The 141,290-nt window shown below is 42.5% G+C and overlaps 8 protein-coding genes across 12 annotated transcripts in view; 5 read left to right on the forward strand and 3 right to left on the reverse strand.

The window, feature by feature from the left end:
• Positions 1–3,224: 3,224 nt before the first annotated feature.
• Positions 3,225–10,278, reverse strand: KIAA1143 (KIAA1143 ortholog). Its single transcript, XM_065753719.1, has 3 exons — positions 10,136–10,278; positions 9,127–9,286; positions 3,225–3,693 (listed from the first exon to the last, which is right to left on the reverse strand). The coding sequence occupies exons 1-3, from the start codon at positions 10,241–10,243 to the stop codon at positions 3,482–3,484; spliced, it is 480 nt and encodes a 159-aa protein (XP_065609791.1). The 5' UTR covers positions 10,244–10,278; the 3' UTR covers positions 3,225–3,481.
• A 216-nt stretch (positions 10,279–10,494) lies between these two features.
• On the forward strand, positions 10,495–43,237 carry KIF15 (kinesin family member 15). Of its 2 annotated transcripts, XM_065751808.1 has the most exons (35): positions 10,495–10,564; positions 10,956–10,995; positions 13,126–13,309; positions 14,704–14,780; positions 15,849–15,886; positions 16,873–16,970; positions 17,330–17,509; positions 18,258–18,467; positions 18,561–18,686; positions 19,206–19,328; positions 20,065–20,188; positions 21,760–21,851; positions 22,176–22,385; positions 23,086–23,263; positions 23,685–23,826; positions 26,137–26,278; positions 26,595–26,792; positions 27,683–27,790; positions 28,522–28,627; positions 29,126–29,291; positions 30,550–30,700; positions 31,700–31,782; positions 32,185–32,257; positions 32,513–32,599; positions 33,451–33,555; positions 34,346–34,468; positions 35,637–35,783; positions 36,652–36,759; positions 37,042–37,206; positions 37,629–37,738; positions 39,910–39,982; positions 40,583–40,620; positions 42,015–42,180; positions 42,592–42,723; positions 43,041–43,237. In XM_065751808.1, the coding sequence occupies exons 1-35, from the start codon at positions 10,546–10,548 to the stop codon at positions 43,122–43,124; spliced, it is 4,206 nt and encodes a 1,401-aa protein (XP_065607880.1). In that variant the 5' UTR covers positions 10,495–10,545; the 3' UTR covers positions 43,125–43,237. The 2 variants fall into 2 exon arrangements, with proteins under 2 accessions (XP_065607880.1, XP_065607881.1); XM_065751809.1 differs by lacking the exons at positions 42,592–42,723; positions 43,041–43,237 and having other exon boundaries at positions 42,020–42,165.
• Positions 43,238–44,193: 956 nt separating this feature from the next.
• Positions 44,194–48,983, forward strand: TMEM42 (transmembrane protein 42). Its single transcript, XM_065753742.1, has 3 exons — positions 44,194–44,310; positions 46,757–46,903; positions 47,676–48,983. The coding sequence occupies exons 1-3, from the start codon at positions 44,194–44,196 to the stop codon at positions 47,814–47,816; spliced, it is 405 nt and encodes a 134-aa protein (XP_065609814.1). The 3' UTR covers positions 47,817–48,983.
• Positions 48,984–58,569: 9,586 nt separating this feature from the next.
• Positions 58,570–68,520, forward strand: TGM4 (transglutaminase 4). Its single transcript, XM_065753734.1, has 14 exons — positions 58,570–58,664; positions 62,570–62,749; positions 62,826–62,932; positions 63,096–63,225; positions 63,554–63,672; positions 64,646–64,753; positions 65,182–65,356; positions 65,674–65,812; positions 66,039–66,142; positions 66,400–66,651; positions 66,863–67,207; positions 67,568–67,737; positions 67,921–68,057; positions 68,179–68,520. The coding sequence occupies exons 1-14, from the start codon at positions 58,655–58,657 to the stop codon at positions 68,318–68,320; spliced, it is 2,118 nt and encodes a 705-aa protein (XP_065609806.1). The 5' UTR covers positions 58,570–58,654; the 3' UTR covers positions 68,321–68,520.
• Positions 68,521–70,149: 1,629 nt separating this feature from the next.
• Positions 70,150–96,430, reverse strand: ZDHHC3 (zinc finger DHHC-type palmitoyltransferase 3). Of its 4 annotated transcripts, none has more exons than XM_065753739.1 (7): positions 96,405–96,430; positions 87,847–88,176; positions 85,122–85,246; positions 82,182–82,278; positions 80,236–80,317; positions 77,030–77,160; positions 70,150–71,124 (listed from the first exon to the last, which is right to left on the reverse strand). In XM_065753739.1, the coding sequence occupies exons 2-7, from the start codon at positions 88,150–88,152 to the stop codon at positions 70,891–70,893; spliced, it is 975 nt and encodes a 324-aa protein (XP_065609811.1). In that variant the 5' UTR covers positions 88,153–88,176; positions 96,405–96,430; the 3' UTR covers positions 70,150–70,890. The 4 variants fall into 4 exon arrangements, with proteins under 4 accessions (XP_065609811.1, XP_065609809.1, XP_065609810.1 ...); XM_065753737.1 differs by lacking the exon at positions 96,405–96,430 and adding an exon at positions 96,264–96,396; XM_065753740.1 differs by lacking the exons at positions 70,150–71,124; positions 96,405–96,430 and adding exons at positions 73,141–74,368; positions 96,264–96,396.
• A 1,460-nt stretch (positions 96,431–97,890) lies between these two features.
• Positions 97,891–114,409, forward strand: EXOSC7 (exosome component 7). The gene is made up of 8 exons (XM_065752413.1): positions 97,891–97,947; positions 98,096–98,197; positions 100,115–100,209; positions 102,396–102,561; positions 106,739–106,809; positions 111,106–111,229; positions 112,133–112,288; positions 113,821–114,409. Exons 1-8 carry the CDS (start codon positions 97,891–97,893, stop codon positions 113,923–113,925), a joined length of 876 nt encoding a protein of 291 aa, XP_065608485.1. The 3' UTR covers positions 113,926–114,409.
• A 7,971-nt stretch (positions 114,410–122,380) lies between these two features.
• On the forward strand, positions 122,381–127,583 carry CLEC3B (C-type lectin domain family 3 member B). The gene is made up of 3 exons (XM_065753598.1): positions 122,381–122,677; positions 125,793–125,891; positions 126,824–127,583. Exons 1-3 carry the CDS (start codon positions 122,572–122,574, stop codon positions 127,222–127,224), a joined length of 606 nt encoding a protein of 201 aa, XP_065609670.1. The 5' UTR covers positions 122,381–122,571; the 3' UTR covers positions 127,225–127,583.
• Positions 127,584–135,137: 7,554 nt separating this feature from the next.
• The window catches only part of CDCP1 (CUB domain containing protein 1), an 18,572-nt gene continuing 12,419 nt past the window's right edge, over positions 135,138–141,290 (reverse strand). The window contains exons 5-9 of the mRNA XM_065751669.1: positions 139,662–139,889; positions 138,917–139,297; positions 138,169–138,534; positions 136,812–136,893; positions 135,138–135,700 (exon numbers count right to left, since the gene is read on the reverse strand). Coding sequence (XP_065607741.1) covers positions 135,253–135,700; positions 136,812–136,893; positions 138,169–138,534; positions 138,917–139,297; positions 139,662–139,889 — 1,505 coding nt within the window. The 3' untranslated portion in view covers positions 135,138–135,252. The remainder of the gene's footprint in view (positions 135,701–136,811; positions 136,894–138,168; positions 138,535–138,916; positions 139,298–139,661; positions 139,890–141,290) is intronic.

Raw genomic sequence — 141,290 nt, forward strand, 5'->3', positions numbered from 1 at the left:
TGAAATGAACTTTCACAGTCCAACAGACTTGTTTTTAACTTTGAAACACACTGAAACCAGCTACCTGCCCATACATGCATTTTCTTGCTCACTCTGCCCTGTATCTTCGTAATTTCCTTTCTCAATAATGGAGCATTCTTGATGATCCACCTTAATTCCTATCATTTAGAAAAAAACGATCCTGTTTCTTTGAAATAAGGATTTCCTACTTTGATTGCAGACATCAGCACTGCTCTGAAATAAGTGCTTGGATGCCATGAAGAAAGGTGAGATGCTCTTGTCAGCTCTGCAGTGTAACAAAGCCTCCTCTATAAACACACATCACTACCGTGCTGTTATGCTCCTGCAGTTCATCAGGTTTGTTTCTGCTCACTGTTCAGAAGACAGCAATGAGAATTAATAACATCAGTAATTGCTTGAGTCTTCCTGAACAGGAACTTCTCAAAGATTTTATCAATAAAAACTGTACACAATTCCCATACTAGTTAACAGGCTGCCTCTGACCAAGTTTCTGGTGTTGGGCAACAAACCTCAGCTATTTTCACCATCCACCTTCATAGCACTTCTGTCACACTTAGCTGAAGTGAAGCTCAGTGAGGGAGGGGGGAAAAAAATAAGACTACTCTCTACGTAAGGGAAAAAGGAAGAAAAAAGAGAGAAGCAATCAGAAAGTTTGTCCACTGTAGTGAATGGCCCCATGCTCCATCTACTCCCTTTGGCTTCCCCTTTACTAGAAAGTTCTTGCAATTATTTTTTTCCATGGCCCATTGCTTAAGGCAGGTGATTGCTTAAGACAGTTTCACATTTATTTCCTAAATGAACAAGTAATTGTTCTCTTTAGTCACAGGTTCCATGGAGTGCTGATGGCGTGTGTAATTTTCCTGGTGTGTCACATTTAAAACACTGCATTTTCACATGACTACTTGACTAAAATGCTTTTGTGCATCACTCACACCTCTTAATAAGATATATCCAATTAGTTATTGTTAGGTGAACTGGGACTGAAATACAGTAAATACAAAGGTCTCCTAGTCAGACCACTACAAATCACAGTCATAATGAAGGGGAAAAAAAAAGCTGTGTTTCTGTATCCACCTTTCCTTACCCTGCTGTGCTGCCTGAAGAACAACATGCTTCTCGTTATATCATTTCCAAGCAAACCCAATTGATTTACTTGCATTCCAGACATCTGTGATGAAGTTGCAGGGCTAGGAGCACGATTAAATAAAAGTAATGTACCCAGAATTTTAAAAGTAATTCACTTTTTACAGGATTTGAATCTAAGAAGCCTTTCATTCATAAATTGTTTAAATGCAATTGCTGACAGGATTCAAACAAGACCTCAATCTCTTTCTGAATGTGCCAAATTGGTGCCGCATTTGGGAGGCTCTCTCAGATTTTAAGGTAAATGTAAATTCCTCTGATCTGTGGCAGGCATTTATCTCTTGATAACCACATCTCCTGAACTGCCTTGCAGCTAAAGCAAAAAGCTTTTAGGCTCTGCATGAAAGATGTAAGCAAGTGTGGTTTTGTGCTGATGACCAGAACTAGAAATCTTTAAGAAAGCATTAATTGGTTAACTCATTCCTTCATTGGTCTCAGCAAGTCAAAACATTTACTCAGTCATTTAAATACGCCCAAAAATTTCTTGAGAATACAGTAATACTATATATATATAACATGAGAAATTCTATAAGTATTTTAAATTAATTCAAACAGATGTTAAACATACAACATTAATGAAAAGATTAATCTCTGCAAACCTCTGATTCTATATTTCTTCTTCCTGTATTTTTCTTTATTATATATGCTGAATACAGTCAAATTAATTGCCTACAAATGTAAAATGCCCTCATGGGAGTCTTCAGGTTGTTACACTGCACATCTCTAGCAGTTGTAATATCAGACCAGAGTCACATCAGTACCTTAATATTCATATCTAGTTCTATTTTTAATCTTCTGGAAGGACAGTATACTTACTCATTTTCAAAATCAGGTAAACTCACAATAAGTGTGAAATAGTGGGCAGGTTTGCATCTGATCTTATGCTGTAAGAGGCTGTGATACATGAAGACAGGTAGCAATTACAATAGACCTCATTATTAGACGACTCCAAAAATTCCATTTTATGCATTGAATTTTTAATTTAAATATCCTTGGACCACTTTCAGAAAAAACATTTTATTGTTTAATACCAACATAAACTAAAAACAGCTGTTTCACACAGCAACTTCATATTTGCTCCTCAGTGAAGCTTTACAGCCCAAATAATTTAAAATGACCTGCCATGCAGCACAAGTACTGGTTTCATTCCTTCATACCCTGTAATTTTGCAGCAGTCTCAGTCTTGCTTAAGTATGGCTACAGAACACACAAAATATTCAAGTCATTTCAGACTCATCAGTCCTATTTCTACCTCCTGGTGCTTCCCAGTCACATCAGTGTCTCAGTGTTATTTTGGTACATCCCATTACATAAATAGTACAGGAATGGTCATTTTCATGTACTGTACATAGTCAGTTGAAAAAATTTAAAATTGTATACCACAGTCATAGTATTTCTTGATCATTTTCCTGTTAACAATTTCCTATTCAAACAAAATTGAAATATTTTTCCACAGATTAAAGATGAAATACATTTTTTAAAAGAATAAACTGAGATCTCAACAAATTACAAATACAAACGTAGCTAACTGGACTGTACTTCCAAAAAAAAAAACAAAACACACCACCTTCACACATCAGTATGATAACCAAAGTGTACCATCTCAAAAGGCTTGGGCATCTTTCTTTTGCATTAGTTGATACAATCACAATTCCTTACATCTTGCCAGCACAATCAATTCAAATTAATTTGATGCTTCTTGGACTTCATTCAGCGAAGACAGCATTAAGACTACATGATTTTAGAAACTACATGCTCACTTACTGCTACAGAGCTCACAAAGAACTTATCTGACAAACCACACATGCAAAACTTAGTGCAAGCTTTTGTTAAGATATGAGACAAAATACATCAATTTCTGTTCTATAGCAAAGAAGTCTCTCTCTTTTAAATGGTAAGACAATAATAAGTACAAAAGAACTCAACTCTCAACTAAGCCCAACTGATAGAGAGAAAATATAATTCATATTTTGAAAACATAAATGGAGGACATTTTAAAATGTATTGACTGAAAACACATTTAAGCTGGATATGTACAGGTATATTTTGCTGCTCATCTAGCTCTGTACTTGAGATGCTACTCATCTCATATAGCTTTGACACATTTGTTTAAATTCTCTTTTAAAAATAAAGATGTGAGATACTATTCATATAGTTCGACCTGAACTGAAAAGTCTGAGCTTAGTTTTGCTCGTGCTATGTCTCTCTATTTGAATGACAACAGAGTAAGAAAAGATTCAGATAACAAGTTTAAACTTCTAAGAAAATCCTCATTCTTACTCTAATCCCAGGAAAGATAACTGAACACACCGAGCTCCTAATCATCATTTTCCTCATCATCAAATGAGAGAAGACTGCTGTTTTTCACTTGCTTAGCTGTACTCTGAGAAGTAGCTGCTTCTCTGTCAGTTTTCTTTGTGTTTTTCATCTTCTTACTTGAACTTACATTGAAGTCCAAAACCTTCTCTGATGAACGTTTGGCTGGCTTCCTGAACATAATTTTTCCATCAGCAGACTCTGGTTCACCATCTATAAGAAATGGAATAAAATGAGAACTCAACTTCACACAAACATACAGATCTTCACTATTGTCTTTTCCCTCAGAACCAAGACTAGTGAAACCTCTGAAAGAATAAAATAAACATGAACATGTGGAGATTTTTTTTTTGACTACACAGTCTCCATCGATGAATGCCCTCCAGGCACACAGATCTGTTCCATGGCAACCAACCCCTGAAGACAGTTCTTCTGTTCCTACTAAGAAAGAGTTTCCCACTAACCAGAGCTTTAACTGCAATGACTGTGTGCAGTAAAGCTTTCTCACACAAACCAGCCTCATCCACTTACCAAAACAGAGAGGATAACTTTATATGATCCTCCAATTCCACTTCACTGTTTGTAAAATCCATGGCAATGAACTTGTTTCAAAATTACGGTAGCTCTTTAACAAACAACATTGCACATATAAGGGACAGAGCTTTTCTTTTACTCTAATATGGTATGCCTTGACAAGAAGTAACTGTTTCTTCTCTGTGTGTAATACAGCAAGTAATTTAAAACCAGATCCTTTACATTTTGAAGACCCTTTTTAAGAAGAAACCTATCTTAAAAACCTCAGCACCAGTTCAATCAATGACTTCTACATTATGCACACATCTCCAGTAGTTTGTGAAAGACCACTACTACGCAGAAAACAGCTAACTAGGTTTTTTGTAAATATTTCAGAACTGGCACATTAAAAAAGCATTACACTCACACATAATAACCAATAGAAATATGCATACAGTAAGCTTTTTTGTCAATGGATCCACTGAAATCTGGAAAAATGGATCCACTGGAAAACTAGGTGTTTACATGCTGTACATGTCTTATAGGTTTAAGAGTCATTCTTCTCTCCCAGAATTTGTATCTCTGGAAACATACTACACCTATCAGTTTATCACCATGTATCACTTTTCTTGGAAGCTGGGCTTAAAAATCAAGACTCAAAATATTATTTTTTTTCACATAACTGCCTCTATTTTAACACTTGGCCTGGTAAAACAATGTTAAAATTTCAGTATGTGCTCAAGGACATTCCTTTCAGCAGGAAGCCCAGGACAACTTCAGAGAGCTGTGATGTGTCAGCAGTGCTTGACAAAGAATCAATCAGATGACAAAACACGGCAAGTGCAGGCTTACCTAAGCAAATTGTTAGAAGGAGAACTATTTTGAAAGACTTGGAGGGAACAGCTCAAGAAATGTGTTGACTTGTTAGGATTATCTTTTTCAGCTGGTAAAAAAAACTTCATCCCTTCTGATTTTACTAGACTGTCACAACATGTCAGCTGTCTTTTTTGTTTATATTGATGACCCTCAGAAACGCGTTAAGCAATGCAAAGAAGAGGTTAAAGAAGTAAACTCCACGTAGGTAGTTTTTAAAACAGCCCTCATAGAAAACTGTAACAGTATTACAGACAGCAGGATTTCTGATAAATACACCGAAACACAGAAAGTTTTTACTGACAAGCAATGTAAAAGCACAACAGGAGAGACAATAAAATCTATTTCTCTTAAGAAGAGAGGCAGAAAACCATCAGTAGTAGGTCAGTTGTGACCATGCAAAGTCACTGCTGCTTTTACATCTATCACAAACCTTTATGCTAGTTGACTAAGAAAGCCATTTTCAGACATGAAGCCGAAATCAATGTATGAAGCCACAAATTCACAAAACTTTTCATCTCCTATTAATTACAACTTATGTCTTACAAGAGGAGTAGAATTGAGTATCTGACAAAGAACCACTGCTCTTCTGTTTATTTTTTATTTAGTAGTCATTCGCATAGTTAACAGCACAGCTTTTCAGCAGTCAGCTTCTGCCCACATGGGCTTATTAGCCTTTAGGAGGAAACAAATGCCAATAAATTGCAAGGACAGGAAGAGCAGTACAAACAATATTTCAAGATACACGTATGTTCAAGGACACTGGTTGGAAAAAATTTATGGTAACCTAGTAAATTTCTTCACATTCCTATGCTTGTAAGTTCAGGTTCAGCAACATCCAGTGTTCCTCCTAGTGCTTCCTGGCCACCCTCCTCTATGCACGCCTTTGGAAGCTTTTACTACAGGAACTCTATATATGAGTGTCACAAAGATAAGACGACCAATCTTCCTCAGGTATTCAATCTCATACATTTATGAGCAAACAATAAAACATCGAGAATGTTCTTAAGAACTGTAAAATTAACTCTGATTTAGATTCCTCCTGTTCACATGGTGAACAGCAGCATGAACCTAAATGTAATATAACAGCTTTGTAAGCTGAAGTGTCTGATACTCAAGACAGCATTGGCTATAATTTCTTTGCCTCTTATCTGTCTTTTCCTCCCCCAGCCCCAACGTGTAGAATACAATATCAGGAGAGTAAGGATGCCTACCAAATTTGGTCATCTGCAGAGCATTCCAGAGACCAGATTAACTGAAAAAGCTGTACAAAAATTAATCCTGGACACTATAATGAATGCGGGGAGAAAGTATCTTGCAGTAATTACCATCTTTTGTGCAAACTTAATTTCTCATAAGATCACTGTTATTTATCTATGAACTGCTAGTAACCATTTATAAAATGCTGCACAAAAATTTTAAACAAAATGACTGCTGTTAAATAGATGACTTCCTTATAAGCCTCTAAGCTAGCCCTCCCCTGATAAAATATTTCAATATGGAAGAGCTAACTTTTGCTGTATGAGGTGGAAAAGTCTTAACCAAAAAACTGTGTTCTATCTCAGGAGGCAGCTTAGTGTAGCTAGGACATTAATAAACTTCTTGTTTTTGCCAAATTAATGCAAAAGTTTCACTCATCTTTTAAAGAAAGCACAAGCCAGAGGAACTGCTGGTGTCTGAGATTAAAAAAAAAAAAAAAAAAAAACAAATCCATGTCAACCTGGTTACAGAACAAAATGAAGCAGAAAGGATGTAAATGAAAAACAAAACCTCCAAGAATAACATCCCAAGCCAAAGCCTGAATATAAGAACTTTCAAATGAAGACAATCCCTACAGATACATAAAAGAGGAGAGGGCAAAACCTCAAAACAAAGTACTCGCAGTTCTTTGAAAAACTGACAGTTTTTATTCACAATGGATAGTCAGCAGTATATTACTTATGATCTACCAAAGCACTTCAGCACTGATGTCAACGTGGTGGGAGGAAAGACTATCAGTTCTGAAATCTGTTTCCCTGCTGCTCCTTCAGACTTTGCATAATTTCCCTGATGATCCCATTTGGGGCCATACATTATGGTGCCGTACCTGTTACATTCATTCCACTTTCTACGCTGCGATAACAGACATAAGAAATTCAATTGAATCATACAATGTCAAGCATTCATTAAACATCCAATTTATACGAGTGACAATTATCAAAAAAATAAAAGAAGCTAACATGTTATTCAAAATTTTCTATATTGAATTGGAAGCAACAAGCTGCCTAAATACCTGCCTCTGACTATAAATCTGAAATAAAACCCCTACAATTAAATCTCTTGATTGACATGGCAAAGATGGACAAAGACTTGTAGAAGCCTTCAGAAAGCTGCAGCACCAGATTTTCACTGATAATTTCACACTCTGTCTTCTGTATAGCATAGAACATTTACCCTGTGTATTCCCATAAGAACAAAAAGCAAAAGCAGGCCAAGACCTCAGAGTAACAGCAAAGGCAGACGAGCAATAGTAACACCATAATGCAGAACAGAGGGCAGCACTACCCACAGTATAGCATTCTAGTCCTGCTTCCTACTACTGCAGATCTTTTTCCCCTCAGGTGCATGTTATCTTTCGGTGAATGAAGAAGCAAAAGCAGAGGTCCTAAAGTCCTGCAGGGACTCAACAATACTATCCTCACTACATGCATTTATATTTATGTCTTAGGAATGCCTTTTTCCACCACAGAAGTTCAGTCTCTGTTCAGATACACTTCTGTTTTCATACTGTGTATTTATCTTAGTGCATCAGCTGCTTTTGAACTCTCTTTCACAGCATGGGCTCCACCTCAATAGATTCTCATGGACAACTGCTTCTTTGTGCCTACCTTTATGGAATCATTTTTCCTCCTACTGTGACCGTTCAAAAATCAACTTGCTTACATGAAAAAGTAACCAACACTCTGAAAGAATGCCATTTCTTTCCAGTAGGTTGAAATTTCGAGCAGTACTAGAATGACAATACAACTTTTGAAAAGAAATCATGCAACAGCTACACAAACTGCAACACCAAGTACACTTCCATAATAGAATTAGGAAGAGTTTTTTCCGCTCACCCGATTAAGAATGTAAAGCTGTAAATAGATTTTCCAAAGAGACTGAACAATACAATGAAATCAATTTCCCATCGAGAGACAAAGCCTTAATTTTGAGTAGAAATGCTGCATTTCAGTCTTCTCACTGGTCTGCCATCCCCCCACAGGGACAACAGCTTTCCCATACTAGCTGCAGACAGTATGAATTTTCTTGCATCAGTTATTGAACATATTGTCCCTCTCTCCCCAGGTTCTACATAGTTTATTATTTCCAGAAGGGGTAAGCAATGAAACAAAGACCAGACTTCTTGCTTTACTATCTTTTAAACAATGCAAATGCAAAACTGTTTATCTAGGTATTTTTTGTTTTCAGTGGAACAGTCTATACTTCCAAAGCAAAATAACATGGAGGGTTGTTGAATTTTTTTTCTACATTCATATATATATATAATGGTAAATTATACATAAATACATAACGTGGGGTTAGGAACAGAAAAAAATAATGAAGTCTGGTTGACTGCAGTTTGGTTCTAGATTCCAAACCTGCTCTGAAGGTCCCAGTTTCCTTTCATTTCATCTCACTCCTTGTATTCTTGAAAACCTGTTCATCTCCTTTCTTTCACATCTCAAGTCACACCATAGCACTCCTACTTGTTCCTCATGTGTCCTGATTACTAGCTGTGCATATCACCATGTGTACTGAGGATGATTTCAAGAAAGTAATTATGTGGAGCAGTCAGTTAACATATCAGGGAACTGAACTTACAAACCAAGTTGTTCTCTCATCTGAAGCACTAACCTGAGCTTCCTCCTACATACGTATTATTTTACAGACTTATAAGATGACCTCTAAAACATCCAACCCCAGTGTCAAACATGGTTAATTAACGATGAGTTTAGAAGTTATCACAGGTGATGTCAAGAAGATATAGCAGGTTAATGACACTCCATTTCTCCACTCTCAATTATTATTAATAATAAATTAAGGTGGTGTTTTAGATGTAGAGTGATGCACCATCAAGAAAAATGTAACCCCAACAGTACAAAAACAGGTATTTTGGACATTATTTCAGATTGGGAATCAAAGGTATTGAATGATAGAAAACAAGCAAGGAACATCAAGCTGCCTTTTATACTTGTCTCACTTTGGCTATATGGAGCAAGAAAATACTAGTTTGAAATTCACCTTGTTCACTTGACTTTAAGGCCTCTTTGATTTGCTGTTTAATTTTCATTGCTTCTTCAGCAGTCAAGTCCCCTTTTTTCAGCGTTACCACTTGAGGCTGCTCATCTTCATTGTCACTGCCATTCTCAGAATCACTATCCGCAAGTGGAAGCTGTTCTCTCTAGGTAAGAAACAAAAGCAATTCTGATCAATTGACACAACAGTGGGCAGTAGTCTTCAGTTTCACTTCTGCAGCAGTGTTGGTGAGGAAACTTGGCAAAGGCCTGACTGCCAGGCTCTCCCAATGTGCTTCAGCAGAATGACACATATCCACTGTCATATCATTCAGCAAAAATCTGCATTACTGCAGCCCACAGTATACTCCCAGTACAGGAAAGACAAACAGAATTTTTTCTTTATGATTTGTTCATACTTGGCAACTAAAAGGGACCCACAGGACTCATCACACCTGTTTGGACAACACTCCAACCGTCACCGAGAAGCAGGATCCCACAGGAAAAAAACATAAAGCACATGCAGGCCCTATGGGCCCTGTTCTAGCACTTGTGTCAGCTGATCTGGCATCAAGACCATTTTCACCCTCTGCCTATATAACTTCTTTATTATACTCTCAAAACATTTCTTTTCTCTAGCCTGGACTCTATTCAAACACTTAAAACATAGGGCGTTTCCCCATCCCCCCACAAGCGCTTTGACGCTGAGGTGAAACCAACTGCTCTGCGAAGGAGCAGCAGGGCTGTAATTCCCGACAACAACGAGATAGGACAGCACTTCTTTAATACGTTTTCATCCCTGGCAGAAGAACAAGTCCCCAAGGCAGCTCCAGCCCATAGTAAGCGGGCAGCCACCAGCACCCCCGCCCTGCAGGCTCATCCCCCGCCTCCCAGCGGGCGCCGTCCCCTTCCCAACCCGGCGAGGCGAAGGGAAACAGGGCCTCGGCACACGGGGCCGCGGAGGGCCACGCTGACGAGCAAGGTGGGGGGGGCCCGCTCCTTAGGGAGGCCGTTACCTTGGTTTCCACCGTGGGCCCCTCCCGATACCCGACCTGCCGCTTAAAGCGGCTGAGGAAGGCGGGCTCGGCCGGCCGCACGTAGGAGACCTGGTTCCTTTTGCTCATGGCCACCGCCTCCGGCCCGGCCACTAGCGGCCGGCCGCCCACTTCCGGTGGCGGAGGACGGCGGCCCGAACGGGACAGCCTGCGCGCTTCCCACTTCCGCCCTGCTGCGGCCGTCTCCATCACGTGACGAGGGCACGTATGCTTCCAGCCAATAAGAGAAGAAATCGTTCAACGAAATGTCCGCGCCCTTCATGGCCTCGAGCAGGAGGCGGGGCTGCGCCTCTTAGCGCCAAATTCAAACATACCGCCATTTTAGAGGAGCTGCGGGCGGCTGGGGGGTGGCCCTAGGGCCGGCGCGGATCATGGCTCCCGGTACGAGAGGTGAGCAGGACAAGGAGGTGGTCGGGCTGTGCATCTGGAAGCGGCTGGGGAGTGCTTTAGGACCGTTGTCGCTACGCGGGGTCTCTGTGTGGGCTGGGGCCGCCGCGCTGAGGTGGGAAGGGACTGCCCTATGGGAGCGGAAGCCTTTAGTCGGGTGTTTAAAAAAAAAAAACCGAAAATAAAGGCACCGGATCGTACAGGTGTTGCGAAGTTAGTACCTCACACTTTTTGTGCGGTTCCGTTTTATCTGTGAAACGGGCGCTTATAAGTCTTATCTTCCTCAGTACTACTTAAAACGTTCTCTATTTAAGCGTGGTTCTTGATGTTGTTCTTAAACAGCACTTATATCTTGATTACCTTTTGTATAATTTTTTTCCCTTTTGATTTGTAGATTTACGTGACTCTTCAGTGCCTTTGCTGAACTCATCTAGGTAAAGTAGTACTGGCCACTTCCTGCACGCGAATACTTGTGCAAATAGTGTAACTGTAGAAAGTAACGTTAAGTTTTTCACAGTGTTCCCCCCCACACACACGACAGCTTCTCTCTCTCAACTTCCTTTGTGATTTAAAAATAAAACCTCCTCATCAAAGCATTGTTCTGAGGCATTGGATTCCTCTTAGAATGTTGTCACACAATGAATTATCAGTTGTGCCCTGACCCTACAGCTGGCTCTAGAATAAGACAAGGGAGTTGCCAAGCTTCTATGAAGGGGTCCCAAGCTAAAAGAAAAACACGAAAAGACCCCCTCCAAATATACAATTTATACCCCAACTCAAAACATTACGTACTGACAAAGTATTTAGTAAGTTAGTCTCAAATCCAGTGAGAGAGCTTCCCTTTCTCAGCTGTTGCTTCTTCCTCCTTTATCCTTTTCTTCTGTTGTTCTCCCATCTCACATTTCACCCACGTGAGTCTACTTTTAACATTACCCTCTTCCTTTCTCTTGTATTAGCAAAAGTAAAAAAGCAATGCCAATTATAATACCATCTTGCTATAACTGACTTATATGAAATAACAGAGTAAGTCCAAGCTTGCTGTCATTTCATGTGGAAATTTAATTCTATAAGATTTCTGCTGGTATAGATATTATTGATATTTATGCTACAACTTCATAAAGCATTAATGTCATACACAGTTACACAGGTTGCTCTGAAAGTAATGCCTCTTATTTATTTCCATGGAAACTACAATTTGTATAAAGACCAAAATAACTATTTGATGTAGCTACAGATACAGCTACAAAATGCTAGTTTTCAACACAGTCACCATCTTTAGCTGTGCGTTTTCACCAGCAACAAATAAGAGCCTGCATACTGCACTTGTAAAAGTCTGCAGCAATGGAGGTGTAGGGTGAATAACCCAAATGAACAGTACCCACACAAAATAATGAAGGTGGATGGTATATTTTTGTATGGCTTATCCAGATAGTACACAGACAACCAGTAAATAAGGAGAGGCTCACCCAGGACTCAACAGGGGAGGGATCTCCAACAAGAGCTCCTTTCCCAGTGGTGGTCAGCCCTTAAATGGGGTCTGGGAGAGGTAAAGCCAGACTCCACCCCTTCCAGTCACACAGATGCATCGCCTTCACCTGTGCTCCTGCAGCTGACTCAGTGCTCACCTCAGGTGATCAATCAGTGGTTCAGGCCATGATTCAACAGTTCCCATACTGACCCACTATTGTCACTGCTGAAACCCGCCACCCACTGTCTCACTCAGTGTCAATGAGGGCAGTTTTTTCTGCATGGAGGAATTTAGTGACTCCCATTTGCTTCATCTGCACTTGGATGTCAGATGCCATTCTGTTAGACTGTCCCACTGTTGTCTTCTGTTACACTGCAACAAAATGTAATGGGATATTGGTGGGAAGGTTCAATCTGCCCTACCACCAACATCTGCCTTGGATGTTGTGTGCCAAAATAATAAAGTAGGAGACATTACTGTTGCAGCAGCCCTTGTACTTACTCAAGCTGAGTGTTGAATAAACGGTTCAATAAAGAGCAAACTGTTGTGTCCACTGATAAATGCAGTGACATAGGTCAGGGAGCTTTCAAATTTAGGAACTACTGTTCTTGATCAGAGTCAGTGATTGAGAATCAATTATTCTTTCTCTTCCTATTAAAAGTGAAGAAAATGCAGGATTTCTTGCTGTAATATAGCATCATGTGTAACATTTGTAAAGTCTTATTATAAGTTCGGGTAATAAAGAGGATGCTTGAAGACTATAGCCTTAGTTGTTAAAACCCTGTTATAACTACAGTGGCCTGTCTGGTCTCTCTTTCTTCCCCTTTGTACTTCAAATTCACTGTGAAATGTGTTCTTTTAGAGGTGTATTTATATGCAGAAACAGTGAATTCCACCAACTTATTTTTTAATCTGCCACACTGTAAGCTTCAATACATCTGTGTATTATAATAAATTCACGTGTACTAGGTGGTCTGTAATTTCAGGAAATAGGTTTGTATGGGTTCATGTCCTTAATCTGATTCTTGCAGTATAATTTTAACAAACAACCGATAGATCTATTTCAAAGAAATCTAATGCATAAATATTCATTTAGTGTTGAAGGGGATGCTATCAAAGTTTACGTGAGAGTACGTCCCCCTTCAGAGGGAACTGCGTTAACTGATGGAGATCAAGGCTTGTGTTTATCTGTTCTTTCATCCAACACCATCCGTCTGCATTCGAAGCCTGAGCCGAAGATCTTCACTTTTGATTATGTTGCAAATATGGAAACGACACAGGTAATAACATACAGAATTTTGTAGCAGTACTGCAGGTTTTGCCCAGATTTTGGCAACTGCTGCACTGAACCTTTCTAATGGCCTAATTCCTTTGGTTGTATTTTTTTTGCTGTGCTCTATTTGGTAATATATGGATGTAATTCAGAAATGTTGCCCTAAATTCCACTTTGGGTAGTTTGTATGTATTTACAATCACCATTAATTTGTTTAATCGAAGTTTGTGTTAGAATTAAAGCTTCTATTTGTAAACATTACAGTAATAGCATGAACAGGAAATAACATCCTGTTGAGATAATCACACAAAAATGAATGGTAGCCAATAGCCAATGTTAAAGATGTGATTTGTGTGTTAGGCATTTAATGACCTTTATATCTACTTTTAAACAGATATTTTTCAGAAATTTTACTGCTTGGTCTGTATAGTCTTAGGACCTTGGAGAAGGTAATACCAGAAGGAAAATGCTCAAATTTAGTCTTTACTATATTGCATTTTTTAAGTTCTGAACATTATTTTTGTTTAACATCAGAAGTACCATGCTTCCATTTCCAGGCTCTTAAGGAAGTCTTTCCTTCCTATAATATAATCTTAATGGGAAAACCTAAAAGTAATCTGAGTTGTTTCTACAATATCCTTACAAAATTGTGATTAATTCCTCAGTTTCATAAAGCATTGGTTATGTAAGGAGTGAGAGCGAGATCTTTTTAATAGTACTGACTTAAACTTTATCCTAATAAATGAGCAGTGTCATCCTTCTATCATCTGTTTTATGCAGAGAAATGAACTGCTCATGGCAGCATCCTGTCATCCATCTTCATGCAGAACTTCATGCATAGAAGTTGTGAGGTTCTTTATATATTATGGGTTCTTATTATGACAGCATCTCTAAAAGAAAATGAAACAGTATCAGCTGTCATTTGCAGCTAGACTTTTCTCGCATGTCTAGGAAATAGGTGAAAATGAAAGCTAGTGGTTGTGCAGATTTGCCTAACATGCCATTGTACCACAGCAAATGTGGAAAGCTAACCTGTTTTGGTGATTGTCATAGCATCTGTAGATCAAAAATGAGCCTATAAACCACATAAGAAAATTATAATACCAAAATTAATATTATACATAATAAGAATTTTGAAACCATATTCTGGTGGGTTTTACTCTTTCAGTTATTGCATAGGAATAACTTTTTTTTGCAGAGAGTGTTCTATGCCACAAAGACTTAGTGTTTTATGACTTTTTTGCTTTGAGAAGTCTCCAAGTGTTACCTGATAGGTAACCTGTCTGATGTCAAAGGATGCAATTATTTTCTAAGTTATATAAAGTTATCACATAGAAAAGACTGATAGAAGAGATACTTAAACCACAGGAGCCAGATGCCTTTTCTTTCCTTTGTCCCCAGGAGTCAGTTTTCTCAAGTGTGGCCAAAAGTATTGTTGAATCATGCATGAATGGCTACAATGGAACCATCTTTGCATAGTAAGTCATTTAATGGCATTTCATAGCAATTACTCTATTTTAGGAGACTTTGTTAATGACCAATCTTGGTTTTAATTTGAGTCTGCTTAATGTTATAGTAAGCTTTGAAAATGCTTTGTTAGTTCAGAACAATGTAGAGAATGTTCTTGCACTATTGGAGTATACTTCTTGGTTTCTCTTTAAAATCTAGTTTTAGAAGTTATGGTCTTAGTACTGAAAGTCGATAATGTGGATCGTAAACTCATTTCAATGGTATCTTAAAACTACAAGTTTTATAGTCATGTTAAAAAGAAAGCTAGTTGACTTCAATATGCTTGTAATAAAATCGAATGAGAATTGTTCTTACTTGGTATTTGTCCAGCTCAACTCTTTAGTTAGTCTTAGCTGCTGATGGGTGAACTGGTACACAATCATTTCAGCTTTCAAAGTGTTTCCAGAGGAAAAACATAGATTAGTAGCATTAATATCAACATATTAACTGAAAATATTTTCTCACTTTGAAAACTGAGTAGGCACTCCTGTTAAAAATACTGACTTGTAGGACTGATCTAATTGAGGTGTTACTGTTTGTTTATTTTTAACCTAGAAGAGCTTTTGCTAAACTGAAATCTACTTTGTTACTATTTATAAATATGGAAAAGTGAAGTGAAATCCCTCTGAAACTTCTCTAGAATTATTAATAACAATGGTCAACAAGAGGACTTGAAAGGATTTTTCTGATTGTTAGTTTATGTATGCTACTGGGTGACATTAGGCTAATTTTTTTGACTCAGTCTTCTGGGTTTTTATGTATCTATTTGAAAGCCTTTATTTTAGTGCTGAGTTCCACAACTCCCTTTCCAAGAGAAATACAAAAGAAAAGGGGGGTGCAAAGGGGGCAGTGAAAAGGTAATTATCCAACATGGTCAAAAATCACTCTTCTGTTCTCATCTTCTCTCTGTTTGTTTTTTTATCTTCTATTTCTTACATTTGAAACAGTCAGTTTTCTTTGAAAGATACCGATTAATAAAAAAAATCAGAGCTGGAATGATGTTTTGTTGTCTTACTACTACTTTCTTTTCTTTTTAGTGGCCAGACTGGATCAGGAAAAACTTTTACTATGATGGGTAAGTGCATTAGACAGCTTTATCTTTCATTTATCTTCATATAGAACTCTGTATAGATGTTGTGATTAAGTGGCTTCTTAATGTTTTTTGGTTTTTTTTCTGGAGTTGAAATGTCTGCTTGGTTCAAATGCTGGGCATGACTGAGATTTTTCTCTTTCTGTAGATAGCTTCAAGGTTTAAAGAATCATAGAATCCTTAGAGTTGGAAGGGCCCTCTGGAGACCATCTAGTCCAACTCCCCTGCTATGAAAGGGGACATGCACAGCAATATCTGGTTGCCCAGTGCATGGTCCAGCCTCACGCTGAAAGTCTTCAGGGATGGTGCATCAACCACATCACTAGGCAACCTGTGCCAGTGCCTCACCACCCTCGCTGTAGACTTTTTCCCTTGTATCTAATAAATGGTGTGGAGCTCAGTGCAGTTACTCTTTATTTGTATCAAGATAGGTAGTGAAGTACAGGTATTCTCCTCCGTTTTTTTGAGGTTGTATATTTTTATTTTTAATGGGAGAAAAGCTTTCTAGTAGAATCAAACATTTTTAGTAAGCTGTCTCAAAAATGAGTAGTTCTGCTGTTTTCCCTGTTTGTCTGATATATCCAACATGTGTAGAAAAATATTTTAATATGTAACAGTTTTTCATATTAAAATTACAGTGAGGTTTTCAAAATAACTGGCTCCTACCTGACTGGGAATTTAAGGCCCCCTCAGTATATGAAACCCATTGCATTTTGTTCATCATGCAGTGGTAATTTTAGGTAATCCTCTGGACAGAAGATAACCTTTCACAGGGCTCACTTAGAATTTATTTAAATCTAAATGTGGAATATTGTCTGGGATCACGAGAGTTGATATTGTTGCAATTTTTCGGTGGTTTTGCCATAAACTGATTAAAACTTAGTGAAGTCCTCTATAGTGGCACCTTGGAGAAAAACAACATTTCACTTGGGTAATACTAATTAAAACTTTTTGTTTAAAAATCTCTTTAGGACCATCTGATTCTGATAATTTCACTCACAGTCTGAGAGGTGTAATTCCACGGAGCTTTGAATACTTATTTTTTCTAATTGAACGTGAGAAAGAAAAGGTACTTTTATTTAATGCTTACTAATGTAGTGAAGTATGTCTCACCTCATAGGTTAGCTAAGGCCTGTTTGAAATCTGGGGAGTAGAATTTCTGGGGTTATGGCTGACTTGCTTAAAATCTATTAATCAGAAGCACTTGTCTAGTTCTTCATACACATGCATGCTTGTTTTGAGTCTAAGAATGCATTGAGGTTTCTGGGTGAATGGTGAATATCAAGAAATGTCAAAAATGTATAATATTCTGAACGTACATAAGCAAGCTTACAGCTTTACATATATATATAAATAAAATCACTGCCGTACAGTGAGAAGCTTAATAAAGCCTAGTGTATTTACAGTGTAATTTTTTGTGTTTTGAAGGCTGGCAGTGGAAAGAGTTTTCTCTGCAAATGCTCTTTTATTGAAATCTACAATGAGCAGATATTTGACTTGCTAGACTCTGCCTCAGCTGGACTCTTTCTTAGAGAGCACATCAAGAAGGGGGTCTTTGTTGATGGTGCTGTTGAACAGGTGTTGTCATCTGCTGCTGAAGCATACCAGGTATTTTTGCCACTTTTTAATGCTTCAACTGTTAATTTTGATTAACAGACTATTTGATAAATATTTCTCTAATTTAAGCACTTGTTTGCATGGTGTCTGTGGTGCCCTCTTCCCCCACCTCTTCTCCAAAGCAGTGGTGAAAATCTGTGTCTAGATAACATTTCCTGATTATCTCACACATGTAAGAAATCATACGGTTTTATAATATATAAAATGTATGAACTGCAATCACGAGAATCTCTCTGTAATACTACTTCTACATCTCTGAAATTGCAACAGAAAAATACATCCTGTGCTAATTAAGCAGCATGTGTGTTTCAGAAATGGTCAAGGTGATTTCACCAAGAGTGAAATGCACAGTACTTTCGTAACTTCAAATATTCTTTTCCTTGTGTACTGCTAACATGTACCAGTATTGGATATGTTATACTCTCATATGGCAATGGCACTCTTGGAAGAGGAAAGAAATGAAAATCTTAATTCATTTTTTTATTAAGCTTGATAATCTGTTTGTATAATATACCTTCCTGTTGCTTTTTGTACAATCTCTATCTCTTATATAGGTTTATATCTTGTAAATATTTTTATATAGTATTTTATATAGAATATTGGTAAAAACGTGCTTGTCCTTGACATTTTTGAAAACTCTTGCACTGAAGTGTGCTAACTATTGTTCATCTTGCCTTGGTGTAAATACCAGGTCCTGCCTGAAATACTTATTTAATGTGATTTCATGTTTATTAATTAGGTATTAACTATGGGCTGGAGAAACCGCCGTGTAGCATCAACGTCCATGAACAGAGAATCCTCAAGATCACATGCAGTTTTCACTATCACAGTGGAATCCATGGAGAAAAACGATGATATTGTTAACATTCGGTCTTCCCTTCTCAACCTGGTGGACTTGGCAGGGTCTGAGAGACAAAAAGACACCCATACAGAAGGACTGAGATTGAAGGTTAGTTGTGTACTGTCTGTGGCAACTTTTCCCTTTCAGTTGTATTGCCCTGTCCGATCCGCCAGATCTGCTCACTTCTGTTCTCTATTTTAGGAAGCAGGTAACATAAATCGATCACTAAGTTGCCTGGGCCAAGTAATCACAGCACTTGTTGATGTGGGTAATGGAAAACAGAGGCACATTTGTTATCGGGATTCCAAGCTCACTTTCCTGCTACGGGTAATGTATACCCTCTGGATTTTATATGCTAATTGAGGTAGAAACAGTATTTGGTTGTTTATGTTTTTTTCCTATATGATTTTGGGTTTTGTTTGTTTTAAAATTCAACTCTAGAAAGCTGGATGCAGGTACATACAAATGTATATTAGTGTTGGACACGTGGAGTAAAGCTTGAAAAATATATTTCATCTAAAGAGATGCTTCATTGCTGTTAACTCAAGATAAGACATTCATTTATGCTTCCATTCTCTTTTTACACATTTTCAAGTGTTGATGAAGAAGCATATGTTTTCTTCCTTTTAATTTGAGTTTTAAAATCTGGGAAAGACTCATCTCAAAATATCACTGAAATAGTGTTGAAATGTTTGACAGGATTTCCAGAATTTGTTTGTGTGCAAGAACCTCTGAAGATTTATGTCCTTTTAGTGTAACACAATTTTGCATTGTAGTACTAGGCTTCCTGGTGTAGCTCCAAACCTGCAAATAAAGCTAACTGTTGTTGCTGCTTTTTTAAAACAGGATTCCCTTGGTGGTAATGCAAAAACATGTATAATTGCAAACGTCCACCCAGGATCCAGGTGTTTTGGTGAAACACTGTCAACCCTTAATTTTGCTCAGCGAGCAAAGTTGATTAAAAACAAGGTAAACAAGATCCTCAATGTCTTTATTGTTGAATCAAACCACTTTTTTATCATTTAAATTACACATCTACAAACAGGATAACTTCATTAAAACACTCTCGTGCTGTCACTCATTTTATATTCATTTCACAATTGAAATGAATATAACATCTTAAAGTACTAAGTTTGCTTTTCCTGAACTTTTCTTTACAAATTGTTTTTGAAAAGGATTTGTTTGCTTTTTATTAAGAGCTGAGAACAACTGCTGGAGACTTTTGACAATAGCTCCTGATAGTGTTTGTGTTCATTGCTTCTTCTCTGAGCACTTCATTAGAAAATGTAAAGCATAAGCAAATCTGTACTAAAAGTTGTCATCATGACAAGTTTAGGTTCAGTGGTATTCAGTGCATCTAGTTTCTCTGTATGCTAATATCCAAGAAGTAATATTTCATGAGTGAAAGTATGTTGACATCTTTCTAGAAACTACTTTATTCACCATGTACGGCTTAGCTTTGTTTTTCAAAATTATCTAGGGTAAACTACAGAAAATATTGAAATATCTTAGTCATTATTTTTAGCAAAAGTTGCTTATTGGCTGCTCAGTAACTTGAATGTTTAGCCATGAATTCTTTAAGAAAGACCTAAAAGACCTAAAAATAGTTTGATTGTTTTGCAGTCTTTCAGTTTTCTTTTAAACTCTGAATTGTAGTTAGCTTTCTATTTGTACCTCATGGTTTTCTCTTAAATATTTACAAAAGGCTGTGGTGAACGAAGATACACAAGGAAATGTGAGCCAGCTGCAAGCTGAAGTCAAGAAGCTGAAGGAGCAACTTGCTCAGCTTACATCAGTGCCATCTATGCATAATATTTCTGTATCACAAGGTAAGATCTGCATATAGAGAGGAAACTTGCTTCTTTTGTAGCTAAGAGTATGGTGGAGCTTAGTATAATTCATCAAGTTTGTCAGCACTGGTTTTATAGGTACCGGCCTACACAGATTGTCTGTATCCTATGTTGCCTCTATTTACATCCAATATTTTGCAGAAGTTCTTAATGTGGTATTTCATTGCTCTAAAAAGTTTGAGTACTGGGCTATGTTTCCCTTAAATAATACCTAAAATAATTGGTAGGTTGCCCAGTACTCCCAGTAGTCAAAAATTTACATATGATAGTAAATTTAGGTTGCAGGAGCGCTAAGGTTTTAGTAATGTCCATTGAATCTGCATTCTTTTTGATCTCAGGGCTGGCTTTTTCTCCTCTCCCTCCATTTTGCCCCTTCAGGAACATCTTAATAAGAATGTCTGACTTTCAATAAAAGGCTAGTTTTGTTGTAAGATGATAACGTTTTTTATCTCTATATATAGTTTTTTTCTAGTAGTTTACCACTAGATGGTTATAGCTGCAATGCTTCTCCTTGTGGAAATAAGCTACCCGTATAATATTTGATTACAAGACAATAATATTTGGTCTTGTAACTCTTGCTTTGCTCCAGAGCAGCCTCTTCTCTGACCTTGACAAGAAATAGATACAGTTTCAAAAAGATAATACACTTCCATAATAAGAACCATCTGTGATGGACTTTTTCTAAGGAAAAATGATGTCTCCATTTAAAATGTAAAAAGTCAGTGATTATGTGGGCACCGAATCTGTCATTCCCAGGATACTGATGGAGAGCTCAAAAATGTTGTTAGATTTGTGACAGAATTCTTTGGGAAAGCAAGTGACAATACTTAAGCACTAAAGAGAGCTTTTATGAAATAGCAAATATAAAAGACATACTTAACCTGTACAGCTACGTTGTGATGCTTGTAATACTTGATCACACAAAAATATGGAATCTGCTTACTACAGACTTTATGAACATAATGGCATTATTGTAGTCTATTAATTGAGTATGGGGTAGTATTTATAAATAAGTAGGTTTGCCTGGAAGAAGCAAGGAAAGCTGTTACCTGTTTCTAGATGTGAGTAGTAAAATCCATTTAGATCCTTGTGTGAACACTTTACTTACAGTTTAAGTTACTAATTGTTCACATAATTCATGTTTACTTTTCTGAATTTCCTTATAAAGCAGTTGGTGTAGTTTTAATATGTGCCAACTACAATAATAATGCCAGTAATTTGTTATCAAGCTCATTTTGTAGAGTTTTTACATTTTATTAGATATACTCAGTTGAATAAACTGATTATTTAGTAAAGTTAATTATAAAGTTTTTGAATAATTCTGTTAATTATAAAATTATGTTTGTTGGTTCTGTTCTCCATAAGCACATGCAGATGGCTAAGAATTATAGTCTAAACTTCTTTACTGCATATCAACATGATCTTTGTAGAGGAACTCTGCTGTTCAACGAATTTTTAGATATTTTTTTAATGCTGCTGTCATGTTATGTGTATGTGATTAACTGATATTTTTATAAACTTAGCATTTGGTTCTTTGACATACCCTACAGATGCTGCAGAAAAGGGGAGAAAGAACATAAATTACATTAACAAATTTATTGAAGCAATGCTGTTCTGGGAGAAATCAGAAGGTGAGAAGAAGGTAAGAAGGCAGTGATATTCCTAAGTTAATTCTACATACTGTCATGTGGAAGACCAGTCAGCAGACTGAAATCAATTGTTTGGAGTTTTTTATTTTTAAAAATATTTTTTGAATGAAAATACCCTGTGGGGTTTGAGTTTGGGGTATGAGCTGTTGCTCTGAACAGATCTGCTCCAAATGAATGATAGTTTGTATATTTCCAGAAATTACCGTGAACTGAGTTGTGTACGATTTATGTACCTGCATGTGTGGGTGATGTTTACACCTTAAATTCATCTGGTTTAACTGTCACTTTTCCATTAATCTATGTATGTTCTTTCTAAGAATTTGCTAGAAAAAATTGCTCAACTAGAAGACTTGTGTGCCAAGAAGGAGAAATTTATTCAGTCCAACAAAATGATAGTCAAATTCCGTGAAGACCATATTACTCGCTTGGAGAGATTGCACAGAGAAGCTGGTGGAAGTTTATTGCCAAAAGAGCAAGAAGATCTCCTCAGTGAATTGAGAGAAGAATTGCAGATGCTCAGAGAACAGGCAAGTCTCTTTTATTTTTAGCTTTTTAGAACAGTTTTGTTTTGTGAGAATAGCTCACACGATGGAGTTGTGCGATGGATGGATGTTTAAGGAAGACAAATAGCAAAGTACATACCTCAGGACTGAGGACAGGAGGCTTCAGATTATTCACGGATGTAGTTTGTGAGGCGACTTTGGAGAACAAAGAAACTAAAGAGAGAAGGTAGACCTTTTAAGAACAGTTTATTCCAAGCATCAGAATAGCCCTTCAGCTTAGGGCAAGGAGTAGCAATTGTATGAGAAGACTAGCTTGGATCAGTCTGAGTCTTGTAACTGAGCTCCAAAGAGAATGGGGAAAAACAGTAGTACAGAAATCAGGGCAGGCAATAAAGGACTCTATAAGCATTACTATAGCAAACAGAGATGGTGTTAAGAAAGCAAAGCTCAGAACTTAAGCTGAAAAAAGGATATGGAGGGAGTTTCTGCTGGTTTTGTTACCAGTAAAAGAATAAACAAAGAAAATATAAGTCTCCTGTCTTTTTTGAGGTCAAATTTCAAGGGAGTAAGAAAAGTAATAGTAAACATTTGGGAATGTTAAACCACTCTAGAGTATACCTTTTTTTCCCCCTTTCCATTACAATTCAAAATCTAAAGATGACAGAGCAACAACTAGATGTGTATATCGTTGTACATAGAAAAGAATAAATAATGCTTATCGCAGATGGAACAACACCCACGAATTGCCAAGTATGCCATGGAGAATCATCACCTCAGAGAGGAGAACAAAAGACTTCGTTCTCTACAATCAGTGAAAAAAGCCCAGGAAGTTGATGCTCAGACCATTGCAGAACTAGAAAAGGCTTTTTTGCAAGCTTCAGACACAGAGAAAAATACTGGAGGTAAAAATATGCCACAGTGAGCTAAATAAACTTACTGCATTTCTGTTTTGTGCCAAGTAGTGTTGGGAATGTGTCTTGATGTATTTTGTTTTGTTTTATTTGCTTTTGTCAAAGCGATACTTGAAGACTTGGGGAAAACAGATGAAGTTCACTTTGTGTTGGCCCTTTTGCCAATACAGCTGTATGGTATTTGGATTCGTTTTAATCTTGTGCATACCAATCATGGAATCATTGTCCTTATATCTTATGGGGGCTTTAGTAATATTAATTATTCTGCTGTGAATTATTTTCATGTGTGCTGTAGCTGATACCTATATGTTCAATCACTGTTGCCATGTTCAGAAGTCTACAAAAGCTTACATTTGGGCAAAAGTTATTTGAGCTACAGTGTGATTTCAGAGGGAATGTTTTTGCTCTTTAGGTCAGCACGTATATTCTACCACCGTGTTAGCTGAGGGCAACTCACTGGCATCCACTGAAAAGCTGAAAGCACGCCTGCTACAAACTCAGAGTGAACTGGCGAGTTCAAATCAGGAATATGAAGAATTTAAAGAGCTAACCAAGTGAGACAAAACAGTATAGAAATGTTTGCAGTTGAATGTTTTTAATTACTTGGGTTTTTTAAGTAAGATTCAGATCATGAATATGCAGTATAAGAATGTACCTTTTGTGTAAGAGGGCCAGTTTCAGAAAAATGGTATACACCTGGAACCTGTTCCAGTCAATTCAGTTACTCCCAGACCTGTGAAGCAATCATTGCAGCGTGGATGTAATTTCAGATTCACTGTCTTTTTAAAAGCTTTTCTTTATCCTAAGAGGCAAAATAATGCTTCATAACATGCCAGTTTTGCACATGACTGAATCACCTGAAGTCACCTGCTTCTTGGAACAGGGACCTTGGCTTACTCACCATGCTGAGGAAGTGTTTTCAGTGACTGAAATCCCATATAGGTGGAAACAGTGACTGGAACCAGTGACTGATAGATTTTCTGGAGTGGGAGAGACTTTTTTGCTTCTTGTTGCATTCTAGTGCTACAAGACTTCCATATAATTTCTTCAGGGTTGCAGGCAGGAGTTATTTTGAATGCAGAGTCCAAGCATTCCAGAATGTTTTGACTAATCTGTTAATATTTGACTCCACTTCAGATATTTTTAAGAAGGTGATAAAACCATCATCCCAAGACTTGTTATTGGAATAGTTTTAATTCGAACTAGTACAAAGGGATGGTCTCAACAGTTCATTAATGTCCACTTGCTGTGGCATCTAAACATGAGATATGGGTCTCCTTAGCCCTTAGTAACATAGGAAAGAGTTTTCTGTTAGTTTTCTTCTTGAAGTCAGTACAAGGTAGTGTGAAAGGCCTGCGTAATACTTTCAGATTGTTTTTACTTTAGTAGATGTATATATTCACATCCCAGTGAATAATACATGGGTTATCTTGATCAGTTCTGTTTCTGAAAAATTCAGATCCTGTGATTGCAGGTGCAAGAAAAATTGTATTTTCTGAGAATGTCTTATCAGCCTGGAAGGCAAAAGAGACCTGACTTCTTTTTATTATTACATTTTATCTTTTTATGTTTCATTTACATTGTTCTGTAGTGACCTAGAACTTCTTTTCTACTTGATGCTTCTAGAATTAGCCTTTTCATTTTGTTTTCCTTTTTTTTTTTCCAAAGCATATTTGTCCTTTTTGTGCATTCAGGCAATTGTACAAGCTACATTTGAGTGTGGTAAATCCTGTGATTTTTGTAAATCATAATGTAATAATCTACCAAGTGTACCAATTCAGCATTGCATCTGTTGTTCAGTGTCATTGGTTATGAAGTTTTATTTGTAACTTCATATATCAATTTATTTTCCTGCCCACGCAATGTGTTGTTATTTTTTGTATACCAAATTCTGTGCACGTCTTGATTTCTTTGTAGTACATACATGGTTTTGTTATCAGTTTCTGGCATTTTTTCATACTGATAAACAGTACTTTTGATGTTCAGGACTCACAATGGATTCACCTCTGAACTTACTAAACTTGTTTCCAGTTTCGAAGTAACTGGATGCTTAATTTTACATGCAAATGATGACTGTGCACTGTAACTGAATAAGTAGAGCAAAACTTTAACAGATTTTTCCCCAAAATGGTTTATTTTTCTGCTGTCTCTTATCAGTCAGAACTGAAGATCTACTTTGTCCCCTCTGCTCCACTGCAGCAGCTAATATTACAATGCAAAGTTACTATTTCATCGTTTGGCAGATTAACACTGTACGTTTCCTTTTGTCTGTACACTTTCACTTTAGGATTATGTCAATAAGGCCAACAGTCACAGTAATGTCTTGTAGGTCTGCAAAATACCTAATGAAAATTATTCCTAAATTTCTGCTTGGATGTTGGATTTTAGTTAAAGTATTTCTATGAGGCAAAATAATCTTAAAAGAGCAACATTTCCCGAGGAAAAAAACATCTTTAAAGGATTTTCTTTAATCCTGGCAAGCACCAGTTCAGACTTCTTGTATAACTGGATAACATTTTTAAAGCTTAAAACCATCTTGGTGGGGGTGATATCACTTTCTCATAGAAGGATTTGCAGAGTTCTCAGCTTATTTCCTACCGTGTAATGGATTTTTTCTGACACGTTTAGTTATCCATCTGCTTTCTTCATTATGAAAGCACAAATAAACTTCTTAGCTTTTTAATTTATCTTTTTTAATACAACATAGAGCGGTGATGACTTTCTTCTCAAAATAATGTATTTCAATCTCTGTCCAAGAGTTCAGCTTTAATACCATGCTCACTGGCAACACTACAGTTTATTCTTATTGATGGAAAGCATACTGATTGAGAGTTTCTGACTATATTAAAACGCCTTCTAAACAGGAAAAAGCAAATGGAACTGGAATCAGAACTTCAGTCCCTGAGGAAAGCAAACCAACACCTTGAAAACATTCTGGAGGCAACCAAAGCACACAAGCGCCGAGAAGTCTCTCAGCTGCATAAGTTACATAGAGAATCTCTTAAGGTATGAAAGAATTTCTTCAAAGCCATGTGTGCTTAATCCTAAGTCGTGTGAGAATGTTGGCCTTCATTTCTAGGATACCTTAGCGTAACTACAGCTATATGTGATAAACAAGGAATGCTGCATTTTGTTTTGAAGTTTTTCCTAAATGACTGCTTCAGTAATCAGATGATGAATCTGGATGTGTAGTGGTTTAGAACTAACTGACTTTAAGCAGTTTATTTCATTATTCTGCCTACAGAATTGTGAAGTACAATACTAGACCGAGTTTAATTCCTTACTGCAGTTAAAATAGAGTGCTTTGTAATCTTTGTGACAGAATATAACTACTCCAACAAAAGCATACCAGCTAAGATCTCGCCTCGTGCCACGAATAAGCCCAGAGATCTCAGATTTTCATTCTGAAGATTTTGAGTGCTGCAGAGAGATGATGGACGACATTTTTAAAGAGCCAGTTCCCCCAGAGATGAATGAACAAGCATATGAGGCCATTGCAGAGGAGCTCAAGGTGGCACAGGTGAGTGTTCTGAATAAAATCTGCAAGAAGGTGAGTAACTTCATAATGAAGCAAGTCTGGGCATGAAGTAGCTCCCCCTGCCAAATATATTTCGGTGTGCTTGGAAAACTGAAGTGTATGATGAATACTTAAGCCATCATTGAAATGTTGACTAATTACACAACGTATTTAAGAGGGATTACATTGAAAGTATTGAAAGGGATTTGAGAGTTGTATATCTTAATCCTAGATGAAGCTGAAATTTGCAGATAGTTTTATTATGTAGAAAAAATGCACAGTTGTTAAACTGTGATTTGAGATAAGCAGGGTACTTAACCTTTTACTGTTCTAGCCTGGCAACTCCTTTCTATCTTTAATCTTCCTGTTAAGTATGAAGTCACAGCTACATTTGGAACATTCCCCAAGCCTAATGTAAAATACTGCATTATTTGAAGAAACCTGCCAAATAGTGCTTTCCATAGAAGAGTGTTACAGAGTTATTTGAACTACTCTCTGAAAATTGAACTAATTTGCTTGTAAAATTGACAAAATCAAAACAGCATGCTTAACAGCCAAAACTCCGTGAGCAGCCAAAAAGAAATTTATCTACTTTCATTTTTAAGTCTTACATCTCTAGGATAAATGTGTGTCTGAAAATGAAGAGCACATGTAAGTGCTTATAGGATTTGGTCCTTATTCTCACAGATGGATTTTCTTGTATTCTGGCAGTCAAGTTGGCAATAGGAGAAATCAACTACTTAAGTTACCAGTTTATTTTTGGATGTTCTTTTTACTGTTGGTTCAGATCATTAAAAAGAAAGTTTATGTTTAATATGCACAGACTACCATATGGCCTTTTAAGAGTAACTGAAAGATGAATGTTCTAATTTTGAATGTCTTTTGTGTCACAGGAGCAACTGAGCACAATGCAGACAAAGCTGGATGAAGAAGAAAGCAAAAATATAAAACTCCAGCAAAATATTAATAAACTGGAACATCATTCTGCACAAATACAGGAGGTGAGGAATCAGTGTAATGTAGGTTTGCATTTGAGTGATATCTACCACACTTGAACTGCTGTCTTTTACTGAGGTCAGGAGCATTACTTGCATTTTGATTTCTGAAAAAAATCATTAGCATCATACCTCAGGGCTTTACAAAAAGACAGGGGCTACAGTTAAAATAACACTGCAGCTTAAAAATAATTAATAAATAGGTTGTAATTTAGTAATTCAGAGCCTGCTTGATCTTAAACTAAAACATAAGCAAGTATACAATCAGGATGTCAGTGCTTGTTTATGGCCAACTTCATTATTTCTGGAGAAACAGGAAGAAGTTACCAGAAGAAATTATTTAACTTCAGAATGCTGAAGCTATTGCTTTACTCAGTTGGAAATGAGCTGAAAAGTCATTTATATATAAAATATTTACAAGCCTTCCTTAACCACTTCCTTTCATGTGAGAAGGAAAACAAGGCTTGTAGTCCATTATCTGATAAATCTGTTTTAAAGTAGGTATCAGCACGCAAGCTGTGCATTACTTTTAAATGATCTTTTTCTCTCTTTAGAAAGGGTAACTTCTTCAGTTATATTGAAGTTATTTTTCAAGAGCTTTATTGATTTCAGATTCACCTGCATCAAATTTTTATCTATGATCAGCTAATGAGCAATTCTAAAACGTTAATGTCGTTACAGCTCTGTGACTCAATCTCCTATGTTTATTTTCATTTAAATTTTTTTTACTTCTCCAGCTTCTTTCATCTGAGAGGAATGACTGGAGTAAAGAGCGTGAGGAGCTACTTGAGCAGACAAAACTGCTTGAAAAACAATTTCAAGATGCTCAAAGCAAGGCTGATAGTAAGTCTGTGGAACATTGAAATTCCATGTGAAGTTTTGAGGTTGTCTTCAAGTTGTGAATCAACAGTTAGTACATGCTGAGTAACTGATTTGGGTTTAAGATTTTAAATGTTACACAGGCCTGATCTAAATACATAAATAAGTAGCCTTTTTTCAGTCATTTACAGTATGCAATTTTGATGAGCGTTCTCCGTTCACTCTGATATGAATAGAGTATGGGATGCAGTATTTTTAAAAGAAAATGTGAGCCAAAAATAAAGGGAAATTCTTCTGGCAGCGATTTCTGATGGAATTTGTTTAATTCTGCCTATACTTTTTCAAAATCAATCATCTATTGACATTTCACATTAGTAAATCTCAGTGTGTGACCTTCACAGTTAATTCTACTGAAAATAGGCAAAGTTGTTTGTGACATTTTATCATGACTTTATCTAGTGTTCAGAGGTCCCGTGTCTAGCAGTTTTCCAAATAAATAACATTATTTTATTTTCTTTTTAGTTTTAAAAAGTGAAGTCTATGACTTACGCATTGTCCTGCAGTCTGCAGACAAGGAGTTGTCTGCTGTTAAACTGGAATATAGAGCCTTTAGGGAAAAGCAAGAGAAGGAAATGAGTCAGCTTTCTGACAGGCATATGGATGTACAGTTCAAACTGGACAGCGTCAGGTATGTTGGCAGTTTTGTAAAATGTCTTAACCTTCCTTCTGAATGCATTTTCTCTTCTGTCTGCAGGCTTGCACTATGCATTTCTTAGAAGCACGAAAAGCAACTTAAAATGTTCTTTTTTTTCTTTTATCCCTTTTCTCTAATTCTGTTCAGATGCATAACGGAACATGAAATTAGCAGGAAAATAATTAAATGAGGCTTCCTTAACATTAGTTTGCTTATAGCATTTTCATATTAAGTAGGAGATACCTATAAGCTGAAGATAAGTGTCTAAGGAGGCATTAATCTTTTAATTTTTAAGACTCAGCTTGAAAACAACTATCATATTAACTATCATTCAACAGCCTGTTCACATGATGCAGGTGACATAATGATGCTGATCTAAAAACACAAACAGAAACTAAGAAGAAAAGAAACCAAAGCTTGGCTGTTGAAGTCCGAACTTATCGCTGTGTTGTATGCATTAATTAGCATTAACCACTGTTGGGAGTGAAGTTTTTAATGTTAATGTGACTTGATGGTGCTATTTCTTTATAGGTTTTGGGGGGAGGCTGTTAATGTTTTGGTTCAGTTTTGCCTGAAAAGCTTAACTACACTTATTGCATTATAATGGTTCGTGTCACATCAAAAGTTGTTTTTTGAGGGATGCATTGTGATGCGGGGAACCTGCAATTGAAATTGTGTTGTGGTGACCTTGATGCTTTTATAAGCAGAAGTACTGACTTATTTGGAGGGTATATGCTCTTACTAGAGGCTCTTCACTAATACCATGACTCCTAACACTTGTCTAGTGGTTCTTCTATCCCTCTTTGCTGTTCACTTTTGTGAAAGATCAAATGAAGGAGGTTTCCAGGATAGCAATTTGAAGGCATCTGAGTTATTTTCCTTTAGAGTATATAAAGGCTTTATATGGGATAATTAGCCCAGGTATCAACTAAGCAGGTATAGGAGTGTTCCGATAGCTATAGACTTTGTCCAGCAGTTGGAAGAAAAAAACAAAACACAAAACATTGCTGAACGTTGTTATCAAGATTAGGTGACTTAATTTCTATATAATTTATACAAAATCTATAGAATTCTAATTTCTATAGAGTTTAGCTAAACAAATGGATTATTTCTAGGGGTCATAAGAGGTGTTCTGCTTTCTCTGCTAGTACCATTTACATGTAGTAGTGCCATTCCACAGTTTGTGGAATATTTTTATAATGAAACAAGCTGCTAACACTGTGGGTGGTTTTGTTCTTGTTTTTAATTAAAGACTGGAATATGAAAAGAATCTTGAAGAAAAGGCAAGCCTTCAGGATGACTATGACAATTTGCAAGAAGTGATAAAGTTTGAGACAGATCGGCTGAAGCAACAGCTTGAGGACAGAAGACAAGAAATGGAAGCAATGAAAACTGAGCTCTGTGTAAGAAAAAGCTCTTAGAGACTTTGTTATACAGTTGCTTATGTAGCCAGATTACTTAATTTCTCTTGTTATATCACAGGCTTCCTAGTATTCTCTTTTGAAGATGAAAACAGAGGGGTTTTTTTTTGTTAAAAAAAGGTGCAAGATATTTGTGAATGCAGTCTAGAAGAGATGATCTAATACCACATTGTAGTAGCAGGTTTTTTGGCTGAATAAATGCCTCTGGAAATTTGGAAGGAAATAGGTCAGTTAGTAAAGGAATAAGAAACTGCTTTAGAAAAGAATGCTGACATCTAAATGACACTCATCTTCTATCTTAGTGCTAGCTAAAATGAGCTTGTATATTCCTTCTTGAAGGGGAGAAGGAAATATTGATTTGTATAGTGAATGTAGTTTTGTTAAAACATTTTATGCTCTTATGTGGGGAATCATTGTCCTGCAATTTAGTTGATGCTGTCCTTGAAAGACTGTCAGGCTGCAGAGACTGCAGAACAGCAATAAGGTTGCTCAAGGGCTTTTGTAAATGATATTTCCTGGTTTTCTGCAGCGTACACTGTTTGCCTACTCAGCAAGTTTGCTGTAACATTTCTCTTTGGGTGTCTGAAGGAATACTAAAATCATATTTTTTCAATTTGTTAAATTACTCTCAGTGCAATATTTTGAATTGCTGGTTAAAATTTGAAACAACTTCCCCTCCCTCCTAATTAATCTATACTGGAAAATTCTGATTTCTCTCTTTAAATACTTGAATCTTGAGGAACATTATAGACATAGGGAATTTTTGTCAGTGGTAGGTGAGAAGAGCTGATTTCTAGTCATTACTAAGACTTCGCTTTAGCCTTGTCCTGGACAGGTTCTAAACATTTTTTTCCAATTGTGTTTTGTGTGTTGTTTTGCTTTATCCCAGTTACCTCTTAGTAGTTGCTTAGAATTTTATTTTGTTATTCTAAAAGCCTTATATTTTAACTTCTTATAACTATATATATTTTGATGCCCTAGACCCTATTAAAAATCCTGGAAGCAGAAAAAGAACATAATCAGAAACTAACATTACAATTGCAAGAAGACAAAGAAAATTCAAAGTGAGTTTTACTTACTTGTGTCATTTATTTTCATCTAACTTCATTAGTTTTGACTTGTGCTAGGCTTTGTGTTCTGGAGGTGACCTTGCTAGAAGTGCTTGTCCATGTATGGGTGGACATAGCTACATTTTAATTTATCCAAATTATGTATAGATGAGGTGATGTTCATTCCAATTAACATAAATGTATTTTCATCACCAATGTAGTTCTTTGCATTGAAGATAAGTATGTGTCTGGTAACTTAACTATTAGTCTTGTACCTTAATGGAAAGCACTTAGATTCTTTTTTGCAGAGTTCTTTAACTAAGTGCAGATGAGAATAAACATATCCGACTTGATTCTTGTAAAAAGCTCTCTTACATTTTGATCATATTTCTCATGATAAATACTTTTCTTCTCCAGAGAGCTCTTGAAAGTACTTGAAAAAACGCAAGTGGAGAAACCATCTGAAATGTTGACACGGTGTGAACAGCAGGTACAGCAGCAGAACTGAATATTGTCAATTTCCATGTATGCTAACAGCAATTCTGTTGGCGATCTGACTGTTCTTTGGATTATCAGCAAAATAAATTTAGAGTTCTCAAATTTTAGATTGTTAAGCTTAAGCTACTCTTTAATTTTTCAACTAAGCTAAACAACTTGGTTTCTTCCATTTTTTCCGTGGCTTTGTGCTTAAACAAAGCATGTTTCAAAAGTATTTAAAGTCTCTCCATAATATTATTTCTCCCAGGATGAAAAACTGCAGAAATTAGAACAGGAGTTGGCTGCTGCTGAAGAGACTATTGTTTCTTTGAAGAAGACAAATGATGCAGATAAGGTTTGTGTTTATTTTTGTTAGTTACCTTTGCAGGTAAGTATGCTCTGTGTTAAACACTCAGAACCTTTCTATCATACTTAGTAGTTCTATGGTTCTAGGCAATTCTGGCTGTATACTTAGGTAAAATAAATCCTAGCACTTACTGGCATTGAGTCTGCAGGATAGTAGGAAATAATCTCCATTCAGAGAAAACAAGAAAACTGAAGGGGAAAAAAAAGCAAGCAAAGGTAAATCTTTCTGCTGGACAAAACTTCCTATATGGCAACGATGCATAATTCTCCTGATGAAAAGATGGTTCCAGGTTTTGAAAGCTTAAATTGCAGAAGCTCCCACAGTCAAGTATTTTTGCTAAATGAAAAGCAGTATTGTTTTTATTATTCAGAATATATATACGTTCTACATTTACAAGTTTTTAGTTTTCTACACTAAAAAAAAATTAGGTCAGAAGAATCCAGTACTGTCAGTGCAATGGTGTTTCTGGAATGCATTTTTTACATCACAAATAAATGTAACCTTAAACTATAGTACTTCTGTTAGAAGCACATCACAGCCTGGGTATAAATCCAAGGACTAATCTCTTATAATATATAAGATTATTTAAATTTTTAAGTAAGCACTTTGACAAAAACCCAAAAACTTTAAGAACGTATTTCCCTTTATTCATTTACACATGTATATTGGAACCTCGTTTCCAAATGTCTGTTTGAAATTTGGTATTAATAATTTATCCACCAAAGAAAGTGCAGTAGTGTGTATATATTAATTTAAAAGTATATTTTACACATGTATTTTATTTTTAATATAAGAAAAAATGTATCCAGATTAACCTTTTTTTTTGTTTAATGTTGCAGGAAGTTGTAACTGACTTGATGAGACAGATCCAGGAGCTGAGGTCTTCAATTAATCATAAAACTGAATCCATAGATGGGCTAACAAGAGAGCTGGAGGATATAAATGTATGTTCTGTCATTTTGAAGGACATGGTGTCATTTCTCAGAAATGGAAGGCAATGACATGTCTTATCATGGGTCTCAAACAGCATAACTTGCTGTAGTGTTTTAGAAAGAAACTTCTTTGTTTTGACATGTTGAAATCTTCTGAACATTTTATGCCTAAGGCTGTCTTGAAAACTGAACTCTTTCCACGTGGTGGGTAAAGAGCAGCATCTCTAAAGGGACCTATTCACATCCTGTAAACTACACTCAGCTGACAGTCACATTTAGATTTTCTCAGAAAATGGTGATTTAAGACATGAGCAACTGAAGCAGAATTGTAAATTCATTGGTGAGGAAATGAATTTTTACATAGCTAACTATCTTCTACATCCAAGAAGAATAAAAGAACAGAAGTGTTTATGTGAATATTAATAAATATTACACATCTTTATTAAAAATTGTTTTACTTGCAAACTGAGTACTATCTATGGAGTGCTTTAGATGCAGATCAGTTCAGAAGAACAATTCCTGTGTATGGTTACATGTTTTTATCAGTAATTATTTTGACAACTAATATGCATTCATTTTTTTCCATCGTTCTGACAACTCAATTTTAATAACATTGTTTGAACAATTAAAATCAGTGACATATCATACTTGTTACAGTCACTGACACTGATGAGATTTTTAAACATTTTATAGTTGTCATAACAGGATGTGTGACATGCATTTCTTTGTTTTGTGTTTGTCAACTTGCTTTCCTAACAGGTTTTCCTAAGATGCTCTAAATTTAATTTAATCTTTTTCTTAGTGCAAGTATAACTTTATTCTGGCTGCAAAGGAAGAAAGCAAAGGAATCATAGAGGATCAGGAGAAGAAGATTGAAGAACTGAGGGAAGCCTTGGAGAGAAGACAAATAGCAGATAATATTGAGGTAAAAACACTTACGGTGGTATATGGTGAATATTTAACAAATTAATTGGATGTGTTTCTTGCTTAACATACTTGTGTAAAACTTAACATCATTTTAGTTCAAAATAAAGCTTTTTAGGCTGCTCTGCTCTTAAAGGAATTTTTAATGAGATACCTGACAAATTCTGTTAAATAATCACATTACTTGACATAAATATTTTATAAGTTACTTCATTAAAAACCTATGCTGAAAGTCTGGTTTAATTTTGTTAAGGCCACTGAGGAGTCATCGGCTGAATTTAATGGCAATGTTAGATGATGTAGCTGAGAAATTAAAGTAGGTGGAAGAATATATTATGCTCAGCATTCTCTTCCCCCACTGCTACTATAGTCAATAGCTTCTTTACTCATAATTTTAAACTAAAGCTCCACCTGCTGGAAAGCAGTTTAAGTTAGATTGCATGGTTGAGTCAAGTACAGCTTTGCTTTTTACAATTGTCCTTCCTTTTAACTTAGTCTTTCCTGTTACTGCTGTCTCCATTATTTCAGTAAACATTCCCTTCAGGCAAAGTCCCCAATCTGTCCTCAGAAGTTATTTCAGATTCTACAAGATAATCAGTTGTATTACATATGCTTAGTCCTATCTATAAAGTTTGCCAGTAAAATCTGCCAGTGCAGTGTTTGGTTCTCCAAAGCCATTCTTTATATATTAACCCGTTCGTTAAACTTGATGATCTTCACTAATAGCCATATCTAAATGTGATGTTATGAAATCCAAAACCAAGTTGCTGGGCAGAATCAATTTTGTTTTGCTGCTTCTCTTCTAAAGAAAATTGCATATCTTAATATACTGTCATCCTTCATTGTATCTACCAGTGAAAGTAGAGTTTCCCATTCTTGGATTCTGTACATCACTCACTAACTTCCTTCATGCTTTTTTGATGGACAAGAAAATCTCTGGTTCTAATCCAAGATGGTATCTAAATTGCTAACTGTATTTTTGTTCTGTAGTCAAAATGAAGGATATGGAAAACTTGCCAAAATAAGAAATTTATACTTGCTACAGTTCATAAAGGAAAAATGGAAGGATGCTTTTAGCCATTATCACTGCTGTTAAGATTGTTAAAACATCTTGAAACAATTGCTTGAGAGTAATAACTTTGTTTCCTTCCTTAATATATTTAAAATAGAGGGACCTTCTGTGTGAAGACTTGCATCATACCACTGATCAGCTGATAAGACTGACAGAGGCCTCTAAGAAACACGATGCATTGCTTCAGTGTGCACAGCAAGACATAACAGAGAAAGAAGCTTTAATCCAGGAACTCAGGGAACAGGTAAAACAAGGAAATTCTTCTGATAATTAGCTCCTTGGAAATGGGTCGTGGCTAACAATAACTTTTGGGGAGCATTTTGCCTCTAATTATAGAATATATTGTGAAGTCCTGAAGAACGCTTCTTACTCTAAAGTCAAAGTAGTTGTTCAATAGCTTTTGAGCAAAGGGTAGGTAACCTTTGAGTATTTTTGAAAGTTGTATCTTGAGATCACCTTCACAGAAAAATATTTTTGTAGAGTAAAACTATCAGTACCTATAATGATAGAGAAACCTAAGCTTCTAAGTAATACAGATTAGGGGGTTACTTCCTACTTTGCTTAACACTTACCCACGAACAGCATCATTATGGAATGGAGACAGTTGAGTTCTGTGTACGATGCAGTTTAAGCAATTTTGAACCTCTGCAGACCAATAGCCTACAGTAAGGCTTTAGCCAAATCTTAATGCTAATGGCCAGAACTGTCACAGTGCCAATTAAAATATTTGTGTTGGCAAAAAAAAAACCCTAGTAGTGATACATTACTTGTGAAAAGAATAATTTTATCTCCTTGGCATCTGCTCTTTGAAGAAATTGTCTGAATCTCTGTCAGGAAAATCTTTGCTTCAGATCATGTTTTGACTGGTAACATCTGCAAACACAGTTCAAATTAGTTATGCATTTTATATATTAGGTTTTTTTCCAAAAGCAAACATGTGCACCTGTCACAGGATTAACAGTTCATGGGTAGTTGTGGAAAGCAATTATGAAAGTGATGTCAGAGGTAATATACAATAACATGTATTTGGTGCAAAATAGGGATGTGGTTGCTGCTTTACTTCATGTTTGTGACTTATGAGCTAATTTAATTCTACTTGGGATTTCTAATAGTTGGACAAAATGACAGAAGAACTAGAGAAGAGCAAGAGTGAATATGAGTTCAAAATGAAGCAAATAGATAGCTTTTTTGTGGATTCATCTACAGTAACATTTCCCCAGGTATGACATTTCTAAGAGAAACACGTTCATTATGATGACTGTTAGAACTCATTGGAAAGGACTTAATAAACTTTTCTGCACCATAGTTGGAGCAGGTAAATAACAGTGTATCTAAGAATGGCCAAATCCTATTGACCTTGTTTGTAGCTTTTATGTATTATTGACAAATTTTCTGCCAGGGATCTATTAATGTATGTTCTCTAATTAAAGCATGCGACCAATACACAGGAGGAACAGTTCTTGACCAATAACTTTGGACTTCTCACTTTTTAACCTTACCAGTGTCCAAAAACTCCTCCTAATTTTGATGTGAATTTAGCAAAAATCTTAGAGACTCATGAGCAAGAAATAGCTGATCGGAGGGCTTCTGCAATCACTCTAGAGCACCTTGTACACGAACTGAATGAAGAACGAAGAGCTAAGAATGATGAAATTCTACGGCTGAAGGTACTCTGAATTAAACTGTACTGCCAATTGTTAAGATTACAGTAAAACGAAGTACAGAGTTCAGATTTTTAATGAGGTCTGCTTATTAGCCTGTCCATTAAGGCAGGAAAGCAGTTCTTGGTCTTCTCTTAAGCTTGTAAGAAATGTTAACAACTAGCTTGAGAAATCCCTATGTTTTGTCTTCCCTAAGGATCAAGTGGTTTCTTCTTCATGAACATCAAATGGTAACATCATCTTTAGTAATGAAACTGTTCTGACTCCTAAATCAAATTATTAATGAAGCTGTGAATGGAAAGGTCATGCAGATCTTTGCCAGAGGACTGTGCTTCTTTTTGGACGAACAGTTTTGTCTTCTATCTTAATACTAAATGAACGTTTTTCTGGTTGAATAACGTGAAATGATTTCAATCTTACTTGCTTAGGAACAATTAAATGAATTGGAAAGCTTGCGTTTGGAAATGGAGACACTGGTGGAAAACAACAGGAATTTACAGAGTCAGCTTACAGAAGCTCAGAAACTAAGCAAGAACAGGTAAAGGAAAATAAAAAGAAATCTCTTACCTTGGAGCAATTAAGTATAATAGATGAAATATACTGTTTTTATTTGAAATACAATCTGCACATTGCTGTAGGGTGAATACCCCAAAAGAGTACTACGCACACAAAATAATGAAGGTGGACGGTACATTTTTGCCTGACTTATCCAGATGGTATAAAGACAACCAGTAAATAAGGAAAGACTCGCCTGTCACTGGTGGTAGAGGCTCAGCCAGGACTCCACAGAGGAGGGACCTCCAACAAGAGATCCCTCCCTAGTGGTGGTCAGCCCTTAAATGGGGTCTGGAAGAGGCGGAGCCAGACTCCACCCCTTCTGGTCACACAGGTGCATTGCCTTCACCTGTGCTCCTGCAGCTGACTCAGTGCTCACCTCAGGTGATCAATCAGTGGTTCAGGCTGTGATTCAACAGTTCCCATACAATTAGAGTTCCTCATGTAATTAGAGATTGATTCAGCCTTTTCTATAAAAATCTTTTACTGACTTCTAAATTTTATCACCTTTAAATCACAAATTATAAAATAGTATAATTAAACACACCTTTGTTGTGTTTAATATGGGGAATACAGAGGAAAAAGAATCTAATATAATTATACAAGTAGCCATTACGATATATTATGTATTGTCACATGACTTGAGCACTTATGGGTTCAGTAGATACAGAATTATAGAATGGTTTGTGTTGGAGCACCTCCTGCTAGACCAGGTTGCTCACAGCCTCATCCATCCTGGCCTTGAACACCTCCAGAGACAGGGCATTTACATCCTCACTGGGCAACCTGTTTCAGTGTCTCACCACCCTCACAGTAAAGAATTTCTTCCTAATGTCTAGTCTAAATCTACCCTCTTCCAGTTTATTGCCATTTCACCTCATCACGTCACTACACGCCCTTATAAAAGTCCCTCCCCAGCTTTCCTGCAGCCCCCCTTTAGGTACTGGCAGGCCAATATAAGGTCCCCCTGGAGCCTTCTCCAGACTGAAAAGATCCATCTCTCTCAGCCTGTACTCACAGAGGAGGTGTTCCAGCCCTCTGATCATCTTTATGGCCCTTCTCTGGACCCACTCTAAAATCTCTATGCCCTTCTTAGAGTTGGAGGCCACAGAACTGGACACGGTACTCAAGGTGGGGTCTCACGAGGGCAGAGTAGAGAAGCAGAATCACCTCCCTCAACCTGCTGGTCACATTCTCCTGATGCAGCCTAGGATATGGTTGCCCTTCTGGGCTGCAAGTGCATGTTGCTGGCAGCACGTGCACGCACACGCACACGCATCCAAATGAAAGCAGTACCAGTGTTTGCCTAAACTTCAATGGAACCTGTTTTTGAGTGAGTTTAAGCAAACAGAGGTGGTTGTAGATCTTTCCAGCCATTTATTAACTGGATGAATGTGTCTGAATTTTGGAATTGGGTGGTACTGAAATTTATCAAGGAAAAGCTACTGTCTCAGAAGTTGTCAGACCTTTCCAGTTGGTGTTTAAGTGTTCAAAAGAGAACAAAAGCACATTTCCCACACACTCACTCACTCAGCCTGATGCTGTATGTATATATATATATACACAAGATACAGACAACAAATAAATTCCCCTACCTAGGTAAGCTGACAAAGATTTTAAGTGTCTGAAAACACTAAACTTTTAAAATTCTGTCAAGTTAGAATAACTTCATCAGTGAAGTTCTCACACTTACTGTGCTCGACAGGATTTAAATGACCCTAGTGATGTGTAGTTTTGGGGTGGTTATTTTTAACTCTATAGAGTTTGCTTACTTCCATCCAATGCCAAAATAAATTTCCAAGCCTTCTGAAAACAAAACGTTTATCTTTTTAACCTGGCAACAGCACTGTGCAAGGATCTAGTAGGAGGGAGTTGCTTTCTGCAGTCTGTGTGCAAGTGAGCACTCATAACATCTGCCGCAATCCTAAATTTGCTAAAAATCTGCTTCTTTGTAATCTGCCAATGGGAAATGTGATGTTCTTGGAATGTAAAAGTTAATGCCCTTCTGGAGTTGTTTTATGATGACACAGTATTCTGAGCTGAAGATGTGTCAGGACAGTTATTTGCATCACTAGTTTAATCTGGATAAGCTGTTGTTTTTATGACTGGTTTCCTATGTTTGCAAAAGACTTTTCTTGTTCTTGGACCTTCCAGTGATCAGAAACACACTGATGTTCAGCAGCTCAAAGAGAAAGAGGAGGAGATTGCTGAAGAACGACTGGCAAAGGTATCTTATACCCTTTTCATGTAGTGGTTGCTGTTTTCCCGTTCTCGGGTATTAGTCATGTTTTCTTCTATTTCAGACCAGTAAAACAAGTATTGATTTATTAGTGGTTTCTAACAGTTACAGACCCTGGTGCTCACCTCATAAGATTTCTATCTTAGTAAACCTCCATTAAACTGTATATCAGGTTGCACAATAAGCAAAAAACTATTCAGATCATTAAATCTGACTCATCTCCATGGAGCTGGAAAGCAGAGGTTGTGTTGTTTACTAACATCAGGGCTCTGCCAAAGAGAAGCTAATATCACAGTAGAAGTTGAAGCAGATCTCCCGGACAGACCTTCCAGCTCTAGCTGTGCTGTGTATGAATAGGCAGAGAAAGGGTCATTTGTGCTGGCATTAAATGGAACTGTGTGCACAGGTGAATTTATAAGGAATGTTAGAGATGTGAATTATTAGGTAACAGGATGATTTTGGTAGTGTCTGGAATGAGATACCTGGCATCAGGTGAATGACAAATCATTTGAGGAATAAAAAAGAATGTGTATATATACATGCAAGTAATTTAAACATAACATAACTTAATATTTTGAACTTTTACAGAACAAAGCAATGGAGGAGATGCTGAAAATCAAAGCAGAGTAAGTTTAATATTGCACAGTGGAGACTTGTACTGAACTCGTTAATACCACAAATGTGTATTTGAGCAGTCATGTCCATGTCTGAAGTTAAAAATGCGTTGAGTAACACTGAGCTCTTACTCTTTTTCACCAGTAGGTGGTGGCAGCACCTGTTACTACATTTTCTAAAAGGTTAATCAGGAAATAGTCTGAAAGAGGTGGAAGCACAAGCAAAGCTTAGGTTAGAAGAGGCTTAATTTTGAATTGTTTAAAATAATCTACAAGATAACGTTTTGAACACTTCTATACGTGGTGACTTGTGAGCACATTCCTTTTCAAGTACAATTGAAGTACTACTTCTCATTTTTTACTAACACTGTAAATATCTCATAGTTCTAAACTTAATCTAAATGTTCTTATGCTATTTGTTGTGGTTCTATTGCATTCAGCTTGAATATTTAAAATTATTTATGAGAGGGTTCCTAGACTGTGTTTGCAGTAATGCTCAAGAGGTGCTAGAAATTCAGATGTGCCATGCCGCGCCACAGAAAGATTGTAGTCAAGAAATGAAATGCAGAATCAGTGGATAAAAACTAGTTTGTAACTGCTCCTGCTGTTATTCTTAGCCTCATCTGCATTGCTGCAGGGACTCACAGCAGTTGAATCTCCTAATATTTGGCTTGCTGCCACCTAATGGCATGTTTTCTTTGTAAATAACTTATTTTAAGCATCAAGATTGCTTTTATGAACAGAGTCATTTCAGAAGTTCTTCATATTAACTTTCCTCGAAGCCCTAATCTTGGGTAGGGGTTGTTTTGCTGTTCAGTGTGGTCTATTTTCATACCTGAGTGGTCTTTGAAATGTGCTTTGTAATAGCGTTACAGTGTCTCACACAAATGGTGTACAGAGAAAAATGGGTTCCTTTGTCTCCAAGGAAATGTCATGAATGTGGTAGCTCTTGTTCTGTTGTGGGGCCAAATGAACTCCGACCATCTCTGTGCTGCATGGAGCAAAAAATAGGGAAAGTCGTACACAAAGGAGCAGTGTAGGGGAAACCAACAGCAGAATTCATAGAGAAAATGTACATCTTAGGTGAATCCCAGGTTGCTCCTTGTAGGCAAAGGGACTGTTTTCTGCTTCATTAGTGGAGCTGTGTGTCCTGAACTGGAAAGAGCTTCCCCAAAAAGAGCAGCAGCTCCAAAGCATTCCCCAGATGCAGAGATGTTGTCTAACGCAGCAGTGGTGAAGCAGGATGCAATTGCTCCTTTTCCTAGCACTGAGATCTGGGGAAAATTAAATTCTGTCAGCAGGATGTCTTTAACAGTCTGCCTCTGTGTCCGAAGCTGGCACAGTCATTCATTTGTATGCTATTTATGTTGGGTTTTGAATATTTCATGATGCGTTTATATTGGCAGATTAGAAGAAACCAAAAATACTCTCAGAATCAGAGAGAATACTTGTCTTGAAATGACTCTGGAGATGGAACGGACGAGAGCTTTGGAACTGAAGGCGTTTCATGAAAAAGAAGAAATTAGATCAAAACTGGAGGAAATGTATGAAGAGAGAGATAGAATTGGAAAGGTAATCCGTGTGCAATTCTTATCTTTCTAGTAAAACCTTATTCTGCAGAGGCAGAGCTCTGTTGCTACTTGAACGATGTTCTGAATGGGCAATCAAAGAAGGCCTCAAAGCATTCTGCTTTACAGTTCAGTCATATTTGTGACACTGTTTACTGGGGCACTGATAAAATGCTAGCAGAACTCCGAGCACAGAAATCAGTGTTGCAATCTGTAATACAAATCATACGAGGCATTTGCCCTTCAGGGGCATCCACGAGAGCACCCGAGGAGAAACATGTATTGTCTGGGTGAACCAACTCTTGCATCTACAGCTGGTGTAAATGTCAGTATGTTAATCACATTGGCTATTTCTTCTGGAAAAGGAAGAGGGTGCAAATCTAGGTGACCTACGTGATGTGTTTATTAATTACAGGAAATCGACTTGCTGAGGAAGCAAGTTGAATGTCTTGCTGAGGAGAATGGGAAATTACTCGGTCATCAGAATTTAAACCAGAAGATTCAGTATCTTGTGAAACTGAAGAAAGATTACACTAAGCTTACTGAGGTGAGTCCCTGGGAGGAGGATACACACAGGGCAGCTGTCTGATAGAAAGGAGACCTACACTTTGATGATGGAAGCTGGCACTGTTGCTCTTCTATTTGAGAGCCATATGTAGCTCTGCTCTCATACAGCTGGATGCCACCTGCTCTGCCTCCTCAGGGCCACAGCAATTACCCTTCTATTTCCTCAAAGCACGTTTCTCAAACTGATGAAATCACTCAACAAGTACAGATGTAGGATTTATTGGGAAATGTGGAAGATGTAATGGTGTCCTTTCTGTACCCACCATTCCTGATACCATTTTTTTTTCTGTTCTCCAGGAGACTGAAAAACTGCGTGCTGAGAATGCCTTCTTGAAAGAAGCTAAAAGATGCGACGTATGTAGGCATCACGATCAGTTATGATGGCACAAATCTGCAAGGCTGTGTTTTTAAGTGTACAGCACAAGCAAAAGCTGACTTCTGCTGTGGTCCCTGAAGGTTGTCAGCTGTATTCGGGACAGTCAAGTACTCCTTGGATTTTTCTTTTGTTTTGCTGGTAACAACTCTTAGTGAATTTTCTCAGTTAAACAGGCAGCTTTCATTGATGTTTTAATACCTCCCTAGTGAAGAGGCTCCATAGCTCTTCAAAAACTGTTTTGTATAGGTGTTAACAGAGACCTTGAATTTTTATATCTTGTAAGGGGAAGCTTTCTCTCTGGGAACGTGCCTGGATTCTTGATTTCTTTCATTCTTAAAAAGCACAATTAGTGGGCTTTTTTCTTCTAAGCCTAGGATGTTTTCACTAGGTCACCATAAACTTGTCAGGCTTGACAACCTGTAAGCATTGACAGTTTCAGTTTGTTCAATGAAGCGGGAACGCGTGTGTAATAAGTAGTTTGTAAATAGTGCCATCAATATCTTTAGGCTTTATTCTTCTCTTTCTCTGAAATTAAAATGCTTCTAAAAACTACTTTTCACTGCCACGTGACATCGACAGAATTCTGTGCACTGTAGGAGATGCACTGCAAGCATTTTGTAAGCACTCTCCACTCAAGTAGAAGATAGAAATGTGATGAGAAAGGTGAAGAGGTTTGCTCCTAGAGGCTTTGGGGGAAGTCTCAGCCTTAAGTGTGATGAAACGGCCAAAGGCCGTTTCATCACACTTAAGGCTGAGACTTCCCCAACGCACCGACCTGAGCAGTGGCACTGAGCTCTTTTCAGCGCTGTTACTGTCCCTAACGCCCTCCCCTTCGTCCAAGTAGCCCAAAAGCTCTCCTCACCCGGAAGCAATAGGGCCGAGGAGCACAGGGCAGGGTTTGTAGGACTGTTATGATCGGCCCCGGGCTTACACGCGCTTTGCTTTCCTGTCCCTCGCAGCGCTGCGGGGCTAAAGCTAGATCGGTACCGCATCCTTTCTGAATAAAAACTAAGTATGCAAACGCCGCACCGCCCTTCCTTCCTCCCCGCCCGGAAGCGGGCGCGGGGTGCCGGCATGCGGCCGTGCGGTGCGGCGGCGGCTGCGGGGCTGCTGGGGGCGGCGGCGGCGGGCGCGGCGAAGCTGGCACTGGGGGCAAGGCTCCTGAGCGACGGGGAGGCTGCCGGCGGATGGGTAAGGACGCATCCGTAAAGCCTGGCCTCTCCCCTGCCACGGCTCCGTGCTGTCCCCTCGGGCCCCCCGGTGGGAGGTGGTGAAAGTACGCTGATGCTTGTGACGCGGAGCAGCGAGACGCTCGATAAACAGCACGCAGACAGATCTGCGGGGCAGACGGATGTGTGCCGGCCCCACCTGAGAGCGACCTCAGCACGGGGGGTCATTTCACATGAACAAAACCTTTTCTTCATTTTCCCCTCTCTCCTGCCAACCTCCGTCTAAATTTGCTTCTGCCACTTCAGCAGTGGTTCGGGATTATCTGAAATGTACACTGAATTAATCTCTTCTTAGAAAAGCAATCAGAACAGTAATCTTTGACTCACTGGGCTGGCCATTCTGAGCCCTTTGCAGGGAAGGAATTACACCTCCGTCCTTCCTTGTGAGGAGCACCTGGGGATGTTCCCATCTCTGCACTGTGTGTCGTTGCCATGACTGCTCTTCTGCCCGGGACTCAGAAGGACTTAGCCTCTCTGGGAAACCTTCCTCTGGGCACGTGCCACCTCCAGAGCTGAGTTCATGGCTCTGCAGTAGAAGTTCAGCAGTGAAGTTGCAAGCAGCTGGGATCCAGCTTCGTTCCATGGCTGGTAGGCTCATGGAGTAACCCGAGTCAGGGAGCACCTCCAGAGCCCTGTAGTCCAGCCCCAGCAGGACTGGCTGATTGCTCACGGCCTTCTCCAGTCGAGCTTGGACCTCCTCCAAGGTTGCAGAACCCACAGCCTCTGCTTCAGTATCAGCATTTCCCCTTTCCTAACCTATACTTGCTGCCCCCTGTCATACCCCGACATACCTGACGGGAGAGCCTGGCTCCAGCACCTCTTCACCTCCGTGGTGGGTAGTTGGAGACAGTAATGAGATCCTTTTGTCTTAAGGCCCTTCCTCCTCACTGTCTACCATGGTAGGCTTTTTTTGATCCAGAGAAGAACATAATGTATATAAAACGTGGAGTTATTTTTTATATCTTCCAAGTCTACATGACCTCTAGAGGCCTACATGGACATACTGAGCCGCAAGGCAAAATGTCCCTTAATCCAGGCAAAGGGAGAGGCCAGGAGAAAGAAGCTGTCTGGAAGGCAAACCCCATCCCACAGTGAGCTATGGCACAGCATCAGATTTCTTCCTCGAAGGACCAGTGCATCTGGGCCTGGCTGACCCTGTGATCCCTCTGAGCCGGGGCGGTGATGTGTTGGTGCACAGGGCCTCATGCCACAAAGCATTCCGCAGGTGGGAATTGTTTGGGAATGTTTGCTATTGCCTTGATAAAGTTGGAGGACTTTGCTATCAGTGGGGCAAAATGAGACCAAACGTGAACTCTGTGGGATTGAGGTTAACCTTGGAGAGCTCGTGCCAGTCATCAAGCAGGGCTTTGTTTTGCTATGACAGAAGGAAAGGATGCCATCCAAAGGGACCTTGACCCAGTGGAAAGGTCGGCCCGCTTGGACCTCATGAGATTCAGCAAAGCCAAGTGTGAGGTGTTGCACTTGGTTTGGGGTAATCCAAGGTATGCATACAGGCAGGGAGAACTCACTGAGAGTAACCCTGCTGAAAAGGACTTAGAGGTCCTGGAAGGTGAAAAATTCAGCATCATCCGGCAGCAAATGCTTGTAGCCCAGAAGGCCAACGGTATCCTGGGCTGCATCAAAGTGGGGTGGCCAGCAGCTGGTGTTTGTTAGTTTCTTCAGGGTAGGAGCACGAGGTGGCTGGAGGCCCCAGGGGTCAGTTGGCAGAGGGAGGGCACAATGCTGCCGTTCCTGAGGGGCAAGCTGGATTTTTGGGTGGCTTCGCACCCACAGTGGCCTTCCTTTGGCCGAGAGAGGTGAGAGATGTGACCATTGTGGACTGGGCAAAGTCTTGCTTTTCCTCTCTGTAGGTTCCCTGAGTGTTTGCAGGAGTTACTCAGCCTGTGGCCTCATGGCCCTCACATCAACTGCACAACACCGAGGTGCTAGGGAGAGGGCCACAGCAGCTGGAGCAGTAGGGGGTAGACTGCATGAGTTAAAGCCCTTACACAGTGTTAACATTTACAGCTGCATTCCACTCTGACAAGGACAAATATGACCCTTTTCCATACGTCTGGTGATGGACAGGCACTCCATGGCATGTGCACCAAGTTGTGAGGCCAGGAGCTTTCTGGAGTTAGGCTTCTTGGCATCGCAGCTGCTGTACACTGTCCCAGTGCTTCTCAGCTCGTACTCTGAAGCTATAGTTACGGTAAGATGCCTCAGAGCCATGTTCCATCCAGGGCTGTTTTCTTGCTTCTGTTGCCTTCAGTGGTTCAATGTTTCATCCTCATGTAACTCAAGTTTCAAGCCTGTGCTGTCTGGTTTCACTCCAAAGTGCGCGTGTTACAGTGCAGGCTTAATAAGCAGTCAGTGAAAATAAGTGGGTTTTTCCCTTTTGTCCTCAGCTGCCTGTGCTACTTCGCATGGGCTGCATTGGCTTGGTGTGTGCCTGCAATGCACTCATGTGGACAGTCTTTGCAAAAGCCCTGCGACTGTCCTCCTCCTCAGCCTCTGCCTCTGTGACCACAACAGCCTCCAACTTCATCTGTTCGGTGAGTACGTTCATTCCCAAGGTGCCTAAAGGAACACAGTGATGTGGAATGGTGATGTTAGCCATGAAGGGAGGTGTAGGTACCCCTGTGCAGACAGCCATGAGATAATTGTGTCAGCTCACAGCTGTTCCTCACACAGAGGCTATAGGATTTTCTGCATGGTGTGGGAAGAAGAGTGTTACTTCCAGGTGCCATACCTTGGAGCAGCTGTGAAGTGTTACCCCTACGTGTAAACTGAACTTTCCTAGTTGCCAGTGAGAGCTGGGACTGGGAGCATTTGCTTTGTTCCGGTTTAACTAAAGCAAAACCTCACTTGTGACAGATGAAAGCCACCTCTTAGTGAGAACATGAGCACTTTTGGCCCACAGGCATGCTTGCATTTCACTCTCGCAAGCTGTCAGTCTTGTTTCTGTGCTTCAACCCTACTCAGCCAGCTCACAGCCTTGTCCAAAATGCTCTCAAGTCAGTGGAGCTGTGTTTTTACTGACTGGAGTGGAGACTTGATTTCTGAGGTGCTGAGAAGGCAGCAAAGCATGACTGCGGGTGCTGAAATCCTGTCTGGGAGCTCCATCTGGCTGTGCTTCCCAGCTGGCTGCTGAACTAGGTCATCTCCAGCATCAGCATCATCTGTATGTTGGTGATGATCCTACCAGGAGTTTTCTCTAGCAGATTCTCCTGGGCTGCTGAAGCAGCCTTGGGGAGGAGCTGACAGTACAGAAGGCTTTGGGATGGCTCAGCTCAGCAAAGCTTTATTTTTTTTCTTTTCCTCCAGGCCATCCTGGGCAAGCTTCTCTTTGGAGAGACGTGGACACCGCTGTGGTGGGTTGGCCTCACTGTGACACTCTGTGGCCTCGTGCTGCTGCACACTGCTGCACCCCAGCCAACACAGGTGGTGGAGAAGAAGGGGTTGTGAGACCTCTCCTCGCTCCATTTCCAGTTGGATAATGTTTCAGCTATTGCCACCGCCAGGTCCCAACCTGGTCCTCACACCATGCACTTTCTCAGTCTCCTCGTTCTGTGCCAGAACCTGCTGAGTGCCGTCAGACCTGCTCAGCTCCCTTGCACGTTTCTCCATCGATTTCCAAAGTTATGCAGGTTGCATCTTCCATGGCTGGCCAGGGCAACCATTACGGGTGCCTGGTGGAGATGTGGGAGCAGTGACAACTTGAGGGATAGCTGATCAGTCTGAGTCAGTTGTCTGGAAACCAGAGCCAGAGCTTATCAGCTGCCCCTCCTCTTCACACCCTGCGCTGATGGAGCCTTCCCAGTGCCAGGACGGGAGGGAGAAAGTAGACATAATGGCTGCGGAAAGTGACTGTACGTTGGTACTTTTCCATGAGAGGAACCATCCCAGAATGGAAAAGCAAGCAGAACTAGGCACTGAAGGCTGTGGACATTTCTGCCCTGCTGGTGGTGATTTTGCTTGCTGCCTCTTGGTGAGGCCCCATGCTTGCCCCAGGTTCCTGCTGTCTGGAAGGCAGTGGAGCATTCCATTAATTCTTTGGCTGCCACTATCACACACACCTTCTGACTTGCCATTTACGTCTGTTGCCTGTAATTCCCAGTTTCCCATTCCTGACACATTGCTCATTGTAAGGTAGTTGCATTTTCCTTTAAACTCTTAACCAGCACTGAATTTTGATCGCTATTTCTGGTTTGTGTAGGTCATACTGTAATACGTCGAGAACACCATGTCATCAGTCAGCCCTCTTCTTTAAGAGTGTCCATGTTGAACACGTCCCCCTCAACATAAGCTGACAATCGCTATAAGTAAAAATGGATTTTTCTCAGGCAACATTTTTTTCACTTCCTGATGATGCTATTTTCCATTCATGCAGTGTAATTAAATATATCACTGGTACCCACTCATGCTAAATTTTGGGTCAGCGATTACTCTTTGTTGTCAGAATGAGATGCCTGCCAATATGTTACACGTGGCAGTAATCATCATTTCTGAGGTGTTGGTTTCTTTCCCCTGCCTGCACATGCTTGTTTTCCGTGGTAATTTTTTATTGCAATCCTAATAAAGAATCATTATGATGCCTAAAAATGTATGCATCATGCTGGTGATATCACTTGTTTGCTCTGGGCTTGCCAAATTGTCTGTGTCTTCTTGTAACTGCAGAAAGTGAGTCACAGTTGTGGCATGTGCAGAAAACCCAAGGACACGTTCGTGTGAGCCTCATTATCAGGACCTGTCATGTTCATATTAGCTGGCAGATCAGCTCCGTGCCCAACAGGATTGTACATATAGACTTGCAGGTGGAAATGCCACCACAGTTGGATTTGTGCCTTTTCCTTCTTGATACCAGCTTACAAAGTTGCTGTCCCCTTGCTGTAGGTCCCATGTTTTCAGGGAGCACCTTCCCTCATGGCACTTGCCACCTGTGTCCTGAGAAGCCACTTTGCTTTCCCCACTTGCTGTGCTCTTAAGTCTTTTCCTCAAAGACAGTGGAGTTGGTGGGAAAAGGGATAGGGCGTTCCCTGTGCCTATTCCTTGTAAATGTGAAGAAGGCATTTTTGGAGGCCAGCAAGGACAGAATGAGTGGAATATATCCGTTGGCCTTGGAAGCAGGGCCATGTTGCACTGAAGGACAGACAGAGGAGGTGGTGTTTCTTGTTTGATTAGGCTGGCTGATAGCTGGCGATGGATTGGTTTGAATTGGCTTAATTCACATGTGCTAGACAAGCAGAAAGGCAAACATTGTCCAGCTCTGTCTGACACAAGATCTGCTGAGCTGCCATTGAGCTGCCATGACTCAGGGTATTAGAAAGGAAGTTGCTGCCGTCAGTGGCTGAAACAGCAGCAAGCCTAGGGCAGCCCCTGCTTCTGCACACCTGAACCCCTCAGTGGGAGCAAAAACCAGTTGCTAGGATCTACAACCCATCATCGTCCCTTGCCTGGCTGCAGAGTTGACAACCAAGAATTCTGTATTTCCAAGGCTATGAAATCTCATTAGACTTCACATGTGACAGAGAAATAATGAAGGCTATAAGCCTAGTTTGTTTACCGTGGTATGTCGTTTGGAAAGCATGACTGGCTCCCAGCCAAATGTAAGCCTATGGTCGGAGAAAGACCAGACTGGCTGTGGTTGTGAAATCTGGTCTGTGGATAGCCACAGTCCCTGCAGGACTGTGCAATGCATCCACCTTGTGCCTTGCTCTTTGCCCTTGGCTCAGCGTGCGCAAAATCTCAAAAGCAGAATGTGGAATTTAGACCATATCCTTCCAGACTCTGAGGTAACCATAGCTTGTTTCTCACCTGGCATTGCCCACGAGTAAGGGCTTCTACCAAATGAGCATCAACCTCACTTCTAAGTCCAATTCTGGGGCACAGGAACAAGAACTCTGTCCTTCCCTATTACTCTTTGTGCTTGCTGGTTAATTTGCTTGTTGCTGCTGCTCCTTTTTTTTTTAGTTCAAAACTGCAATTTCTTTATTTCAGAATTGTTGTCGCATGCCAAGGTGAGGGACATGCTTGTACATCCACTGAAAGTATGGATAACATTTTCCTTTGTGATACTTTCAAGACAGAAGAAGATAAACTAGGACTGTGAAAACACTGTCTAAAACTTCATAAATACTACACGCTGGAATTGGAAGCAGTGTTTCTTTAGGAAAGATTGCTGAGCAGAGCACATTTTGGTGGTGGAATTCCTCTCTTTTATGTAAGCAGGGCTTGGTGGAGCCTGTCAGCACAGCGCCAGGGCTGCAATTGCTGCATGACCAAATGGTGTGCTTCTCGTAAATAGTTTGTGTGTGGTTATCCAAAGTGCAGCTGAGGTGACCACAAAAAGCTGTGCTCTCATTTCCAAACCAATCATAGAACCACCAAGATTGGAAAAAACCTCCAAGATCATCCAGTCCAGCCATACACCTGCCACCAATATTTTCCCACTAAACTATGTCCCTGAATTTATCTTGAACACCTCCCCAGGCAGCCTATTCCACTATCCAAAGCTCAGTGGCTGAAATTTTCTGTGTACAGATATTTTAGATCATACACGCACACACAGGAAGAGGATGTGAGACTAACTGGCAAGCTGTCCTTGAAGACTGAGCAGTTCAAAGGTGGTAGACCTTGTGAGAACGCTGAAAAGCATGACCAAAGATAACACCTTGGTTTACAAGGCCAGAAGTTGGGTTGTCCATATGCTGAAACTACAGCAGTGCATGGGGTTTCCTCACACTTGAGCTCAGGTATTTAAGAAAAGGATTGTCTCCCCAACAAGGCGTACTTGTGTTTGCACATCTCTTAGGCACTGATGGTAGTGAGTGTTTCCCTCACCTTTCCCTCATTGTCAAACACAAGCTGATATATAAGCATCCTGTTGATCAGATTCTCCTGAAGCAGGGCTATCTCATGTCATGCTTCGAACAATGGAACAATCAGGTGCATGGTGAACAGCAGGATTCACAGCAGTGCTCACAAAGACTGAAGTATTCTTGAGTTAATTGTGGAAATATTTGAAAATTCTATTGTACGAGGAAGGTCTGAGAGTATTACATTCTAATATAAATAATATCCTGTATACCTTCACAGGTGAACAAAACCAGATGAAATGATACTAGCAGTTGAACCTTAAAGCATAGTTTGACTTGATTAGGTAAAGGGCTGTATGTAAAACCAGAGAAGTGTTCCTGTTGTCATTGACTATGAGTCACTTGGAGGATTTGTACAATAGCCCAGTCACTATGTTTATCAAGATAGTTCAGTGACAGTGTTTATCAAGACAGCTTACAGGATATTATGTTTACAAGGGTGGTAAGTAGTAGAAGTGAGTACGTTGAATAGGCTTAGTAGGTTTTCTGCAGGCTGGTGTATATAAAATTCCATCTAACACAGTGCAGTGCCTGATGCGACCCTCTGGAGACCTTCAACACTTCATGACATTGCAAAATTGCACTGTAACACAGTAAATGTTACAGCACATTTCTTAAGAAAGAAAGTCTTGATGATTCAGAACAGAAGAAAAGTAATGCCACATGCCTTGACTGTCACAGAAAAAGTGTACAGGGTATTGCTTCTTGTCATTTTTTAAAGGAAAGGATTGCAAGAAGACGTTTCTGAATATATGGTCCTGAGGAAAAAATGAAATATTTGAGACTGAAGAACGTGTTGTAACTTTGAAAAGAAAGCTGTTAGGCTAGGTGTTAGGCTAGGCTAGTGCCCTTCCTAAGGTATTTCTGTTTCCAGATCTTTTGATGACAAAAAGGCATCACTGACTTGTCTGTAAAAGCTGAAATGGGGTCCTGAGCTGTTGGCAGCGTGGGCACTGTCTTGATGGTGCTCTCATGTAGTCAGTGGCTCTGTGTTGTGTCCAGTACTGGGCACACCAGTTAAGGAGAGATGTTGGGAAACTGGTCTGGGAGAGGAATACCAAGATGACAGAGGTGTATGAGGAGAGACCGAGGACTGTGGGCTTGTCTGGGTGACCTGATAGCAGCTAACGTGCTTGAAGGAGAGGTATACAGGCAGTGGAACCAGGCTGCTCTCTGCAGCAGACGTTACTAGAAGAGGCAAGAGGCTCAGGTTGCACCTTGAGAGTTCCAAGATAGCATTTCAGAAAAAAACGTTTCACCAGGAGTTGAGTTGCCCAGATGGCTGCTTCTTCATCTCTGGAGTTTTTCAGTGCTCAAGCAGACAAGACCACAACCGACCCACTCTAGTACCGGTGGCCATTCCACTTTGGGCAGGAAGTTGGACTTTCTGTGACCTGTGAACAGATTTTGTGGGCAACACCACTTCTAGCGGAAGCTATTTGCCTCCACGTTTGGCAGTTCCCGTTAAGTAGTACTGTGTTATGGAAAGGAGGTTCCTCTCTGAGACATCACACAGACCTCGGCCACCAGAGGCTAGGCCACCAGATAGCTAACCACAGAAACCATAATAGACACTTGGGTATGCATTCATGGCTTGAAGTGAGACACGCTGCTATCAAAGGAGAAGGGCCCTGCCGCACCTGGCTACTGGCAGTGCGAGGTGGCCAGAGCACCACATAGCCACAACCATAGCACTTGGCATATGCAGAGCTCTTGCTCTGAGCAGCCAAGCAGCAGCTCACAGGGGCACTGCCTGCCCTTGAAGTCCCATGGAACTGGTAGCACTGTGTTAGTTAGTGCTGGGAGCTCCTGGGCTGGGGCAGATGTTGCATGTCCGACTTGCCCTAGCTTGAGCCTCACAGAGTACAGAGGCTTTGCTACGCCTTGCAGGGATAAGGCTACCACAATGGAAGTAAGGAGGAGGGCAATGGGAAGAGTGGCAGTAAACTGGGTGCGGCAGGCGATACCACCGCTATTTGGAAGAAACGCATACACCCTCACCCTGAACCCATCACTCTGGTTCGTACCGTGGTTTCATCCCATCTGTGGAAATTGGGATGAGGCTTGGATGTGTTGGACGTGACACCCGCTCACCTCTTCTGAGAAAAGCAGAGCTGGTTCTTTTGGTTCTGCATCAAGAGATAAGCATTGAGCAATTCTGCTTGGCGCCATGGCCTGCTCTCAGTGCGTGTGCACATCCTGAACATCAGCCAGAGTTCCTTGTGAATTACAGCAACGCCAGGAGCAGCGAGCTGTGCCCCCAGGGAAAATAAGCCATTACAAATTCCACCATTTCTACTGCCTAGCGAGGAGATGTTTTAAGTGACTCGATCCCTTCAGGACATTCCTAAGTTATGCAACAGGCAGGTATGGCTGTCAGGAACCAGCGCTGCAGGAAGGTGCTTCCTAAGAAATCCTAATTAACCTGGAGCTGTTCCAGCTGCCTATCCAAGTGAGACCTTCTAGAGCTGCCATGAAGGTCTATGACCTGGATCTTGTGAAGAGTAGTGAATGGGGGCACGTTGTCCTGGCAGCTTCTCAGGGCAAACAGTGACAGGTTCCCAGACACAAATCCCACCGTGTTGTCCCCATCTGTGCAGCCACACGTTTTGTGGGCATTCCCACAGCGGCCTGCAAGAAGCAGCTGTGCTGTCCCTGCAAGAAGAAATGTCTCTTGAAAAAGCTGGCAGGTCAGTTTCTGTTTTCTCAGTCAGACATGTGCAACCAAACACATATCCTGTAGGTGGGAAGGCATTCAGTCAGTATTTTCCTTGTTCTCTGAAACTGTTTTAAATATATGGATAAACTATTTATCGCTGAGTCAATATTTATGCTGTTGATTACCTGGCCTTTACCATTTATTTTTTCTACAACCTTCTTTTACTCTTTTTCCTCGTGCCTTTTCATTTTGTTTGCTGTAGGTGTAGGCCGTGGCTGTGTGTCCACACTGCAATCAGTCAGCGTGGCCGCACATGCACCCTGGAAGCTGGTTCAGGGCTCTAGGGTGGAGTAATGGCCCTGCGGTGGCTGCACCCGCCCCACTGAACCCTTTCCAAGGATGTCCTGCATGCTTGTGGCCATGTGCAGGCCTTCCTGCAGTGTGAGACCTTCTCCACCTCCCAGGTCTACTGATGGGGAGGAGGTGTGATGAGCAGGTCTGCAGGTTAGGATGGGAAAGGTGGCAGAGGCGGCTTGCAACAAGGAGTTGAGAAGGCCGTGACTTGCACTTGGCAGCTGCCCACCATCTCCTCTACCACAAGGACAGGGGCCACAAGCAAAGCTGCATCAGCTTCCTCCTGGCACAGAGCAGAACTCAGCTTGGGAGCCCCTGTCCCACGTCACAGCAAGTGCTGACGGTTTGCTCAGGTTAAAAAAAGGAACAATTTCACAAGAGAGGAAGCTGCTGCCTGGAAGTAGTGGCATGGTAGAGATATTTTCATCTATGATTGCACGTAATTCTAAAGAAGCATCTTGCAGAAAAATAGTGCTTTGTCCTGAACCATTTTAGTCAGAAAATGTAATGGAATCATTTCAGCACTGCAACATGATAATTTTGGTGCTTCCAGTGCAAGAGTTAAGGGTCACGCTGCGCAATTCTGAAATCCCAAGGTCTATTTCCAGGCAAGGTTGTCCCATACGATGGGACTCCCCTTGCCTCATGCAGCTCAGCCAGAGAAAAATCTAAAATAACCAGAAGAGTTATGTTAGCACTGTGTCACTTTGGCTTTCTGTTAAAGCAGCTCTTCTCCTTCAGGGCTACACAAGAGGTTTTTGCCTGAGTAGGGATTACAAGGCCATAAGCCAACATGTGGGATACGTGTAGCTTTGGTCTCCGTTCCAGGTGGAAAGCCTTCTTTGCCTTTGGGGATGCTGGCTTCAGCACAGGGACTGTTTTCATTCCTGCTGGAGGTGAATGCCTGAAACTTGGCATCCAAACCCATAACATTAGGTCCAAACATTCCTTAGTGGATAAATGAGAATGAAACAACGGAATTTCCATTGCAAGTTTATTGGTATCTATTACGTTTCAGTATTTGCTAATGAGAAACTCATTATGAGTGAGCTGTGGCCAGATGCCTTGGAATTGGTTATGATGTGGGTTTGGCCATCTTGCAGCAAACCCTTACGTCCGATCGAGCTGCCACAAGTCAGCTCATGTCAGATTAGAGAAGCATCTGCCTGCTTGGGAGGATGGGATGCCTGCAGGGCGTAGACGACAGGCCACTGTCATGACCTGTGCTGAAAGGACATGAGTGAGGAGTGATCAGATCAGCGCTCCCTCGACAGTAACAGCGGCCAGAGCACGTCAGGCTCCTTACGTGTAGATGTGTCTCACCATGAGGAAATCCCTAAAGATGGAGAAGACTGTGGCACTTTTGATCTGTTATTTTTGAGAGGGGCTCTGGACATAGGAAAAAAAAATAAAAAGACAAGGTAGGCACAACTCAAACGCTTGAACGGCGATAAAAAACATGGGTCCAGTGTCACTGTTATAAAAGGCAACTTCTCTGTAACTAGACCTGCCAGTGACTAAAACTGCAAAGCTGAGGGTTGGTGCGCGCTTCTTGTTCCTACCTGGCACCAGTACCTCTGGGAATGCTCTGGAAGTTTGCCTTACTCTCGTCATTTTGATACACAAAATAAACAAAATGTGGGACAAAGAATGAGCTTGTAAATAGGGGAGCAGCCACTGGGGAATTCTGGTTTTGTTTGTTTGCATTGTGTTGCATTTTGTGTCAGCTAATAAGCTGACTTAACCTTTCTGCAGGTAAGTGAAGATAAGATTAATAGCCTCTGGTGTCTGATTTTGCAAGCTAGGAACAGAACAGTGGGAGCTTAAGCTTTGCTGCAGCGATAAGTGATTGCCAGGGGAAAAAAAGATCATCTCCCGCTTCTGTTAATTAGAAGAGCATATTAGGTTTTTCATGAGCTCGATTGAAGCGATTAACTGTTGTAACTATTTGGGAAAAAAATAAGAAGGCCCAAGGTCTTTAACAGCAAGAAACAGAGATAGGGAAAAAGCCACAGTGCAGGATCACAGCACCCTGCCCGCTCTGCCCAGAGAAGGCAAAAAGAGTCTGGTGTGCAGGAGGGACACTGCCTGCTGACAACATGGGACGAGTAAATACCATGTATTTGAAAAATATTCCTACAGTCTCTTTTCTCAGAGCTTGCCAACAGCTCTCCCAAAGTGTATTACTCTCGATGTCCATTTCTGGCAGGGCACGCTGGTACGAGGTGGGGGAATGCTCTCTTGTCAGAGCGCTGCACTGTGCGCCAAGTTTAGTGCTGTTGATTTGAGATAATAACAAAGCACAGAAGAGGGTGATGGGAGCAGAGAAGACCAGCAGCTGCACAAAGTGAAAGCAGAAATGAAAGCTAGCCCCTTTCTGCTGGTGTAAACCAAGGAGTCCTGAAGACAGGGTAAAGGTCAACTGTCTTTGAAGGTGAAGGTTCATCGAAGGGCAGAACTCACGCCCACCTGATTTCAGCAGTCTTTCCTTGAACTCGGAGGCTCAGAGGATCAGAACGTGCATCTTGTTGAAATCAGCCTTTTGCAAAACCATACGGAACTAGAATACACACCCTGCCTGTACTGACCCTCCAGCACATACCGATGTAATGCCTTTTTCAGAAGCAAAGCGTTACTGACATCAGCCCCTTCCTGTTTGCAAAAATCTGTAGTTTTTGCAGTAAGACTACTGTGCCAAGACAATGTAAACTGCCTTCAGCCAAGCACAGAATGATGTCTATAGCAAGTTGAGGCTAAAGCTACTGTCAGTGACTTCAGATTAAGTGGATTTTGGTTGTTGCTACAACCAAGTGGAAACTAGAAACAGGTTGTAAATGTTCAGATCACGCACACTACCGGTTGTGTTACTGTACTGGCATTCCGTGTATGCTTTACTTCATCCCATCCTAGTTCTAAACAAAAGTCTTCCACCCTCCGGGATGAAAGGAGCACAGAATGAAGGCAATGCTGAAAGGTGAACTGGAGTTGCAGTGCTTTTTCAGTAATGAAACATCCAAGTGGCAGCACAGTGTCTGGCTCTGAAGGGTGGGTGATGCTGTGGCTATCACAAACGCTGCCAGCTCAGATGTTCATAGAGATGTCCTGCAAGATTAGGAGTTGCGTGCCGAACCTTCCGTGCCCCGTGATGTGCCTGTCATGCTCTCAAGTGGGGACATCTCACTTACACCTGAAGCAAGCAGAGACATGCTTGGAGGGTGGAATCTGCTAACCTGGCACTGAATGAAACAGGTCCTCCTAAAGCAAACACCTCGCTACCTGAATTGATGGCGAAAGCTTCTGCAGGGAGATAGACTCATAGAATATCCTGAGTTAGAAGGGATCCATAAGGACCACTGAGTCTAACTCCTTGCTCCATACAGAACCACCCCATAACAGACCACGTGTCTGAGAGCACTGAAGCATTATTTAGGGAGATCCTACACTTGGATGTGCTACTCTTGCATCCTGGATTGTGCGCTGATGGTCAAAGCACACTACGCAGGGCTCAGCATTGGCTGCTGCCACATAGGCGAGTATTGTGAGGATGAGGCTTCTCCCACAGCTGAGCTACTCCTTCACTTCGGGGTATCTGGGGGAATGCTTTCATCTCTCTCTGCCCCTGGCCACCATGCCTGTGTCACTGATGCCCTGTGCCACCAGTTGTGCCCTTGATGGGGTGCCCTCCTCTCTCCCCCTTTGGTGACCCTAGGACAGGGAGGCAATGGGGCGCATGGGGTCCAGCAACTCCTGGACAGAGACTTCCTTCAGCCAGCGACGGCTCCTGCTCCACCACATTTCTTGCTCCTCCAGGACCCAGTTTTGCTCTCTTCTTCCCCCCCACTTTCTCTTCCAGCCCCCACCAACCCCACGGTGAAGAGGCTTTGCTGCAAGTGCAAGTGCTGGCTGTTAGCTCACGACATTGACTGCTTCTGTCCCAAAATGCATGATGAAAATCCTGTTAAATTCAAAGAATGTTGGAGCATTCCTCGTGGGAAACTCTTGATTTCTTAAGGACTGAACAGTCCCAGTAGTCTGGATATTAGGGCATGAGTGCATTTTGTTACTCATCTAATCCATGATTTACTGTTTGTCAGTGAAGGGTCTGTCCACTTGTCATCTGATTGTGCAAATTTACCTTCCATGTGAGGCGGGATTTAAGTTTCACTGTTCTCCAGGAGCTGACTATGTGCAGAGGGAGTTGTAGTCTTTTTTTTTTTATTATTTTTTTTTCTGCGGGAACTTCCTTTCTCTAAACACCACCCCTTGGCAGTGGACCTGCTGACACCTCACAGCGAGGGAGATAAAAAGGGCAGCCCTGCTCCTGCTGCAATCACACGGGCAAGAACAGAGGCTACTCGGGAGCTCAGAAGCCACTGGCATCGCTGTCTCATCTGGTCTCAACACCGGCAAGAACCATGAGTACTGGTGAGCTTTATGATAACGTGTGCTACGTTTGCAACCTAGCAGGGCTGCTGTGGTGAGGACTGGGGCTCAAGCAGGCTACAGTGAATGGGACTTTGGGGAAAAGCATCTGGGTGCCACTGGGAAAGTGCTGCTTTTGGGGTCAGGCTGTGTAGGTCGTGGTTTTGAGGGCTCACTGAATATGGCGGGAAAGCGCAACCCAATGTTGATTGTTTTTCTTCAACCTGTAGAAATCCGGCTCCGCTGATGGTAATGGGCAACAAGTGTGCTTTTTAAAAAACTTACTGGGCTAAGCTGAAAGGAATTCCTTTCATTCATACTGCTTGATTGTGTAGATTGTTGCTCTTCAGAGATGGCTGGCACCACCTGTTGAAAGCTGCAAAGTGAATGAGAGGGATTTATTTGGAATTCAGCCTGTCCCATGGCTTGCCGTATTGTCAGCAGTACCTGCACTGACCCAGTGAGGTGCCTGAGTCACTCCTGCAGTGGCTGCAGCTGCTGGGGCTGCCCCAAGCCCTGGGCTTGGTGCATAGCTGGGCAGCAGGGATGGCTGGTGCCAAAGGTACAGCTGGCAGCGGGGTCATGCTGTCCAGTGCTGGCCAGGGGAGATTCAGGCTGGAGATGAGGAAACATTTCTTCTCTGAAAGAGTGGTGCTGCAGTGGCACAGGCTGCACAGGGAGGTGGGGCAGTCAGCGTCCCTGGAGGAGTTTGAGAACCGTGAGGATGTGGCACTGAGGGGTGTGTCAGTGGGCATGGTGAGGGTGGGTGGGTGCGTGGACAAGATATTCTTAGAGGGCTTTTCCAACCTGAATGATTCTACGATTCTATGATTTTACACCTCTGTGTCATGTGTGTGGTTGAGCTGGAATTTCCCTGCCAGCCTCAGGCAGCAGCATCTTTGCCCCTCAGTTGAGTGCTCCCCTGAGGCTGGGCAAAGATGGTAAGTAAATGCAGGTATCTAAATCTTATCCCTTCTTGCAGCCAGACCATTTACTTCCCACTGCACTTCCTTCCTGAGAAGCCCTTATTCCCACTGAAGCCAGACCGGCTATAAACACTCTGCTCTACAATATGGTTTTTCAAACCTCATGACTTACAGATGTGGCATTTAGGACTGTAAGGATGAGTGTCTCTGTCAGGTTGTATAACAACTCTGTAACAGATAAATCATGGAACTAGGAGAAAAATATACCTATGTATTTATACATCTCAGATCACTCATCCACTGTAAACCATTAATTCTCACGCTCACAAGCCTGCAGGCAGTGCAAAGAAGGCAGCCTAAGGGTAGGGATGCTTCCACAGATAGGGGATGCCTCCAGCCGGTTCCATGACATTCCTCAGAGCAAACAGCTGTGTCAGCTGGATCACAGGTCACCAGGGGTGTGATTTCTCAGAAATCAGTGCATGGTGGTCAGCATGCAGCACTGGGCAGTCATAGCTCCTCAGTATGGGACTTGGCACAGTCAGGGCGTGCTCCAAAAAATAATTTCCTGTATTATTTTCTCTCTGTATCCTCAGCATTAATGATAGCCAACAAAAAAGTATCCTGAGATGAAAATCATAGAAATGGTTTGGGTTGGAAGGTACCTTAAAGCCCACCCAGTTCCAAGTCCCTGCCATGGCCAGGGCTCCCAGCCACCAGATCAGGCTGCCCAGGTCTCCATCCAACCTGGCCTCGAGAGCTCCAGGTCTGGGGCTCCACAGCTTGTGTGGGCAGCTGTGCCAGGGTCTCACTGCCCTCTGAGTAAAGAATTTGTTCCTAACATCTAACCTAAATCTCCCCTCTTTAAGTTTAAAGGCATTCCCCCTTGTCCTATCAATATCAGATGTTGTAAAAAGTTGGTCCCTCACCTATTTATAAATTCCCTTTAAGTACTTGAAGGCTGCAATGAAATCTCCCTGCAGTCTTCTCTTCTACGAGCTGAACAAACCCAATTCCCTCAACATTTCTTCACAGGAGAGGTGCTCCAACCCTCTGATCATCTTTATAGCACTCCAACAACTGCATCTCTTTCCTGAGTCGGGGGCCCCAGGCCGGCACGCAGTACTCCAGATGGGGCCTTGAAGGACAGAGTAGAAAGGGACAATCACCTCCCTTGCCCTGCTGGCTGCACCTAACATGGTTCCTAAGTTAAGAAATGCCAGCTTGATGGATTCCTTGAGTAGCAGTAAGCTCTCATCTCCCTGGGCAGCCATTTCTTTCTCAGCCCGTGGGCTCACCAGAGCTTCAGAAAGGCGCAAGGACAAGCAGCTCTGGTGGCTGGAGATTGTTTCCTTCCAAAGAATATCCTTGGAATATCCACTTCTCCTTCAGCATATGATTGGACAATTCCTGCTGAAATTTTTGGTGTCCCACACACCCCGTTGAGCAAAATGTCAGCCTGAGATTGGTGTTGGCATGGAGCAAGCAAACAAAAAGCACTCCAACAAGCAGACAGTGAATGAAAAGTGACAGCTAATTTTAAGTCTGTTTACCATACTTCCGATAATTCTTACACAGTTATGATGAATATGGTTTATTGAGTAACTAGGAGGAAATACAGAGAGGCAGTAACTCAGTGCAGCTCACTGGGCAATCGGTTTGGTTTGCTCAGAGCTGTAGTCATTGTGCAGCAATTGCAGCCTTGATCTAGGCTGCGTATCAGGATCCAGCCCTGCTTTCAGCCTCTCTCAAGAGAAGCCATGCCTGCAGCAGCCACAGGCATATCTGAGCTTCCCTGGCACTAGGGCTGGCTCCCAGTGATGCTCACGTTGGCACCGCTGGCAGTGCCATATAAAGCTGCCAAAGCATTTTGTGACTTAATCCCTTAACCCCTCCTACCTTTGACTCCTTTATTTCTAAGTGATCCCAGTTTTCATATTTCCTGACTCTCCCACCTCTTTATCTGAATCACTCGTGAGCCAAGCGCTTGCTTAGCGTTGCTACTCCCTGCTGTTTGCACAGCATTTAGCTCTAAGGAGGCTCATGAACAGAGGCAGGACACAGTTTGACGCTTCAGAGGAAGCATGACCACATTCTGGCATGCTCTGGCTCTCCCTGCCCCACCTGGGCAGAGTCCTGGGCCCCCACCTTAGCGTGGAGCAGAGGGATCTCACTTTGTTCCTGCAAAGTTCAGCAGTCTGAGGGGCTGAGTTTTGACACTTTTGGGTCACATCCAACTTGGCCGGGTGCCTATGTCCCACAAGGGGCAATCACAGCTGCTGTCAACCGTTACCTGATAATCAAGACAGATGCGTTCAATGCCAAGACAAGGCTAATAAAGTCTTTGATCCGAGATAAAACCAACTCTTGGGATTAATTTTTAAGCCACTGGCCCTGGCTGCTATTACTACGGCTACTCCTGATACAATGATGGCTTCTAGTGCCACTACTACCACATCTGAAGGAACAAAGAATCATTTGTAGTACTCAAGAGTCTTTGCTGTTGGATATACATGTATTTCTATAGCTGTTTATACACATGTGCACGTGTTGCCTATGGTGAAGGATAGCAAGGTGAGGAAGATGCATTGCCACATGCAGAGTGCCTGGGGCATCATTCCCTTTGGCATCTGTTCCAGAACTGCAGAAACAAAACAGAACACAAGGGTTTGTGTGCCAAGGTGAATTTTGCTTTGTGGCAAAGCAAGCTGTGTTGTAGAGGGATGGTCTCGGCTGCTGCTAATGTGACCCCTCTTGCCCTCAGCACCTGCACTGTGAGGTGGGATACCCCTGACCCAACGGCGGGAGAAGTGACATTAGTGTTTGCTGTTGAGCCATCAGTTCCTAGCAGCGGTCCTTGACGAGCACTCTTGCTGGACCACTGGGTGTCCAGGCCACAAGACCTCTAGTAAGAAGAAAACTGACCAATACATCAATTTATTTTTTTCTTATCTCCCTCCCTCTCTGCAAACACCTTTCCAGAGAGCGACCTGAAGGTCACCAAGGTTGACTTCCTCAAGAGCCAGAACTCGGTGCAGCACCACACGGATGCGTACAACACCCCGAACCTGGTGGTGCGGCGTGGGCAGCCCTTCCTGCTGCAGCTGACCCTCAGCAGGGAGCTGAGAGCCGCCGACAAGCTGACACTGCACTTCAGCATCGGTAAGCACTGCACTGAGTGGGGGGGAGAACCGGGCTCTGCGCAGCCCTGCAAACCCGTGCAACTGGTTATTTCTAGGCGAACGGCCGATGGAGCCCACAGGGACCCTGATGTCACTGAACCCCAGGAGCATGAGGAATGTCAGTGGTTGGCAAATCGCCATCATCAAGTCCGAAGGCACGGAGGTAGGGCACAGGGTGGCACTGGAAGAAAACCCCTTAGCCCCGTTCACTTCCCTCTGCCCCACTGGGTGGGTACACACGATGTGCCCCATCCCACTGCCCCGCAGATCTGGTGCCACCACATAGGGTCGGTCATGTCATGTCCTCTCTCCTTGTTGCCTCCCAGTGCACGCTGTCCATCACCAGTGCACCCAATGCTGCAGTGGGAATATACGGCCTGACCGTGAGGACTGGCTCTAATGTTTACAAGCCCGAAAAGAACTCTGTCTACCTTCTGTTCAACCCTTGGTGTGAAGGTAAGGAGAGCGGTACGGCAAACTGGGTTATCATTACTGCTTGACCCAGGAGCTTCTCCTCTCCTCCTTCCCATGTACATCCTTTCTTCTTTCTAAAACGCTTCATCCCTGTGGGTCAAGAGTAATGAGCCAGCTCCTCACCAGGGAGCACCTGGGGCTTAAAATAAAAACTAGTCTTATAGGAACCCTCCCATAGTAGCAAGAAAACTGTGAGTTCTGCATGGCCACCAAGCAGTTTGTTACGGATCACCAGCTGTGGTAGCTTTCCAGGAAAATCTCCCTATAGCAGGTGTGAAAATCAGCCAACATCTAAGTGTTTTTCTTCAAGGTGATATTGTCTTCCTGTCCAATGAGGCTGAGAGAAAGGAGTATGTACTCAACGATACAGGCTACATCTATGTTGGATCTGTCTACAGCATACACAGCAAACCCTGGAACTTTGGGCAGGTAAGGCACAGCTGTCCCCTCAGCATCATTACTTCTCTTCATTCCTTCTCTCTTTGGTGTTAATTTAAATGAATCCACAAATAGGTTAAGCCCATGAGCAGCTCAAAGCACTTGAGTAATCCCCTAGTTTCACTGGGAAATCTCACCTGCTTAGAGTAATCTGTCTACTTAAGCAGTTTCCCTTGCCCCAGCCTGAGACCAGAACTCAATGGCACATTTGCCCTCAGACCTCCAGAGCCTTGGAAAGTCTTCAGAAACTGAGAACAGAGCATTTCTGACCAAATCTTCCCCTCTGGGATTTCCCTTCTGTCCATCTCAGCAGCTGGGGAGATGGCGGACATATGATGACATCTGATTCTGTCCCCATTGCATCATTAATGCTGTTAGAATCTTTTTTTGTTGTTCTTTTCTGGCTTTCTTTTTTTTTCCCTCTATTTTATTCTCCAAGTCTGCAATTTCAAACTGAATGACACAGAGGAGCCCAGCAAAATTCCTCATGGTGATGCCTTTTCCACAAATGGGCCAAAGGGCACTGTCCATAGAGCTGTGCCTGTGTTAATATTTATTCTGCTATGAAGCAAGGAGAAGTGATGCTGATATTCTGCCAAGCTTCGCTGTGTAAGATGTCTGACATCTATCTGAGAAGGAACTAAGGGAGCTTTATCAGCACCTGCTAAGCAGGAATCCTTTGCCATAATATTCTGCATTTACATACTTTTTGAACCAGAATCTATTTTGTACCTGTGTCAAAAGCCTGAATATCTGTAATTCTCTCAAAATGCCATTATTCAATTACTCACCGCCAATATTGCCCAGAGAGTAGAAGTAGGTTCATTCAATATCATAAGGGAAGGTCTGAAATTAGGGCTAGTCAGGCAGTTTCCTCCAAATACCTACACAGACCTCATGGTGAGTGAGCAAATCCTGTTTCAGAGTAGTGTGTAAAAATGTCTCCTTTTTCTCTCCAAAACAGTTTGAGGAATACATCCTGGATACCTGCATGTACCTGCTGGACAAAAGCAAGCTCAAGATGAGCAGTAGAAGGGATCCCGTGGTTGTGTCCAGAGCCATGTCTGCCTTGGTATGACTCTCTCTGAGGAGTGGTTTGCCCCTCCAGCTTTCCCTCTCGCTTCTTGCTCGCTTTTATTTCCCTGGTGTGTTTAGAATGAGTACAAGATGGCAGGAGAAGAGCTAGGGAGGCATTTTGGGTGGAGGGAAGAGGCAGGAGAAATGCAGCATCTCCCCATTTCCAAAGTGTGCCTCTGACCCAGCGGTTGTCCTTTGGTAGACAGTTGGTGGCCAGGCCCAGTGCCGTGCTTTAGGTGCAGCTGCTGGTTGAACTGGGAGGTTTGCTGGGAGCACTGGGGCTTAGGATGCTTGAAGACATCCAGGCAGAGGGTTTCCAGGCAGGGAAGCCCTGGCTGCAGGGCTGTGGAGAACCTTGGGGAGATGTGGGCCTCATTCAGCCTCACCTCTGAAGTTGTCTCCTGTGTGTGTGCATGGACACAGGTGAACGCCAACGATGACAACGGTGTCGTGATGGGAAACTGGTCAGGGAAGTATGAGAATGGGACTTCCCCCATGGCATGGATTGGGAGCGTTGCAATTTTGCAGCAGTATTACAAAACAAAGAAGCCTGTCAATTACGGTCAATGTTGGGTCTTCTCAGGAGTCCTCACTACAGGTAAGGGCTGAAATGTCTCTCTGACTGATATCCTAATTACTGTGCTAGTAATCCAGGGAAACTTCCGCATGTCCCTTGGGTTTCATGAAGGGTTTGAGGCACCTGTCGTGAGGAGAGACTGAGGGAGCTGAGACTCCTGTAGGGAAGACTCAGGGGTCTTATCTACGTGATAAATATCAAAGGAAAATCATGGGAAAGAGTGAAGCACTGAAAGCTAGGCTTTGTTCAGCAGTGCCCAGCACTGGGACAAGAGGCCATAAGTACAAAGTGGAGCATAGTGATTTTGTGACCCTGTGTTCTGTCTGTCTGTGTTGCAGTCATGCGCTGCCTGGGGATACCGGCCCGCAGCGTGAGCAACTTCAACTCGGCGCATGACACCGATGAGAACCTGAGGGTTGACATCTACCTGAATGAGAAAGGAGAAAAGCTGAAATGGATGTCCTCTGACTCCATCTGGTAGGGTCAACCCTCCCTGGTCCCTGCAGTGCTGTGTTCCCCAGCCCCAGAAGGCTTTCCTTTGAGAGTTTCCCTTTGCTTCACGTTTGCTGCTGGGGAGAGAGAGAAGGCCCAAGGTTTCGCAGGGCTGCACGCAAATCCCCCATTAAAGCTGCCCTCTGGAAGGGCTAAGATGAGGAACTCTGCACCAGCTGACTCCCTTTCTTTGCAACCTGAATACACACAGGAACTTCCATGTGTGGAACGATGTCTGGATGAAGCGGAAGGACCTGCCATCAGGGTTTGATGGCTGGCAGGCAATCGACGCAACCCCTCAGGAGCAAAGTCAAGGTAGGATATTCCTGGAAGGGCTCTTCTGCAACTCCCAAGGGAGGCAGGGATGTTTTGTATGGAACTGTGGTCTCCAGCCAGAGGTGAGCTCCTGAGCCTGGCGGTCTCACTTCTGTTGTCTAAGCCTGGGAAGCAGGGAATGGTGTTTCTTGACAGACTGGAAGTCAATCCTGCAGGGCACTGTGGGTACATGAATGTAAATACACTATGTGCATGTCACATTTGGCATAGCAAATAGCCATGAATGTGCTTTACAGGTATTTTCCAGTGTGGCCCATGCCCACTGAAGGCTGTCAAAGATGGAGACGTGTATTTGCCCTATGACAGCAAGTTTGTGTATGCGGAAGTGAACGCTGACAAGGTCTACTGGCGTGTCAAGGTGGAGAACGGCAAGAACGAGTACACCAAGCTGGGTGTGGAGAGCCAGAGCATCGGCGCCAGCATCAGCACGAAGGCTGTGGGGCAGAACAGGAGGGAAGACATCACCTGGGAGTACAAGTTCCCTGAAGGTGACTGCCCCCATCCTTCAAAGCAGAGCTGAAGGGGAGGCCCCGCTCCCAGTGGCAGAACAAACCAAGGGGATCTCCTGAGCTGAGGCTGGAGGCGGTCGGTGCCCTGACACCTTCTGCTCAGCAGCAGTGGAACAAATAAAGGGAAGGGAGGTGGCTCTGGGTGAGGGAGCTGAGATGTGGCTCTGAGGAAGCTTTTTTCCTTCATCAGGCTCTTCAGAGGAGAGGGCATCCATGAAGAGAGCCATCTCCTACCTGCAGCCCTCAGGGATGACACCTCGTGCACACTTTGCTGCAGTCCCCATGGGAGAGAGCGTAAGCAAGGACATAGTCCAAACCGAGGTGATCCCCAAGTCTGGAGTCCAGCTGGAGATAACCAAAGAAAAGCCTCTGTATCCTGGTGATCCCATTGAGGTGGCCATCATTGTGAAGAGCACTGTGGGTGGGAGCTGGACTGTCGACCTTGCCAGCTCCTGTCAGCTGCAGTCCTACACTGGGAAAGTCCATGCCAATCTTGGATATATCAAGCAGACTGTCAAGGTGGAAGGCCAATCTGGTAGGCATGGAAATTGAGATGTTTTATAGGCTATTTACCCTCAGAGCTATTTGTTGCTTTCTCCATATCTTTGAACAACCTGCTGATCCCAGCAGCATGACTGCAACGTGCCAAACAACACACTAACAAGCTATGAATACTTAACAGTATTTGCTCACTCCAAGCATGAGTCACCCTTCCCAAAAATATACACCTATATCTTTGCTGCTAGGGCTTTCTGAGCCAGCACTTGCACTGGGGGAAGATGAGTATGCGGGGCAGGATAGCCTCAGCAAATGTGCCTCACCCTGAGTCCCACCAGCACCACCAGGCACTGCCCCTGGTGTGCTAAAGAGCTGGGTTGTGTTTTCTGCCCTGCAGAGGTGCTCGTGCCACTGAAGATCATGCCTGACGCTTACATGAAGGCACTGGCCACAGTGGATGATGAAGAGCACGTCCAAGTCACTGCCATTGCTGAGATCCATGGGACACCTGAGAAGCTCACCAAGGAGGTGTCACTGAGCTTCGAGTACCCTCCCATCCAGGTCCAGGTGAGGCTGAATCCTCCCAGGCTTGGTACTAGGGAGCCCCAGGCAAAGGTCCCAAAAGTAGACTGGGGGGGGGGAGGGTGTGTGCAGGAAACATCTCCCCGTGGCAGAGCCAGTAGCACCTCCAGCACCTCTGTCACCTCTCTGATCCTTGGTGTTTGTGTTTACTTCACTTTCCTCCTCCAGATGCCGGAAACAGCCAAGGTGAACAAGGACTTCACCTGTGCCTTCATCTTCAAGAACAAGCTGAACGTCCCCATGGACAATTGCAAGCTGATGGTGGAGGGCTTGGGCATCTTTAAGATGGCGACATTTGAGGAAGGGTAAGATGAGGTTTTGAGCAACCCTGAGCCCCAGACAGCTCAGCAAAACTATGACAAATCAGCAAATGAGACCCATGATGTGCAAGGAGCTCATGCTGGGACTGTTCTCCTTTATCCCTAGGGACATACAGCCGGGCAGGATCATAAAGTCTGAAGTCATATGCACTCCAACAAGAGTAGGAGAGAAGAAGATCGTGGCCAGGCTGACCTCCAGCCAGGTCAAAGACATTTCGGTGGAGAAGGCCATCATGGTCACGCATTAGGAGCAGCACCCTGGCAGGGGGCAGAAGGGGAGCCTGGACATGTGACAGCTGCGGGTCACTGCCACCACTCCTCTCCTTGACTGCAGGATAGGGCTTGGTGAGCAAAGAACTACAATCCCATTAAGCAAAGGGAATTAGACGTAAAGGCCACAGCTGCTTTGATTGCAGCTGACTGTGATTCAATAAAGAGTGTTAAAATCGACAGATTCACTGTGTGGTCAATGTTTGTGCTGGGGCAGGGGCAGTTCTGCAGCTTTCGCAGTCTCACAAAGCTGCCCAGACCTCGCTGCACTGGAGCTCAAGACACATTTTAAGCAACTCCCCACATGCTTTCCTCTCTCTCTCTGCTGGCAAATTTATTTAGCAAATGGAGCAGACCTGGCACAGCCTCCCCCAGCAGCATCCTCCATGCATCTTCTTCCCCTCTTGCACCCTTCCCTGTTATTATTTTGAGGGTGGGGTGCACGTTTTGAAAGTACCACCATCCCAGCGCTCTCCTGGAAGCACATCACCCCTTATCTGGCACAGCTGTCCAGAGAAGCTGTGGAGCCCCAGCCCTGGAGGCACTCAAGCATCCCCGGCCATAGGTTCATATAATATAATCATAGAATGATTTGGTTTGGAAGGGACCTCAAAGATCACCCGGCTCCACAGGGCAACCGAGTCCCCCAGGGCAGAGTGGGAATGGAGGAATACAGTCTGTAGCATGGTAGTATTAATTCTTTAATAAGTACAGTTAGCATCCGGAGGCATAAACCAGAGTTACAGTTACCAAAAATATATATATTTCCGAGAGATACAGGTTCTTTACTTGCATAGAAAGCCTGCTTTAAAAGACCATGAATGCTGCCCATGGCCACTGTGATCCCATACGCCATGGACTGAAGCCTCATGCTGCAGTGCTGATGGAGCCCAACCCAGGTCCCTTCTTGGAGAGTTGCAGCCCAGGCTGGAGATGAAGGCACGATGCCATGGGGAGGGCAAGGGGGCTGGTTTCAATTTCATGGAAATCACTTTGGTCTCAAGCTACCTGCTGGGAGTTGCACTATGAGGTGGATCCTAGGGCTTGGAATAAAGCAGATCTCTCCAACTCATGAGGACTTCTGCTGTTTCAGACTTCTGCCACACTGTACCAAGGCTGAGCAGGAAGGTATCGAGGAGTGAGGGAACACTCTGGTTTCCCGATGCCAGCATCCCTCCAGCTCCTGCCCCTCTGATGGGTGACAATGTGACAGCAGAGCAGAGTCCCCCTTCCTGCTGCTTTCCAGTTTCAGCCATTAAAACAACACACAAACCCACAGCTGAGGAGCAATGCAGGAGGCTGAAGGAGCCCCCGTCCAGCAATCAGTACTGCGGATGCAGCTGATGTATTACCCCAAACACTGCTTCCAGTGCTGGTTTCCTGAGGCCCCCACAGCTCCATCCCCACCCACAGTTTGGAGAGTTAACTGGGAACAGAAGCCCACAGCTGAGGAACACGAGCTGCTCCCAGCTTCCACCTTACACACCCCCACTTCTCCCTGCAGGAAATCCCCTGTGTATTCACACTCCCTGTGATGCAGACCCTGATGTTCAGACATGAGGGCCGGTGCAGAAGCGAGACAGCCTCCCTCCTCCCCATCACACTGCTATGCAGGGCCAACCTACAGCAAGAGGATACTTCAGTTTCCCCAAAGTGCAGCACATTTCCCTTTACCCAAGACATTTCTTATAGACACACAGTTCCTTATGTATTTTTTTCCCTTAAATCTGTTTCTCATTGAAACAGGAGGTCACTATGGTTTGAAACATCTCCCTTTGTTTTTCTGGGTTTTGGCCCCATCGGGCTCTGACCAGCCACCTGCTAAGCTGTTCGTTACCACATATTCATCCCTTATCACTGCCATAAGGGAAAAAAATATCTTGCAATTACCAAGTGGAATTTGGGCTTCCATAAATAACTGAAAGTTAATCCAGGTCTTCCACAATACCTCGGTTAATCCCCCAACTCCTTCACCTCTCTTTCCCAAGGCGATAATTACCTTTGCTGCACTTTACGGGGCCTCAAAGCTGCACAACCTGTGGAGGGAATCCAGGAGCACCTTGCCCAGGTGAGGTGTCACTTGTCAGTAAGGTGGAGGAGATGACAAGGCAAAAATAGCCAAAAACCAGAAGAGATCTTGGTTGTTAGAGTGCCGATGCCTGGAGCATCACCTCTGAATGCAGGCATGGGCAGGAGCCATAGGCAACACTCATCCAGCCAGCACAGTGAGGCCCCACGCCTCCAATCCCACACCTGGGGTTCTCCCTGAAGGCCACACGAGAGCAGTGTGGTAAGGCAGGACACAGCTCCAAAGGGATGTGGCTCTCACTTTTGGTAAAACTCGCTTTAGAGATTTGCATTGCTTCTGCTGGTGCAGTACCCGACTTCCCCATAAATAGTCCTGAATTATATCCTGCACCAAAAGTACCCGCAGATACGCTTTAAAAACAAAAGACAAGAAAACCCACCCTGCTTCTCCGCCACAAGTAGTTAATAAAATAACACACACCGCCTGGAAGCATCCCTTGCCCCCTGGGAGGATGCTCTGCTACTCGTGGGGCACTTGGATGGACACCTCCCGAGCCAGGAACTGCTCGATCTCCTCCTGTGTCATGATGGCGGCTGCGGGGGCAGCGGGGGCCGGCGGTGGGCTCCTGCAGTCCAGGTTGGAGAAGGGGTTGAGCCAGGACAGGGATAGGGAACCGCCGAAGGCCGCCTTCATCCCCTCCCAGCCACTGGTCCGCTCCCATGTCGGCTTCTGCTTCTTAAGGCGCTCAATACCCTGAAAGAAGAGAAGAGTCTGGGGTCGTTTCACGTCCAAAGTGGGTATTTGAGCTGAGTCATGATGCTCACAGCTTAGCCACCAAGAAGGACAGAGAGGCAGGCAGGCAGAAATCCTACTTTACCAATAGGTTCAACCCCAGACATAACATTAAACCCCCAACAATAAGACTCAGCTCTTGGACAGTCCTAGTCTTGGTGCGTTATTTGGGTATAAGTTGTTATTGCTTGGTAAAAAGAAGGCTTCTGGAAAGCCATTCCTCTTTCAAACTTGGATCTCTTCTCCCAGTGCTTTTAGAATCCCTCCAGCAAGTAACAAAATACCACCACAACCTGACATTTCACCTTATTCAGGCTTTTTTAACAGTAGTTCAGATACAGGAAAATGCTGCTGTATTTCCCTGTCACTGGGAATTACTACAGCCAGACAGTGGATTGGTAATGATATTGATATGAAAACACTTTTGGAGCCAATTAAGAGCAAATATTGATGAACACTATTACTGCTTCACAAATTGTCCAAGGCCAATCCCACGTGAAGGAGCACTGGGCCAGCTCCAACCCGTCCTCTTCCCAACACCACCAGTAGGGCCACACGTTTCCTGTAGGGGCTCAGGTCCAGAGCACCTATGTTTTACTCTGGAAACCTTGGAGGAGACCTTAAAGCCCACCCAGTTGCAGCCCCTGCCATGGGCAGGGCCGTCACCCACTGGGTCAGGCTGCCCAGGACTCCATCCAACCTGGCCTTGAGCGCTCCAGGGATGGAGCACCACAGCTTCTCTGAGCAACTGGTTGTGTAACCCAGTTCAATCCACACTGCTGAAATGGGGATTAGGATCTTCAAGGCGTTTGGAGCAGCAAGCCCCCATCCCAAACCATCACCCATCGCTCAGAACAGCGCCTGCCAATCATGGCACTAAGTGAGATCAGCCCGAGGCTGTGCTAAGGGCAGCTCAGCCAGCAGCAGCACAGCAGGCAGGGCAAAGCTCTCCCTGTCCTCTGTGCCCAGCCTCGCTGATCCCTCCAGGGCACGTATTCAGAACAGACAAAACTGTTAAAAAATCAGCTCCTGTTCGCATTCTGGCTGGCTGCCACGGTCAGCAGGGCGTGAAGAAGGTTACAGAAAGGGAGGGAAAGATAAAGAAATGTTCCCAAGATACCTAAGTTTAATTTGTGATGTGCAAGCGCAGATAAATAGAGACGAGTGGGAAAAGAATCAGCAGTCAAGAACTTATCATTTTACCAGCAGCAGTGTGCAACTGGCTCCTCGCCCCATCTCCCTCAGCACCTGTTTAGGTGACGAGCCACGCAGGGTGCTGGGGGCTCTGGCACTCAGCTCTCGTGGCTCAGAAAGCATTGGGTTCTTTCAATGTGCTTGTAAAACCCAAAAGGAAGGCACAAGCAGAACTGGCAAACAGCATAACTCCACCTCTCAGCACGGCTGTGCTCCCATTTGCATCAGCCACGACAAAGCAGAACCAGAGCCTGAAATCAGGCAGCGCTGCCTGGGAGAGCCAGAAAGTCTGCTGCCCTTACAGATTTTCCCAAAGAAAGTAAGAACAGCAAAGCAGGTCTTTTTTGGAAAAGTTTATTGCATTTGTTTTCCATATGGAAGCATTGACAGATTGAAAAGATGCAGCATTCACATTACTTCCAAAATGAGACATCCACTGAACTTCTCCTTCCCTGATTTCCCTCCATCCCCCCATGGCTTTGAAGCAGTCTAAACACATCATCTTCCAAAAAAAAAAAAAATATATATATATATACGGCTTTTATTTAAACCAAGGAAAGAAAAGATTCCTTGGGATTCCTGGACACAGCTCATTTGTATTTTTTCCCTCGTTTGCAATATTCTGCTAAGTCTACTGGAGTAATGATCCAAAAATACAGCAAGATTCCTGCCTGAACACCAGGTATCAGTCACAGTTATGAGTGGTTTGGCCTTACCTGTTTTGGGAACGCCTTCCGCCCCCTCCCTCTTCCACCGTGCGCAGTCCACAGTGGTACACACGCTCCTTACCATCAACATTTCCCAGTTTTAACACACGTACACGTGGTGTGCCTTTGCACAGGTGTGCATACACACGATAACCAGATTTACAAAGCTCTACAGCAGGGCGACGCTGAGAACGCAGACTCAATCTCCCTGGCACAACGACGCATCCCACCGACGTTAAGCCTTTATCCGTCCTCCTCTGGGCACTCACATCAGTTTTTCAACACTATTCAACAGGCGTTGCTCCAACAGCTCATTCACCAAGACAAACACACCACACCAACACGATGCTGCTGCTATTCTAAGCATGTGGAAATCGAATTCTTTTTCTTTCTTTCCTGCGAACGTAAGGCATTTAAAGAAATCCACCAAGTCTTCTAAATCTGCCCCGGTCACCCTAAGAGGGCAACAATCTCCCACGCTCGAGGGAGGGAACAAAGCAATGCCAGAAGGATGGAATCGATCCTGTAGCTGGAAGGAAGAACAAAGGGGAAGCATTCTTGGCAATGTTTGGTTTAGATACTGGAGGTGTGTAATCACCAGGTCAACTGGCTCTCTTGCTGTGTCGCGTTCTCGTCTTGTGCCTTTGATAAAGTGAAGTGTCTACTTCCTGGTTCAAGGTCACCTCCGAAAGAGCGACGCGCTCCTTCAGGAAGTCCAAAGGTGTCTGTGTAGGACTTGGCACTCATCTGTCTTCCACAGAGCTCACATCACAGTCAGGAAAATTTACTCAGAAGAGGTGGGTCGCAACGGAGGAGGAAAATCCCCTTCGCGTTAGTTATGCCATACAGAAAGCAGGGAGAAACAAAGGCCAGTAAAGTTAACAAGATTAAAAATAAAAAATAAAATAAAATAAAAAAAACAGAAGAAAGAAAGAAAAAGCAGCGGCAGCAGTTTCAGCCAGAGATATAGAATTATCTGAAGTAGTGGAATACAGGGCTTTTTTTTCTCTGCAATTATCAGCCATTCTTTAGACATAAAAAAAAAATAGTTTGTCTTGCTTTTCATTTTTAAACATTCATGGAAAATTTAAACAGTAGTGCTGCAGTATGTTTCTATCTTAGTGGAAATGCTGGTCAACAATTCCTCAGACCACATACTGGTATGGGTCTGCTTTTCCTTGGTCTGGTGTTGCGAATGGGCTAAGCCATGCTATAGAGAACGGATGGCCAAATACTGCTTTCATGTTCATCCATTTTGTTTTTTTAGCCCATCTTCTCTCTTCCTTTTTCAATTGTTCTATTCCCTGAAAACAGAAATATCACATTTTCAGTCAAACGCTCAGTTTTTGCAGCTCTGGGTTTGAGGAAAGGTCTACTCTTGGTTACCCCTTATCCAAAGGACGGAGTAAGAACATTAAAATGCATCTTTAGAGCCTCTCCTTTTCTTTTCACTGCTTTATACTACTACTATTACTAATATTAAAAAGAAAGAAAATATTTCTCGGAAATAGAACTGCTTTAATTTTGTTCAGGCCTGGAAATTTCATCAAACCTTTTTAAGACCTGCCCTCCAATTGCCTCTGTTGTCAATTAAAAATCCCCACCGCATAAAACCAAATCCAAAGCACACGCTTTAATGGCTGAAAGCATTTCGTGCTGACCAGATGGAAAAAATAAAATACAATTTAGAGGAAACGATTCTAAGTTTGCAGACAAAAAAACCCAACAAGATAATCTCTATAATGCTCCCAGATTCACCAAGCAAGTTCAGGAAGTGCCCACAGCTCCATGTGGCTAAGTGTACCCGGTGCCTCTTCGTGCTTCATTAAAACACTGCCAAAACATGCATGGGCTGACAGCAGGGAGAAAAGGTTAAATAAGACACCAATTGGAGAGAAACCATTAGTGTTGTTTAGTAAAGGTTAGAGGGAAAATAAAACCAAGCCATCAAGCAGTCAGCTGGAACACTCACTGCTCAGTCATTTTTAAAACAAAAAACAAACAACGACCTAAAAACTCCACCAACTCGAACCTGTATGATACCTAAAACCCATAAACGTGAACTGAATCTTCCAGGGAAGCCATGACTGGCTGCCACAGAAGCAAAATTAACTGGTGTGGACACTGGAGAGCATTATTCTTCCACGGGTAGCACTGGCAGGCAGATTGTTACGTTCTTAACTCACGATCTTTTGCAAGGTAAGCTTCTTCTGACCTACACGCCTCTCTGTGCTATAGATTAATGCACTGGAGTACATCTGTGTGTCTCAAGTTACCAGTTCTGGGTGCTCTGCAGAGAAAGCTCAGCCAACTGCATGAGCTGCAGTGACCCCTGATAATGTCACCTCCAGAGGCAAAATACTGCAGATCTGTGTGCCTCCGGGCAGAGAGAAACCATCCCAGGGGGACAGCATGCATGTGATGGACAAGGAGGTCTCCCAGGGACTGGATGAAGGTGAGAAAGGTTACAGCGCAGCCCCGTCTCTAGAGTGTGGCACAAAGCACTGAAAGTGACCACATCAGGTAGAATTTCACCTGGAAATAATCTGCGCTCAAAAGAGACTGTTTGCCAGACACACCTAGCTCAAAGCTAGCAAAATTAACAAACAATACAGAAGTGTCCAAAGAGCAATATCTTCACTGCTAAATATTAAAAATATTAAAAAAATAAATCAAAAGCAAAACCCCACCACCAAACAGGGAGTGTCCATACTTTTAATCTGAATTTGTGACATCATTCTTTCACATCTAAGACTTTCCACAATTCGAGGGGACAGGGAAAGAAGGAAACTTATTTGTGTACCTGACTGTGGGAAGCAGCTTCTAGAAACTCCTGCCAAGTTTCAAAGAATGAGAAATCTGGGTGATGGTTTCACAGAGAGCATTGCTAATTTACACTCGTACTGATTAACTCAGGCAGGACCTGGTTGTTCTGGATGACACTGTACTCTGTTGTGGAGGTCCCCCTGGCAGGAAGAATAGCTGCAGCCCCCTTCTGAACACAGAAGAGCTTCAGTGTGAATGTCAGCCTTTAGCAGAAGCCAGGCAGAAAAACATGCACTGTAAAGAAGGCTCGGGAGCAATGGGTTCTTACACACTGTAATGACAACCACAGCTCTCCAATGGCAGCCAAAATATTTATGCTAGCTTCAACTGGCCATGAGTAAAGCAAAGGGTAAGGAAAACTACACAAAGCAAAGCACTTTTGTCCCTCTTTTAAGACTGTAATTGCTCCTCAGTCGCTCCAGTTAATTCCAGTCTTTTGACGTGAGGCTATCATATATCTGAGCATGCTTGGTGAAAGCCAGCAGCATTCATGTGTGGGAGCACCACCAGGAGACACCAGCTCCAACTTCACAGAAGTAGGCAAATGCAGCAACACAAGAGCAGCAACATCACTACGTCACCTCTGCTGTGATGCATTCAAACACAGTGGCTTCGTAGACAACTGTACCCACCACTATTGGACTTTATTCTATTTCCAGGAATGTCTCCACTTTCCCCTGCTGTTTTTTGTTTGGTTGGTTGTTTTTTTTTCTTCCCCTAAGAATGGTTTTTGAACTGCTTAACTGAAAACTTTCCAGCACATAAAGCTGCACATTGTGACACCATCAGGGGCACAGCAAAATTTAAACCACCAGCCTAGCAGCCCTTCATTAAAGGAAAAATATTCTTGAATCTACAGTTCTTGAATGTGTACAGAATAAACCCCATTACCAATGCTTTACCTTACCAAAGGTAACAACTGATCCCACAACATCCCAGCTAGTAATTATGCAGATGTACACTGCTCCCCACAGTGACTTTCAGAGAGCCCAATCTAGCACTGTGCTGGTTCAGTTGGTCACATTGGATTTTTCTTCAAAGGGTACAAATGAATTCCCCATGCAATGAGGTAAAACCCCATCACTCTTTCTACTAATGGTGAGAGACAAGGTAAAGGAAAGAGGGCGTGACACACCCACCGTTTCATCAGTGCAGATGGAGTGTACTTGGGTCCCAAACATAACCGAGGTGAAGATGAGAAAGAGGAGAGCCTCAAAACACAAGAGGATGAGAAGGATCACTGTGGTTGGAGGAGAGAAGGAGCTGCATTCTGTGAAAACGAAACAATGGAGTTGGAAAGGGAGAGATCAGGTAATGCAGCAGCTGCAAAACACCCTCTAGGCCATGAGTTTTCAAAATAAACCACATGGTGATCATACTTCTAGAGGATGCACAACAATAAAGCAATCACTCCTACAAGTTTAACAAAGCAACAAGTACAACAACAAAACCTCGAGATGCTTTAGGAAGCAGCAGCTTTCTTTTCCTGTGAAGCATTTTCCCAGCCTGCTAGTCAGGAGCCCTTTCTACTCTCTCATTTATAGCATGGATGTGCAACTTTTTGGCTTGCCTGGGCCACACTGAGTGAAGAAGAATTGTCATGAGCTGCCTATAAAATGTATAACAAAGTAACAAAACTCATGTTTTTATATATTTTTTAATTAAAATGTAAAAAACAGCAATAAAACTATAAAACTAGTGAGATGTTTGGCCTTGTTTTTATGAAATTAGTGCATCAGTGCCTGATTCAGTGGAAGTGGCTGCAAATCTTAGTGAGTTCTCAAGGTGCTCATCAGAGATTTTTGATGAAGTATTATTCTTCCCCTAATTCATTCTTGAAAACAACTGCTCACAAGTGTATGTACTGCCAAAAAGCAATGGTGTGAATAAGGCATGATTGTGAAGCACAGGTTATTTTTCTCTGTTAAGGCAGACCTTATAGAAGTTCAGTAACAAGACAAGATCAAATTTTCTTTGACTCAAATGTCTGATTTAAGCTCTACACATTCTGTTTGAAGATGTGCAGGCAGCGTATTTATGTCAACTGAAAACAGAGTCGCAAACATGCAAAAAAAAACCTGACGATTCTTTTGGAAATCTTGAAAGCTATTCTCAAATTCCCTTATCAAGCCAGAAAGCAGAGCTGCACATTTTTTTGCTGTTCACAGGCCTGTGTTTAGCCAACACATCAAAATGCATGAAGTTATTTGCCATCACTTGAGCTTGCCACAATTTGTTTCATTTTAAATGCTGTTACAGTTTGAAACATAGCACAGGTAAGCTGATTTTCACCTTGAAGACACATGTTTAATTCGTTTAAATGAACAATCCACCAAAAACTGCTAAATCTGAGTACTTTTTATCTTCAAGTTCTGGCACAGATTTTCCCTTTGATTCCACAGATGACTTGATTTCATGTCACCCATCATAAAACCTCTTCATCATTTTACCCTGACTTAGCCATCTTCCTTCAGGAAAGTAAATGATGCCCTCATAATTGCATCCATGCTTTTAAGGAACTCCTGGAACTGGTGACAATTCAACCCATTGGACTTTATGCACTTCTTAGCTTAGATAATGATTTGCATGACTTCATCCATTTTTAAAGCTATTGCACATACATTTTCTTGGATCTACAATGCAGTGATATTTCATCAAAAGTGAGTTGCTGGTGGCAAATGCATCACCTCCTCTTAATTTAATGAATCCCTCCTTTTTACCAGTCATGGCTGGGGCACAATCAGTAGCCATACCAGATATCAGGACACACTATCTGCCACACTTTCCAAACACTGCTTAATAAACACACCATCAGTAAATAGTTCAGTTTTTTTTTCTGCTGCCATGTAGTTAGCTTTTATAACAGAATCTGTTTGAGTTTTAACCTTATAAAAAAGATTTTGGTGAGATGACAGACTTCTTTTCAGTTCCACTATTTTGTCTTTACAAAGCATTCCTTGATACGCATCAAATTTAGCACCATGTTTTTGCAGGTAATGTCTTCCCAGGTTGTAATCACTGAAAACTATCACTGTTTCCTTACAAATTAAAGTACCCATCTGTCTATTTCTTGTTGGACACTCTGCCTTCGCCCATTATTTTTCTTTTTCTGGGTTCTGATTTCTTCTGAGATGCCGTGAGGTTGAAATATCAGTACTGGCAATCACTGCATTGTTCTCAACAAGCAGCACAAGCACGTGCCATGTGCAGTACGCACGTGGTATCATTAAAAAAATAACAAAAAATAGATGAGTATTTCTCCCATGAGCAGATGTTAAGCTTTAAGAAATAAGCAATAATCAGGCACAACCAGGAAAAATGTAAGGCAGATGGAAGAACAAATCCATCTCTTGTAAATGCTCTCTTCAGCCTCCAAAACCTGGGATAGGTGAGAAACTGTTTCCCCCACAGACACGAGCTTGGAGAAGGGGAACTTGCCTTTGATGTATCCTTTCCCTCACAGTCCTAGCCACTGTAGTCAAATCCATCCAGATTCTCAGTGCCATCTGGCAGCTGTCTGGCAAAGTTCTGAACTGCAGAGCAACCTCATCAAATTCAGCTCAGATGCACGAATGTACCCATTCTCCACAGTATTGTAAGCTAAGAAAACCAGTCCTTCTGTGCAATGATGCGTTCTGAGAAATGGAGATTCTGATAAGAAGAAGGAAGCTAATGCCTTTCCAAGAAATGTGCAAGCTGCATGCACAACTTTTGGCACCTGTCTCTTTAACTCAGCATTATCTAGAGGATTTCCCATACCCACATTTTCTAAAAACATATCTCAAATGCTTATGTGAAAACTTAACTCACTCACTGCTCCAGAATGAGGGCTGGGCTGGGAGTTTATTTTGGTTGTTGTTGATTTTTTTTGTGTGTGTATGTGTATGTGTGTGTGTGTAAAGGAATTGTTTGTTCTCATGAGGGTGGATTTTTGGATCTGAGTTAACATGTTTTCCTGGCAGTCTTGCAAGAATGATTCACGTTACCCTTTAAAAAAAAAGCATACACATTCTCCTTATCTTGCTCTGGCATTCAGGAAATCAGTGCTGTATTTAGGAAAACAGTAGCTTGCTGCACACATACTACCTAGGAGTCTTCATGTCTCAGCTTCCCCTCAGGCACTATCAGCCCTACAACACAACAGAACTTTTCAGGGCAAAGATCCTGGCAGGTCAGAAAGAATTATGAAGTTCCAGCATTGATCATTAAAATTGAAGATAACATAGCAGAACTTTGATGGCATTCTCCTAAAGCTGATATAAAAGGGCTTGTCTAAGAAGCAAACTGAATTATAAGGTCTTTTCCATAAGCTAATATTTTAAAGAGACGCTTTGTTAGTACTCACTTGTCCAGTCTTCTTCAAAGCAATACAAGAAGTGAAATCCCACCATAATTAGAGCATGCAGGGAAATCAGTGCTATATACATCTGGAAAGAAAAAAAAGTAATATAGGCATCAGGCAAAGACCAAAATGCCCATTTTCAACAACTTAAAATCAAGCACAGTGTTCAGACTTTAAAAAACAACAACAAAAAAACCTAAAATCAAAAATAAACAACCTCCACTCCCCAAATAAAGCAGTCTGAAGGTGGTAGACACCAAGGTGACACCCAACTCCTCCTGGCCTTGCCAACAGCTCTGAGGGCACGGGAAGAAGTTTAATAGGAAGCCAAGTGGACACAAAGCCTGGCGTCCTACGCCTCAGTGTGGCCTCCCAGTGTGCAGCCCTTGCCTCTGCAGAGCACAGTGCAGCTCTCAGACACCAGCAGCTCTCTGACGTTGAGGTGTTATGCTGTCAAAGGTCAGGTCCACGCTCTCAAGCACAAGACCACTACAGTTTACCAGTGAAACAACAGCTGATTTGTTTTAGCCACAAAAAGCACTTTTATCTATTTTCCAGTTTGAGAAAAAGGATTTCATTTTTTTTCCCCTTAAGTAAGTGTTTTTCCCTGAGGCAGACACTGGCATGGAAAATCCCTGTCAGGCTTCAACACTTTGTACTTAATCCATTTTTTTTAAACCTTGTCTTAGCTTTGCAACAAAACACTTCAATCTATGGCAGTGCTACACTACAATTTACAGAGACAGGGCTAGAAAGACGACTCTCCTGGACCTGCAGACTGTAACAAGAGTCCTGAGATACCAGGTGTGAGGGACATTTTGTTACAGGACGACCCTGTGGGAGCAGCAAAGGGTGACAGGAGAGCATTCTGCTTCTTCTTAGAGCTGGAAGGAGCTACCATGCTTTCAGCTCCCCAGGTTTTAAAGAGAGTAAATAGGAACAAAACCAAAAGAATAAACAAAACCAAAACTTTTGTTTCTCTTGCAGCTACACTGGCTACACTAATAGAGCCCACTTAAAAGTAATGGCAATTTTAATGGAAATAAAAATCCTTTAAATATGATTAAAGCAGCTTGCTTACCCCTCATAGTGGAAAACAAAACAAAACAAAAAAAAACCTTGCTCAAGGGAAAGAAAAGGGGTTTTGTTCTGTAACCCACATCCTAACAAACCACACAGTAAAAAATAAGTTTAGGAGCAAGACTTCCCACTTAATCAAAAATTTCTCCCTTTCTACTTGGTGACATAGAGAACATCATTCCTCCAAACTACAGATTTCTCCAAAAACTTATTGATACAACAGGGCATCACTAAGACACAGCCTTGCAACATTCACACTACTCCCACGGGATGTTTGCTGTCACTTTAATGAAACAGATACTTCCACCCTCCCTCAAATAAGTAGCATTCAAGTCTGTGCTCCTGATTTCTGACACGTTATTTTGTAGATAACAGCACAAAAAGTCAAACATCTCCTTGGTTTTCAAGTATGAAAATAAACTGCTTGCCAAGTAGAATGTGAACAATGCTTTCCAAAGGGGATGTAGATTTCCCTCTCCTCGTTTAGGATGTGACACCATCTCTCTGCAATCTCAGACTGATGCTCCTGCAGGGACATTTAGGTACCTTATGTATGAGCTGCAACTCTACCAAACACAGAACAGAGTGAAAGAATCAACAAACCATGTGAGTTGGGAAACAGCATGCCAATCACCTGACAAAACAAACCTCACCAAGACCTGGCAAACACTTCCTGTTCTGCCTTTTCCCAGCTGCTATATCATGTGCAGTCCCTAATTAGCAAAACAGGAGTCTGCAGGAGTTCCCTGAAAAGCTCTCCTGAAACAGGAAAGAAAAGCAAGCCAACACTGGAGCTGCTTCAGAAATGACACACCACGTTTTGTGGCTGCACACTGGACAGCCTCAAACACCATGTGCAAAATACTTACTGTAAACAGTACAAAGTACTTCTGGTTATTCTCCCCTACACAGTTATTGACCCACGGGCAGTGATGGTCCATTTTTCGGATACACCTCTTGCAAACGCTGAAAGAAAGAACTTTATTTATAGTGCATTTAGTTCCAGGAATACAAGATTTCACATAAATTTTAGGAACACAAAGAAATGAAAGAACCAGAAGTGAAATTAGAACCTCTGTAAATTTACTGTTCAACACATCAATATTCCTGGTTCCCTCTATGTCTGCCGAAATCAGCCACATTGTACAAAATAACTGTTGTAAAAAATTCATGTCAGGCAATATACATTCTCATAATGTTATCAGAGGTTCTGCCAAAATACAGTTTGAAAAATACATTCAGGCAGATGGAAAGATTGTGTGCTAGTCTAGTTTTAACATACCTGGTCTCTGAAAACATCTACAGATTAAAACTAACAAAAAAAACCTCACCTACAACACAAAGACGTGAAAAACAGCTAGTAAGTAAAAATATTTTTCAGAACTGCTAATAGCTGGTAGAGGTTTATTTCCTACCATTTTCTGCTAGCAGGAACTGGTGAAGAACAAAACCAAAGCAAACAGGAGAACAGACTCTTGAAAAGAGTCTGGAATAAAACAGCCACGGCAGACAGTCAGGAAGACATTACCACAATATACATCTGAGGTACAATTAGATGTTAAAGTACTTGAAAGAACCACACTAATAAAATCAAAATTCAAGTTCTTGCCAGCAGGCACACTGTGGCTTGAAGTCAAATAATTAAAAGACTGCTACTTTGTGTGAACATCATTCCCCTGGTTAGTCAGTAACTGCTTCGAGCCTCATAATAAAAGAGGGCTTTTTCTCTGCTGCTTTCTCATATGATAGCAGACGAAAGGCTGTCTCCTGATACTGCATCGCACAAACAAGCACAGAAATCAAATATGAAAAGACACGAAACCCCAAAACAAATGAACAATAGCCCCATAAAAGGGAGCAGCAGCAGCAATCCCAGAACAATTCTGGCAGCTCTGAAACAGGAAGAAATGCGGGCTGCCCCACTTTATTTTTTCTTCTCAGAATTAAAAATACTTTGACCTTCAATATAAACAATAATACCCAAACACATAAAGAGAGCCTCAAATACAAACATAAGCATGTAAGAACATGAACACTTCTGAATAAAAAATAGAAAGCCTCTCTCTGAACAGCCCTGCATTGACTGCATGACAGGAGGAGTTAATCCCAAGGAGCCTTGCCATGCTTGAACAACGAATGAGCTGCTATGGTCCTGATGCTAAGGGAAAGGCTTCTTGGGCAGGCTGCCAAAGCAAGGGCTCAGGCAGGCACAGGTATGCTGGACAACAGAGGAAGCCTCATTTTGCTAGAATAACCGACTCAAAATTGTTTTTGAGCTATGTGGGTACTCAAATCAGGCTGTGTTGTAAAAAGATGATGTTATCTGCCTGAAAATTTCAGTCTTCAACAGGACAAGCGTCAACAGTTCACTCGGAAAAATAAAGGGAAAGAGGCAGGGGGAGAAGGGTGGATGGCATAAAGCAGGAGGGTGCCTCCCTGTACTCTAATCTAGTCTGTGAGTTTTTCTGTACACACTTCCCTTTGTCTCTAAAGCAGGTTGAGGACTAAAGCAACCCCTACAATTGCTGACAGGTTTTAGCTCCCCAGAAAGGGACACGCTGAAGCAGTCAAACCAAAGAGCTCCACAAAGGAGGCAGCTAAGGCTGGGAGGAGACTTGCCATTCCCTGCCTGTGTACAAAAAGGAGGTGGATAAGAGCCAGAAGGTGAAACTAGCTGGTGGAAAAGGAAGAACAGAACCAAAGACCAAAAGTAACCAACAGCAGGGATTGCCCAGACTCAAATACACTCCCCTCAACAGCCCAGCTTCCAAACACTGGAAGGAACAGCACTGGGCACCAGGGACTCATATGAATCAAAAAGCACTGTGCTCCCTCGTGCACACAGCTAGCAGCACCTCCTGCTGATGCACACGCAGACTCGGCGAGTGAAGGTCCAACAGATCTCCCTGTGCCACGGGGAATGTTGGGCTGAAGATTCTCAACACCATTAGGGCACAGTGGATAGGTTTTCCAAAATTTAATGTCTACAAAATTAACTTAAAGAATAGATAAAAGAACTGTGGACATGAGGTTTTGTGCTTTGCCAAACAGACGTTTCCATTTGCCTACAGTGTGAGTCATCAGCCAGACAGCATTTCAGATGTGAAGCTTCATTCATAATTGAAGACATGTCAGAGGGGATTTTACAGCAGCATTAATAAGTGATAGGAACGATCACATTGCTCCTACTGAATAATCAACTCCTGAGCTGGATTACAACAAAAAGCCAGCAACAAAAAATGTGCACACTAAAGCTCTGAGATCTGAAAAATGCAAACAGCAAAGCACGTTTGTTCAGCTGAGTAGCATCTACGTATCTCCCTCCCCACAAGACCTCTGCCTGAATCCAGTAACCACGACACGAGCTCTCTCAATATGAATTGTGGTTTGGGGGTAGGTAAGGAAAAGATACCAGGGCAAATTCATTAACTACGTACTGGAAAGCAGGTTTGCTTGTTCTAAAAGCAGAAGAGAATTTTAGATAGTAGTTTTTTGGGTTTTTTTGCTCACTGCTTTTAGTACTAAAAAGCTCACTATCAGTTATTCTCTCCAGGGAAGTTTATCCTACCAGAAAAAGAAATTACATGAGAGATCAGTGGACATGTGGATCTGTCACAAAGCACAAAACAAAGTCACAGTACTCAATGAAAACGTGGAAAACTGAACTTTTGGGAAATAATATACATTATATATGCACACACACACAAAGTTACCTGAACTTTAGTTTTAAATAAGCATCACTTCTAAATCTATAGGTAACAGGTCTGATTCAAGAATAAAAAGGACATTGACCTTTAAGAGACATTTACCTGCAGTGATGTGCTCTGTCAGGTTTGATGCTACAACATTTTGGGCACTTGTAAACCACCTGTCCTGGCTTTAGCTGTAAACTCTCAATGAACTCTTTTGTTGCGTTACCTTTGGGCACAGCACCCTGCAGAAACAAACCAGAAGATTTTCCTGTCAACACTGTCAGCCCTCAGAATAACAGAGATGTCTTAAAACTATGGAAGGGGGGGAGAGGAAAGAGGAAAAAAGTTCTCTACTATCAATAGAGAGTTGGGAAGAGCAAGAAAATCCAGAAAAAGAAGTTAAAACAAGGTGGTCCTGATATATAGAATAATATATTAAAACATCACTTTCAAAAACAAAATAAAACAAGCAGCAGTAAATCCTTATTTAAGGAATCAGTCTTCAGTAATCCCACAGTAAACTTTAAATATTTAAGAATTCTTATCTTCCTCCCCACATCTATCAATGGATTTATCATCCCAGTATTTCTCATCACCAACTGAAGACAGCAGATGTTTTAATTCGAGTAGAAGCAGCTACTTCTGAAGTACCACCCTGCACATCAGCAGTTGGAGATAAGCATCTAATATATTCATAGCTATACTTCCATTGCATATTTGTTATTTAAATTGGGGTTGAGCGTTCAAACAATGCACTCTAAGAATCCTTTCCCCTAAGTAAGATCAGGCAAAATATTCTTGTTAGTGCAACTGTGACATTGAAATAAGTGTCTTGAAACAGGTAAGCACTGTTGCTGCAGAAGCCTAAGCCTTCAGAGGTTTTCCCAACATTCAAGAGTTTCTAGCCCATGGCCATAAATTTTATCAAAAGAGGAAAAAAAGATGAAAAGTGACGTATGAAATCACTGCTGGTACTCTGACCTACTCTGTAGGTGTAGGCTTTTATACTGAAATAAACTGGGATTGAATGTTTTAACAAATTTCTGATGGAGCAGCCTCATCTTAAAGCTATACTTTTTTCTCAACAGCAAGGAAAAACAATGCATATTAGCAAAAGAATTGCACATTAAACTGATACTATAAGGCTTTCTTGAGCAGTCCTGCGAATTTTCTGCATAAACCTCCCAACAGCCCTGGCCAATCTGGAACTGGTTACCAAGACCAGTTTCCACAAAATGCTCTAACTGATGCTCTCTCAGCACGCAGCAAAGATCCAAACACAAGGAGTGGTTTTAGCAAGAACACACAGGAAGCAGTTCCTGAAAAGGACAATATCAATTCTGAAAAACACAAGTGTTCATTAATTTTTGATTACAATTCCCATTTCTTTGCAGTGCTCTGCTTCATTCTGATCCCAGATGTGCCGCTGCTCTCTTGTCTCCCAGCAGCCTCCACCCTCCCAGACTCACACTGCCAGCCCTGCGTTGCCACATCTCTTCCCTTTGTTCCCTTCTCCATTTTGCCTAGCTGATTTCTTTCCAAAAATCTCTACAAAAAATAAAACAAAATCTCACTGTTTCTCTCCACCACACAAAAATCTCACCAATCGCGCACTGGGAATTAACATATTTTTTCCAGATTCCTCTGTGTAGAGATTTTATCTGTTTTCTGATGCTGTGCTTGCTCAGCCTGCTTAAAAATACAGCTTTTGTTTCAGGAGTTACCACTAGCTCTGCAAAATAACTCGAGACCAGAAGATCCTCAACATTAAAGCCACACAGCATATGATAATTAAAAACAGCAATAATGCTTTTATAACAAATTGCTACAGCCTTGTATTTGTGAGCCTGATGATCACAAGTTTCAGAGCCTCAACCACTGCTCAAAGTTCAGTCCAGCAGCAGCAGCAGCATGCAATGAATCGGTCTTTGCTTTACCACAGACTGCAAAGCTACCCCAAACCAAGCCATTTCTGCAGCTCTGCAGCTTCTGAAAGAGCTGAATATCAAGAAATAAAAATTACACTGAAGTTCTAGCAGCACCTAACAAGGTTTCGAGTAGGAAATGACATTTGGAGGGAATAATGTGAGTATCAGGGACCCACCGCCGTTCCCAACAGCAACAAAAATACTCAGGAGGAAGGAGAGAAGGAATCCAAGCTTTTTTTTTCCTTCCACTGTCTAGTGTGAATGGGGCTTTGAACTGAGTGTACTGTTCAGAGGTTGATAAGCAAAATAAGCACAAGCCATTCAGAATAACCATCGCAGTATTAAACTATCTTCTATTAGAGAAGCAATGTCCTACAGACAGGGGTAAGTGAGTGTCCCAATACTTATGCTTCCTTTCTGCGCAAGAACTTTCAGCTGGTAGTGTGCTTACATAATATTCAATTCTGCATGGTACATAAACTTCATTAAATCACTAGTATGAGAGATGGCAGCATGGCTTTCCAAAACAATGCACGTTTTGCTCCATTCTGCTGAAGTAATGCTTGCCAAGGCAGATAACTAGAACCAGCTTTTCCTGCTTTGCTGTTTTGTCAAGACATGACAAGCCACAAGATCCAGCATTTGTGAGAAATGTCTCAGAGAGAAACACTCTCCTCCTCAGCACAGAAAGAGAAGCTGCTCTCACAAGGAGAATCTACAGCTGGGTCCTCAACTTTGCATTTGACTGGAGTAGGATGAGGAATTAGCCTCCCACATCAGCAGCCTCTCTCAGCAGGCTGACACACAGAAGTTATTTAAATCTGCCACTCACTCAGCAACCGAGTTACTCAACATTGATCAGATAAGAAAAACACTCTTTTTTCTTCCCGAGACATGGAGGGAGAGATACTTACTGGATCTGTCAGCATAGCACGAAAATGTGAAGCCAAAGCAAGGAACGCCAAGGTGTTGAACAGCGTGCCATTGATGACACTATAAATGTAATCTCTTGAGGGAACTAGCATGACAAGAAGGACTACAAAGTCAGCGTAGAACACCAGCATCCAGGTGACGACAGCACATGCGATACCACAGCCATCTCGAATAAACCACATTGTTCCCAAGGAAGCACGGCTAGGAGGTGGAACACACTTCTCTGGCTGGAGGTATTCAGGTGTTCTTTCAATATCTCTGAAGCGGTGGACTGAAGAAATCATCATAGGCTATTATGTCCATACTTGCATCTGAAAGAGAATCACAAACAGCGCTCAATGCCTCGCAAGGCCCTCCGAAATCCTTTCACACGGCGGGATGGGATCGCATGAGACACTCCCAACTGCAGAAACTGAGGTGAAATAGTGAAAAAGATGTACCAAACAAAACATAATGGCTTTGGAAGCCAGACTCTCACACTTACCAGAACACTTCTTACCCAATATGACTCTCTAAGTGCTTTTAAGACTTGCTTAATCACACACCGAGTCCAGCCACCCCCACTGAGGAAAGGCAACGAGTGCTTTGATGTACAGTGCAGTGGTCAGGCAGTGCCAACAGGAGTGGCTGCAGAAACACCTGTGCTCTTTTCCTCGTGGTGGTGCCCAGCACAAACCTTCTGCTGGGTCAGACCCCGGGAAGGAAAAAGAGCCTTGGGGCTCAACCTGCACAAACCACTGAGGAGCAGTGGTAGAAACTTGTGAAGCAGCAGCCCATGCAAAGATTTTTATAGAGCTCTCCAGTCTTGCCTGGACTGTGCTCTTCCCTCCTCCACTGGTTTTATGGCTTCCTTGAACCTGCTGCTCTGTTTTGCTCCATCCCTCGATTGCATTTCCTTTACCCCACTTTGGCACTCCTGGCTAAGTCTGCTCTGTAACAAGGGCACCACCACAACACTGCTGCCATCACCACGTCCCCACCATCTCTGCAGGCACTTCATCTACCAAGCAGGCAGACCCTGGAGGCAAACACCACGCAGCTCCACCAAACACATTCACACCATGAGGAAAGGGTGCTTACGCTGCCCTGGCAAAGGATCATTCAACTGCACTGAGAGCTTCTCCAGCCCCAGGATCAGAGCACACCTGGAGGCTTCGCAAGCGCCATTCACACAGCCAGCCACTTCTTCCAAGGACACTTCTTCAAGAAGTGTTTGCACAGCTTCTGAAATGCCCGAATGCCACAACCAACGTGTCAGGACCCACCTTCCACAAAAATGGGCTTGGCTACTGAATACACTGAACTGCACGCACCCAACAGAAGATCTCAGCTGCCTCCTGCTTTGACACATAACACGTGGCTTCATATCTTTTCAAAAAGCATCCATATCTTTTCCCCACACATTCAACACGTGCGTAAGGATACATATTTACACATCTGCAGACTTTAAAAGCATTTCAAAGACTCCCCTCCCCAAGATAGCAGTCGACCTTCATTGCATTGTTCAATAACCTTACTGGAACTGTTATGCAGGTTTGCCAGCTCAAAATAAAGCTGACATAAAACTTGTGCCTGATAATGATATTTTAACTGGCAGTAACACAATAATGAATTAAAAACATGAAAAACTGCAATTCAGATGTTCAATTTTCATATTAAAGTTTTAGACATGACACGTGAGGTACAGAAGCAAGCTGGGACAGCCTTGGACATTGACTTCCAGGATTTTCTGCCTAGACTCCATGAGACTCCTTTGTTTGTTTGTTTGTTTTTTGCTGATGCTTTGTTTTCCAAAGCAAATGAATGAAAGAGTTGCAAGAAAAGCCAACTCCTACCAACAGAGGAATGAGTTTGACAGATCACCTTAAGGTCAGTCCTGGCTGAAAGCTAGACAAACGTACACTGACTACAGCTGTGGGCTTAGCCCTGAACGGCACACTTCTGAAGAGAAACCAAATGCAGGGCTCTTGCTAAAGCAGGAAGAGGTTTCACTCCAATGGAAATTATCCCAGAAATAAAAGGCAAAATAAAACTATTGCTGTAGAAGTGCCAGAGGAGGAACTGGTAGGACCCTAGAGGCACCTCACCAGAGGGTCTAGTTTCTGCAGTACAGAAAGGAAGTCAGTAAAATGCAGCGCAGGCCTCCAGTACCGACTTCTGTCTGGAGGACAAGTGTGTTATTTAATGCACTCAGCTATTTAAGACTGCTTTCAGAGTCATCACTGAGCAACAAAATGAAAAATCAGTAATTGTTGTATGAAAACTACTCATTACTTGAGAAACACTTATGTGCTTTCAGGTACGTTACCTGTATGGAACTTACTGTGTTGCAGGTTTTGCCCGCTGCCCCTTGTCCTGTCATTGCACACCACTGAAAAGAGCCTGTCCCCATCCCTTTGACTCCCATACTTTTGATATTTATAAATGGTGATGAGATCCTGTCTCAGCCTTCTCTCCCCCAGGTTAAACAGTTCCAGATCTCTGAGACTTTCCTCATAAGGATATGCTCTGTCCCCTTCATCTTTGTGGCCCTCCACTGGATTATATCTAGAAGTTCCCTCTCTGTCTTGAACTGAGGAGCACAGAACTGGACACAGTACAGTGTGCAGTCTCTTCAAGGCAGAGTAGAAGGGGAAGATCAGCTCCCTTGACCTGCTGGCCGTGCTATTTTTAATGCTCCCCAGATGCCATTGGCCTTCTGGGCCATGAGGGCACACTGCTGGCACACACATTGTCAACCTGATGCCCACCAGGACACTCAGGTCCTTCTCCACAGAGCTCCTTTCTAGCAGATTAGTCCCTAACCTGCTCTGATGCATGCAGTAATTCCTCCCCAGGTGCAGGACCCTACACTTTTGCTCTAGTTGAAGATCGACAGGTTCCTTTCTGCCCAACTCACCAGCCTGTACAGGCCACACTGAATGGCACCACAGCCTTCTGGTGTACCATCCAGATGCATACTCCTTCCCCACTTTGAATCATCAGCAAACTTGCCCAGGGTGGACTCTATCCCTTCATCCAGGTCATCATCTCACAGTCACGCTATAACAGCACAGTCTCAGTTCCCCTTCCACACAGACCAGTTAATGCTTTTAATTCCTTGTTCTGACCTACAGAAACATCTTCATGTTTATGTTGGCTAACCTGATATTTTTACATTAAAAAAGAAATGGGGATTGTAGCATGGGGGAATAACTTGCCCTGGCAACACCCTGCACAGGAGCAAAGTTTGTCACACAGCTTGGGAATGCCAGCCCCTCCTGCTCAGGAGCACACAACAGGTGAACACCATTGGCAAGGACCTATGTCACTATGTCAGGCTGCAGGGATGCCAGCAGGAACATCAGACAGTGACAGCAAACACGTCCAGTCAGCTCAATGTGATAGTGAAACCTTTCCTTTCCTACTTCAAAGACATTTAGCACCACAGGAATAACCAAAGGACTATGTAATGTACACATCAGAAGTGTAAACAGAATTTAAAATCCACTTCCTGATACAATGAATACTTACAATACACAATTACACCTTTTATAAATTAAGTAACTGTCTTTTGACCTGACATTAGTCATGTAAAAAAAAGCAAACAAAACTATTTCCAATGGCTCATGACTGATGAACAACACATTAAGAATGCACTAAGAACTAATCTGAGCCTTCACCCAGAGGGTACCTGAACGCTGTCCGATGTTCTGATCTCACAAGAAGTACACTGCTCACCATCACCCTGCTGATTTTCATCTCATTACTCATGCTGGAAAAACCAAACACCTCAGTATGACTTGCAACACTGCACTGTTACTGCATAGACATTGCAAGTGTTTCCTCTATTAACATTAAACCTCGGGGAGAGGTTACCTGCACTGAACATCAAGTTCTGCCTGTTGTATTAAAGCAATTCTGGGGGGAAAGAAAAAAAAGAGAGAAAGAAACCAGGGCAAACTGCCTTTCTAGAGGGTTTGGTTATTATTACCTTAGTTAAGGTAAACACATTCCTTAAGACTGTTTTTCTAACACATAACTAGAGTTCACTGACAACATTTTGAGAGCTGATAAACAATTATCAGGTTAACTTTTTACTATCATCAAAAGGAAGCAAGCATACATTACTGGTCACACTGTATTTGTAACTGCTATACAAGGTGATCTTTACACACTGGACAATCCCTTTAACAACACCGATAATTGACCTATACTTATATAAATACACACACAAACTGCAAGCTCATTTTGAAGTTCATTTCAGTCTTCTATACATAAAACAACATTAATGAAAATAATTTAAACTTTCTTGGCAATAGAAATGAAAGCGTGCCCTCTAACCAACAGGATATTTACCTTCGCTTCTCCTGCCACGTTTTTAAACAGCCCAGATCTAACAACAAGCCTGTCAGAACTCACCAAAGCAAGTTCCAGCAGGAATAATAAGGAAATAACAATAGTCTGTGTATTCTTCCTAATGGTTTGTGAAAACTTCTGTCTGATCAACAGGAGTAGAATAAGAATGCTGAGAATTTTGGCCATCTCCTGCAGATCCATCCACATATTCATCTGTCAGGTATATAGAACCCTGGAGGGTCAACGGGACGCTTTGAGCAGCTCTGTGAACAGCAGCTAAAAAAAGCAAGTCTAGTATCAGCAGGTTTTAATTTGCTATAGAACTGCACTTCCAACAAAATATTTTCAAGACTCCACACACAGTTCAAAACAAAACAGGACAAAACTACCTCTCTCTGGTTAAAATGGTTTAGAGAAGGTTTAGGCACAAGGATATTAGCACATACTGACTATGCATTGGCTGACTCAGATCAAAACGTCACAGGACAGAGTTTGTTCTGCCAGCCTTACTGCAGCTACCCCAGCAGCAGGGGAACAGCATTATGCCTGGTAGAGACAAACTTTCACTTTTCTTCTGGAAATTCAGGCCACGTTAAGGGCAACAGTTTCACCCTAATGAGAGAGCGCAAAGTGGGAATTACCTCAAAGACATCTGTCCTGTCTAAGAACTTCAGCCTCAGGGCCAACACGGACAGGCTGGGAAGCGGTGGCCACACAGGGCACAAACCCCACAGTTTTCTCACTGATACCACTGTAAATAAGTAGCAACTTCTGCAGTGTCTGTGGAATACCATTAGTATAATAGTAAGGAAAATAAGGCCATGTTTTCTTAATTAAAAGAATGTCTGTAGTACACAGTCTCTCAGGACAGATGGCAACAGCTCCTGGGTTGATGCCTATATCATTTCTGTTTAACCAACAAGTATGCATTGTATAAATAAATTATAATGCAACAAAGACTCCCCTGAGAGCCTTGAGTTATTGACAAACGGCTGCACCTCCACCTACAAATCCCCTTAGCTGCCAGTCTGAGAGCAGGAAAAGAGGCAACAACAAAGCAGTTACTGTCCAAGGTACAGGCACACAGGAGGGTGACAAGGAGATGCAGGACACACAGGCAGTAAGGAATCAGGTCAGGCTTGGGACTGCTGTGGCTGATCCCACATTCAGCTACATCAATCAGCGGTTGTCAGAGAGTCACAGAGATGTCAGGTCCTGTGTGACGTGACTGGAGGAGCTGATCCAGCCCTCTGGACAGCTTTCCAGTTTGGATGCTGACTCAGGACTTGATAGCAAGCCATCCGATCAAGGGAATTCAAATTCTCCATTTTTCCTGTATCAGCCTTTTGAAAAAAGGGAAAGACATATAGCAAAGGAGAAAGGTTTGCCTATGCAGCTGGTATCGTTTTTAACGCCTGTGTTAAAAACCACGCTGTTTTCATGGCATAAAGAATGTATTTTCCAGAGAAGCAGAAAAGAACTGTTGGTTTTTACATGTTAGTTATCTCATCCCAGAACCAGAACCATCCCTAGCCTGAAGAATATTCTGAATGCTACCCTCAGCAAGCAGACGTACCTACGCACTCAGGTGAACCCAAGATTTGGCTCTCCCCTGCCCCTGCTGCAGCCCCTTCAGAAGCACAAACCAGTCACTCAGCCTCTCCTATTGTTTCCCCACTTTGGTCTACACTTCCCTACCACATCCGGGAGTTTCACAAGTGGATGAAGGCTTTAAGACTTCCAGATTTAAAATGTCTAAATGCTGCACCTAAGCAACCACATACAGAAGGACGCAGGGTGTATATTAAATAACACACTGATGAAACAGTGACAGAAGATATCACTTCTAGGTCTAAAGGGAAAATTGGAGCTGTCATGATCCAACTTGATGATGTTAAGAGTTGGCCAGGGAGAGAGCTCCAGTGCCACCTTGGGAACTGGAAAAACCTGCATGTTCAGAGCTGCCCTGTATTAAGGGCTTTCAAACAAAGAACTTTTCAGTTGGCAAACAGCATTACTTTTGCTCACTGTCTCATTGGCAAGCACAAATGGTCCCTGTCTCCCATTTTCTATGGGTAAACATTAATTTTGTTATCCTTTGGATACTGAGATGCAGAAATCAGACTAACTGCAAAGCAGAATATATTGCCTGTCTACTCCATGTTACATTGGACATCAATGACCCAAGCAGTCACTGCAAAGATCAAAGATGTGTGTCACACATCATCCTTATCCCCTGCTACAGCCCTCTCACCCGTGTTTTTACTAGGGTACTGTGACCTTCCCACTTGGACTGGAAATAGGGCTGCAACTGCCTCGCTGTCTTTTTTATTTTATTATGTAGCACACTGCTTCACATTATCTTTATTTACCTCTACTGCTTCAATCTGAGCCCATTTGTTCTAACTTCCAAAAGCTGCACCACCTTTAAGCCTCGTTCCTGTTATTGCAAAACTCATAGCTGAACTTCACATACATACCTTCCACCACCAGGCGAGCTGAACAAACATCAACAAGGGCTGTGCTCTTCCCCCCATTCAACACTCCTCCCTCAGTCACAGGACACTAACACTGAGCTTTCTGCACCCTTCCTTGCAATTACAGCTCATGGAGCAGTGGCTCCCAAGGTTTGTCTGTCTGAGGCTGTGGCCCAAGTCACTGCCAAGCACACGGTTCCTGGGGCACAGCCATCAGCAGTCTCAGAGAGGTCTCTGCCCCTGCACAGCAGTCACTCCCTGCATACCGACTGGGAACTGGCACTTGAGGCTGGCACTGGCACTAAGGCTTGAGGTCTTAGTGTCTGCAGATCCAAAGCTGCCACCCTCCTCTGGGCTCCCTCTCAGAAGGGCAGTGTGTGAAGCACTCCTGGCAGGCTTGCTGCACTGCAGCTTCAGCCTGCACCTTGCTTATCTTTTTTTCTTCTCACTCGCACAACCCAGGAAACAGACAGCTCTCATCTGGAAAGCTCAAACTTCTCATTTACTCTGAAGCAACCTGGAATTTCAGATTAGTTATGTGTGTAAATCAAACACGATGTTCCAGGTACCATCATTCAGCTCTGGTTTGCTTCAGCCAGCTAAGCCCATGGCAAATAAAATAAAAAAGGATGGCGTTATAAATTGTCCTGTATTGTATTGCCTGCTATCTGCTCTCAGAAATGCAAAAAACCCCACTGTACTCCAGAGCATAATTTTAAGGAAAAGGTCGCTGTACACTGCAGGGAGACCAGGAGAGCTACACCCCCACTCAGAAAACACCAGAGGGGGGTAGTTGGGTGCAGCCACAAATGTCAGGCTGATCAGTGTGGCTGCCTATTGCCAGCACCACAGTCTCTTCAACGAGGCTGTACCTCACTATAGGTGTGTTCTATGATCAAGGCTGCACAAGCACACATCTCTGAAATAATGCAACACATGGGTTTAAATTGCACTGATCACATAGAGCTGTTGTTGGAGGTGCCCAGGAACCAAACATCCTCAGTAGTGAGCCCGTGCTGGGATTCACCAAAGCAGAGCTACTGCTGCCACGAGCTTGGCCGGGGTACAAGCGGGTGTGTTCTGGCTGAGGGACGGGGCACCCATCTTCCCCCAACCTGCTCCATCAGCTGGAGCAAGTCAGACTTCGGCATGCTTGTCTGTCACCTAACAAGCGGTTCCAACGACAAACAGCATACCCTGTCTGCAACCACGCTTCTTACACCGAAAAATGGCAACAGAAACACACACGGCGATACGCTGCCTGTGCCAAACGCCGCTGGAGGTGCCCCCCGCATGCAGACAGCCCGCATCGCCGCCGCTTTCCCGACCAGTAACCACACGGAACTCATACGCAGCCCCTCCCGCGCCCCGGCCAGCACCTCGCGGGGCGACCAACGCCGCTGGGCCAGAGGCAGCGCTCGGAGCCAGGACACACTGCGGTGGGGCAGGAGGGAGGACAGCGTGGGCAGCACACCACGGCCTCCCCGCGTCCACCGTCGCGGGCCGCATCCCCCCTCACCTCACCTCACCCCTCCCGCGCAGCGCGGAGCCCCGCGCTCCCGGGGAGCGGCCCCGCCACCTACCCGCAGGCCGCCGCCCGCCGCCCCCACGCCGCGCGCACCCGCCGCCGCCGCCTCCCATCCGCCCCGCCGGAGCGGGAGCCCCGCGCGCGGCACCGGGCTCGGCGGCGCGCGGCCCCCCCTCCCCAAGCGCCGTCCCCTTACGCGATCCCGGCGAGGAGGTGGGGCGGCGCCGGAGGAACCAGGAAGTGGCGGCGGGCGGCCCCGCCCCAGGCTCTGGGCCCCGGCGCGGGTCCGCGCAGCCCGTCGACCTCGGCCGGCGCCCTGAAAGGGAAAGTGCCCTTCCTGGAGAGTGCGTCAATCAGAGAACTGTAGGGGTTGGAAGGGACCTCCAGAGATCATGGAGTCCAACCCCCTGCCAAAGCAGCTCCCTAGCCCAGGTTGCACAGGTAGGCGTCCAGGTGGGTCTGGAACGCCTCCAGAGAAGGAGACTCCACCACTTCTCTGGGCAGCTCCAGTGTTTCGTCACTGCACTGTGAAGCCTGATAAGTGAGCTGGATCCACAATTCCTGCTCTTGCAGAAAGCTACTTGCTTGTGAGCAGTGAGGAACTGCTGGCTGCGCTTCTGGACCGTGGGAGGGTTTGGACTGTGCTAGGTCAGCTCCGTGCTGGGATAGCAGAAGGGGTTCAGGAAGGAAGCTGCTCCTTCTCGCGTCTGGGTGAGGCTGGGAGCCAGGCAGGACCAGAGCCAGCACCTCACCTTGCTGTGCCCTTCGTGGGAACCACTCAGCACACCTCCCAACGACTCAGTTCAGATGAAGAACTCACTTTATATAGAGCCTTCCAACCCTCACTGGAGCAGCCTGCCTCACACCACACATCAGCACCAAGAAATGTACCGCGGGGACAAGAAGCTCTGCCTCTGCTGTGCCACCAGGCGCTGCCATTGGGGAGCACACCACCACTCTGGCTCCTCTCCTGCCTGTCCCCTGCAGGTGGCTGAGCACCTCAGGCCCCACTGCCAGCCCTCCCTGTGGGGCAGCGGTCAGCACGCAGCAACTGGTGCTTGGGAGGAGGGCTGCCAGCTGCAGGTGAGCCGCAGGGCACACATAACAGAAACGCAGGTGTATGGGCCCGTGGGCCCTCCTCACCCCAGCACACACCGGTATGAGGCTTCCACGTCAGATTCAAAGTAGTTTGAGAACGATGTGGAACTTACAGCACAAACTAACCGTGAGGAAACTTCAGTGAAAGCCGACGAAATAAACAACCCTTAACTACAACGCAGCATCGAGCCGGAGCCTTTAATCACGTTCCCACATCACCTTCCCAGGGCCACCGAGCAGTGGGCCAGCAGTGCTCTCCCAACCAGGACGATGAGGTAAAACTCCACATTTCCTCACGGTCTGAGCGCCGAGCGGGCATTTTCTACGCGCTCGAGTGCCCTCAGGGAGCTTTTACCTCAGCTAAGGGCACAAACGCAGAGCCAGCTCCGCTACTGCCTACAGGAAATTGAGGCGACCTGCGCCGTTTCCCGCCGGCGGAAGTGAGGTGGAGCGCAGGTGCAGAGCCCGCCCCCACCCTGGGCGTCACGTGATTGGGGCGCGCTCCTGCCCGCTCCTTCCGCCTGGGCCTGAGGAGGTGCGGCTGGCGGCCGGAAGTGGAAGTGCTCTGCAGTGCGGGCAGCGCCATGGCGTCGGTGGTGCTGAGTGATGCGGAGAAGCTATACATCATACACGGTGTCCAGGTAGCGGCTGTACTGCTGTGCTGTTACGTGAAAGTTGCTTTTACTGATGTATTTGCCACGGGAGAAGGAAACTGTGAAAGCACAGGTTCTTATCTTTATTATATGTTGGTGATTCCCTTAAGCAAAATCCGTTGGTTGTCGTATTTAGGAGGACCTCCGTGTGGATGGCCGTGGCTGTGAAGATTACAGATGTGCAGAAGTAGAAACAGATGTGGTATCCAACACAAGTGGATCTGCGAGAGTGAAACTGGTAGGTGAATGTCTTAGCAGTCACATACACTGCTGATGAAACTGGCTTATTTCACTTGGCTCATGATGAGTGGTTGTTGTCTGTAAATGTTTCCATGTGTGCCTAATATGAGATCTGTGCCAAAAAATAGTGTCTTCTATTTTATAATATAGACCCACAACATCGGAGGCAGATGGTAGTGGTATGGCAGTAGAGACTGAACCTTCCCACCAATATTTCATTCCATTTTGTTGCTGTGTGATGGTTGACAGCAGAAGTGTAGTCTGACAGAACGGTATCTGACATGGAATTGTATCTGAAGCAAAGATGTGTAGTTGAATTCATGCAGTGTCCCCACTGACAGTCACTGTTGCTTGCTGAATGTTTATGAAAACCCAACAGTGAATTTGAGCACAGTGAAGCAGTGGGTGGTGCATTTCAGCAGTGGCAAACAGCAACATGAAATACAAGCCATATTCTGTATCGTCATGCACAGCTGTCGCACCATGAAATGAAGTGTCTTGATCAGATCATCTGTGCAAATCATCAGGTTACAACCAGGGAAATCTGTATGGAGCTGAATATCTGCTTCAATGCGTCAGAAACAATGGTGGTAATGTTGGAATATCAGAAAATGTGTGCCAGGTGGTCCCATGAATGCTCACGTAGGAGTAGAAAGAATAACATTTGTAAATTTGTCAGGATCTATTGAACCAGTACAAGGCTGAAAGTGACAAGTTTCCTGGATCACCTCAGTAGTGATGATGAGATGTGGTGTCACTGCCTATGCACCAGCGTCAAATTAGCAGTCCATGGAGTGGTGGCATGTCAATTCTCTATTGAAGAAAAAGTTCAAGACACAGTCTTCAGTGGTTAAAGTATTGTACAGATGTTTGGGATAGGAGTGATTCTTCTGGATTTCCTGGAACCAGACAAACCATCAGCTCTGACTGCTACATTGTGATGCTGATTAAGCTGAAGGCTCAAACTTCCAGAGTCAGGCCAGAGAAGGAGACGGCTTTTCTCTTGCAATGTGATAACACCAGGCCCAGTACCAGTTTCAGGCCCATGAAGCACACTGCCAAATTTGGCTGGACTGTCCTACCACACCCACTGTGTAGTCCAGATTTGGTGCTTTCTGTCTTCTACCAGTTTGGGCTGGTGAAACATGACTGCTCAGACAACATTTTCCTAGCAAAGGTGCTGTCATGGCTGTGAAACAGTGGGTTACTTCTGCTGATGCAGATTTTTACAAGTGCAGCTTACAGTCTCTTGTTCTTCAGTGGTGAAAATGCAGAGTGAAGATGACTACATTGAAAAAGTTTTGTAGCTGAGAATTTGCTCAGTTAAATAATGTTAGTGTGCTCTTTGTATCTGTTATACTTTCCATGGAAATAAATAGGAGGCATTATTTTCAGAGTGACTTACATATGTATGTGCGTAGCACTAACTGAAATGATGGGTTAAGGAAATAATGGCAAGATATATGATTAATTCAAGCTAGCTTAACCTTTTTGAGCTATATTTGAAGTGGAGTGCCCGAAAGGCCTTCAGTGTGAACCAATCTGCTATTCAGTCTTAGGCACTGTTGTGCCTAATCACTGGAAAAATTAATTCTGTTCCTGTGCAGCAAAGCAAAGCTACTTCTAGCATGTGTTGACTGTAAAGAAAAGAGGTTTTTTTTTGGCAGTATTATGAAGATTCTGCAGAAGTAGCTGATCCAGAACTGAAATGATAAAAAGCTATGGCTATTAAGATTGTCTTCTAAGCAGCTGATACGTGGGCACAGCGTTGTTCTTCTCAAGCCTTTCTGTTTAGGAAGTCTCTGATAGAGCACTTAGCAAAGGCAACAGAATAGATGGAAATACTAGCTTGCTGTGGGCATCACAACTGAGTGTATTTTGACTGTAGTTGTGTGCTGTGCTTTTGTTTTAACAGGGACACACTGATGTCTTGGTTGGTGTAAAAGCTGAAATGGGGGCACCGAAGTTGGAGAAACCAGATGAAGGTTATCTGGAATTCTTTGTTGACTGGTTGGTATATTAGGAGAAGATAATAGAGCAGTGTGCATATACACTTCTTTTGCTTCTCATGTTTGGAATAAAAGACTAATCAGATCTGAAAAGTGTACCTTCATTGCCCTAACCTGCTTTAACTGTCTGAGTAACAAAAGCAGTTTGTTTTACTGTCCTAGCTGTGGTGAATGTTCAGAAAAATCAATTCAGCTCTATAGTATCAGTTGTCTTTTTTTTTTTTAAAGAGCTTTTGTTTTTATGCTGCTCTGAGATAGCATAGTGACATCTTGATCTTATTTCACAGTCTGCTGTCTGAAGCTGCAGCATCCATGTCATGCAGGCTTCCTAAGTTATTCTGTATGAAATAAAATGCTTTGAGTAAATCTGTATTAGTATGCCTGAGATAGGCATTTCACTAAGTAAGCATATATCTGATAATCTTTTTGATGTAACTGCAAGAATTATTCCAGAGATGATGTACAGGTGGCAAATGTCATTTCTCAGTCAGCAGAGACAGCAGTTCTGAGATGCTTCTTTCCTGTGTAAATATGTGTCAGAGACTTTAACTCATTAAGTTAATCTTAGGTTGCATTTTGTATCTGTTAATCACTGCTTTGTGAGACGAGAGAGTGATGTACAGCAATATTAATGGATCTTGTCGGTTCTAGAGATGTGCAGACCTCATTTTCTATAACACAGGCCAAAAGCATAAATTTTAGAGAAGAGTAATCATTTCTCCTGTGCTTGTGCCATCAAGGTAAGGTGATTTCTAGATTTATTGAAGATAGCAAAGACACAATTTGAGTGAGAGCTATTTGTTTTCTGTATTAGGGAAGTGAAATGTTCTCAGTGCTCTGATGCTTTTTCAGGCTCCCACTAGGTGGTAGTAATTCAGCACATTTTGATACACTGCATCTCATGGTGAAGTTCTTCTGCGTGTTACTTGGATTTTATGTTGTTTAAACTAGTAAAGTAAATGCATCTTTAAGATTATCCATCATTTGGTTAACTGTTTTCTCTACTACAATTACTTACATTGTAGAAGACAGTTTATTAAAGGCCTGAACAGCAATTTGGAAGTACTTAGCTATTGGGAGAAAGATTTTAAACCAGGAACAGTAAATGGTTTTAAAATTCTCCAAATCTACATTCTTGGAATAGAAATTTCCTGTGCTTTTTACTCACCATGGCCACTAGTAAATTTTGTGTTTAGTAAAACGTACTTCTGGGCTTCTTTTATTGGTGTTCTAGACAACTCTCTTTCATGTTATACCTAGTGTAAATAACTAAAGTATTCAGTGAGCACTGAGTGGCCGTATTTATCACATAGCTATTATATCAGTACCCTGTCAGCATTACTTCTTAATTTCACTTGGACTGTGTGGAACCGAAGTGTTAAAAATAATGATGGAATTAAGATGCAGTAAAATTTGCAATATTCCAGTTGGATTGTACATTCTTCTTACTTGCTGTTTAAGAAAGCAACCGTTTATATTTAAAAACTAGAGCATTTGGTTAAACTTGATGTTTAAAAATAATGAGTAATAGATTATAGTGTATAGTGCTTTTCAGTTTATCATGAGAACCATAATGCTTGCATAAACTGTACTCTAAAGAGAACAAGTTTGTCTGTAAGAGGTTTGGTGGAATGGAGAACGCTCACAGAAATAAATTACAAATTTAAATCAGGCAGTCAAATCAGTTCTGCATATCCTTGTTATAGCATCACATCTTTCTCTTCTTACCTGATTAATTACCTTCTTGCTTTCCTTTCTTATCTTGTTAATTTAACATTCATCTCTTAACAGGTTGCCTTGTTAGCCATTCTGAATTTAGTACAATTTTCTCTCATTTCTTCCTCTTGAAAGTGTTGAGGTGGTAGAAGATGACAGTGCCTAAGAACTGCTTGCAGAGAGAATTCACTGCCTTTAATACTAATGCTGGGAGCTGATGACTGTAGTGGAATTTAGTTAGTGTCAGATTTGGTAACAAAATACAGATAATCTGTCTGCATTGAGACATTTTCTTATGCATAATGGAAATATTTTTTTTTACAGATTCAGTGCTTATTCTTGTACAAATAAGTCCTTGGAGATTTCTAGTATTTTATACATAATATATATTTAACATTTAAGAAATGCATCTTCAAAAGTGAAAGGTTTTTGTTTTTGTTTTTGTTTTCTTTTTTTTTTTTCCCTTACCAGTTCTGGAAATGCTACTCCTGAATTTGAAGGCCGGGGAGGAGAAGAACTTGGCACAGAGATAGCAAGTACACTCTACAGAGTATTTAGCAGCGAGGGGACTTTAGACTTGAAATCTCTTTGCATTAATCCCAGGGAGCACTGCTGGGTTCTCTATGTTGATGTGTTGGTAAGTAAGAAAACAAAAACGAAAAACGTTCAAGGAGGTTTTCAAGGCATTGGCAGGCTTAGCATAGCCATGTTTATCTTCATATAAAAAATGCTTCTTCTAATGCAGCTTAGTACCTCACAGTTTGGATGGCTACTTTCTTACAAATCTGTCTATAATAGTCACTGCATTCTGCTTGTTCTTCTTCTCCTCTTCTGCTCTGCTGCAGAGCTAATAAAACAGGTTGAAATACTCTAAATCTGTCATCAGTAAAAATCGTTGATCTTATATTCACAAGGAAGTTGCCACCAAAGAAGGCTAAACTTTTTTTTAAGCGAATGTATCATTGAAGTGAGTGTAGCTGAGCATGAATGTATGCTAGTGTTAATATTAGTTTTCCTCCTGTCTACTTCTTTGGGCTGTTATCGTACTAATGCAATGAAACTTTTCTAGCTAACATAAAAATTGGCCTAGCCACTTTTTTTGTGGAGGTTATATACTTGTGTTGAATGTAAAAAAAGAAAGTGAATATTTGTTCCCATTAAAACCTGGAAACTCAATTTTGTTCAAGTCTTGTGCGTGCAGCAGCTCAATTTCCAAGTAATGCTATATTTAAAATACTCCATCATGGGATTTTAGTAGAAGTCTGCAAGTCAGACTCTCCAGAGCTTTGTTTCCTAGTCTTACCGGTGCAGGGTTGAGTTTCCACTTGACAAATGTGTAACTGAAAGTACATTGAGGGATCTTACTCATGAGAATCAATTAATGTCTATGAAATTATTTACTACATGTTAAGCTGCTTTGGCAATAATAAGAAATAAAAGGATATACAGGGTTGCATTAAACGCAGGAATGTGTTTAGACTGAGACATGAGTAAATGTGCAGATTAATCCATGAGGTTTTTAAAAAGCAATAGCATTATTCAAATTACAGTAGACATGGAACATACTGTGGCTTAGTCCAAATGCAGAATGATCAAATATGTGCCACTGCTGAGTGCTTTAACAACCCAAGTCACTAGCTTATTGGAGCTTGGCAGAGTTTAGTAGAGAGTAAAGTGCTAGTTCTCAGAAATCACACTGGGACCTTCTGTTACTAGGTAATTGCATGCAGAGGTACAGAACATTAAATGCTGTGCTTATCTAAGCCATGTGCTGCTTCTGCAGCATAAACAAAGATTTTAATAATGCTGACTGCTGCAGAAATCATTCTGTCCAACTTTTGTATGATATATAACTTTATTGGAGTTGTCCTGCACAAATCTATTGATTGTCTACAGCTCCAGAGGAGAACAGCTTTGGTGTTTTTAAGCTACTAGTTGTATCAGAATTATGAACATGAACACCTGTGTGATGTGGTGTATTTTGTTTAGCTTTATTTATAGTATCAATAAGGAATCTGTTGTAGGATTCTGAAGTTTCATAACTAGGATTCTGAAGTTGATGAAATCTTTTAACGTAATATTCAGTAGAATTTTGTGTGAGAGCCACTGAATAGCTGTGGTGTAGATAGAATAAGACAATATTAGCTTTCCTGTTCTGCCCCCACATCATGTCCAAGCCTTCTGTATTTTAATGTTTTTAAGATATTTGTATTATTTCCATTTCCAGACAGAAGATGCATGTATCACATGTGGTAGTTTATACTTGATGCAAGCACTTCATACTTAGTTTCAGCCAGACACATTATACAGGTGTGATGATTGGTCCCTTGGAACCACCACTCTCCACATGTGGATATGGTTTAAAGATTGAAAAAAATGTACCTTGATCTTTCAAAATATTCTTTCTTAATAACAGTAGAAGTTCAAATGTGTGAGCTACTCTTTGAATGTGGGAGTTGTACAGCCCTGCAGAACTATAGCCTGTTCTCACCTTCTATCTTCCTGTCATTTTCTTTCACCTTCCAAGTTATTAGTGTTTGAAATAAGCTTTTAGGAATTTTTGACACATGTATCTCCTTCACATAACTTGCGCCAGCAGCCTGCCACACCGAGCAAGGAGACCTAAAGTTGTGTGTTACTTTTTCATTCCCTACCTCATCACATTACGTGGTGTGCTTGGGTCTTGGTGAAGGATGCATTAGGTTCTGTTGAAATTGTAGGAAATTTAGGATTTTTTTTTTTTTTTAGGAAATTGAAATTTTAAATTTAATTTTCCTGGATTATTTTTTTTTAGGAAGTTCCACACAGATGCGTGTGGGAACTTCTTCACAGTGCAGTGAGGGAGCAGTGGCACAGCTGCACAGAGAGGTGGAGGAGTCTCCTTCTCTGGAGACGTTCCAGACCCACCTGGACGCCTACCTGTGCAACCTGGGCTAGGGAGCTGCTCTGGCAGGGGGTTGGACTCCATGATCTCTGGAGGTCCCTTCCAACCCCTACAGTTCTGTGATTCTGTGATTTACTGGTTTTCTGCTGACCATCCTTCAGAGAATTTTGTCGTCGTCTTTATCCCAACCTTATCCCAGTCCTGTTGGAGGGCAGATACCCAACAACTTAGAAATCGGTCCTTTCTGATGAAAATCCGTGAATAAGGCAAGGCCTATAATGTTTTCTGTTCTTCCACTCATTATAACTTTCTCTTTTGTGTATCAGTAAATAAGAAGTTAGTCCTCCCTGGAAACGCTGTTGCTTCCCAAAACTTAGAGTTGAGCTGGCTTTCTTCTGTCCTTAAAAAAAAAAAAAAAAAGAGGTAAAAAGTGCAGTGGGAGGGAGGGAGATCTCAGTAAAACGTGACAGCATACTTAGGCTAGAAGAGAGCATTCATTTATTTCTGGAGGAATTGTTTCAGCATGCTTGATACATGCTGAGTTCCTAGCCTGTAGGCGCCACTGTAATACAGATAAGGCTTTAGAACAGTAGCCTAAACATAAGCCTAGTAACAGTACAAGCACATCCCATTATTGTGTTTTAATAACAAAAGTATTGCAGGCTTATTCAATTTTCCACTAAAATCCAATAGTGCCTGAAACTGGCAAGTTAACCTCTCTGTACCCAGCAGCTGTTGGCAAGGAAATAATTTGATCACCTTTGTATTAGCTTTCTATCCCAACTTTTTGTCATTCTTTTTACACAATTCAGTCTGTCTTAAGAAAAATAAGCTGTCTTTCCAGAATAACTGATTTATTATTTGCTCCCAGTGTAGGAGGAAATCTTGTTCTTAAATAGATTTAGAAGAACCATCATTGCAATCAGTGCTGGAAGACTTGTTTTGCTCTCATTGTGCAGTGTAGAATGAATGCTTCTTCATTACGTCTAGTGTTCTTGCCAGCATAGTTTCAAATGCTTGTGGGGATTTGATCATAGAATAGTACTGCCTGTAAACAAAGTCAGAGTGGAGCTTGTCAGAGAGCTATCACTAGGCAATCACTAAATACATCTCTGAATTGTCTGTCAGCCTGTAGAAGGTACTAGTGGTTATGGGAGCCCTGCTTTTTTATACTATGCAGTGCTGTTCGTTTTGGCTGTTTTCGTCCTGACCTTAATGGGAAGAAATAAGCTAGCCTCCTTCCCCATTCAAGTGATAGTGCTATCGATAAGTAGACTTTGAGATGAAAATTTCCTTAGATCTTTGTCAACTACAAGAGAAACTATGGAATCCTCTGAAAAGATTACTCTTTCTCCATAGAGAATAGAGGATAAATCAAGATCTGCCTTCAAACTATACTTTGTGTTATTAACTTCCTGTATAACTTCATATTTAACAACTTAATGTTCTGGGTGAGAAGTTGCATTTCTTTTTTAGAAACAGCAACACCAACTGACTTTGCCCATCTTAATATTTAAAAAAAAAAAAGATTCCCTTTTGAAATACTACTTAGAAAGTGGTTTGTCCTGATTTAACTAAAGCATTCTGAGTGTATTGGAAATAGTGTGGTCATAGTCTACTTAAGAGCCTTAGCATGAGAAGAGTAAGAATAGTAGTGATTTCAGCTCAGCTTCTGTTAACTGAATTTTATCATTTTTATTATGGAGTGCTTTAACTCATCTATTTCTCATGCATAATACAACTAACTGAAATCTTAATTTTTATACCTGATGTTTGTTGTCATAGACTTTAAAGACAACTTGTTTTTTGGCCTATTATAGTTCTTCATTCTGTGTTTTTTTCCAAGTAAGTTAAAGTAAAATAAAGACTTAATTTAAAGGTACTAACTCAATTTTTCTTTTAAATAGATTCTTTTTTTTTCCCTTTCCAGTTACTGGAATGTGGTGGGAACCTCTACGATACAATCTCTATCGCAGTGAAGGCAGCTCTCTTTAACACAAGGTAAAGCACTGAGCTCATTTCATGTGAGTACAATTGATAGGGGAAGATAAATACTTTTTATGAGCTAAGCATTTTATGCTCATTGTTTTTAAGAAAAAAAAACCTGCAACTTAAATTCAGATAAAAAGCAGTCTGTTTGCAAGCAAGTAACATGAACTCATGACTTTGTTCCTAACCATCAGATGTTGTGTTGCACTGTATTCACAGTATAGTCTTGTTGCAAGTAGTTGAAGGCCTTTGTGTTTTTAAAGTAAGAAGCATTTACTGTTACATGATGCTCCTGACTAAGAAGCCCTCTCTCTATCAGGATGACTACCAGCTTGTAACTAGCTCTATTTTCCAATGTTCTTTCTTTCTGGCTGCTAATCCACAGCCTTTCTTAAGACAGAAGGGGAAAATGGTGTTGAGAGATTATGGAGACTGTGAAATGATGTATCTTTAGCATAACTTTTCCTGTGCATTTTAGTTCAAAGAATGGAAGAACAATATCAGTAGCATCACTAATAAAATTACTTTTTGAGTGTTCTAAGGACAGGAGTATTCAAGAGCATTTTTTTCTAGTGTTTTTATCTTCCTTATCTGAAGGGAGTGTTATAGTTTTGTAGCACAATTGAGAAAGCAAAACCATTGACTGGTTTCTAAAAAAAATCTTATATAGCAGAAATGTATATAAGAGATGCAAAAAGTAAGAATTTTGAAGTCACAAAGGTTTTTAAATGGATCTCAAGTTGTTTTCCAGCTGTAAATTAGAGATCTGCTGAAGTCAGTGGCACAGTTCTTGCTTTTTCCTTAGGGAACCACTGCACAATACTAGAGATGGAAAAGTGCATGCAGGAAGAAGAAAGTAAACTTTTGAAGACAGAAGTAATACATTAGGTTATAAACACTTTAATGCTGGGGAAGGGGGAAACCCGCCTGAGAGCAGCTTGTTTATATTGCTGAGAAATTTCCCAACTTAATTAAGTTCCCAACAGTACCTTTTAACTGTGGATTGTTTTTGTAGCATTAAGTTATACTGTAATAAATGTAATAGCTCACAAAGACTTGACAGCAGGCTAAAGGGAAGAAATTCCTCTCTCGCTGTGTGGGCTGCCAGGATGCAAAAGTCGAATGGTTAAAACAGTTGCTCCCATGTGACTTGTTTCATAGATCCAAGGCACAGCCTTTATTTGCAGGATTACTTGTATTTTTGTATTTCAGCAAGAGTTCTAGTTTGGAGTGAAGATCATATTCAAAATCAAACAAACAAAAATAGTTGCTTTTGGAGGCAAATGATTAACAGGGAGGCTATATAGTGATTGTTCTGGAAACTGTATCCTTCATACAATCTTGGATTTGTGGGTTACCATCCTCAGTCTTGTCCAAGTATGATATCTGACCAAAACATGGTACCATATGACATAACACAAAGCATGTTAGTTTTCATTGGTGAAAGCTGTTAGGACAGGAGCAGGGAATGCTGGTGCATCTAACCTAATCAGGGCTTAGAAAGTCAGGGATGAGTTCAAAGTGAAAAGTCCTCATTCACTATTTCTTCCCCTTTCCCTTAGTGTCTTTGGGTTGTTACAAAGGTAGTTTAGAACAGTTGCTTACTTTCCTTAAAATAGTATTGCCTGAGAAAGATGATGTCAATTAGAAGATCTTGAAGATCACTTCAGATTAAGTGTTCTGAACTTCACTTGACATTTGTGTCCCTCTTTGAGTATTACTTGCCTTTCATAATCTGTTTACAGCCAGGCTTTAAGTGTTTTCAGGTCTTTGTCAGACTTGGCTTTAGAATCATGAGCAGAAAGTTCAAGTTGCTGGGTTGTTTTCTTTGAAACCATATATATTTTTTTTTTCTTCTGATGTTCACATAGGCATTTGAAAAACTCAGCTTCATCCTTAAAATCTTGCTTCTAACTGTGTTTCATAATAGCTGTGGCATCTGGCATGCTTTTTCTTTAGGGCTAAGTAAACCCATTGTAGTAATTTCAGGGATTTTGTGCAAGAATTATAGTATTCAAATCCTGTTGTGTCTGATCTAACTTACTGTATCCCCTTCAGACATGGAACAGTGACAGTGTAACTGTCATAGGGGGAATATTTGGAGTTTTGTGTTGTTTACTGTGTTGTAATAACTAGATCCAGATTGTGTATGAAAGATGGCTGACGGCAGACTTTATTCTTAACTGAATCCAAGGTGCTTAAGGCTAGATTTATCCATGATTGAAGTCGATAGTGCAAAACGTGCAAGAAGCCACCATGTCAAGATTTAGCATTGAACCTGATCCCTTGGAATGTGCTCCATTGCAACAGAAACTAGGCAAGTGGCAAAAGCTACTGAGTTTATAGCACAGCAGACATGCAGATGTGCTGCTTTTCAGATGAGTAGCATGGAACTGATGTGAGCAGGGCTGATGTCTGCATGCAAGTGTAGAGCAGGTTTTGCTGTTGTGAAGCATTTGTCCTCATCACACGGACAAGAGCATTGTTCATTATGTGATTAAGTCCTGCTGTACAGATCTCTGTGCAGATTAGGTGCAGGAATCAAAACATAAGAATGGAAGTTACAAAGCAAACATGTACAGCTAGTTTTTAAGATAAATCTTCACAAACCTGGAGAGGAAATCTCACATTTTCTGGAAGTGCTCTTTGTGCTACAAACACCCGCTATGCCCATTTGGATCCTTAGTTTTTTTATGTGTATGTACCTTTCATGTTAATGTGTTTGAGTTTGATCAATGATATTTTGTCCTTTCCAGTAGTTGTAATTTGTAGTCTGCCTTATCTGTTCTTGGCTAAAACAGTTCCTTGCAGGATATTTTCAGGTTTGAATCCTCTCAAGTTTTCTTGTTGCAGACCAAACATTGCTGTGCTTTCATTGCTATTTTGGGACAGAGTTAAAATTGGTTAATCAATCTCATAGAATATTTCTTGATCTTCGTTCTCTTTTACACAGTGCTTTGGCACATGCACTTCTTGTCTAGGCTGGTGTCCAGTGCTGTCCATTGTCTGGTGTACCCTGAGGAGCAGTCACCTTGTGACTTTATTCCGTCAATTTTAATGGAATATTTTTATCTTGCAAACAGTCTTTGATGCCTTTCCAGTGAGTTCTTACATACCACAGAGCATTTTGAGCTTAATTTCATGAAAAAATAAACATAGTAGCTATGTGCTTACTGAAAGTTTTAGTTTTAGCTTGGCTCGGGGCAGTATTTTTGTAAGAAATTTGTTTTTACTAAAAAAGGGTTAGCTGTTATGAAGCACTTGGCTCTCAGATTCCCAGCCACAAATAACTAAAACATTTGTCTAGGGAACAACAAAAATCACTTTGGTTTCCCAGAGAAAAATTCAGTCCCTATCTCATCTTTTAAGAGAGATTTGATGCAGAATACATAAACGAATGTAACCTTGAGAATCCAGCTATGAAAAACAGCGCTACTGTAAAAGTACTAACATAAAAAGAGTTTGTGGTTATGTTCCACACTGTTACTGAAATTAGCTTTCCAGGGATATTTCCAACTGTTTTATGCTTTCATGTGCAAGTACGTAGAAGTGGGAGCTTGAGTTGTCTGGGGCTTTTACTGACCAGTAAAGCAAAGTATCTCAGTTGGTACTCCATTCTAGTAGACACCTGGATAAATGAGGTCATGTAAGATGCTGAATTTCTTGTCTCCTTGAGGTATCATCTTCTGCTAAACTGATTTAAATGACTATTCATTATGCTAAGAATGCCGTTATAAATTATCCTCTGAAATTCCTGTTAAATGGCTGTGACAGATATTTTATATGTACCACCAACGAGCCTGTCTGGCTCTGAAAGATCTCTGAAAGATCTCATCGCTCATGATTGAGAAGAAAGCATTTATTGGATTTCTACAGGAGTTTTTATCCCCAACCATTACTTTTGTGTATCTATCTTTAGAGCAGTAGTCTTGGGAATACCTTGCCAATGTTCTCAAGCTGCCAAAGAGAAAGGATTTTACTAATGTCATCTTACCCCTTTCCCCGAGTCTCCTTAGCTGGTGACATTGTGTCCTGAACTGCTTTGCTACTGATGGCATGGCTTTGCCAGCCATTGAAATTGCTGTAATTCTGACAGCTTTGCAGTAGTCTGCAAGGTTGGGAACTACAGTATGAACAAGGTTTGAATGATGCAAATAAACGGTCTTATTCTGAATATCTTTTAGCTTAAGATGTTTTTTGTTCAACGAGTTGTTAATGCTTTGATGACACCCTGGACTTTTTTCCAAACACATAGCCTCATTTCACTTATCCGTTCTGACAGTTTATTACACATACTTCTGTTTTCAGAATACCCAAAGTGCGTGTTATGGAGGATGAAGAAGGCTCTAAAGAGATTGAGCTCTCTGATGACCCTTACGATTGTATTCGACTCAACGTGGATGATGTGCCCTGCATTGTCACACTGAGCAAAGTAAGCCTGGCAAATTCTGACCGCCTGCCCGGAGTCTTCAGTTTCTATCAATTTCACCTGCTTTTTATTTTTTTCCTTAGAGGTAAAAGCGGTGTTAGAGAAGTGGTCACTATATCTCTATATGTTCATCCTTGGGAGTATTCCAATTGGCACATACACTTAACTGAGCAAGCATTTTTTCCATTTCTGACTTACAAATTTCTTCTTGATGCATTTTTGAAATCTCATCTCACACGCCTGTGTATTTTCCATTTGCTCATTGATCAGAGCAACAGACACTCCAGAGTGCTGAAACAAATGGGCATTGTTGCAAAGTTCAAAAAATTGAGTGATCTGCCTGGAGTTTGTTGCTGGGAGCTGAACTCTCTTTTTATAGGTGTAAAATTTTCCTTTTGAACAGGTTTTCACTTTTCCATATGTAGCTCACAGCTAACAGGTGTCTTGCTGGATGCTGCAATCTTTTTGCATCGGTTAGTGATCTGCTTTGTTACTGGGAAGTTTGTGTGACATATCTTTGAAGCAAGTTACATAATTAGTAGGAAGCTCACCTGACTGAACTGGGGGCTCACCTAAGTCTCAGAATGCATTACTTTTGCCTGGAAGAGATGAAAGTCCATCCATGGACTTGAGATGAAAAGGGAGTATGGAGTTTCATACAATTAAAAGGATAGTTAGAAAAAATAAGCTGAAGCAGAGATGTGCTTATATTACTTCTGTTACATACGTGCGTGTGGTTTGGGTCAGAAGCTGTTGTAGTGCTGCACTATGAACTCAAATGCTAACGAAGATTACATGGTGCTAGGATAGGAAGTTGACAGATAACTGTCTAACTTACAGTTTAATTTCTTCTCAAAGAACTTTGACAACTGCAAACTAACATATTCTTTTGTCACTAACTTACAGATTGGATATAGGCATGTGGTGGATGCTACTCTTCAGGAAGAAGCCTGTTCTTTGGCCAGCCTGCTTATTGCTATAACCAGTAAAGGTGCCCTCACTTGTATGAAGAAAATAGGGAAAGGTAGCCTTGATCCTGAGAGCATTTTTGAAATGATGGAGGTAAGAAGTTTTGAGCAGTTACTGTCTTGCATAATACTGGATGAACTGGAACCCAAGTACATGAAAAGCTGGAGTAAGGACTTTAAAAGCAAAGTCCCTGGTGCTTGTATTAGGTGTGAGAGGGACTTGTTACGGGGCACAAACAGTTCCTTTGAAACAGAATTTCATAGGGATAGAAGTTGTGTAAAACTTCAGCATACCTGAAATATGTAGTACTCAAATCTGCTTCAGTCAGGCAGCTCACAGCTGTAAGACACATTTCCTATCTCATGATTTCCTGTAAAAGATTGAAAGAGCAAAGCTTCCAACATGGTAATGTCCCTGTGGAGATAGAGTTGGTACTTTACTGGGCTACTACACAGTGTGCTCTTCTATTACAACTCATTTTTTTTGTGAAAAGCTTCTCATTTTACTGTTGGTTTTTTATTGGGTTTTTGATCAGCCCTTACTCCATTAAAATACTATTATCTGAGTGATGTTCACATCCTTATGAGTATTCCATTTTAAATTTTTCTTCAGGCTCTTCTTTAAACTGTCTTCTAGTATAAATTCTCATGCCTAGATTTGGCCTTGAGCATCCAACTGAAAGGGGTTTTGAACTTTGAGTCAGAATGAAAATTAAATACTTAAAACTGGCTCCATTTCCTAGAGATCCAGAACTAATTTTAGCATGGCTGTAGAGGGGAATGCAGGAGTTGGAGCCAAGTTTGAAAACAGTTGTTCTCAAGTGGAAATTTTGTGCTGAGTATATGTTGCATTTTGTTATTTCATGATGTATCAGTCCAGAGTTCTAATCTTGGTGGTACCAGTGATGGTCTTCTTGCATCCAGAGGGGTCTCTTCTGACTGCAGGTCAGAAGGTGGTTGGCTTTCCCTGGTAGAGAGCAGATATATCTAGAATATGTCTCTTAGGACAGCATCTTCACGACAAAGTTTTGAAGGCTACTCATGTAGGAAGAGTGGGGCTTATCAGAACTAAACCTGGTGGTTTTTCGCTGCTGGAGTTTTATTTCTGTATAGGAAACCTACTGTTAACTCGTTTGAGGCCTTTGGACAGTACAGAATTGCACAGCATAATGAAGAATCTGATAGCCCACTGATGGATTTTTGTGGTGCAGCTGATGCACATTTTGGGTGTTTCATGCTGGACCAAAACCTCTGGCCACATGCTAAGGTGTTACACAGAAAGCATACTGATTTGCATTGCATGTGCTAGTTAATTTGAGTGTGTGTTTTATGCCTGATGTGAATTTAATTTGTTCTGGGCAATCCAGGGACACAAAATCTAGTACTGATGATTGTGGAATACTACTGTGATTAATAGGAGCACTGCCTTTAAGTGTACTTTTTTTTTCAAAACTTAGTCAAATAAAATGGAACTTGCACCACCACAATTTTTCTTAATTAAAACTTTGTTTTCATTATACCAGCTGGTATATATTAATCATTAAGGGAAAATATTTGTCAAAAGGACATGAGAGTTGTCTTCCTGTTCATATGTCTCAGACTTGTTTTGCTTTCTTTGCATTGCAGACTGGAAAGAAAGTAGGAAAGTCATTGCACACATCGCTTCAGAAGGTCTTGGATGAAGAAGAGAGTTTGGGGACCACACGTCAGAAAGTTGGATTTCTAGGATGAGGTTTTATTAAATGTTCAAAACTGTTTTTAACCAGTTGTGCAATCTTGCCAGTTTTATATATACAGAAAGGATGTTTTTGTTGCGGTACTTACCTTCCAGCTAAGAGGCTTTTAAAACAGAGCTGAAGGAAAACAATAGTTAAATGTGAATGAGCAAATAGGGGATGTTTTCCATATGGGTAGCTGTCTGCTAGGATGCACACCAGCAACAATTGATGCAATAGCATAGGAAATGCTCAACTCTGTTTTCAAGGTTGACTGACATTGGTTCTGTTTAATTCTGTTTGCATGTGTTCCATTTTTGCAGACCAGCTGTTGAGTTTGAGAGCATCTGTGAGGTTGTCCTTGGTACAGCACAAGCCAGATTTTGGGCCTCTTAAAACTTCTTTGTTCAACAGCCAGATAATTCTTATTAATGGGAGAAAGAAAACAGTACTTAGTGGAAGTTTTACTTAAAAATATCTTGCTTTTCTTTGAATAAAAAGAGATTGGATTTTACTATAAATGCAACATGCTCACAAGTTTCTAAATCATATTTTTAAAATAAGATTTATTTTGTTAAAGAAAGCTCTGACTGTCCCTCTTGCCAGCGGATACAGTAGCCTGGTCAAAACCTCTTATAGTGGCTAAGGTAGAAAGGAAAATAAGTAAATTCTTCTGAGTTTGAAGCATAGTGGCTGTGAGTAGTGATCTTTTGCATGCTGCACAGAGCAGCAGTGCCATAGGGCTAAAGCCTCACCTCCACTATTGCCCTGCTAAAGCTTAATTCGTAATACCAAAGGAGATGTGAGAGAATGCAGGTTTTTGCTTCATTGGACTGGAGCTGAAATGAACAGGGAGGCACTAAGAAGAGGAAAGGTCTTGTCTTGTCATTCTGCTTCATTTTCACAAAGATTGGAATTCACCAAAGCTGGGAAAGACAGAAAATGCCGGATAATGTGTGCAGTTGTTTCACCAGATCCTCAAAGCAGTGGGTGCCTACATCAGTTGGCTGGTACAGAAAAGAGCAAGAGCTGTTCCTCCTGCATGGTAGGAAGGGATGACAGATTGGAGAAGTTGAAGAAAAAAGTTTTTTTATAAGAAGATGTTTTAGCTGTGTTAGAAAGTTCCCTTTCAACACACTATGACAAAAGCTACAACAGTAATCCCCACATCCTTTATGTTTTAGTCAAGCAGCTTTTTCTCAGTTCCCTGTTATAATTTCTTTATTATTATTACCAGATGAAAAACATTTCTTGACTGGAACATGTTTGCTGAAGGACAGCTATGGGTATAGTGCCAAGAACTATGCTCACATTAAATCAGTGATTTCAGAATCTCTTCAGGCCTATTCCTAGAGCTCAAAGGTGAAGTACAGTGCTGCTGTGTGTGTCAGAAATGTGCAGCCAATATTATAATGAGTAAGCAGGTTAAAAACTCCACAAAATTTGCCCAGGATGTCTATTTCAAATAGTTTGGTAGCATAAGTAGTACCTTGAGTGATGGGTTAAGTAAGTTACACTAACAGAGAGAGGAATTGGTAATGATCATATTTTCTTACACCAGTAGAGTTATTCCATGTGAGGCAAAGACTAACCTGATGTAGGTTTTACAGTAGGTGTGATTCACTCCTTACCCTGCCAAGGTACTTCTAGAAAGAAAGAAAACTGAGAGGTGAAAAATCATTTATGATACTGTAGACATATCACAGGCCATTTTTGTTCGGTTGTGTATTGTTTAGTGTTTCAGAAAACGGTAATCTAAGTGAGGATTGCAAGTCTTAAACTGCAGCTTTCTCTGCGGAGCTGTTGCCTTTTTTATTACAGATTTGTGGTTATGTACCAGAAGGCTGCCTAGAGTTATTGTCAGGATGTTTTTTATAGCATGGTAGTAACAGTGTATTTCTATGTAGCCTTCCAGTTGTAGGAACTTCAAACTTTCTGCAAATTAGTGATTGGTAGTTGGTAGTCTTAACTTCACCAGTGGTGGTAGGGTGCTTCCTTGTCCCCTCTTCCAGTCTTTTTCATGTTAAATTAGTTGTTACGAAGGCTGGGAGAAAAAAGAGACCCCACCACATCTCGGGTGGGTTAACTAATCCATCCGTGGAGGTGAATGTATTCCCTCTGCTCTCCTTATTAGGGAAAACGAATATTTAGCCTATCTGAGATCTAGGCTCCTTCAACTATATGTGTCTTCCCTCTGTGCTCTGTAGCTGTCTGAGCAAGCAGAGTACTCTGAGGTCTTCAGGGGATCCTATTTGGTCCATGTGCTCCGTACCTCCTACCTAGTGGCACTGAAAAGCAGTGGGGTAGAGTGTGACCCCAGTTCAGCCTGGGGCTGCTTGTACCCCTGAGATGTAAATAATGAAACCAGCCAGAAGCATTACACCAGCTGCAACTCAGTTCTCAGCTGCCCCTGGAGCTTTACTGCTACCAACTCGTAGCCCAAATGGATAAACAAAGCTCAGATAGGGGTGAAAGGGCCTGCAGCTCTCCCAGTTGATACAACATCTGCCAAGAAATCTCTGAGGCTGTGGTTCTCAGGCATGCAAAGGACTATGCTGCCCATTTTCTTTGCTCTCTTAACTCCTCCCTTCCACCCCAGACAAAAATAGCAATTGGAGATTTTTCATAAAGGCTTCAACTGAGACTGCTCCTGTTCCCTTTTGGGCTGGTGGAAAGTTCCATGTGTTGCTGTGCAGATATTGCCACGTTTTCATTGACTTGAGTCCAGTAGAGCTAAGAGGAAACATCTGTGGAGCAGGATAGCCCTGTGTTTGTCCCAGAAATTAAGTGCTTCTGCTGGGAGTGTCGAGAGGCTGAAAGTTGTGTGCTAGAGATGAGGAGTCTGGGGAGTCCTGCTAGGCTTCTGCTTGTGTTACCCAAAAGCTGCAGTTTACCTTGTTGTTAGCCTGTTTTTGTGTTTTCCCCCACCTCCCCTGTGTATCCCAGCCTAAAGTCCTGTTTGATAGGGACAATACCCCACGGGCTAGGCTGTAGGTCAGCAAATGTGGCTGGTTTGCTGCTTGTGTTTGTTCCCTTGGGTCTACGTTTCCTTTCAGGGTGACACAAAGCAGACTCATAAAGTCTAGGCAGCCTAATCAGCAAACATTTTGAAACTACAGTAGCGGTTCAACATTGGTATTGTTTGGGATGGAGAAGAGAGCTTGTTGCCCCCTTACAGGGGAACTAATGCAGTGGTCACCCACAGTTAGACTTCATGAAAACTTCCTTCAGTACTGCCTGACCCTGCTCACACACCCCTCGGTTCCTGCTCAGCTCCTGCCCCTTTGCATTCTCTGCAGGTGTGAGCCAGCTGCAGCTGCAGAGGCACAACATGGGGGCTGCTGTTCACTGTGCCTAGCTCTGAGTTTAGGTGCATCAACCCGCACGTTCTCTTCATGAACTCCAAAGATAAAATTTAAACTAAAATATGCATACCAGACAAGCTGCCCTATGGTTGCCAATAAGATACAGCTCACGTTGCAAAAGTTTATTGCATCTCTTACATGATCTTCAGACTTCCTAATACATGGGGAGGTTTCTCAGGGTGGGATCAGCACTGCCATAGGATGGCTCTTGAGAGCAGTATGAATCAATCAGGAAGTACCACTTGAAAGGCTTCGTAAGGAAAAATGTCTCTTGAAATCAGCAGGCTGAGAATCTAGAGTTTGATTCTTTTCTTTAATCAGGACCGTTACGTTGGTGTTAGAAACATTGCTTCCTTTAGAGAGACAAAATACAGGTTAGTCTGAGACGTCACCATTAAATAAATGAATGAATGAATGACTAAAAGACATAGCAACCCAAAAGGTTCATTAATTCAAACATTTTATTTCCAGAACAGTTACATGAATAGATAAAAGGTCCTGAGAATGGAGAGTGTATTACTCAAACATCCTTCCAGAATGATCTGTCTGTGAACTCTCAACTTACAAACCTGTAACTGATGTGGCCTGGTTTCCCAACTGTCATCAATTCCCATGAGTTTCATGGACTTGCAAATAGGAAAAAGCCAAAGTGAAAGCTGGGCACTTTGGCATCCATCTCTCTACAGAGAGGGTGTGGAGCTTTTGCTTTTCCTTTGATTAGCTGCATTCCTAGCTATGCAGTAACATATATTTTTGCCATTCCTGCAAAACAACACTTGACTATTTGATGTGCTGCTGTTAATGACTCCCCAGTGATAGTTCCAACCTCAATTTTACCCATTGGAATACTTTAATAAGGCTAAGGTTTCCTTATGAGCTCTGTAAACATCTCTATTGTCATCCCGCTGATTAAGATCAGCAATACAGGCACCCTGGAGTTCATGTGTCGTGTCACTTGTAGCTCCTATTTGATCTCCCTGGTTTAGACTTGGACAGCTATAGCTACGGAGGCCCCTTCGATAATACTGTGGGAGGGGAAGAAGGAAATGCAATCTCAGCCACTTCCTGACTCAGACAACATGTCTCCCAGCTGTCAGTGCGGGAGCACAGCTTTGCCAGCTCCGTGCAGATGTTGGAGGCACTGGAAGCCACCAGTCCTGCTGCTCCTGCCACCAGAGTGCTCTCACAGCACGTGATCTCACTGCGTTTTGGCAAATGGTTAAGTTTGGGTATTGCCAGGGTTGGGAACCTGTGTGCTGAAAAGTCCTGAATGACGTCCTACTTCTCTTCCTTCCTCCAACTTTGATCTGATAAGGCTTTTTAAGCACACACGTTGCTATCTTAGGACTGCCTGATCATGCAGCTTTTTCTCTGAATTCATGAAATTCACAGAAACTCTTAGAAACCTCGAATTCAGCATCTGCAGCTACATGGAAGCAAACCAGTTGCTCAGTGATGGGGAAGATACACAACTACTCTGTAAGCTGGCAGAATGGCTGACTGCTTCCCAGTCCCAGAATACTGACTTTTACCTTGGCAATGTCTTCACTTCTGCTCATGGTGAGACAGATGATTCCTTACAGTCTGCTCATCAAACCCACACAGTAGGGAATTTCTCCAGAGATGTAGCTTTCAATTTAGACACTTGACTACAGTTTTCCTTTGGCTGGTCAGGCTTCAGGCTATGAATGATTGGCAGAGAGAAAAGCAGTAAAGACAGATGGGTCTCCCCCTAGCCCAACGGAGTTTGCATGCTCTGAGCAGAAGCAGGGGTGAGCCCTTTGATGCAGCTCCTTTTGGAAACGGGAAGATGCTGAGCAGCCCCTGGCACTTGAACTCAAGTGATTTGGCTTTAATTGGGTTCAGAGAACCTCTTATAGCACAGATCTTTCTGCCCTGTTGCCCCTAGAGCGTACAGGGTGGGGAGGTGAGCCGCACCCACTGTGCCATGGGATGGAAAAGCTCCCTCCTTAGGCTCAAGGCCAGTTTCCAAGTGCTGGTACCGGAGAGAACATTTTGGCAAAGTGCTGATTCCTTCATTTTCCCCATCATTGTCCTCGTGAAAACCACCCTTTCCTGAAGTATTATCGTGTTCCTTCTTTTGAAACAATGATCCATAGATTCAACTCTTTCCATTTTAACCTGTTCCTACGTTGTTTACGCTGACGGAAATCAGGACCGATGCCAGCACAAGTTCACAAGGTGGCCAACACCAGAGATTTTCCTCTGTTCTCCCACATCCTCAGAATACTTTTTTACCATCCACCACTGTTCCTCTCCTGTTCCTTCCTGAGGTTGCTGCATGGCCCATGTGTGAAGATGCTTTCAAGTCTCCCATTTCCCAGAGGAGAGGGACTGCAGCCTTTCTGTGCTCCTGCTGCCCTGCGAGGAGCAGGCATGGCTTGGCATTGCTGCAGCTTGCCTTTGGGCTGGTAGCTTAACCTTGATCAGCCATGACTGGTGGTTGCCTATCTCAATAATAACCGTGTGAAAGCTGTTATCTAGTCCACCCTTCTACTTTCCAGCCATTGTGTGGCAGCACTCGTGCATTACTTGGCTTGGCAATCCTAAACTCGTTTCCTCAGAGCTGGATCAAAATCGCCTCTGATCTTGCTGCCCATTTCCTTGCCCAGCTGGGCACAAAATCACAGGTCTGCATCGTTGCCAGGAGCATCCAGCTTCCTTCCATGGGCTCCTTCCAGCCACTGTTTTGCTAGCTGAACTCCCTCCAAATACAGCATCCCAACCTACTTACTGGGTTTCCCAGAGCCACATAAACCTCTGCAGTCCTTGGGCAGTCTCCCTAAGTACACTTTCTTCTGCTCTCTCTTTTTACCTCAAACCAGGCTTCTTACAGCTGACAGGAGTTGCTGTCTGTCTGACCACAGACCCACCTTGAAGCAAGAGACTAAAGTGCTTTTACTGGAAAGTAGAATTCTGAATTCCATATTATATATACGAATATAAACAATAAAATCGGTTTCTTGGCGTTTTCTTGCATTCCTCCCTCTGGTTAGCCCTCCTGTGCATTACCTACTGCTTCCCTCCCCAAGTCCCACTCTTCCTTCCCTCTCATTATCTGTGCTTAATGAGGCTCCCAGCTGCGGCTCTTCAGCTCAGAACTTCGCTGCTTTACTTTCAGCTTTCATCCCAGAAGGGGAAAGATTCCAGGGGCCAGAACCTCATCGTCTTCCTGTTGTATTAGTTCATTTAATGAAGAGGATTACCTCTACCCATCCCAATTACATAACATATGTGAGTCACCCGGATCTCAGAAGCATTCTATCTGGCCGAGGTGCCAGCACACAAAAGGCCATTGATGTCCCTGTTACTGAATGGGAATCTCAAGCCTCAGCAGAAGCCCAGACAGGGTGTGAGCTTTGTGTGGGCAAGAGCTCTGCAGCCCATATCCATCCCTTCCCCAGAAACATCCCAGTCCTGGACCTGCTACAGCATCCCTGTGAGCTTTGTACTGTTGAGTTAGCTTATGTGAGTTTAGGAACCTTTGCAATGTCAAACATTTCAATTTTCTGTCTGTGTTAGCCTCTGTCAAATAGGTCTCACAGAGATGAGTTTTTGAGCCTACTTCTTTCTTTCTTTTCCAAGGAAAGCAAAGGAAACATTTGGTGTTCATGGCAGGTGGAAGTCTCACCTGCAGCAAATCTGGTAAAAACGTGATACCTGCTGGATGCTGCAGGAGGGACCCCTTTGCTGCAAACCACTCACTGAGGTGCTGCTAGCCAAAAGCCTTTCCCTTCAGGAACCACAGCCATCCAAATCCTGTGAGCAGGGACCAGGTGGCTCCACACCCGAGTTGTGTTTCACAGAGCGTGTTTGAGTTTTTTCCTTGTGTGGCAGAACATGAATCGGGGAAATGACAGGCGAGCAAATCTGCAGCCAAGGACAACTGGGAGGTGCTGAGCTAACCAAAAGCCCTTTTGGATAGGGAGATGCTGCTCGAGTGTCAATGGAAGGGAACACACATGGGTGTGAAGGTGGTTGGCACCTCTAGAGCTCCGTTCTCCTTTGGAAGAGACCAGGAAGGAGAGTGATAAATCCCCCCATATATCTCTTGCTTGAGTCTGAGCGGGATTGTGTGTGTGTATTTGTGGTAACAGGGAGTAAAGATCAAACCCATTTCCTTGGCTTTGAAGTTTGGACTGCTGCTGAGCTTTGTTCAGGTAGGAGTGAGGGCTTTGCCTACTCAGCACAGGAGCTAGGCAGTGTAACACAGCTGCAGCCAAACAAAATCAACAGCAGTTCTTCCATGCATACCCCTTTTTATCTGAGATCTTTTATGCTCATGGAACTCTGGTGATTCCCAGTGTGCTGGGCAGCACCTTGATTTTGGTGTTTTGTTTTGTTTTAAAAGAAGGATTTTAGTTAATGATGGCTGCACAAAGTGTGTTGTCCTTCTCCTCTCCATGCATGAATTTATTCCACTTGCTGGGAGATTCCTATTCCTCCCACAGGAAGGATTCCCCCCTGTGCTGGAGCTCCAGAACAACTGCATCTCCCCAGAAATCCAGCAGCAATTTGGGCTTAGGCCACAGAGCTGCCATGAAGTCACTCTGAGACCCCGTGAGGGCAAAACATCTTTGTGGGACATGTTCCCACCACCCTAAGTCACGCTCATCCCACTTCACAGCTCAGGGCTGTTTATAAACCTTAAGGTTCCCCATACTGAGTGGAGACCCAAATTCAGTGAGTGGCCATGGGGAAGACCCGGGTGCTCAGCTCCCCTCGGCAGCACAGGAGTCACTACTGAGCACGAATGCTCAGAGCTGTCCCCAACCCCATGGGCACTGTCTGAGTCCAGAACCTCCCTGTCCTGCACCATTGCCAGCCTCTGACACCTGGCTTGGCACGCAGAGGAAGCTGAGCTGGTTTAACCCTGAGAACAAGCTCTGATGCTACAGTTAAGTGAAGGGAGAAATGTCAGGGGGTTTTGTGATTCACAGTGCCGAGACCAATCCCTCAGCGTTGTGCTGAGAGCCACAGGGAATCATTCCAACTCTATTCCCAGCCGTTCCCTTAGGTTCAGCTGAATTGCCTCTCAGTAGGCTTGTAGGGTTTTTTTTTTGTGCATGTGTGTGTGTGTTTTTATTATTTTCTAACAAAAACAAGCAACGAAAGCTGGCTGGGCCGCTCTCAGCATTGGCCGGAGCCGCTTGGGCCCTCCCTGTGGCCGCTGGAAGCCGTGAGAAGCCCCGGGCCAGCTCCTTGGCCAGACGCTGCTGATTAAAGCCGGCGTGTTGGGCCGAGCACAGTCAGTCCTGCTCGGCTCAGTGCTCGGCATGGCGCTGCGGGGAGCCTGCCTGCTGCTCTGCCTCGTCTCCCTCGCCCACGTCTCCGTCCAGCAGAACGGCAAGGGCAGGCAGAAGCCGGCGGCCTCCAAGAAAGGTAAGGGCCGAGCGTGGGGGATCCTGCCTGGCATGCAGGGCAGTCGGCACAGTTAGGGGTGCTCTGAGGGTGCTTGTAGCTTTTAAAAATCCAAGGGAGCGTCTTTTTCTTTTAACGCCTGTAGGAATGCTTTTGAGAGTTAGAAAGGATAGAGGAGTGGTTTGGGCAGGTTGTTGTACTGAATGCATGCGGTGGGACAGCCCGAGGGTCAGAGGGCACCGTGTTTTGTGTGTGCTCCCTTCCTCCAGCCCCTTGCCCTGCTCATTCATTTTGCAGTAGTTAAGTGGCAGCTGTGGCAGAGCTGCAGCCAGGAGCAGGCAGCAGTACATCACCTATTACAAGCAGCACGGCTTGTCATTTTCAAGTGCTTTCCTCCTCATCCCTCCTCTCCACAGCCCAGAGCAGACACCTGGAGTGCAGAGCAGGCGGTGAGCTGCTTCACAGGCACTCTGCTCTTCGGAGCAAATGAGAGTGGGAAGGAAGCATCCCAGGAATTTGCTTGGCTGTGCTCTCCCAGCGGCTATTTTTGTCAGATCCTGTCCTTGAGAAACTTTTACATTTTCTCCCAGTGGATCTCTTTGTGAAATTGGTGCAGATCTGCTTAGTCCAAAGCAATGGTTTCTGCTTTTGTTGAACAGCAAAAATACCATCTTAGGTTGATGCAGGGCATTTATCTGCATTGCTCTTGTGGGATGTAGCAGGAGGGAATCTTATTTCTAAGGGAGATCTCTCTCTCCATCACTGGAAATGATGGGAGCTCCAACTCCTGGGGCTTCTCTTCATCCCTTGCCACCTCCAAGCTCACTCGTGGTAAAGATGGGATGTCAGCCTCCTGTCGCCTAATCCTTGTTCCTGTCCCACTCGGTGGACAGATGGAGGGACTGAGGGCCACTAGCAACCCACTCCCAGTCCCCCTGCTTTTCACTGTGGTGGTTTGGACAGGGCAAACCCATGAGAGAGTTGGGGCATTTTGTTGGGTTTGTATTTCTTAATCTGTGTGGCCAAGCCACAAATGGGAGACAAGAAATCGATGCTTCGAGCCAGGCCTTTTCAACTTTCTTTTCTCTTTTCTTTCCTTGTACTATTTCTTTTCTTCACAATTTAATTATTGCTTACATTTGGATCTACTTCAGAGCAAAAACGGTGCCGTTTCACCAAGAAAAACCCAAAGCTACTATTTCAAAAATGCTGAAATAACACATTCACTTTGCCTGTTGTTTTATTCCTCTTTCAAATTGCTCCCAGTAATTGCTCCAGCTGCAGCACATCAGCAAACCCACTCTGAACCCTGGTGGGGGTGGGCAGAATTTGCCTGTGGGAGTGACTACAGCTGCAGGGGAGATGGCCCTGGAAGAGGGTCCAAGCTAGAGACCCCTGGCACTGGGGGCTTCCCTTAATAACAGCCAGGCAGAGTCCACAGGGACATGGAGAGAGCACCTCTGTGTAGCTCCTACGTGTATGTTTAAGGTATTTGGAGTCGAGATGCAGGTACCTGCAAATCAGCATGTAGAGGCTGGCATGGGCTCTGCTCCTGACTCTGCTTCAGTTCCTGTGTGATCTCTGAGCTCCAGCGTCAGTAAGGAAGAGACCTTGGATAGTGCCTGCAAACATTTTCAGCAGCACAAACCCCATGCAGAGGGCTCCATCCCCTTCTGTGTTCCAGGAACAGGCTGGGCCGAGGCGCAGCTTACACAGCGTGCCACTGCAACAAGTAAAATCAACCCTGTCTCGCTCTAATTATTGGAAGCGAGATGATATGTGATGGTACGTCCCCTTATCTTCCTTATTCCTGACACCTCTGTATAGGCAGAGGCACCTCCAGTTGTCTTTGCATTCCACAAGCCCCCGTTTGCAGCCTCACACACATTGCTTGTGAAGTTTTCATAACCAGAGCATCAAGACCAAGCTCCTGCTATTCCCTTCTCCTCTTGCCCCTGTCCTCAGCCTTCCTCCACAGGGGTGGCTGCCCCAGGACTTGCTCTGGTTCCCAGGGACAGCACTGGCACACTGCTGGCTTCAGCAGCCCCAAACCCAGCTGCAACAGCTTTGGTCACAGCTTACAGAGATGAGCCTTCAGTAAATAAAGGTGCACAGACAAATACTACTCTTGCTCCCAAGTGGAGCAGCATATGGAGCTGCCCTGGCGAGATTCACTGAGAGTATCTCACCGCAGCCTTTGGATGTTACTTAAACCTGAGGGACATTTGTTCTGCTAGAAAAGAGGCTTATATGGATAAACAACTGTGCTAATTAGCTATTTCCCACAAAGTATTTTCATCAAGGCACCAAAATAATAGCTAGTGCCTGAATTGCAACTGAACCCATTGAAGTTATTTGAGCAAGGAGCGAAGCAGCTTAAGGCTCTCCTCCTGGTCTGTTTGCACTTTTGTATTCATGACACATGTAATCTTCAGGCTGGCAGTTTTGGTGAGTGTCCAAGTTCCTTCCCCACTTGCCTCGCTTGATGGCTCAGCTCCCTGACCCTGAAGGAAGCCTGTCTTGCCACTTCATGGGCAAAGTGAGGAGTGGCAGGGTTAGTGCAATGTTCACAAATGCCTTTATGTCCCATCTTCCACCTCCTCCACCCCACACCAGTCCTTCTGTGCAGGCGAAACCAGGGAGAGAAGAGCTGTTGCTAAGCCACAGGTGACCATCCTGGTAACAGCATGATCCATGATACAGAGCTCCGTTTAATGCTAGCAAAATATTACTGAAGGGATGAGTTTCTTGCAGCTTGTTCTCCTCACCGTGTCCACCACTCCCCTGCCTGACACTGCTTGCTTTGCTGGAAGCATTAAGCCATGGTGCTTGGATCAGTCATGTCATTCACACAGAGCCAGCAGTCCCAGACCTGGTGCCACCACTGCCCATGCCTGAATCCAGGAGTTGATGGTTAACAAGTGCCAGAACTCAGCCTAAGGAACCTGGGCTGATGGTGCAACCACGCTAGCAAGTAAATGCTATCTGATAGATGTGCTAGGGTGCAAACATTGACTTTGTGATAATATTTTTCTGTGGGCAGGGAACCGGGGACTTTTGATGATAGGAACAGTTCCAGCTACCTCCTTTGGGGCTGTGGTAGATGTTTGTGCTCTCTCTGGATTTCTCCAAACAGATGGTGTGAGCCTCAAAATGATTGAAGACCTGAAGGCCATGATTGACAACATCTCTCAGGAGGTTGCTCTACTGAAGGAGAAGCAAGCACTTCAGACAGGTAAAGGACTCCTTGAAGAAGGCATGGCTTTTGCATGGAGATAAGAGGTGCTTTTAAAGTGGCTACCATTGTTCCATATGATGTTGACAAGGGATACCCAAGCATCCCATGATAATGTGCCTATCACATGGAGCGAACTGGGGATCAAAGCAAAGCGTGGTCTCTCTGCAGTTCCTCCAGGCAAAGGGATTGCCTCAGGCAGTTAATGGCAAGTGTTGTGCAGCATATGGCCCATTTCTTTATGCCTTAGAGCTTCCTATTAGCAAAGCTATTGATATTCCTGTGACACTAAGCCAGATGTTCCTTTTCTGTCAGGAATCAGCAAGGCAGGTGATAGATTATTCTCCACTTCAGTCAAATGAGCTTTAATATTTGCCTCAGGCTTTTGTCTGAAGCCTGAGGGGCTGGTTACCTAATCCCTCACACATCCCATGGTCTTGTCCAGGCAACCTCACTGGGTGTTGGTCCCACTATTCCTTGTGTGACAGGCGTGGAGTATCAGCCCCAAAAGTTCATTTTCCAGATGTGCTCTGTGGTTATTCTGTGCAAACTCCATGACAGCCATAGGAGAGAGATCTGCAGAACATGAAACAGAAATGCGCTAAAAGTGCAAGTTGAGGAGAATTTTCTCCCTTAAAAAAAAATAAAAATATAAAAAATAATTAAAAAAAAACCAAAAACAAGTGAAATCAAGGCTTTAGATCCAAGCTCAGAGTTGCTGTATTGTAATCGATCTGGATATTAATGCATAGCTCTGATTATCTATTCTTTGGATAGAGTACCCTGCATTCTCAGGGTTTAAAGTTTAAAAATTAAAAATGAGTGAGGCAGTGAGGTGCTCTGAGGGACACACATGCTCTGCATGCTCGGCATCCATTTTAAACCCAATTCTCCTGTTGTCTCTCTGTTCCATTCACACGGCAACCTGTCAGTCTGCCTGAAAGGCACCAAAATTCACATGAAGTGCTTCCTGGCATTCTCTGAGAGCAAGACATACCACGAGGCTAGCGAGCACTGCATCTCACAGGGCGGCACGCTGGGCACGCCGCAGGGAGGCGAGGAGAACGACGCACTCTACGACTACATGCGCAAGAGCATCGGGGCTGAGGCAGAGATCTGGCTGGGCCTCAACGACATGGCTGCTGAGGGCAAGTGGGTTGACATGACGGGCGGCCCCATCCGCTACAAGAACTGGGAGACCGAGATCACCACCCAGCCTGATGGCGGCAAGCTGGAAAACTGCGCGGCCTTGTCAGGGGCGGCGGTGGGCAAGTGGTTTGACAAGCGGTGCAAGGAGCAGCTGCCCTACGTCTGCCAGTTCATGATCGTGTAGTGGGGCTCTGTACAGCTATAGGATGGCTATGAGCACACCCACGCACCCACACACACCTCCACATAGTGCTGTGACTGGGGCAGCTGCCATGGCCTGGTAACAGGTCAGAGCTGCGCTGCCTTTCACTCGGCCACATCCAGCCCCATTTGCATCCCTCTCCCTATGGCATTATGTATAGATATATTTTTGTACACAGGGATCTGATGAGGTGGTTTTGGCGAAGATCCGGTGTGACAGCCCAGCCTCACCAACAGCCATTTGGGCTGCCCAGGCTGTCGCTCTGCAGCCTCCGTTGCCACCTTGCTGAACCTTGCTGGGACACCAGCAATGCCAGTCTTCTCCAGCCTCACTCGCCTGCAGGCCCTGCTGCAGGGATGGGGTCCTGGCGCAGAGAGCAGAGCATGTTATTTCTGCTTTGTGTCCAGACATCATCGACCTTGCATCCAAGCGCTGTTGGAACTGTTGGCCCTGTATCAGGCTGCTCAAGGGGCTGACGTGCTGAGAGGAAACGCGTCTTTCCACAAGCATTTCCCTTTTTTTGATCCTTTTCTCATCACTCAGAAGAAAGTGCTTTACTTATTTCTCTGAGGGAGCTGGCCCCAGTGTCAGATCTTTCAGAATTACTGCCCCAAGCTTTATTTATCCTCCTGCACCACGTAGGAAGCAATGATTACTTGTAGTGTACTCAGTCAAATGTATTCTTGGGAGTAGAAGGTGAAGGTATTAGGTAAACAGAAAAGCTGTAAGGCTATCAGATAATATGCTGCCCTCTAAAAGACAACCAATTACCAAAAGCAAACCCCAACAAGTCTGACTTCAGCCACTTTAGTAGTTATAGGGCCTGTATTAGCCTGTATGAATTACTCCAGTCTTTGTTGGTCAAGGCCCAGTCCTCAGCAAACTCAAAAGTGCTGAGTAGCACATGTGCTTGTAAAGCTGAAGATCTGGTCTTGATAATTTTCTTCTGAGAAAAGGGTCGAAAAAAATGAAATATAAATTGCCATGATGGGAAGGCGACTGCTGGCTGAAACGTACCAGTGCCCCTCTGAAGCTCAGTGCTTGGTGCCAACCCAGTTCTTTGGGTTACATATCCCTGGCATGGCCGGGCAGAGGGCAGCCCAATGGGAACCATATGTTCATGGAAAGCCCTCAGGAGAAGTGTTTCCATTCTCTGCTTTGCCTAAAACCAGCATGGTAGTGGGGCTTCCAAAATGTCGTGTGGGAGAGCCAAGCTGGAGGGGTCAAAATACACACACACACACAAACACACACACACACACAGAGTGCATATTTCCCAGGCTGTCATTATTGCCAAACTTTCTGCTGTTCAGATGACTATGAAATAAAAGTATATATAGCTTGCTAAAGGAATGGAGTTGAGTCAGTATGGTCAGACTGCTTCCTTCTCCCACTTCTTTCTCTTCAAAACACCTTCAAGGGACCTGTTTGAGGGTGGGGGACATGGGAGGCAGAGGACAAAAGCAGGAAGTGAGAGCCTGCGTTCTGTGATTTTGTTTGTGGGATCGTCCCTCTTCTTATAATCCCAGTCAGAGGCAGCAAATCCTTTTACAGGAAAATAACAGAGCTGTGAGGCTCAGCAAACAAGAGTGAGGCACACAGCTGTTGCGAGCATAAATATAAAACAACTCAGGGTTGCTACGCTGATGGAGCATAAAAAGCACCACCTTGGAGGCAGAAGATAAACGAAGGAAGAGAGCATCAGCCTGTGGTATGCAGAGTGCTCAATCTACCTAGCTGCATCCCAAAGCATCCTCAGTATGGAAGCAGCCAGAAAGAGGTCAAGGGAAGCAGCTGGGGCTGTTGCAGATGCTGCTGAATAGAAAATGACCATGATAGCAACAATGGGTGACACCTCTCAGCCCCACGTGGGCAGGACAGGGCTGTGACACCTCCATGCTGGTGACTGGGCCACTGGAACCAGCAGCATAATCGCATGTAAGTAGACAGCTGCTTGCATAACAGCTGTGCCTTGGCTTCTCTGTGCAAGAGAGCTACCCTCAGCCTATGGAAAGGGCAGTATGAACCAGCCTCTTGGCAGCCCTACAGGCCAGCAACGACAAACAGGTCTGAAGGAGTGATGCTTACAAAAGCACCACTTTAGAAGCATTTCACCTTATAAAATAGAATGTCAATCTCAACCTTCCAGTGCTGACATAGATACTGAGCACGGAGTTCTGCTGCTGCTGTGGCAAGCGAGATCAGAAGATGAAAGCTGAAGCTTCATGCAGCAACTCAGCCAAAACAAAACTGAAAAAACTCCACCAAACCCTCCTAAAGAAAACAAGATGCATCATGTTATATGATCAGTCCCCAAATGCAACTAACAACTGGGTAGGTGTAGGGAATCAGCCTAACGTCAGTGTCATACTGCTCTGTATTTACAGCAGGATGGTCCAGGAGCAGTCTGAATTACATCTGCATTTATGTGCAGCCTGGACACCACCTCCATTGTGGGGAAGATTTGGGACCACACTCAAACCCCTTGAATTCCAAAACCCTCCCAAGACAGAGGTCTGAGCCCCAGGCTGCAAGTGAACTGTTCAGGTTGGAAAAGTCCACTAAGATCACCTCATCCAACTGCCCACCCATCCCCACCATGCTCACTGACCACGTCCCTCAGTGCCACATCCACACAGTTCTGTGGACCAGTTGGTGCAGAACACACCCAGGGAAACTGGCTCCTGTACTTCATTCTACAGTATGTCAGAACAGAAAGCCAAACACTTAAGTATGCCTTAAAACAGTCAACTTTAGGAAATGGTCCAGAAATAGCATTGGTTATAAACATGGTGAAACAATTGGCTCCATTGAAAAATGAGGACTTGGAAGGAGTTACGTGGGTGGGGTGCTGTGTACCTACAGCGGGTGACTGACAGTTTTCTACACAGCCTAAGAGCTCTATCAGCTTTCAAGAAGGAGGCAGAGCAACAGCCAATGCTTCTTAATGCTAAATCAAAATGTACTTGCTGAAAAGAGAGGTAAGCATGGCATGTTATTGTAGCGTGCCAAACCTGAAAGCACGTAATTGAGGAAAAAAGTTCTATGCTTTGGTTCACATGATGCTCGGGGGGCCTGGATGACGTGAGAGGTTCATGGAAAATCCTGATTGTGAGGCTCGGGACCTGACTGAATCAAGGGCAGTTTTGTGGCCCTTCTTCTCTTTGGGGAAGAACAAGAGAGCTGTCAGGATCTCCAGGGACATTTCCCGCTTCGGTTCTCACTTGACCAGGTCTCACATGATGAAGCAAGCTGGCCATTGCCAAAACACCCAGAGCAGACAAGGTTGAAGTCTCAAACTGACTCTCAAGAAAACACTTAAATATCAGAAGAATCCAGAAAAGCATCCACTCAGAATAAGGAATAGGTTAACCTAATGATTAGAATTTAAATTTGGTGTCTGAGCTATGAAATAATAATACTTCGGAAGTGAAGTGATACATTATTATATATGACATCATTTTGTGATTCTGTTATCCTCATCTATTTTGACTCCAAGGTAGCAGGGAGGGGAATAGCTCTTCTGTTTTGCCCCACGGTGACAGAAAGCCAAGTCATCACCATTGCAGCAGCTAATAAGCAATGTGATTTGGTGGAGACAGCATTCCTGTTATAAACATTTATGAAGCAACTACAGATTTTGTGTTTTGGAAAGACATTACTGGTAAAGACATGATTCACAGCACCATTCACAGGCCTGGCTAACTGGTGCATTTCCATCTAATTCAGTGTCGAAGTGGGGGGTACTCGTACAGGAGATCATTAATATCAAGAGAAGAGAAAGTTTCCAAACTACTTTATCATACTTCTAGTAACATATTTCCAAATCCTTCTTCAAGACTTGAAGTTACAGATGCTTGGAGAAACTCAGATGATCCATGAGTCAACCTCTCAAGGTTGGGTTGCCTCACTCTCAGCACCACTACACCTCTAGCTATAGCACAGGTCACTGAAGACTGATTTCCCCCAGGTGATTTTGGAAAACACGAGCACAGAAACCCAGCATCTCCCTCCCAGCGGAAGCTGTATCTGATCCTTTGACCCGTATTAGTGACGTAAGAACCTTTGGAGAATGCACAGGAGTTTGTTTTGCCTTAAATTTGCTTCTCTTTTAGTATGAATTAAAGAATAAAAATCAAAAGTTTTATATAAAAAGCATTTGCAATGATTTAATTGAAGCAGGTGGCAATTAGGCTTCAGAGCCTGCAGTTCATGCACCTGGGACTAAGCAGGGCACTTTGCCTGGGGCCAGGCTCTTCTGTACAGAAAACCAGGTTTATAGCCATGTACTAATAGAAGTTTTGCAGTCACATTGAGCAGAGAGAATGCTGTGTGCACGGCTTCTCTCTGTAGCTTTTCAATCCTTAAAACAAATACCAAAGGTAGCAGCACTACTACAGCTGAGATATGCAGCAGAGGTTCAGGACATCCTAACTACTACTCCAGGCAAAAACATGTCCAGGGATCCTGAGCAAAAAAAGCACCCAAACCCACTTGAGCATGGGAGGCTGAAGGGCTACTGGTAATAAAAGTGTAATTTATGCTATTATCAGTGTAAGTAAATTGATATGGAATTCAACTGTGTTAGTTGAGCGTAAAGAAATTATGAACACCACAACCACAGAAAGAGTCACACTTCTCCCCAGTCAGTTAAATTCACCTTTAAAAACAGCAAATAATAGCACATCACTGGCTATGCAACTAAAAGGATGATCTATGCTACCAACAGCAAAGCAGGTTCTCTAGAAACTTATTGCTGTCGACTAAGGAGATGAAGCTACTGACACATCAACATACCTCAGGTTGACCTTGTGCTCCACACAGCTGCAACACTCACCAAAATCCATGCAGGTTTTCCCAGTGTGAAATCCACAGTACTGGACACTTACATAGTAACTAGTGAAATTATCCCCCCCTCTTCTCCCTCCAAGGATGCTTGCTCCTGAAATCCTCCAAGTGGCTTCTCTGCTCTGCAGCATTGCCAAGGGGTGATCGTGTTCTCTGCATCTTCTCCTGATCACTCCAGTGGAGACTATTCCTGTGCAGAAAGCCAAATTGAGCAGGTGGGACTGCAGAGACCTCAGAAGGATCACTCAAGCCTTTCAGGGTGATATTCAAATCTTCAGAAGTTCCCATTGTTGTGTTGGCCCGCAAACTCAGAGGCAGATGCTGGTGGTACAGCAGTAAAGGCTGAACCTTCTCTGCAGTATTTCCATTACACTCTGTAGTTGTACAGCAGATGGCAGCAGACGGGCAGTCTGACAGAATGCCACCTGACATGGAAAGCATTAAGTAAAGGTGCATCATCCAGTTCTTCCACGTAGAGAAACTGTGCCCACTGACATTCATAGACACTTGCTGGATGTTTATGGAGACCAAACTGTGGATGTGAGCACAGTGGGTGGTGCACTTCAGCATGGCAACAGTAACTTCAGAGACAAGCCACCCAGGTTGGGTTGGTTTTTTTTTTGGTGGTGAAAATGCATAGCTAATGGTGGTGACTGTTGAAAAAAAATAGTGTTTCGTAGCTGAGAATGTTCTCTATCAAATAGTGTTACTGTGCTTTTTGTGTCTGTTGTAGTTTCCATGGAAATAAATAAATAAGAAGCACTAGTTTCGGAGCAAACTACGTATTTACAAGCATGAGAAAGATGTACACTGACTACTGCAGCTGGTAATAGAGTTATGTTTTATTCATTTTTTTAAAAAACTCAAGTCACAACTTTTGCCGAGGGAAAAGTAAACTTAAATTTGTGCCTGTACTCCCATTCAAAACATGAAGCACAATGAAAGTCAACCTTAGACTGAAAGCAAATGTAAACTGAAGTTTACATCACCGTACCAAAAGCTGAATTAAAATAGAGCAAAAGAAAAAAAAACCAACAAAACACAACAGTGAACAAGTATCATACTCTTCCTTCAAATATTAAGATGCTGTAAACAAAAGCCTGACCTGTTCTCTTTCCATCAGCTGTTTAGAAAGAACACAAAGATTTCACCTCAGCAGCTGCAGAGACTGAGCCAGAGGGATGAGATGGCCTTGAGTTTCTCTCAGAAACACATTTCTTTTCAAGAAAAAAGAAGGAAGAAGCATTGACCAGATGAACGAACAAATAGACTACCCTGACAAAACATATAGTGGCAATTCAGTTACCTGAGGAAAAAAAAAATAGATATTATTACTGGAGAAGTCTTTTTAAGTTGTTGAACGGCATGAAAATACCCCCAGTACACTTTAAAATATGTGATCCCAGTGACCAGCCAGAGATCTAGGAACACATATCTCTGCATTAAAAGTGCAAAACATAAGCATAAAAAGTACATGAAGCAATAAAAAGGCACTTCCAGCTGGCATGCGTTTCCCTCTATGCAACAGCAAATTGAGTCAGAGCAGATATAATTAAATTGCGTATCAGTATACACTGTTAAACAGGCACACTTCAATGTTTAATACAGTCAACTTGTAATGCCAGCATAGTTAACAGAGGAAGAAATCCATATTTTTTCTGATGTAAATGGTGATGTTCCTAGCAAAGATGTTTTCATTTTAGAAATTAATATAAACATACTGTCATTGCATGCAACCACCTATAAATCATATGGTACCTTTGTGCATCATTAGACAAGCCATCAAAACAATTTAGGGAGCAACTCTCAAGTTGAATCTAGTTTTGCATGCAAAGCTGCAGACATTCTCAGTAACTATACAACTAAACAAGCCAGATGTTTATGTATAAAAGGCAACTCAATTCATATACCTGCAGTGCTATGCATGAGGACGTGACTCTCAAGTTTTAGAAGGCACACAAACTGAGGGAGAAGCTAAATACAGCATTCAGAAATGAAAACTATTATTGCAAGAGGTGTATTTCAAAGCAGCTAGATGACTGAAGCTGAGTACCGGGAGAAATTAAGAGTTATCTCCAACACTGTTTCAACGTGGTTGTTAAATTTAGACTGATCACCAAAAAAACAAAACATAGGCCTTTCTTAAGGATTCACTCATATACTTCATACATCAGAGAAACTGTCTTCTGAATACAATCTATTTTCTTTATTCCCCTTTTTAACCTTATTAGATAAACAAGCATTTATGAGTTGAAGCTAGATGACCATACTGTTATTTCTTCACCAAACCTGTACTCTCACTTGGATAAAAAGGTCAACAAACTAATGAAACACGAATGCTGCAGGCACCTTAAAACCAGTGCAAACTGTTTGGGAATTTTGGAACTGTTTTTATAAATAAAAAAAAAAAGCAGAAGAAAATACAGTCTTTGGTACAGGCTTACACAGTGCTACTGAAGTATTAGAGTATCAGTTGGAAATTAGAGAAAAAACACCAACTTGCTTCCAAGCTAGGCAAGCCCAAGCTCAAGTATACACATTGATTTACATGCACAGAGCTCTTCCAGGCTGCATACATGTGGTCTTTCAGTACATTTACATAGCAATCACTATGTTAATTACAAGTGAATTTTCAAGCAGTAAGTAGTAGACATGACAGTATCTCCTACTTTGCTTAGATGTTAGGAGAAGGAATCTGTACCTGTGCAATCTGGAGCTGCCTTGAGCCCACGAGGCGGCCTATGCCTTCAAAAAGTCACCAGCCAGCGCTCAGGACGAATGACTTGTGAGGAAGGAGGGAATACTGGACAAAACACTCTTTCCACTCTAGTCGTTGCCACAGTTTTAAATTGGTATTGTTATGAATTCCTTTTCCCGATGACTTGATAATAAAAAGCAAGAGCATACCTCTGACATCCATCTCACAACCAGAAGGTCACACATTCCCGGAGTGCTCTGCTGTTTGAGTTTACCAGACATTCACTCTAAAACCAGAAGCTACCAACAGCTGAATAAAAAAAAACAACAACACCACAAACAACGAAGCAAAAACAATATCAAAACATACTTAAAAATAACTCCCCTTCTGTTATTTTTTCCCTGGACACTTGTCCCTGCAGGCTGTCTGTATTTCCACAGGAAACTGCCATGCCTGGCATAAAATTACTCTTCTGAACTGTCCTGTTCCTTATTCTCCAGCGAGGACGTGCTTGTATCACCGTTATTTTTTTCATTTCCATCTCCATTGTCCTCCAGTTCCTCTGATCTCTGATGAGCAAACGTGTAAGTGTCATGGTCTGCTTCTGCCAGAAGCGGAGGTTCCTCTGTGTTAGAAGAGCGTTTTACATCTTTCCTGAAGGATAATGGAGGTGGAGAAGGTGGCAAGCTACCCATGGGTCCATCAAAAGGCCGGTACACATCAACTTCTGGAGTAACCGAGCCATTGGATTCCTTCAGCAAGTGCCCGTAGACCATAGCATCATCAATAACTGCATAGACATGGGACTCGTTGGTTTTCCTATCTTTTTTGAATAAGCGTTGTTTTCCAGGCATCTGGGTATTGACATTTGCATTGTATACACCCACCATGGGATTTTGGCTTTTCTTCTTCCTGTTAAGAGTTGAAATGATTCACAGGTCAGAAACAATGCATGGCTCAGTGCATTTGCGCTCAGTAATGGCAGCTGCTGTTTACACATTCCACCTACCTCCTGTCAGACAGTCTAATCTACCCAGATGGAAGGCTGTATTTGTAATCTTAGGAAAAATAATTCATGAGTCTAGACAAGCTTTTTTTTCTCTTTTTTTTTTTTTTTCTTAAGGTGTTCAGTTATCTCTTGTTCTGCTAAGCCTGCAGTGTACTGAACCTCTTAACTTCCACAGACATTGAGGGACCTAAGGGCCAACAAGGCTGAGTGAAATAGTAGATCCACTATGAAAGTCAAATGAACTTTCCCTGGTTTTGATGCAACTGTTCCCAAGGAAGAAAGACCAAAGGTTAAAGTAAAAGGTTTTTAAGCCTATATTCTTAAAACCTTTCCTGTGCAATGGAGAATTGTTCTCATAACTGCTCTAATCATTATATTACTCAAATCATTCCAGCTTTACAGACTCAGGACAAAATCATCCTGAGCACACACACATCAGAACCCCCCAGGATACTGATGACTTCAGACTCTCCTTGCATGAGTTGGCTGGGTTGGTTTTGCTCAAATGAGTTCTCTCCAAGGGCTTATGTCATAAAAAGGAGCTCCCTACTTGGTGTGTAAACTCTGGAAGAAGTTCCTAGAGGGTCTGTAGATGAAAGAAACATCACTGAATACCCTAAGCAACTTTACAGTTTGTCTTAATAAAGTCTTGTCTAGAGTCACATGCACCCTACATTCATCATGGTATCATTTCACATGAAGCACTGATAAATCCAACCAATACCACTACTTCTCGTACAGACAGAAGCTAGTGCCAAAAACAAAGCTATGCAATGCACTGGGAGTTGAAGTAACGTGACCCCAGGAATGCTACTCTACTTTTAGGAGAACCAGTTCAGAATAAGGCAGCATTCTTGGAGCAACACCACTCCAATGCCCAGTGCATTGCCCACATTTCGCTCTAGACCACTGTTTAAGGGAACGACTTCAACACACAGAATACAAAGCCCACTACCTCTCCCACAGTGCATTCCTGAGCCACTAACCTATACACATGCTAAATTAGGAACTTACTTCTTCTTAACACAGCACACAGTGAGTCCAATAGCCACAAGAACTCCAGCCCCAGCCAGTATACCAAGTATCACTGCTAGATCTGAAAAAAGACAAGAAGTTACAAGAACACTGAGCATTTTCCTAAAAACTGTTTGGGTCTGAACTTCCTTAGCAGTTTTTAAGTGCATCTGTTGCATGCAAAGAGGGAGCTTCAAAGCTGTGCTTGCCTAGGGGTAACACAGGACAATTCCAAGAGGTTGGCAGTCAAGCAATGACAAGCTCCTGCTGCTAGCAGTGGACTACAGCCATATAAACAAACACTCCCTCTGTCAGACTTAACCCTTGGTGCAAGGATTCAACACAGCTCACATGTTGCTGAACGTACCTGCAGCGTCTCACAAGCCTCTGTCTGAATGCGTAGTATAGAGAAGAAAGCATGGAAAGAGACAGGCAAGTAATTAACAAATAAAATAGTTATTTTTCACCAAATTCCCCTTAACTACAAGAGGTGTGTTGACTTGAGGTTTTCCAAGAGTCATTAAATTGATCAGGGGAAGTCCATATGCGAGCAAAAATGAAAAAGCAGTATGTTAAAGAAGCATTCATTAAAAAAAAAACAAAAAAAAAAAAAGGAAGAGGAGGAGGAGGAGAAAGAAGAAGAAAGAGAGAAAGAAGAAAAAAAGAAGAAAAAAAAGAAAAATTCATTGGGTACAGTTTCTGGTCTAGCCTATGTAACAATACTTCTACAGATAGCAGCAGTCTTCCACAGACCATGCAGAAATGCAAACATGAAACAAATTCACATGCACCTGAACAAAGCCTACCCTAAAAATGCCTTTTTAGTTTCAGGGAGATGAAGGATAATAAAAAAGATTTTGCTGTTATTAGTCAAGGCAGTCTCAACAGAACAGCAAGATCTGCCCCAAGGATTATTTATTATTCAATGTGAACACCAAGACTAATTAACTTCCAACATTAAGACTAGGTCAGTAAGTCTGCACAATCAAATCTGAAGTTGTTCACTAGGTCTGTGACCTTGGGAGGTGAAAAAACATCACGTGATCTTCTTTCTATACCTTCTAGCTGTGATCTCCAATTTAAAAAGATAAAATAAATAAAACTAGTCTCATTCCTCTCTAGCCTTGCAGTGCCCCAGCCATAAGAGCCAAACGCCCACCACATAAGAAACTCTCCTTTCTGCTCAGCTTCTAGAAGTGCTCATCTGTAACTCCCAGAGACTTCTGAGAGAGAGGCATTTCAGGAAGCAGGAATCTCATAAAACCCACGGCATGCAGAGTAGCATACAGTACTATTTCCCCAAGGGAAGAAAATGAAGCAAGTGGAAAGCAAGCCATGCTAAACGTACAGGACTCACCTATCTGTTTTTCAACAAAAGTCACCCAGAACTTCAAGGTCAGTTGCATTGGGTCCACAGGCTTACAATTGGAGACATTTACCCAGAAGTTGTGATGCATATTTCGGGGCTGAGGCAGAAGCTCATCTTCACAGCGTACAGTTTCCTCTGCCCCAGGCAACTGTTCCTTTATGTTAACATAGGCACGCCCTGTCTCACAAGTAATGCCCATACGGTCCGTGGAGAACCCTAAGCGGGCAACTTGCTTACTGGGCACAGTGATGTACCAGGATATGGAGACGTAAGGAGGTAGACCATAAAGTGAGTTGGGAGTCTGCAAGTAAGTTTTAGCTTTTGAATCTGGACTCACAGTAAAAGTACACTCATCTGTAATAAAGCAAAACTTAGTTTTAATATTTTTTAAAAAAGCTTTATCTTCCAGCATGTAAAATTATACGGACTTACTTCTCTGTAACAAAAAAGCACCACCTATAAAGTATATTTCTACACACTGTATCTCAATACCAGCAATACAACTCACCTATCATCTCCTCTGTATCATTAATTATTACAGATATATCTGCAGAATTTCCCTCAACCACCTAGAGCACAAATATTCCCTTCCTGCAGGAATAAGGCACCAGAGAGATTGGTCAACACAATGACTGCCTAGACTCTAAAGAATTGAACTCTTCTATTTATTCACGTGTTCTAATAAATGTATTGCATGATCCAGCAATAGGGTACGATGTACAAAACATTACCTTACCTTTAATATGTGGCACAAAAGACATTTTCAGATCTTGATGGTTAGACTCATTGATGAAACCTTTACCAAACGTTTTTAAAGATATGGTGATATTATTCCTCAACTGAATCTTTTCAATGGCTCCGCCAGGGCAGAATATGCCAACATTCATCTCTGTCTCCGGGGTGGCACTAACAATGCTGTAACTGTAGCTCGTGTTGCAGTTCTGCTCTTGGAGGTGTTGCCGCAGTTTCAGTGATGGAGATGTGATTTCTACATTGATCATTTCAGGAGCTACGAGCTTCCAAATAAACTTATGCAGCTGAACTGGCAACTGGGTAATAATCTTGGGCACTGAAAGGGAATAGATCTTGTTCTGACACCACCGAAGATCCACACAGCCTGTAAACAGGAATGAGTCAAAACAGTTATATTTTTTTCCAACAGAAGAAGTACCTAGGAAAAGTAAGCCTTCTGATATACTGGAGTAACCATACACAGAGTCCTATTAGATTTGTGTTACAGATCCAGATAAGCATTTACCCGAGAAGAGCTTTATCAAATATACGTACGGCTTGTAGTTTAAGACTATTCCTTTAAAGGGTGCCCCAAAGAAACGTACAAATAAATGCAAAACGGGAAATTGCTTATGCTGTATCACTTGCTTATTGGGACACAGTTGCAAACTAGCTAAGGTCCAGACCTACAGCTTAAAAGCACACAGAAACATTCCCTAGGAAACAGGGTTAAGCCACTTTTGCCATACTTATGCCCTTTTCAGCTGTGATCCTCAGACGCGTTAAGTCCTTGCACAGAAAGGAAATCTTGTAGGTGGCGCCAGAGGCTAACGTCAGAACACGGTCACAAGTGCGAGGATCCTTGCAGATCAGGCACATAGGTTCGGGTACCAGCGGGTTTCGCCTGGGCCACCCTTCAAAGTGTATTGTTACGGTCATATTCCGTTCCTTGCTAAGGTCAACCAAGTGAGTGACATCTGCAACGACAAACATCTCAGAGCAATTACTGCAAGAAGCGTGGTGTGAATACTACTATTTTTACTTGTAATAGGGTAACATAAGCTAGTCCCTTTTCAACAGGTTAGGTTATAATAAATGCAGTCAAGCTCCATAGTAGCTATGTTAGATTTCTGAGCTTATACAGGTAAGCTCAGAAAGTACCTTGATATCTTCATCGCAAATCTTGCAAAGGCAACAGTACAGACAACCCTGGAAACAACTTCCAAACACACAGAGGACAAGGAAGTGATCAGAACTAGTCAGCATGCATTTTAAGAAAAGGAACTCATGCTTAAGCAACGCGACATCCCTCTAGATATGCTAAAGTTCAGTTGAACATCTCCCATAATGTATATTCCCAAACACACTAGTTAAGTATAGACTAGCTAAGTGGACAGTGATATGGACTACAAACTGGTTCAGATGCTGACCTTGAAAGGTTTGTGATCAGCAGCATAAAGTCTGTCCGGAGGACACTCAGTGGTATACCCTAGTGGGTCAGCACTGAGGAAAAAAACCCTTAACATTTTCATTACTGACAGACGAGAGGACAGAACATACCCCTCAGCAAGATAGAGAACTTCAGGTCATTGCCACAACCAAGTAAAGAACCTAGGACTTTCACCACAGAGTTATTCATTCTTCAGAGGTTTTCAGCAGCTAAACACAAGATCAGACTGAAAAGTTATTTTGATTGGAAAATAGCTGGATTTTTCTCTTATTTAATGAAAAGCACCACAGACAGCTGTGGAATACCAAAAATGTTTAGGAAGCCTTGAGAATATGTAGACACTGATGCATTTTTAATAAGAACCATGCTTAACTTGCACTCTACACACTAGAAAAGTTTCAATATGGTCCTGAGGGCTCAATTGGAATCTTTGATGGAACTTGCATAACTCAAATCACTCATGATATCCTATGAAATCCCTAGAGAAGCAACTGTTCTTTCTCAGATCCAAGCAGTTTATTACTTGCACTTCATTAAATAAACGACAACCTTTTTTTCTTTTTAATTTATTTTTAGATTATTATTATCTTGGCCATAAATATATTAAAATGCTTTTTAGCTTTCTAAAGTAGAACAGAGATAAAGGTGATCAGCTGAATACAAGGTTTTCCCTCTGTCTGGCTCCCAGTATGTAACACAATAAATGTACACAAACGTGGTTTGTTTAACAATTTCAGGAGGATTTGCTGTTTGTGAATGGAGACATACTAGACAGATTAAAAAAATGAGAATGAGAGTGCTGAGATGCTACAGAACATTTGTTAGTGAGACTGTGCAGTGACATACAAGCCTGGACAATTTAATCAAGATTCTTGCAAGATAATTGGATTGGATCCCCAAGGAGAGAACACAGCCTCAAGGAAATGCT

The sequence above is a fragment of the Cyrtonyx montezumae genome, unplaced genomic scaffold (genome assembly GCF_038088225.1).
Source record: "Cyrtonyx montezumae isolate F1298 unplaced genomic scaffold, pur_monq_1.0 scaffold_8, whole genome shotgun sequence".
NCBI lineage: Eukaryota > Metazoa > Chordata > Aves > Galliformes > Odontophoridae > Cyrtonyx > Cyrtonyx montezumae.

Bases quoted from the DNA above. Each gene is read 5' to 3' on its own strand.
- KIAA1143 (XM_065753719.1), bottom strand. From the start codon at position 10,243: ATGAGCAAAAGGAACCAGGTCTCCTACGTGCGGCCGGCCGAGCCCGCC. The intron at 9,287-10,135 runs GTAACGGCCTCC...TTTCTTACCTAG, and splicing joins GGCCCACGGTGGAAACCAAG to AGAGAACAGCTTCCACTTGC. The intron at 3,694-9,126 runs GTGAATTTCAAA...CATTTCTTATAG, and splicing joins CTTAAAGTCAAGTGAACAAG to ATGGTGAACCAGAGTCTGCT.
- KIF15 (XM_065751808.1), top strand. The intron at 26,793-27,682 runs GTGAGTGTTCTG...TTTGTGTCACAG, and splicing joins AGGAGCTCAAGGTGGCACAG to GAGCAACTGAGCACAATGCA. The intron at 36,760-37,041 runs GTATGACATTTC...TAACCTTACCAG, and splicing joins CTACAGTAACATTTCCCCAG to TGTCCAAAAACTCCTCCTAA.
- TMEM42 (XM_065753742.1), top strand. From the start codon at position 44,194: ATGCGGCCGTGCGGTGCGGCGGCGGCTGCGGGGCTGCTGGGGGCGGCG. The intron at 44,311-46,756 runs GTAAGGACGCAT...TTTTGTCCTCAG, and splicing joins GGGAGGCTGCCGGCGGATGG to CTGCCTGTGCTACTTCGCAT. The intron at 46,904-47,675 runs GTGAGTACGTTC...CTTTTCCTCCAG, and splicing joins CCTCCAACTTCATCTGTTCG to GCCATCCTGGGCAAGCTTCT.
- TGM4 (XM_065753734.1), top strand. The intron at 62,750-62,825 runs GTAAGCACTGCA...GGTTATTTCTAG, and splicing joins GACACTGCACTTCAGCATCG to GCGAACGGCCGATGGAGCCC. The intron at 63,226-63,553 runs GTAAGGAGAGCG...TTTTTCTTCAAG, and splicing joins GTTCAACCCTTGGTGTGAAG to GTGATATTGTCTTCCTGTCC.
- ZDHHC3 (XM_065753739.1), bottom strand. From the start codon at position 88,152: ATGATGATTTCTTCAGTCCACCGCTTCAGAGATATTGAAAGAACACCT. The intron at 82,279-85,121 runs GTAAATGTCTCT...TCTTTCTTTCAG, and splicing joins GACAGAGCACATCACTGCAG to CGTTTGCAAGAGGTGTATCC. The intron at 77,161-80,235 runs GTGAGTACTAAC...TCGTTTTCACAG, and splicing joins CTTTGAAGAAGACTGGACAA to AATGCAGCTCCTTCTCTCCT.
- EXOSC7 (XM_065752413.1), top strand. From the start codon at position 97,891: ATGGCGTCGGTGGTGCTGAGTGATGCGGAGAAGCTATACATCATACAC. The intron at 97,948-98,095 runs GTAGCGGCTGTA...TGTCGTATTTAG, and splicing joins ACATCATACACGGTGTCCAG to GAGGACCTCCGTGTGGATGG. The intron at 106,810-111,105 runs GTAAAGCACTGA...TTCTGTTTTCAG, and splicing joins GCAGCTCTCTTTAACACAAG to AATACCCAAAGTGCGTGTTA.
- CLEC3B (XM_065753598.1), top strand. From the start codon at position 122,572: ATGGCGCTGCGGGGAGCCTGCCTGCTGCTCTGCCTCGTCTCCCTCGCC. The intron at 122,678-125,792 runs GTAAGGGCCGAG...TTCTCCAAACAG, and splicing joins GCCGGCGGCCTCCAAGAAAG to ATGGTGTGAGCCTCAAAATG. The intron at 125,892-126,823 runs GTAAAGGACTCC...GCAACCTGTCAG, and splicing joins GAAGCAAGCACTTCAGACAG to TCTGCCTGAAAGGCACCAAA.